The 139,099-nt window shown below is 34.6% G+C and overlaps 18 protein-coding genes and 2 long non-coding RNA genes across 31 annotated transcripts in view; 12 read left to right on the top strand and 8 right to left on the bottom strand.

Moving 5' to 3' along the window:
* Window positions 1-7,159: 7,159 nt before the first annotated feature.
* Window positions 7,160-7,884, bottom strand: LOC110737179. The gene is made up of 2 exons (XM_021917554.1): window positions 7,680-7,884; window positions 7,160-7,578 (listed from the first exon to the last, which is right to left on the bottom strand). Exons 1-2 carry the CDS (start codon window positions 7,882-7,884, stop codon window positions 7,160-7,162), a joined length of 624 nt encoding a protein of 207 aa, XP_021773246.1.
* Window positions 7,885-10,768: 2,884 nt separating this feature from the next.
* On the bottom strand, window positions 10,769-16,503 carry LOC110736163 (linoleate 13S-lipoxygenase 2-1, chloroplastic-like). The gene is made up of 9 exons (XM_021916313.1): window positions 16,116-16,503; window positions 15,172-15,440; window positions 14,135-14,375; window positions 13,503-13,823; window positions 13,166-13,251; window positions 12,871-12,981; window positions 12,437-12,738; window positions 12,071-12,337; window positions 10,769-11,736 (listed from the first exon to the last, which is right to left on the bottom strand). The coding sequence occupies exons 1-9, from the start codon at window positions 16,501-16,503 to the stop codon at window positions 10,977-10,979; spliced, it is 2,745 nt and encodes a 914-aa protein (XP_021772005.1). The 3' UTR covers window positions 10,769-10,976.
* A 6,727-nt stretch (window positions 16,504-23,230) lies between these two features.
* Window positions 23,231-27,203, bottom strand: LOC110736164. The gene is made up of 3 exons (XR_002514210.1): window positions 25,733-27,203; window positions 23,737-25,172; window positions 23,231-23,571 (listed from the first exon to the last, which is right to left on the bottom strand). It is a non-coding gene; the product is annotated as an uncharacterized LOC110736164 (long non-coding RNA).
* A 1,186-nt stretch (window positions 27,204-28,389) lies between these two features.
* LOC110736165 (DNA topoisomerase 6 subunit B-like) lies at window positions 28,390-36,316 on the top strand. 2 transcript variants are annotated; one of them, XM_021916315.1, is made up of 20 exons: window positions 28,390-28,570; window positions 28,663-28,715; window positions 29,212-29,309; window positions 29,448-29,553; window positions 30,355-30,489; window positions 30,614-30,665; window positions 30,747-30,811; window positions 30,990-31,096; window positions 31,202-31,304; window positions 31,433-31,518; window positions 31,688-31,884; window positions 32,875-32,990; window positions 33,086-33,171; window positions 33,334-33,406; window positions 33,851-33,942; window positions 34,039-34,177; window positions 34,262-34,356; window positions 34,445-34,619; window positions 35,190-35,342; window positions 35,672-36,316. In XM_021916315.1, the coding sequence occupies exons 1-19, from the start codon at window positions 28,477-28,479 to the stop codon at window positions 35,334-35,336; spliced, it is 2,019 nt and encodes a 672-aa protein (XP_021772007.1). In that variant the 5' UTR covers window positions 28,390-28,476; the 3' UTR covers window positions 35,337-35,342; window positions 35,672-36,316. The 2 variants fall into 2 exon arrangements, with proteins under 2 accessions (XP_021772007.1, XP_021772006.1); XM_021916314.1 differs by lacking the exon at window positions 35,672-36,316 and having other exon boundaries at window positions 35,190-35,659.
* A 382-nt stretch (window positions 36,317-36,698) lies between these two features.
* Window positions 36,699-43,192, top strand: LOC110736166 (uncharacterized protein YMR315W-like). 2 transcript variants are annotated; one of them, XM_021916317.1, is made up of 13 exons: window positions 36,699-37,125; window positions 37,270-37,406; window positions 37,525-37,665; window positions 38,263-38,311; window positions 38,617-38,634; window positions 38,968-39,083; window positions 39,173-39,286; window positions 41,215-41,265; window positions 41,427-41,515; window positions 41,623-41,683; window positions 41,767-41,844; window positions 41,942-42,040; window positions 42,768-43,192. In XM_021916317.1, the coding sequence occupies exons 2-13, from the start codon at window positions 37,284-37,286 to the stop codon at window positions 42,894-42,896; spliced, it is 1,068 nt and encodes a 355-aa protein (XP_021772009.1). In that variant the 5' UTR covers window positions 36,699-37,125; window positions 37,270-37,283; the 3' UTR covers window positions 42,897-43,192. The 2 variants fall into 2 exon arrangements, with proteins under 2 accessions (XP_021772009.1, XP_021772008.1); XM_021916316.1 differs by lacking the exon at window positions 36,699-37,125 and having other exon boundaries at window positions 37,155-37,406.
* Window positions 43,193-44,025: 833 nt separating this feature from the next.
* On the top strand, window positions 44,026-47,545 carry LOC110736168 (FT-interacting protein 1-like). The gene has a single exon (XM_021916318.1). It carries the CDS (start codon window positions 44,949-44,951, stop codon window positions 47,259-47,261), a length of 2,313 nt encoding a protein of 770 aa, XP_021772010.1. The 5' UTR covers window positions 44,026-44,948; the 3' UTR covers window positions 47,262-47,545.
* A 3,841-nt stretch (window positions 47,546-51,386) lies between these two features.
* LOC110737180 (putative nuclease HARBI1) lies at window positions 51,387-52,751 on the bottom strand. The gene has a single exon (XM_021917555.1). It carries the CDS (start codon window positions 52,749-52,751, stop codon window positions 51,387-51,389), a length of 1,365 nt encoding a protein of 454 aa, XP_021773247.1.
* A 550-nt stretch (window positions 52,752-53,301) lies between these two features.
* Window positions 53,302-54,399, bottom strand: LOC110737182 (glutathione S-transferase T3-like). Its single transcript, XM_021917556.1, has one exon. It carries the CDS (start codon window positions 54,397-54,399, stop codon window positions 53,302-53,304), a length of 1,098 nt encoding a protein of 365 aa, XP_021773248.1.
* Window positions 54,400-62,180: 7,781 nt separating this feature from the next.
* Window positions 62,181-67,297, top strand: LOC110736169 (ETHYLENE INSENSITIVE 3-like 3 protein). Of its 5 annotated transcripts, none has more exons than XM_021916322.1 (5): window positions 62,182-62,715; window positions 63,112-64,981; window positions 65,068-66,228; window positions 66,784-66,857; window positions 66,948-67,297. In XM_021916322.1, exons 1-2 carry the CDS (start codon window positions 62,681-62,683, stop codon window positions 64,946-64,948), a joined length of 1,872 nt encoding a protein of 623 aa, XP_021772014.1. In that variant the 5' UTR covers window positions 62,182-62,680; the 3' UTR covers window positions 64,949-64,981; window positions 65,068-66,228; window positions 66,784-66,857; window positions 66,948-67,297. The 5 variants fall into 5 exon arrangements, with proteins under 5 accessions (XP_021772015.1, XP_021772014.1, XP_021772013.1 ...); XM_021916321.1 differs by having other exon boundaries at window positions 66,784-66,850; XM_021916320.1 differs by having other exon boundaries at window positions 65,068-65,583; window positions 66,180-66,228; window positions 66,784-67,297.
* A 2,483-nt stretch (window positions 67,298-69,780) lies between these two features.
* LOC110736170 (lysine-specific demethylase JMJ30-like) lies at window positions 69,781-73,581 on the top strand. Its single transcript, XM_021916324.1, has 6 exons — window positions 69,781-70,383; window positions 71,070-71,279; window positions 72,265-72,396; window positions 72,482-72,625; window positions 72,828-72,920; window positions 73,128-73,581. The coding sequence occupies exons 1-6, from the start codon at window positions 69,916-69,918 to the stop codon at window positions 73,308-73,310; spliced, it is 1,230 nt and encodes a 409-aa protein (XP_021772016.1). The 5' UTR covers window positions 69,781-69,915; the 3' UTR covers window positions 73,311-73,581.
* Window positions 73,582-78,359: 4,778 nt separating this feature from the next.
* LOC110735998 lies at window positions 78,360-79,454 on the top strand. Its single transcript, XR_002514179.1, has 2 exons — window positions 78,360-78,534; window positions 79,071-79,454. It is a non-coding gene; the product is annotated as an uncharacterized LOC110735998 (long non-coding RNA).
* Window positions 79,455-80,859: 1,405 nt separating this feature from the next.
* On the bottom strand, window positions 80,860-84,784 carry LOC110736171 (IRK-interacting protein-like). Of its 2 annotated transcripts, XM_021916326.1 has the most exons (3): window positions 83,803-84,784; window positions 82,240-82,528; window positions 80,860-82,158 (listed from the first exon to the last, which is right to left on the bottom strand). In XM_021916326.1, the coding sequence occupies exons 1-3, from the start codon at window positions 84,034-84,036 to the stop codon at window positions 81,065-81,067; spliced, it is 1,617 nt and encodes a 538-aa protein (XP_021772018.1). In that variant the 5' UTR covers window positions 84,037-84,784; the 3' UTR covers window positions 80,860-81,064. The 2 variants fall into 2 exon arrangements, with proteins under 2 accessions (XP_021772018.1, XP_021772017.1); XM_021916325.1 differs by having other exon boundaries at window positions 80,860-82,528; window positions 83,803-84,783.
* A 7,856-nt stretch (window positions 84,785-92,640) lies between these two features.
* Window positions 92,641-94,340, top strand: LOC110737183 (protein FAR1-RELATED SEQUENCE 5-like). The gene is made up of 3 exons (XM_021917557.1): window positions 92,641-92,740; window positions 93,057-93,115; window positions 93,228-94,340. The coding sequence occupies exons 1-3, from the start codon at window positions 92,641-92,643 to the stop codon at window positions 94,338-94,340; spliced, it is 1,272 nt and encodes a 423-aa protein (XP_021773249.1).
* Window positions 94,341-94,627: 287 nt separating this feature from the next.
* On the top strand, window positions 94,628-96,683 carry LOC110736172 (protein FAR1-RELATED SEQUENCE 7-like). Its single transcript, XM_021916327.1, has 4 exons — window positions 94,628-95,583; window positions 95,660-95,907; window positions 96,026-96,091; window positions 96,178-96,683. Exons 1-2 carry the CDS (start codon window positions 94,645-94,647, stop codon window positions 95,813-95,815), a joined length of 1,095 nt encoding a protein of 364 aa, XP_021772019.1. The 5' UTR covers window positions 94,628-94,644; the 3' UTR covers window positions 95,816-95,907; window positions 96,026-96,091; window positions 96,178-96,683.
* Window positions 96,684-97,100: 417 nt separating this feature from the next.
* LOC110736174 lies at window positions 97,101-98,246 on the bottom strand. Its single transcript, XM_021916329.1, has 4 exons — window positions 98,146-98,246; window positions 97,695-98,042; window positions 97,379-97,579; window positions 97,101-97,279 (listed from the first exon to the last, which is right to left on the bottom strand). The coding sequence occupies exons 2-4, from the start codon at window positions 97,761-97,763 to the stop codon at window positions 97,166-97,168; spliced, it is 384 nt and encodes a 127-aa protein (XP_021772021.1). The 5' UTR covers window positions 97,764-98,042; window positions 98,146-98,246; the 3' UTR covers window positions 97,101-97,165.
* LOC110736173 (DNA topoisomerase 1-like) lies at window positions 98,243-99,655 on the bottom strand. The gene is made up of 4 exons (XM_021916328.1): window positions 99,419-99,655; window positions 99,279-99,344; window positions 98,399-99,144; window positions 98,243-98,320 (listed from the first exon to the last, which is right to left on the bottom strand). Exons 1-3 carry the CDS (start codon window positions 99,462-99,464, stop codon window positions 98,765-98,767), a joined length of 492 nt encoding a protein of 163 aa, XP_021772020.1. The 5' UTR covers window positions 99,465-99,655; the 3' UTR covers window positions 98,243-98,320; window positions 98,399-98,764.
* Window positions 99,656-109,012: 9,357 nt separating this feature from the next.
* Window positions 109,013-113,751, top strand: LOC110736176. 3 transcript variants are annotated; one of them, XM_021916331.1, is made up of 6 exons: window positions 109,013-109,737; window positions 110,478-111,000; window positions 111,139-111,258; window positions 111,348-111,434; window positions 111,641-112,117; window positions 113,546-113,751. In XM_021916331.1, exons 2-5 carry the CDS (start codon window positions 110,947-110,949, stop codon window positions 112,112-112,114), a joined length of 735 nt encoding a protein of 244 aa, XP_021772023.1. In that variant the 5' UTR covers window positions 109,013-109,737; window positions 110,478-110,946; the 3' UTR covers window positions 112,115-112,117; window positions 113,546-113,751. The 3 variants fall into 3 exon arrangements, with proteins under 3 accessions (XP_021772023.1, XP_021772022.1, XP_021772024.1); XM_021916330.1 differs by lacking the exon at window positions 113,546-113,751 and adding an exon at window positions 112,366-112,802; XM_021916332.1 differs by lacking the exon at window positions 113,546-113,751 and adding an exon at window positions 112,366-112,802 and having other exon boundaries at window positions 111,641-112,113.
* Window positions 113,752-114,719: 968 nt separating this feature from the next.
* LOC110736177 lies at window positions 114,720-118,279 on the top strand. 2 transcript variants are annotated; one of them, XM_021916333.1, is made up of 4 exons: window positions 114,720-115,594; window positions 116,548-116,831; window positions 117,234-117,458; window positions 117,551-118,279. In XM_021916333.1, exons 1-4 carry the CDS (start codon window positions 114,916-114,918, stop codon window positions 118,037-118,039), a joined length of 1,677 nt encoding a protein of 558 aa, XP_021772025.1. In that variant the 5' UTR covers window positions 114,720-114,915; the 3' UTR covers window positions 118,040-118,279. The 2 variants fall into 2 exon arrangements, with proteins under 2 accessions (XP_021772025.1, XP_021772027.1); XM_021916335.1 differs by having other exon boundaries at window positions 115,488-115,594; window positions 116,564-116,831.
* Window positions 118,280-128,058: 9,779 nt separating this feature from the next.
* On the top strand, window positions 128,059-128,714 carry LOC110736179 (histone H3.2). Its single transcript, XM_021916338.1, has one exon. It carries the CDS (start codon window positions 128,122-128,124, stop codon window positions 128,530-128,532), a length of 411 nt encoding a protein of 136 aa, XP_021772030.1. The 5' UTR covers window positions 128,059-128,121; the 3' UTR covers window positions 128,533-128,714.
* An 86-nt stretch (window positions 128,715-128,800) lies between these two features.
* The window catches only part of LOC110736178, a 12,161-nt gene continuing 1,862 nt past the window's right edge, over window positions 128,801-139,099 (top strand). The window contains exons 1-19 of one of the 2 annotated variants that reach the window (XM_021916337.1): window positions 128,801-129,134; window positions 129,354-129,450; window positions 129,560-129,613; window positions 129,702-129,754; window positions 130,282-130,315; window positions 130,923-131,013; window positions 131,236-131,327; window positions 131,833-131,907; window positions 132,138-132,226; window positions 132,746-132,875; window positions 133,967-134,056; window positions 134,376-134,441; window positions 134,663-134,754; window positions 135,001-135,066; window positions 135,151-135,214; window positions 135,337-135,425; window positions 135,508-135,616; window positions 135,932-137,564; window positions 138,107-138,401. In XM_021916337.1, the coding sequence (XP_021772029.1) occupies window positions 129,079-129,134; window positions 129,354-129,450; window positions 129,560-129,613; window positions 129,702-129,754; window positions 130,282-130,315; window positions 130,923-131,013; window positions 131,236-131,327; window positions 131,833-131,907; window positions 132,138-132,226; window positions 132,746-132,875; window positions 133,967-134,056; window positions 134,376-134,441; window positions 134,663-134,754; window positions 135,001-135,066; window positions 135,151-135,214; window positions 135,337-135,425; window positions 135,508-135,616; window positions 135,932-135,994 (1,410 nt within the window). In that variant the 5' untranslated portion in view covers window positions 128,801-129,078 and the 3' untranslated portion in view covers window positions 135,995-137,564; window positions 138,107-138,401. The remainder of the gene's footprint in view (window positions 129,135-129,353; window positions 129,451-129,559; window positions 129,614-129,701; window positions 129,755-130,281; window positions 130,316-130,922; window positions 131,014-131,235; window positions 131,328-131,832; window positions 131,908-132,137; window positions 132,227-132,745; window positions 132,876-133,966; window positions 134,057-134,375; window positions 134,442-134,662; window positions 134,755-135,000; window positions 135,067-135,150; window positions 135,215-135,336; window positions 135,426-135,507; window positions 135,617-135,931; window positions 137,565-138,106; window positions 138,402-139,099) is intronic. The other variant, XM_021916336.1, reaches the window with a different exon arrangement.

Here is a 139,099-nt window from a genome sequence, read left to right on the forward strand (position 1 = left end):
CGCTTGATGCCAAGCTAACCGATGAACTAGCATCATCGTGGTTCTTGTGGTTTGAACCACCCTTCTTCTTGGGATTAGGACATTCCCTCTTAGTATGCCCTTTCACACCACAACCCCAACACACAATGTTCACCTTCCCTTTCGACTTACTCCTCCCTCTAGACTTCGATCTTCCTCTTTGAGCACCTCTTTGTTGTCTTCCACGTCCCCTACCTTCACTAGAATAAGCACCACCCGATGACTCACCCGAGTTCTTCCTTCTCAAGCTCTCACTCAAGATTAAGTCCCTCACATCATCACACTTCAACTTCGACTTTCCGGAAGAGTTGCTAATGGCGGCTACAACGGTATCCCAACTTCTAGGCAACGATGACAACAAGATCAAGGCCCTCACTTCATCATCAAACTTAATCTCAACCGAAGCTAGTTGAGAGATTATTGAATTGAATTCATTTATATGTTCAGGGGCGGAACCACTATCATTCATCTCAATTTCAAACAAACGACGCATCAAGAACACCTTGTTCATAGCCGATGGCTTCTCATACATATTGGACAATGCTTTGATCACACCAACCGTCGTTGTCACATCTTTGACATTGTAAGCAACACTCTTAGCCAATGTCAATCTAATCACTCCAAGGGCTTGTCTATCCAATACTTTCCACTCCTCTTCCTTCATACCCGATGGTTTACTAGTAAGGGGCAAATATAGGTTCTTTTGATACAAATAGTCCTCTATTTGCATCTTCCAAAACCCAAAATCCTTCCCATCAAACTTCTCAATTCTCAACTTGCCTTCTTCCATTGCAAATCAAACACACAAAGTTCACAATAGGTTTTCAACAACAAAGAATGCAACTTGACACCTAAGACTCAAACTTTGAACACCTAAAGTTCCAAACTTTGAAACTCAATCACAATTTCAAGTTTAACACAAACCCTAAATCATCAAAACACCAAAGATTCAACCTTGGCTCTGGTACCAATTGTAAGGATTAAAGTGTTCAACTAACTTGCAATCAACCCACAATAGCAATGAACAAACAAGCATAACAATCAAGAACAACTTTGAAGGAATTAAAGCAAGTAAAAGGAAGACAATGTTACCGTGGAAAAACCCGAGAACCGGGAGAAATAACCCACCCTTGCACTATGGAGTAATATTGATGATGAATGAACTCAAGAATTACAAGCATGAATTGTATAGAATTCAAATGCTCCTCACAAACCCTCTCAAAACCTCTCTATGTGTTTAAATGTTTGTGAATACTCAACAAAGAGGCTTAGAAAAGGTATATATAGTCTAGGTAGAAAATACAATCCAACGGCTAAGATTAAAGCAAATCGCACAAGCCGAAAACGAAGCGACGAAATAGGGAGCAGGGAGGTTCGGCCGAACCTACCCAGAGTTCGGTCGAACCTAGGGTGGTTCGGTCGAACCTCCTTGGGTTTGGTCACTCCTCCTCTAGAAATGAAAATTGGTGCACCTACTGACTTAAAACCGGGTTCGACCGAACTTTTCACAAGTTTGGTCGAACCTTAACAATAAGGCAGCTTCTATGCAATCTCCTTATGTCTCCATGTATTTATCTATCTCCACACTAATCCTAACAATTTAACCATGTTGACGGTAATTTTTATTGAATAATACAAGCACTAAATTTATCATATTTTTTTGGTGAAGACTAAATTTATCATATTAAACCATTTAACAAAACATCTTTTCTCCATATATATTTTTCATAATAATAAAGACTCAAACGACATCTAATAAAAAGATATGCAGTTATTTTATAATTGCTTGGATATGAAAGTGAGCAAAAAAGGTGTGGACGTGGGGTTCTTTTGTGTAAAGGTAATTAAGGAAATACTATATATGTACAATTATAACAATTCATAATACAATCATTCTTATCAAATAATTCAAACAAAACATATAAAAAAGTCTTTAAAACATTAAAGAATAGAGGCAGTTTGTGTGAAGTAAGGAAGTACGTACAATGTACAATAATTATAACAATTCGATCTTAATAAAACAATTAATATCAAATAATTAAAACAAACATATATAAAAGTTGTTAAATCATTAAGGGTCGGAGGGATTGCATTTAGTTGCTCATTATTTGCTCTTACTATTGAAGCAGACAACACCACATTGCGTAGATTTTTGGAATTCTATTTTACAAAAATTTAACAAGTAAAACGTTTGGAGACCCACCTTAGTGCAGTGGACCAATATACAACATGAATTATACTCCTATTTTGCATTGCATCGAATTTTGATATGGTTTAACATAGTTTGTCTTTGGTTGCGTTATAGAAATTATACAACGTGAATTGTGTTTTTGGGATTATAATTTTAATTTTGGTTATCTCAGCAAATTAAAAGGCAACATTGTTTACCTAATAAGTTCATACATAATAAAAGAGAAATTCTCATTAGTAGCCATCAAGTTTTGTTAATTATCTTTGGTGGCCAAAAACTTTTAAAATTATCTAAATTAGCCATATAATAATGTAACTTAATTAATTATGACATTATAGACCATTGTTAGCCACTTTTAAGGCTAATAAGTAACTATGGTTAACCTATATATGGTTAATTTTCAATTTTAAAAATAAAATAAAATAAAATAAAAAGTTACCATCATTACGTATTGTAAAAGTGATGAATGCTCTCAATACGTATCAACTCTCCTTCTCTCTCTCCCACTACAAAAAAACACTTTCATTTACTCATATTCAGAAACCATGCATCTCCACCATGATTCGAAATTCAAACACCATCTTCTACCTTTCAATTCTTCGACTTTAGAACTAGGGTTCGAGATTATTTAATTCTGAATTTGCGACAAAGGTGGAGTAGAATTGGGGTTTTTTTCAACCATTGGAGTTTACAAAATTGTGGGTTGTGATTGGATTCGATGGACGACGTCTGGGTTGTGGTTGAATTTGCAAATTAAGATCCTATCTTTATTGCGTAAATATTCTGTGCCCTAAGTTTTCAATTAAGTTAATTGCTTTCGTGTTCTTGAATTTAATGTGCTCTGTTTTGTGATGGCATATGATAGCTTTGGATGGTAATAACCTGACATACTTGATGTTATAATCTTTGGTAACCTTTCTTGCTGAAAAACTATGAGATGAAGCCATGAGAATCTGGAGTAGTACGTATAAAAATGGCGGAGAAGATGAATGGGTTTTCAAAAAATGATTTTGGAGGAAAAAGGATGGTTATAGTTTGGAGGGAAAGTAAGTAAGGGTGTAATAGTAATTGTGTTACTTAATTACACTTAAGTTAACCATAGTTACTTATTAGTCTTAAAAGTGGCTTATAATTAATGGTTTAAAATGTTATAATTAATTAAGTTACAGTATTATATATATGGCTAATTTAGATAATTTAAAAAGTTTTTGACCATCAAAGATAATTAGCTACCAATGAGAATTTCCCTAAATAAAATAATGAGAAATGCTATTACGGGTAATTGTTTTTGTTTAACTTTTACTCCGTAAGCTTATTTACTTATCTAAGTGTTTCTCAAATTATTATATTTGTGAATCTAACTTTAATTACCTTTACTCCCATAGACTTTATAGCTATTAGTCATGTCTTTAATTTTATTTTTTTTTTAACGGAGTCATGTCTTTAATTAATTTATACTTTCTTTGTTACTAAATAAAACTCCGTTACTTCTTTTTTGAAGGTCAAACGACTTTTAAACTTTGACCATGCATTCTCATAGTTGTATTACGGAGTAAAAAATGAAAATAATCAAATGAAATCTTATTAATAACATTTCAATATATATTTTCAAACTAATAAAATTTTTACTTCGTATAATTTTATAAATACACAGCGATAGATTATAATTAATTAATTGTCAAATTAGTGTATTGGAGGCCATAAAATAAATAGTTTCACATTAATTAATTAGCTAGTATGATAAGATATAGTTACAGGTATTACAATAGCTATAATTTTTTTTTTTTAGTTTGTCGGTGTGCTTAAAAGTGTCGTAATTACTCATAGCAAATTCTACGCATACACTATCTTCAAATGAAAAAAGTTAAAAAAAATCTACTCTCTAGGGGATAGAATCAGTGATGGATTTTTTTTTATTATTTTAGATATAAAATAGTGATGATAATCACACATAGATGTAGACAATGTTTAATGAAAATTACAACAGATTTACTTTCTTCGTTTATATTGACTTAAGAAATAGAACCAATGAACCATATACAATAAGACAAGTAGACAACTACCATGTACGAGTAACATGTTACAACTACGTAGTAGTCATTGTTACCCGGGCCTATCATTAGTAAAGGACAAACCCTATATTTAGTACTGAGTCGTTTTTTCAAGACTCCTACTCCATTTACGTCCAGCTGATAGAGTTTCACGTGTGTCAATTTACATCGTACAAGTACCAATATATATACTTCATATCTAATTTTAATTTTTTCTTACCAATTAAAAAAAATATTAAAAAATATATATGTCAATAGAGTATAATGATCTAATGATGCAATTAGAAAAAGAAAAAATCAAAGCAAGCAAAATTCAATAATTGATTCTAGAAACAAGTCTGCAAGCTTTTATAATTTGGAAAGGAACATAAACTCACATCTTAAACTTTAGGCGTTTTTTGGTTGACTAATAAAAACATGGGAAGTTGAAATTCCTAGGAATTGAAATTTTTTGGTGTTGTTTGGTTGACAAATTCATGGAAAGTAGAAATTCCCATGAATTTCCACTTCCCACAAAATGGAGGAACTAAATTACCTAGGGGGGCCTAGGTAAGTGGAACTTCCCATGATTAACCAAACACTTTTTAGAATTTCCTAGGAAGTTCAATTTCATGGGAAATTTAATTTTCAAGGAATTTGCAATTCCTACATTCAACCAAACAAGCCTTAAATTTAATGTATTTACTTGTTTTGCACCATTTTCTATACTGAGATTACAACATTTCAGCAAGCAAGAAGAAAAACACCCTTTTTCCTTTCCTAAATTTACCCCAACCGTTCATATTTACTACCTCCGTTAACAGTTATTTGCAACATATACTAAAAATGGGTGCTAACTATTATTTGCAACAAAGCTTTTCTTTCCTTTTTTAGTAACTTTTTTGGTGACAAAATTACCTTGCTACCCTTAATAAAAACTGATTATATTCTAACTTACTTTGTTATTAAAATTAAATATCCCTCTTATCCACAAATCTAATCTAATGATTCCCACCAAAAATAAAGATCTACATCCCCTTTTGCTTCAATTCATCAGATCCACATTCATCTTCTCACCAACCCTCTTCAATGCACCCTTCAGCTACTTCCATTAACGAGGTTGTTGAAGCCTTTAGCTCTGGAGATCGTTCCATATTTCAACACCCTCTCTCTTCTCCTCTTTCGATCTGGTTTACCTCACTCTCTCTCCTCCTTGTTGAAACCCTAATTTCTCTAGATCTTACACCTTCTCTATCTGCAGATCTACTTTCTTCTTTGAAAAACCACAAAAAATGAGTTCCCTAAACGAGAAGCAACCAAATCTAGACGTTGTTGCGACCTAAAAATGTCAGCGTCGTACTGGGAAAATGAGGTTAATCGGTACCCGTAGGGCAACATACCTGGATATGCGCCGTATGTATGGTGTAGGTGTGAAGCTTGCTCCTTACGACTCTGATGAAGAAGGTGAGGGGTCTAAGGTGGCAGATCTGGGCAACAACGGTGAGGGTTCAAAGAAAAAGGATCCTGCTGTTGATGTTGTGAAGAGCGAGGATGCTGAACCCCATTCTGCAGCTCCTAAGCCGGAAAAGACTGTAGAGGAGGCGGCTGAAATAAACCCAAAGGTTGAGAAGTCTAACGGTGTTGTCTCCAGCAAGAAAAGGGGTAGAACTGGGTCCCCTGTCGACGAGGCTGTTGATGTTGATGGGGATTACAACCCTTCCAACTGTGGCTCTAACTAATTTTGCAACGTAACTCTTTTCTTACCCTAAACTGTTTAGATTAACTGTGTTCAATTACTCTGAGTCCCTGATTTGTTTGTTGGTTGTGATAATTAGCCTCTGGTTGCTATGATCTACCTTATTGGTAGTAATTGTTGCCTGTTGTTGGTAATTTGTGGCTTATGATACTAAATTGTGGAATGTTGTTGATAAATTTGTTGACTGTTGGTGATAATTTCTGCCAATTATTGAAAAAATATGGGCATTGTTGTTCAATTCTGGCGATTTTTGATAATTTGTTGGCTACTGTTGGGAATTTGTTGGCTATTTGTGATAATTTCTGTCAAATATTGATAAATTCTGAGTGTTGGGCATTTGTTGGCTTGTGTTTGGGAATTTGGTTGCCATATTTGTTGGCTACTGTTGGTAATTTGTTGGCTATTTCTGGTTTGTGATATTTATGGCTTGAGGTTGTTCATATGTGGGTTTCTGGTTGTTCATATATGGGTTCTAATTCTTTTGTGGGTTGTGCTTGTTCCTTTGTAGCTTGAGGTTGTTCATTATTGGCATAGAATGGCTTTGGGGATTATGATATGATGAATGATGATGAACTTGTAACCTATTGTAAATGGTATTAGATGTTCTCAATGAAATCTAATTAAGAGATCGAACATATGTGCCTGCAGTTCAGTCCCTTATTGTTGGAGTCCCTTTTGCTTTGTTCTCAATGTCTATGCTAACAGAGAACAACATTGTTGCCTAGATGTGTGTCCCTTCACGAGTCCCTTATTGTTGCCTAGATGTGTGTCCCTTCATGAGTCCCTACTTATTGTGTGTTCCTACCTGATCTAGGAGTCCCTTAATGTAGTGTATGTGTGTGTGAAAAATCCAAAAGATGAAAGGACTCATTTGACACAAAAAATTGATAAGTTGGAATTGCTCCAACAACTTCAACTGTAAGTTGTTGTTGAGGGAACCACTTATGCAATTTATGGGATAAAGAAACACCCTCTGATGGATTTAAACATGTGTGTGTCTGTGTATCACAATGGCAAACATAATACACATAACCAATTAATTTCAAACAATGGTAAAACTAAAAACACAAAAGACTACCTATTATTTTACCATTTGCTTCCATGCTCTTCATTGGTTATGTGTGGCAGTCTCACTGTCACCTTCCTTATGTGTCTGAGATGTGTTCAGTCTGCATCAACTTTCATGCCTTCATCCTCTTCATTGCCTTCACCTGCCGATATGAATAAAGTGTTAAGATAATCAACAGCTTGTTGAACCAAATTCCTCTCTACCTCTAGTTGTTCTGGCAGCAAGCCAAGTCTTTCCAGCCTTTTCTTCCCTTTGTGTGTTAGGGTAAAATTATTCCCCCCTAGATGCTTGAGTATTTCTTCCATGCAACATTGTAGTGTTATCCAACAGTACTTGTTCAATACTGGATTAAACAAGCCATAAGCCTCTTTGACCCTGTCTATGAGTTCCCCCAAGTTCTTAGGGAATGATTGGTACTGTATGGATTGTATGACATTGAACAAGCCAAGATCTAGCACATTCAAGTCAGGTGATGTGCTGGCTGGTAAATGAACTGAATGTTGAACCCATCTGACTGACATGCAGCAATGAATTCCTCATCCTTAGGAATTTGATGAGGTCTGGCATTATCCCACTGAATCCATATGTCCTTAGACAGATGGGGTGGCTATTTACTTTTTATTGCTGGAATTACATTATTGAGAAGCATTGCCCTGATTGCCTCCTTGTTTACATTCTGTGTTGCCTTAATTTCCACAGTTCCAGCTTCTTTGTTTTTGCTATTTTTCTTTGCAATGGTCTCATAAACAAATGGAAAGATTCCATACTTTCCATCATGTAGCACATGTCCATGGGTGTCAAAAATTGGCTTGCCAATCATTGCCTTGAACATGCCTTTTACCTTGAATTTTTTGGACTATTGGCACCTATATGGATTTGGTTCATTTGACAGCAGGTAGAACCTCCTTATTTCTGGGTTCAAGTAGAACCATTTTTCATCTATGTGTATGACTTGCTGCATATCCTCAAACTTTGGGTTAGCATTCTGTTCAGCAGGCAGCGGATAACTTAAAACCCATTTTAGTCTTGCTATCTCGTGGTTGGATGTCAGGGCTGGGTGATTTGTGCTTGTATGTGTTCTTAGCCTCCCTTTTTTATTTAACTTGTGAATGGTGACATGAGAGCAGCTTCATAGCTTCTCTCAGTTGTCCTTTTGTACAAAGGGAATGACTGCAGAAACTCATCTGTGTACTCTGTTGGTTTGGGTCCAATTTTGCCTTGCTTCTGACATCTATCACATTCCCTACGGCCATTTGTCTCTTTATGTCTTTGAATTATTTCTGTATTGTTGATCTGTGAACATTGAACTTCATTGCTTGCTGTGATAAAAAGCCTCGTGGCAATTCCTCACCATCCATCTTCACTAGAATAGCATCAACAAGCTCTCTTTTTTGCGTAACAATAAGTTGTTTCCTGCCTTTGGGTTGCTGCATTGCTTCTTCATGTAACACATTTTGATCAATGTTGTGAGTTTCTTCCATGGTGCTTGAATCACTGTCTTCTATATTGCCTTCATCATTTAGCAATTGAACAATGCTAAAAAATTCCTCATCGAAAAATTCTGCCATGTTTGATAATTTCTGCAATGTTGATTTCCACAGATTTGAGGACTGGTGATGAAGTGGGGGTTACTGTTTTTTTTTTTTTTGAAGTACTGAAGCTGAACCAGATTTACCTTAGAAGATGAAGGATGCTGCTTCTAACCTTGCACTAATTAGTTTTAGAAGGGTAGCTTAGTGTTAACTTTTGTGAAGAAAACATGGTGTAATTTGGTTAGGGTAGAACTTTTGGTTTGTATGAAAAATTTGAAAGCTTCTTCTGGCTGCATGTTTAAATACCCTCCCTTGAATGAAAAATTCAAGTGGAGGGAAACATTTGGTGTGGAAAACTAAAAAATTTCAAAAGAGGGTGAAATTTTAGAAAGGAAAATTAAAACCCCCAAAAATTCAGTTTCTCTCTCCTCTTTATATAAAACCGGGTCCCCCCTTACCCTCCTTTTTAGTGAATTAATCGCGTGCCTTTGTTTTCAATTACTCTCACCTAAACACTCCTTAAAAGTTTTGCCTAGGCCTCCGCGCATAATACATTTGTTGCAAATAACCGTTAACGCAGGAAATATATAAGAAATGGACTAGAGAAGCCGTTACAGCCAAGTCTTAATTTTCGTGTATGTACTATACACTAGAGCGTATCGTATATTCGTATGTCCAAAATAAGAAAAATATGAAAATGGACTACAGAATTCGTTACAGCCTAGTCTTATTTTCCGTGTATATATACTTTAGATGTAACGTATGCCCAGAACAAGGAAAAACATAAGTCTATATAATAATGTACGTACTTATCTTGTGCTGTTAAGTGTTAACTATGAAAATTAAAGAAATTAAATGCCTGCGACTTATATTAAGGAAAAAAAGTCTTAAACTTTTCAAATCGTGGTTGACAATCATCATCAAATCATCAATAGTGGGATAATATAAATTTATGGTTTTTAATTTTTCAAATAGGATATTTGAAATAGGGGAATAAAAGTTATCACATTAATTAATCCACCAGTAAAATTCAACCCATAAAAATTATCCCTTTACTTACCAACAACTTTTGTATGTGGCTGGTCTCACTGTGTGGCCAGCTAACACATGAGTAATTCATGACCGATCGAGTAATCCCTAATCAATAACCTCTGACTGAGTAACTCCTGATCGATCGAGTAATCCCTAACCAAGTAACCCTGACTGACTGAGTGAGTAATACCTGACTAACCGAGTGATCGAGTAACCCCTGACCAAATAACCCCGAACATTCTTTTATAAATTAAAAATATAATAAAAAAAACATGTGACTGGCCACACAGCCACATATAAAAATTTGTGTTTACTTATTTAAGAAAATTCAGGCAAGCCATTAAGGTGATAACTAATACGAGTAACTTAATAGAGTACAGTCAATAGTGATAAAGACGTACTTGAAAGTTTTCGATTAATTAGTTAAATACGGATTAAAATTATAAAAATTATATCTACAAATCCCAAATGTATGGCTCTTATTGGTCGATTTGATCCATGGATATCACGTTTGCACTTACCTTATCCCCCATGCAAAACATTTTTATTAAGTGGTCCTACTCCTATGTAAATAAGTAAACACAAGTATCCAAAAAAATATTCGTAAGTGTACGTCATTGTTGATACGCAAGTTTTAATTTGCTACGTGGAAAAAGTTGACAATATTTTACAAGTAATTGTTAGTGAGACAAAGAAACATTAATACAGTCTCTCCCCTTGTCAGTATCTTTATTTTTGCTAGATTAAAATTATTTTTACTGATTTTCTATTATATTTCTTCTTTAAAGTTATTTATTTTATTGAATTGAAATTAATATACTGAATGCTCTATTATTTTTTTAAGGTGAACTGAACAAGGACTTACTAGGTGAGATATCGGTGGAAAATGTTGAGTATGTTAATATGGATTCTTTTCCTCAAAGTATACTGCTTTAGCGAAATAGATTTAATTTAATTAAATTTAAATAAAATGTTCGTATGACTTGCTATTTTAAAAAAAAAAATATTGATAAGAGAACACTTGTAATAAATTAAATAATACAAAAATAAGCTAGGCTGGTAAATTGGCTTAATGCTTGGTTTAAAAGTTATTACTTCATATTTAATTATTGTGAGATCATCCCATACGAAATAAAAGGGAGGACAAAATAATATTCCATTTGTATTAAGGAAGGACAAAATAACATTCCATTATTGTAAAAAGTGCACACAATTGAAAGGAGGTTATTTTTATTTGCTCACTTTCAATTTTAAATTTTATTTTTGCTTAAAAAAACTAGCACTTAATCAACTTAATTGTCACAATAATACTAGCTCTTGTGCAAACTTAATCAATATAATGTTTAATTTAAATGGAAATACTATTAGGAACTCCCATAGAAGTAACACCAGGTTCAGAAAATGGCCTCAACAATTCATAAGGCACAACACCTGCTCCATTTCTATTCCTTAAGTTCTCATTAGCATTCCTCTCATCAATGATCCCATCTAACTCCTTCAATCTCCCGTTAAACTTCTCGAAAGCCGCCTTTATCATAGGTTCATTTTCCCATGAAGGCTCCATATTCTCACCTAGATATTCTTCGTCGGGTGAATGACCCGAAAGCACGTCCAAAATTGCCATAACTCTAGTAGCTTGTATTTGAGAAGGGTAACTTCGAAGAAGTGTCTCCTCGGGTTTATCAATAAAGTGTTTCCATTCGTCGCTAGTGGGGTCTTCCGTAGGCATCTTAGCCCTCATGACAGTAGGCCTATTAGGGAAGTAACCCGCATAGGCATATTGTCCAAAGTTTACGGCTGCATGATGCCCTGAAGTCACCCATATTATGGTTGTCACAATTTGGATTAGGTCGTCGTTTGTTTTGAGGCTCGGCCACCATGGCTCGTCTTTCTTGTCTCCGTGCCCTACGGTTCTTACCTCCGTCCACCAAGCTTGAAGCTCTTGATCCGATTCTACTAGGCTCAGATCTTTGTAGTAGTGGTTCACGTAATCTGCCACCCATTGCTTGAGGATATACCATAACTCTAAGCCATCATTCGCGTATGGGTAGTCCTCTATTGTTAGCTTTAATCCGTGTGGTGCTGATGCATCTTCTTCTGCCAATCCCCTATAATAATTCAAATACAACGAACGTGACTCAATAATATCACTGATTAATTTAGGGTAATGATACATGTAGCCCTTAGGGTTACAAATAAGAATTTAGTATATATTCTATTTTTAAATTAATTTATGCATACATGATAAATTCACGCGAAAATCAGTATAATTAATGTTATGCTTTCATTTATATTTTTCATTTTTAACTTCTTATATGTAGCCCTAAGGGATATGTATATCATTTTCCAATTTTACATTAATTGAACATTCCGTTTGACAAGATTTTAATTCATGCTTTATTACCATCCAAATTGATGTTGCAAAATTGTATTTTAAATTACCTGCTAATTAGGTCATTTGGTAAGGCTTCATTATCAAATCGCCACTCCAAGCCATAGATGACAGAGCTAATCTCACAGGCATACTTCCCGGGTGAGAAGGAACCCTCTATGATACCGCCTGCATTAATCAAAGCTAGTCGAGCAAGAGCATTGATCTCTATGGTGTATCGAAAATGAGGGTGCAATAGCCTATATATTGGGTGCATTGCACTCAATTGACGATTTGCAGCAATTATGTAAGGCTCCGTGCAACAATGAGTTCTAAGCCTACAATAATCATCAAGTGAACATAGACTAATTAGTCTTCATGGTACAAAAAATATTTAAACCAAAGTTACTTTAATTTTATCAATATTTGGACCGTACCAGTGGCTAACAAGTTGGTGGTAGCCCGAATCATGGGCAAGGACATGCGCCTTAGCAAGCTTCCAAAGCCAGCCAGAAGTGGCGCTGGTTCCCGGCATATACACTTGCTTCCATTGAGGCTTCCCATCTACTGGAGGCCGAGTTAATTCAATACCTAAAGGTCTTAGTGTTCCATCATCATTAAGGATGAACAAAGTTCGCGAAGCATATAATGTTGTCCCTTTGAGCTCCCTTACTTTGTTCACGTATGGCATAAACATGTCATGATAATCAATTATGAACAACTTCTTTTCTTTCAATGCCTGCAATATGTATGATCATTTTTCTTAGTTGGTTCAACAAGTATGAAATATTAATTAATTTACATATAATGCTCAAAAAAAAATTTAAAATATGGATAATTGAACAACATATATAATCGATCTTATAAGAACCTGATCAAGCGTCATGGATCCCTTTATCTGGCTCTGTATGAGCTCTGTTGTAAAAGCCGATTCGGGTGGACCGTAGATGTTAGGATCCAGATTACTCTTTAGTGGCCATTCCTGTATAAATGACATGCTAATTTGTTTACAATTTCATTTGACTTTATTGACGGATTAGATAATTAGATTATGCACATTTAGTGGTTAATTAAGCCTTCGACCTTTAGCATTTTACAAGAACTATATAGTAAAAGTTCGTATATGAATTCATGTATTAGTTGTATATTAAATTTGTATATTATACCGTGACACGTTTGATGCTCAAAGGATTCAAGCCAGCAAGAGTTTGACGAGAGAACTCCTCATCTCTAAACCAAGAAAACCTATCCCCTGCAAGTCAACCATAAAATTTACTGTGTTAATTAATTACTTAGCTTAATTAGTCTAAATTGTCAATTATGTTGAAACTATTACTCCCTTTATTAATTTTATTCTTGAATATCTGACACGTTTTGACTTTTACCATAACATTTAGTCAAAGTTATGATAAAGACAAAGCGTATCAGAATAATCTAGATTCTAGAGTAACAAGTTATTAAGACTTATTAATTAAATTGAAAGTAATTAGAAAAAGTTCATACGATCAAATATCTTAGGGAGCTCAAAACGAAGCATATTTTTTTCAATGTCAGTGACGGCCCTAATGAGCCTAGGCAACATATTTTGCAAGACTCCATGTTGTTGCAATCCAGGACAGCTAACCCCTTCGTTGAATAGCGAATCAATGGCAGTGAAGTATGGAAATCCTTGATCAGGATCAACCATTGCGGTCTCTAATGATGGTATCACAGCATGCAACACCGAGTACACGGTTGTGAAACCAAATTGTGCTTGCTTCACCTCTGAGAATTGTTCATCTCTAGGTACATACACATTATTAGATCTGCTTTCCGAACTTGGATCTGCACATGAGATTGCATTCATAAGATTTGTTTACGTATATTCGAGAAAGCCCCCATTTATCAAGTGGCAAAATGGTAAATAAATCAACATTTTTTTAATAATGATGGGTCTCGCAATTGCTCATAAACAAATTTTGTTTATTAAATTGATAAACTTTAATTTTATTCTCAATATATTCAAAATATCACTTTTGTTTTACGGATTTTGTTGATTAAATTTAATAAAAAAAATAGTTCAATTCGTATTTTGTTATATTCATCAAGGTAAGTGTGCATCTTGAATACCATGTAAAGAGAAACGTCATTAATACCTGTCTTAGTAGGAGGACGTCCAGTTCTACAACGTCGAGGGTAAGGAAGTTCTTTGCTACCACCCAAAGCGGGTCTAGCCAATGCAGGATCTCTATCTGGATCGCCAACATCGTTGTAAATGTCATAATCATATATTCTTTCAAAGCTCTTGCGCTCACCCTTTCCATCGCCTCTCAAACTTTTAAGCTCCTTTTCCCTTAACTTCTTCAATCCAGCTGGTGTTTGTGATGGCAAGTATGACTACATGTATGTAAATTAAATAATCGTTACTTAATGATTGTACAATAATATATCAAAATCAATGTTAGAGTTTTATTTCCAACTATTTGAAAATTCATAAATTTGAAAAAAAAAAAAAAAAAAAAAAAAGGATAAAATCATTCTTTCTTTTTTTTTTGTGTGTGTGTCTCTTTTATACAAAGCCACAAAACTAGATAGGTTCTTAGTATTTGCAATTAAGTGATTTTATCAAATACTATTGGTTAACAATTAAAACCAATATAAACCATTAATACCATCAATTTTGATCTCAGACACGCTAGGTGACCAATCATCAATTTGTCAAACTAAACTGAAAACACTTCATAATTAACATGAAACAATTCTAATGTCGAAAATTTGTACCAAATAAAAAGTAATTAATATTAATTATATAATTAAATCTAACCTAAGACTCGTATGATGAGACTGTATATACAATCAATGACATATAAATTAAACTTACAATAAAATAATTTGTATAAAAACTTATGAAATACTCTCTCTTCTTTTTTTTTTTTCCTTTTTTTACTCCGTAAGTGACATACTAGCACTTGTGATCAGTTGTCATGCATATCGAGACAAATGTTTGATTTCTAAAATCTTTAATTATATATCAATAAAGACAATGTATAATATAAAATTGATAGTAATTATATACAAGTAAAAAAAAAATTAAGTCAAAAATAATACTCCATATATAAATAGAAAAAAAAATAAAAATAAAAATAAGAGTTAAAGTATGTCACTTATAGTCATATAGAGTATTACTTCGTACCTTATTAGTAAAGAAAACCCTTTTTTCAGGGTTGTCGAATTTGGCATGGACCCAAGTATTGCAATTAAATTGTACTGAACCAAAAGGCAAACCATCAAGGACAATGTCAATGAGGTGCATCTCTGTATGGTGTTCATTTTCAACAAGTACAGCACCAACTTCTCCAAATTCTGGTGGGACTACCAAATCTGATTCATATTTTACCAATCCTTTCTCCGTTTTTGTTCGGTGGGCGTATCCTTTGATTGTTGTCTTCTCCAATCCCGATTCTTTGACAACAAGATACAAAAAAAATAATTAAAAACTCGACTCATTTACTTTTTATGTATGTACCGTTTAAAATATTCATTTAATTATATTGTTATTAAAAAAAAAATAATAATAAATCACGAATAGCAGGTGGGATATTGTTAGTAGATTTGTCACAATATAAATTTCAAATCTTAAATGTCACAAAAGTCAAATGAGTTGAACTTTTAGGATTAGAGGGAGTTAGTAGCTAAGTCACATAATGTATAATTATTATTTAGTCCAATTTTTTTGGTACAAATAATTTATTAGTCCAATAATTGCACTCTATTATAATAAGTATCAACATATATGTGTTTCAAAAAATAAAAAAAGGGTTTCAAAAAAGTATCAACATATATTTTGTCCACCTCTGATAAGTTCATTGTCGTTCAATAATTCTCCTTTCAAGAAAAACATAGTAGTATAATACGTTTTGTATTAAATTGTCTTTCAGTCTTTCTAGATGAATAGAATGTTACTTTCTATTTAGTTGCATGTTACTTACTTAGTATAGAAGTAATATTTGCATTGGTAATAAGACTAATAACAACGTTTATACTCCATCATCAAATTATGAGTAATCTACCCACTAGATAGAATAGCATCATAAATAAAACTCGTTGTAATATCATATCAACGTGTCATTTACTTACTCGATTGAGCCTCAGCACTAACAAGCTCCAAGAGGATGGATTTACCCAACAAATCAGTCATATCGTCAAGCCCTCGGTTAATACCAAGGTTGGTCAAAACACCAATCGCTGGTTGTACTGAAATGGTGGCCTTAACCTTCACAGCTTGTTCACCACCTATGGCTGCTACTGCTTTAACTCTAAGGCGGCCATTTCGACCACGATGTGCCCTAGTCACGGCACCACCACCATACAACTTCCTAGAAAATAATGCACCAATTGATGCGTTATTTACCCTAGAAGAATTGTATAGTTGAACAAAATTTGTTTCATTTCCATTAACAAAGGGCTTTGGCAACAAAAAAGGTGATGAGGTTTTGCTAATATTATTGGTGGATGTGTTCAACATCTTTATTTTAGATAATATAATTTTATTTTATTTTTATTTTTTTGGGATGAAAAAATTGGTATGATATATTATTCCTTTTATAGATGGTGAGAAGGGCATGCATGGAATAATAATATTACTAAATTTGGAATACATTATGCAATTACAGCTTGTGTGAACCATGTGATTATTACAAGAAAGAAATATCTAGAGCAGGTATTCATGTAATGATTTTTTTTTTTATGCAATTATCATATAATAATGATAAATATGTATGATATACTCGTATTACGTAAGAGTTATGGGCACATTACTACTCATGGACACAAAATTGCAGAATTGAATAATTGGTGTGTTATCATTGATGAATTATTGTTGATATAATTATATGTTTTTTGATTGTTAATTATTTTATATAACATAACTGTTGTTATTATATTATACATATAATCAAAAAATTGTTATATTATACATATAATATAACAATTATTATATATATGAAGTGTTAAAAACTCCCTCGATCTGCTCAACTTCGTAAAGATGTTTCAATATTCCCGTATTAAAGTCCGTCCACAAAGATATTCTTATTTATTTTCCGTATTACTTTGTGTGTTTAATGGTAATATAATGAAAATTCTCTCTTTTATTTTACTATATAAGTAATTACTCCTAGTCAATGCTCGGATTTTTAAATTAATACAAAATAAATAAAAGTTTACTGTAGTTAATATTGATTGGTCATCGATCAATTGTTATTTCCGTAAAAAATTCCAACTAATTAATTACAAAGTATGAACTACTATGTAATAATTCGTGTAACACAATATCTTTTTCCAAGGAGATATATATACAACTTTAAAAAAAATAAAAAAAATAATAATTATTATAATAATAAAAAAAAAAAAGATTTTGGTGTATTCAATTACTAATGAGTAATGATATAGATGCAATATATATGTATGGAGAACAATAAATAAAATTGTTTTTAGATTTCGAAAAGTGGGATTGTTTTGAGCAGAAAAACCAAATTTGGGATTATTAGTTTCCATTAAAACTAAAATAATTCTACACGTTTATCATTGTAATTAAAATTGTAAAAGGGAGCACACAAATTTGTTTTTCATTTTAACACAACTAATTAAGAAGATTAATATTAACAGATCAAAGGAGTTACAAAAATTAATATTAACAGATCAAAGAAGATTAATATCAATGTATTTTAATGATAGCGTAATTTGATACAACTTAATATGCATTTGTTAGTTATGACTTATATTTTAAATGTTGTATGACTGAAATTATTAAATATCTATAAAAACACTATAACAACTTAAATATAGAATAATTATGACGCACATTGAGAGTAAGAAGAAGAATACGTAGTAACATAGACTCTATTCCTTGCATGTAAAAACCCTTAAATATTAACCTCCTTACAAAATATAAAGATTGAACGAAGTAACAAGAAAAAAGTTATTTTTCCCTATGGAAACACTATTAATTATCAAAACTAGCATTAAGACACAAAAGACTATTGATGTGAATTTCTCATTTTACTTAAAAGTCTTATTAAGTTTACTTTTGTTTCAAGAATTTTAAGTTATGATTGGGTGTTTAATGAAATTTAAACAAGTAATTCGTGTATTTAAGTTTTTGATAAGGGTTCACACTAGAAACGAACTTAAGCTTTTGTCATTAACATAAATTTTTTCCAATTTATTTTATATTATATAAATAAATAAAATAAAAGAAACTAAGTCATGAGGATTTATTTTGTTTGATTTAAAAGAGGCATACAATAAGAAAAAAGAAAGGGCAATAAAGAAAGAAAAAACAAATTATAAAAACATAATCAAAATTAAAGAGGAACTAAGCGTGGTAGAGCCAAGCCCTTACTATCCTTGTTTGAAATTCTGAATAAATTTAAAGGATAGAGTTCACAAATTGACAATATTGTAGGGTTGCATTGTGCTCGCTATGATGATAAGTATGTGAGTTTGGAATTAGGATTCTTTACATCAAATTTTATTTATCTTTGGAAATACTTGATTTGTAAATAATTGTAATGATAATTATCCCCTCCTTCACACTAACATTTCCATAAAAATATCATTCAATCATTATGAGTTCATTTTGTTTTCTACCTCCTAAGTCCTAATCAATTTCTTTCTTTTTAGTTAATTTTCTCCCATCCTTATCCTTTCATCTTCCCCTTCACCTCCATATTTCACATTTACATCTTCTCCATTCGTTATATATGTCGATACAACTCGTGCATCACACTAGTCATTAGACTTTTTATAGTACAACACAACCACTAAACAATACACTCACTTCATTTTATATCTCTACAATCATAATATGTCAAGAAATAATTAGCTCACGATGACAACAATTCGATATATATAGTGGCTTTCTCATGTCTCATTCTAGCAATTATATATATATGGGAATTGCTAGAATGAAAATGAGAATATGAGAAAACCACTTAAAAGTTGGCATATGTCCCACTTCCTAATTTTTTAAAAAGCAAATATTCCTTTCTTATGTACTTTGTACTTTATAAGGGACACGTGACAGTTTTTAACTGACTTTCTCATATTCTCATTTCTCATTCTAGCAAATCCCTATATATATATATATATATATATATATATATATATATATATATATATATATATATATATATATATATATATATATATATATATATATATATATATATATATATTTAAACTGACAAATTTAAGGCATATTCAACAAATTATAGCTGTGGAGATGACTGTTAGCTGTGGTATAGTGACGGTTACCTGTCGACAAGTTGTTAGCTATGAAATAATTTAAGAAATTTCCCATTCATTATCATGGGGTTACTTCATTAGTGTTGTAAGGATTACTCAATCAGTGTTACAGGGGTTACTTCATTAGTGTTATAGGGGATACTCAATCAGTATTACAGGGTAATTCGGTTGGTATTATAGATGTTACTTTATTTTTTTACAAGCGCCCATATGGTGTAACCAACCGCACACAAAATAATCTGTTCAAAACTTTTAATTTTTAATTTTTATTCGTTATGGGTATAACTTTTTGTCAGCATTGTCATTTGTTTGGTTATACGGATGGATTAGACATTGATATGATTGTATACCATCACTTTGTCCTTTACTTATAATTGGTGAGAAACTAGTGAAACTATGTTCCATATGTTTTTTTATCAAGTTGCTACTTGCTAGCAAAGTATCTTAACAGGAGTTAATGAGGCCCATTAGTTAGCGATTGGACAACTGGCCGACGTAATGGGCTATTTGTTACTGTATATATATGGTGGGCTCGGGTATTTATTGAAGAGCTAAAAATTAAAATAGGACACAATTGTTTTACCGTGGATAATTAACCTACAAAAGTACAAGGACAAATAAAATAAAATATAAAAACAAGAGCTAAATTTCCCATTCATTTTTTTTTGAATAGTCCCATTCAATTTATTTAAACATAAAATTCTATTTACGTTTTTTCAAAAATATTAGCAGGTTAGGCTATATTTGAGAACACATGCTAAGCACCTTATATGAAAAAAAAAAAGAAAAAAAAAAATCTGAAAATTTAAGACACCGTAATGTCCATGAATGATAAAGTGCTGAAAAATTAAGATACCTTAAGTTCAACTATACAGTGAGACAATACTAACACTAGTAACACATCTACATTACTATTTTAATCTCATGCACTACAAAAAATAAATATTGGTCAAAGATATGTAATCGTATATAAATAGTGCAAAAGTCAGAACATGTATTTTAAAACAAAGAGAGTAGTAGAGTTGTCAAGTTAGATGTGTAAATCAAGATTGACAATAGTCGTATATAATTTGACTTGTGGCATTATGTCAATATTATGTGTCCATGTTCAGTGATTTAGATTTAAGTTCGAGTCCTTTTAGCTCACTTCAAAACTAACTAATCGTGTTATTTTCGGATCGGGTAGATTTTGATAATAATCTAAATTACAACCACAAAGGGCCAGGATACATACTATAACATATCTTATCGTGGAAATCAAAAGCTTCAGAAGCCCGGAATTGAGTTGGGTATGGACCAGTGGTCCACATTATATAGTCCTATATACACCATATTGAATATGTAGTACAAGTATAAAATATGGTCCATACAATTATTATGAGACATTTGTACTGACATAAATACGTAGTATATATGATACAATTTTATTTTTTCTTCTCCATTTTTCAAGTTTTAATTGCTTTTTTTTTTTTTTTTTTTTTTTGGGTGGTGACTAGGTGAGCTTGTTTTTAACTATAATTTTATTTTGTTACTCCGTACTTTAATTGTTTTGGGTTCGAAGTACTCAAAAAGCGATTTCCGGATCGGATAGCTCAACCTCAGTGGTTTACAAAATATTTTGGGGTGTTAAATACCGCCATTTAAATTTATCGTTACCGCCATCATTTTAAGTAAACTGACAATCTTGCCCTTATTAACTTTTTTTTCTCATTTTCTTTCTCTAACATTAGTTCATCACTTCATCAATCGCAACCATGTTAACCACCACCTTCTACACCAGACAGCCACAATGAAGGCGAAAGTCGACGAGAAATGGATGGTGATCGAGGTGGCTCAACGGAAAACGAATCGGGGGTCAACCAGAGCTCCACGATAACCGATTTTGACCTCCGGTTACCATGGACGATAATCAGTTTTCATGGACGATAACCGGTTTTGGGCTCCAGTTACCATGGTCGACCGGAGGTCAAAACCGGTGACTGAAGTTCAAAACCGGTTGCCGTCCACGGTAACCGGTTTTCAGCTCCGGTTATGCACGGTTACCGAATGCCAAAACCGGTTACCGTGGACGGTAATCGGAGCCTAATTCAAAATTTGCTCAGTTTTCTTATAAAAAACAGAAAAAGTTCAAAAAAAGAAATTTAAAATATGGTGGCTGGTACCGGAGGTGAAACGGGTTGCCCACTACCGATAACCGGACGCCAGATTCGGTTGACCGTCGCTAGTAACCGAAGCTGAAAACCAGTTACCGGCTGCTGTCAACCAGTTTTCACCGCCGGTTACCGGTGCTGGTAACCGGTTTTCGCCTCTGGTTACCAGCCACTTATTGCATAAAAAAACGAAAATCAGGAAAAAAAAAAACATGCACACAAAGCGGAAACTACTTACCTCTTTTCCACCTATTTCGTCGTTGCCTGAGTCCGTGCCGGCTCCACCGCTTAAGGTCGCGCCGCCAATTGTTTCCCGGTAAACCCTAAATATGTGGTTGTGGAGGTTGTGTGGTAAAAAAGGTGGGTGGTTGGTGTTTGAGGAGAGAGAAAAAAAAGTAAGGGTGAAAAATGGGTTAAGGTCTAGTAAGGGTAAGATTGTCAGTTTGCTTGAAATGATGGCGGTATTTAGCATTTTATATAATTTTGTTGATTAAGCATATATTTACAAAAAAATTATTTTCTTCTAAAAGGAAATTTTTTTTTTCTAAAAGGAAAAAAAAAATTATTTTTGTTAAATGCATTAATCATTAATGTTCCAAAATAATTTTTAAGATGAAAAAGTATGATTCACCATACTTTTTTATTTTTTATTTTTATAAAGCATGATTCACTATACTAGTACATTTGATGATTTGAAGATGATGGTTTGTTAGAAATCGATTTACATAACTTCATTAATAGATATTTAGATATGATCATTATGATGGTTTGTTAAAAATCAAGTTCTCATTTACTACTCCGTCATCATCGTGAAGAATTCAAGACAAGAGCTACATGCCTATATACATAGACAAAGATATGTTAATTTAATAAACAAAAATTGAGTTTTCTTTCTTTTGGTAGGAAAGAGAAAAGGAAGTGTTTAGAGACAGATAAGATCATAAGATATGGATCCGTCCAAAAAAAAAATAATTCATAAGATATGGAGTATAATTAAATAGATATAAGGATTCATCTATTATGTTGTTTTCTCCGTTTATGAAAGTATATGACTCATTTACAATACACTTTTGTTTCTAGGTATACATGTGAATAGTTAAGTGGGTGTAAGGCAAAGTAATTTTTCAAACAATTTTTTGTTATTGTTTACTTTATTATATATATCACCCCATATTATAATTTATGAGAGCATTATATTCAATGAACTTAAAAGTTAATTTATTTGCCCACCTTTGACCCTCATCTGCTCAAAATGAGTTTTTTTTTTTACCTAGAACCTGTTTAATAGGTTACTACTTTTATTTATATATTTTTTTAATTTCTTATATCTCCTTCTTCCTACCTCTCACCTCCCAACTTCTTCAATGGCAGCACCACCACCGCCTCTCCATAACCACCATAACAGCCACCACTTGATCCCCACTAACCTCCACCACGAACTCCCAACCCTACCCCCTCCCACCAGACCACTTGGCCACTACTTGACCCCACACACCAAACACCACCTAACCCACCATTAGGGGTGGTTATTGGGCGGGTCGGTGCGGGTCGGTTGCGGATCAAGATGAATATTTAGCGGGTCAAGGTTGAGGTAAAAGTGAAATGGGCCATTAACTTCTACTTTCTGCTATCAGAGTTTCCGTGTGGTGACAAATCTGCTCAAAGTTTCCCTTTACTTGAAAATATTGATGATATGATGCATTTGTAAAATTGTCATCATTTATGTATTTAATCCTTGGAGTATTGGTACGAAATGACAATTATTTACTTAGGAGGGGAGTATAAACATACAAAGTATGTGGAATGACATTTCGTATTAGAAAGGAATGCTGATGAAGGTAATATTATCTAGAAAAAATACTCTTGTTTACAGTTAATGAAAAAAATAAACAATATATAAGGCTACAGAACCACAAACAATATAATGTTTAAGAACTATTGCAATATAATGTGACTACTCCAAGTTCCATGACCAGCAGCAAAGCAGGAACAAGCAGCTGGCAGCTTCAGCAACCTGGCAAAACAGAGACAGTAGCCTAGCAAGAAGTATCCAGCAGCATCCCAGAAGCAGAATTATCAACAACACTGCAAGATGACCAGCAAGCCAACCAAATAGTCCCACCAACAAGCACACATCCCTGGCAGCAGCATTAATTCAACAACACTGCCAAAGAATAAGAGTATATACAGGCTAATGTACAGAACCAGCAAATTATGAGCTCCTTTTGCTAGATTTAAAACAGAAATAAGGTTGTCTTTCCTTACTGTATTCTAGGCTAGAGAAATGAACAGGAGAATATTACCTAGTAGAAAGGATCTGCATCATCATCCTCTTCTTCTTCAATGATTTCATCTTCAAGTTCACTATCAACCTCTACTTGATTGCTTTCACGATGCCAATCTTGCATACATACTAAAGCTTGAATTGTTTTTTACTTTAATGAACTTCGCGATGCCGAAACAGTCTTTCCTCCAATACTAAAAGCAGACTTTGAAGCTACAGTACTCACAGGAATAGTCAACAAATCCCGTGCCATCTTAGATACCACAGGATACCTCATAGAACTTTGATGTCAAAACTCCAAAATATCTAATTGTGAATTGAGATCTAAAGCATCATCATCTAGGTACATCTCAAGTTGTGACTTTCCTACTTGAGACCTTGCACTAGTACCGACAAAATGGTCATAATCATCAAAGTATTTTCTAGCTCCGGAAGTACTAGGTGGAGAAGGAGCAACTACAATAGGTGAACTACTAGCATATTGCAACTTATGGTCCTCAAACATTGACTTCATAGTTCCCAACACCAAGTTAATTCGTCTTGAGGCCTCTACACATCCATATAACTTATTAAAACAATATTCCACAAATTTCACTTTGTACCTCGGATCAAGAATGGCGGCACATGACAAGTACAAATTGTAATCCGACCAATATTTGTCAAATTTTTCAAGCATTGGTTTCACCATTTCCTTTAAATAATCATAAGAACCTTTCTCCGCCTCAAGCAAATGGTGATGCACCATCCATGCACCTTTAAAATACACATTAGAAGTAGGATAATTCACCGTCGAAAACATACAAGCTAAGTAACCTCATAAAACAACTCCAAAAAATTGTGAATCACACTTACCTTTTCCCACTCATCAACAAAGTGAGAAGTGACACAAATGAAATGATGTCTAGTATGATTTGATTTCCAATTATCGGTTGTTAAACAAATTCTACCCGAAACATTAGACAACATCCCTCTCCAATACATAAGCCTTCAATAAATCTCTCTTTGTGGTTGCATGGCCAAATGGTTTAAACTTAGGGGTAGCTCTTTTCATCATTCTCCTAAATCCTTGTTCTTCAACCATAGTGAATGAATGACCTCCCTCAATAATGAAATTAAGAATCTCTTTTTGAAGTTCATTCATGTCAAAAACAAAATTTTCTTCATCACTATCTTCCTAAAATGTAAGTCCTAGAGGCCTATTTGTACACCTCTCTAAATGACGCTTCAAATGAGATGTACCACTATTACGATGTACAGATAAAATAGAATTACAATGTACACGTACATGTAGCAATTCTCTAACCTTGAACATTCTTCCCTTCAATAAGCTCTCTCCAAACTTTAGATCTCTTTTTTCTCTTTCGTTGCAGAGTGATGTATTCATTATATCCATCATCACGTGCCATAGAAGTAGTAGTAGTAGTAGTAGTATCATCATCCATATTAAGGAACACACTGCACAATTGCAAGCAAGCTTAGAAAGATTACCAACAGTTAATGGGAGTTATTGGACCAAATGCATCCATAGACTAAAGCTTCGCTGATAGAAACAGAATAAGCTATGAAACTAAGCACTGAAAACATAGAGATGCCTCTACTCCCTTGTGAGAAATGAGAGCTACGACAGAGGGGCAGATAATGAAACGTAAACAATTTAAACAAAAATACAATTGTATATACCTTCATATCTATTCTACTGTCAAAATTTACATCAATACCTTCCCAAAGAACTGATTAACCACAGTGTAGTATTGCAAGGATTGACATTTGATATCATATACTGTAACGTATACAAAATTCACAAGCATAAATGATCACAACTTTGCAGAAGAGAAGAAAAGCATAATTCGGCATTGAAAACAACAAAATTGTAAATGTCATACATACATCCTATACCAACAATTTTGCAAAAAGAAACAGGTTATTTAACTCATCTTCATAATCACCAAAACAATAATTACAAAAAGTTAAATTGAATTCAACCAACATTTGGGGGTTCTCAAAAACTTACTAACCGATTCATCAAAAGAAATGATAGAATACTCCGGTGAAGGAACCACCTTCTTACATGCCAACTGCCACAACCAACTCCATAACTTTGATGCTAAAAGCTCAGTTGCACTTCCTTAATCCACATCACAATACATCATGATTCACAATGACACAAAATACAAACCTAATCGAATGGCAAATTATCGAATACTCTGCCTCAGGAACATGATTTAAAGGACTGAAATGTGTACTTCAATTATACAGAAATAATTCCTCTTAATCAATCTTATTAAAAGTATCACAATTTGAGCCAAAAATGCGCAACAAAAAAGCTAATGCCGACGATCAAACATTAACAAAACGAAAACATGAATCAAAATTGAGGAACAGATTAAGAGAGAGAAAATGATGATATCTGAAAAGCTGAGAAGCAACTTCAATGGAGAACTCTGAGTGCGCTTCAATGGAGGAGAGAGAAAGGTTTCTGTAAATTGTTATTGGGGTTAAGTCAGAGAAGGGGTGAGTGGGGCTGACCCTTAACCAATTATTGGACTTTTTATTTTAATTCTTAAATTATTGGGCTCTAACTGGAAACCCTATAAAAGCCCTATAAAATAAGACCTTATAAAAGCCTTGTCCACTAAAAAATTAAAGGGTCAAAACCCTTTAGTATTAGGCCCGACCCTTTTGCCATTGAGTAGCCATACACAATAACCAGGCCTACCCACCATATAACCCCCCCGACTAAATCACACGCCTGTGCTGTCCAACCCCAGCTGACCTCGCAACCCAACTCCGGCGACCCATATAAACTCCACCCCTTAACCGGAAACTCACCCCCACCACTAGCTCGACACCACATCCCAAAAACCTCTTTCATTTAGCAACCACCTACACCGAAAACCCACACCACCTCTCAGGTCTTAACTCCACCATCCTGCCACTCCACCGATAAACATTAACCACCTATCAACTTCACCAATTCACCTCCGTACGCTAATCTTCTTCCCCTCTCAAATCCGATTTCTCGCGCAATTGTCAGTCGAAACCTTACAAAACTGGAGCAATAGTCGATTGAGGGCTGCTATACACTAGGGGATAGGGGCTGCAATTTAGTGGGTGGGGCTCTAGCACCGGCAGGAAGAGGGGAGCTAGTTAAGGTGGGGGATTAGGAGAAGAAGGAAGATGAAAGGGGCTAGAAGTGAAATTAATAATCAGGTGCGATGGTGGTTTTGTAGGTTGTCGTGGCTCCGGCAAGGGGAGGGATAAACTCCGGTTGGGGGAGGCCAGGTGAGTCAGTTCGGCAAGGGAAGGGATCGAGGAAGTGGGAAAGGGTTATTAATTTATTTTTTTAATTATCCTTTTTTTAAATAAATTATTAAAAAAAACAAAAACCAATAAGAAGGTGACACGTGTCAAGTCACCTTCTTAAACAGGTTACTAATGGGGGTTAAAGGTGGGATTGTTTCTAGATTTCAAAGAGGTGGGATTGTTTTGAGCAGAAAAGCCAAAGGTGGGATTATTAGTTTCCATTTTCCCATTATTTTTTAATTAATTTTGGCATTAACAACGTATTGATTCATTTTGTATGTTCACACTATATATATACCTTTTGTTCGTAACTAAATAGGTTCAAAATTATATTCATAAACCTTGATCGAATTATGAAAGGCGTACTTATATATAGTATATAGGTTCAACTTGAACATACCGGTATTGATTTGACTAAACTTTACCCAAAACCAAGAATGCTTAAAAATTATCCGACCCGATAATTATCCAACTCAAATCGAAATCGAACCTGAACTACCAACCATAAATCATCCACAAACTAACCTAACTTGCTGTAACCTAAACCTTAAATAGATCTGACTCGAATTTGATTTGAATTGAACCCAACCTACACGCGAACGAAAGGGAATGACTCGATAACTTGAACCAATTTTAACTTGACCAAACCCGAACCTAAATTCAGTATGAAGGCTAAATTTACTCAACATGACCTGAGTTTGATCTAAGACTTAATTTGACCCAACCTTTGGTACATTTCAACCTTATAAATGGGATAATATTGGCACTTTGGTGGGTGAAGATTGCTTACCTTTCCACCCACTTTCATACAACCTAGCCCACAAACCAAGTTAACTCGTGCAAAAATCGATCTAATTCAAAAGAACAAATAATTTTCTCCCTAAAAAAAGTCTTTCGTAATACCTTTAATTCTTTAAACACATTAGTGGTTTCACAAAATTTAGGTCAATTATAAATAGACCTTGCAAACGGGTTGTTCAGGTCGGGTCAGGTCAATTCGGGTTTCGAGTCAAATTCAGGTCAGCACTTTGGGTTAAATTCAGGTCAGGTCAAGTTCGGATCGGGTCAGTTCGAATTGAGTCAATTTTTGGGACCAATTTTCGGGTCAATTTTCATTCGACTCATTCAATAATAAACCGTTAAACACAATTTTCACATGCATTTAAAGATTTAATTTTGGCGGGAGATATTTGAAGGATAGACAAAGAAAATAAGTTTCACATGCTTTAAAAACGCAAATTCTTAACATTGATCTGTCTTCTCGACCGTCGATATGCAATCATCCAATCTTAACCATTCCAATGTGGCCAAGTACATCATTCTAGCGTACACCTGCCCACATCAGATCTTTTTCTCTTCCCTCTTTTTTCCTCTAAACTAAAACCCTAATTTCCGACAAATTTGAAGAAATTTTTGCAGATTCAATTCCTAAGAATCTGTGAGAGAATTAGCTTCGATGGATTCTGGGGATGACAGTGATGTTCCAATTGAGCCCAAAAAGGGGAAATCTAAGACTCCTAGAAAAACTAAAGAAAGCGTTCTCAAGCAAAGTAAGTTCAATTGTTTGATTTTTTTAATTAAACTTGGATTAAATTAGGATTTTGATTGATGAATTAAAGATATTATTTTTGTGGGTTCGCAGAATCACCAGCGGAATTCTTTGCGGAGAACAAGAATATTGCTGGATTTGACAATGTAAGTTCCGAGCTCAATTTCTTTAAGCATATAGTGATTTTATCCCCAATTTTTGTGATTTTTAATGAATTTTTGACCTAAGACCCTTTTTAGATATCATTATGATCTTGCCTGAACTACATGAATGTGATTTACTTGATGATTTATTTATATAAAATTTGGGTTATTGTACATTGGAGCTTGTTATAAACTTATAATAGTCAGCTGTGAATTAGGGATAACACTATTTTTATTTTATTTTATTTTTTTTTTCTGAGGAGAACGTGTTGGATTATAGTTATAGGTCCGGTATCTCTCGGATGGTGTTGAAGTTACGCCTTGCTCCACCGTGCTTTCACTGTGATTTTTTTAACTGATAACGAGTCCCGACTGAATGTTTATGGTATTGCCAGAATGAGATATGAATGGAAGTTGAGGTGTGTTGAAAGGTTGTAATGAAAAATAATGTATGTGATAATATTGCTTTACTTCATGTTGTATTATTCGTCTATTGCAGCCTGGGAAGTCCCTATACACTACTGTGAGAGAGTTGGTTGAAAATGCTCTTGATTCTTCAGAGTCTATATCAGAGCTTCCTGTTGTGGAAGTTACAATGTAAGTGGTTTTAGCTAATGAACTATGACACGAATGTATGGATTGCATCTTCTAATCATGTTGACTAGTTTGATGTTTGATTATCTGGTTTTTATTCAGCATCTAATTTCATGTTTTTACTGTTTTTTGTTATTGAAGTGAAGAGATAGGGAAGAGTAAGTTCAATTCTATGATTGGTCTCATTGATCGGGAGCGAGTTGATCAGGAATTATATGATGATTATGAGACAGCTAAAGCTCGTGAGGTACGTGTGCTTTTAGTGTTCCATCAAATGCAATTAGTTATCTAATGCGTATTTTTGACGGTTTAAATTTAATGGAAGGATTTAAGTGATTTTAATTTGTGGAAATTTGAAAGATTGTCTTAGAAGGCAACGACTTCTAAGTTTGATCTTAGGAGCAACGATCCCAAAACCCTATAGTTAACAACTAGTTTGAACCTTAACAAAGTTCTCTTCAAGCAAAAGCTCAATAATCTCAACTTTTAATTCATAAACGCCCTCCTCAAATAATTGACATACAACTAGTATATATATAGGAAAAACAAATCTATCCTACTTGCCCTGCAAGCAAACTAAATAAAAAGCCCTAATAATTAATTAATGAACCAAGAGAGCCCACTAATTAATTAACACAACTTTAGAAACCCAAGGCCCCATAACTACTACGAAGAAAATAATAAAAACATTATTAAAAACTCACTTGTAAAACCCTTACTTTAAGAGTAAGGTAAAACCAAGAGAGTATCTAAATAAAGCAATAAAAATAGTTATAAGAGAGGGGACTCGATTCACATCATTATCCAAGCATGGTTATTCCCGTAGTGGTTTTGGTCATGGTTTATTCTTGAGTTTTAAATTTACAAATTGATTTGTTCATATGGTTTTTATTCTTGAATTTCTATTTTACAAATTTTAGGTCTCTATGCCAGTAGCCCAGTATGGTTAGTGACTGATATCACGAGTTTAGCTAGGTTTTAAACGAGGAATATGTGGATCAGGATATTTAATTTTGATCTGACCTCTTAGTATTTGTTGCTCACATAGAAACGCCTGGCAAAGGAAGCCCGTGATCTGGAAATCCATGCAAAAAATGCAGCTTTGGGGAAGAAAGTTAAAGAGACTGCTGCAAAAGCTAGCAAAGGCCGCGGTGAAGCCTCTTTTTTCAGGGTGATATGTAAGGTGCTTTATATCTCAACCTTTTGTCTATTTGGTCTTATTTTTACTGAAAGCTCTTGCAGATTTTCTGATAATTTTCAGAATTCTCCTCCGCTTTTATGTTGATAGTGTTTTCCACCTAATGCAGGACAATGGAAAAGGAATGCCGCATGATGACATACCTAATATGTTTGGGAGAGGTGATAATATTAATATGCTTGGAGTCTACTTATCTCCCTGCTTTTTCTTTGTTGTTAATTTTATTTTTCCCTTACATGCAGTTTTATCTGGAACGAAATATGGACTGAAGCAAACACGTGGGAAATTCGGATTAGGGGCTAAGATGGTATGTGTTGTCTTCAGCTAAAAATTGAGCAGCTCTTTTGTTGTATGATTTTTGTTGCACTAGATAGTAGCATTTGTACCTTTTCTTTGATGTCAAGCTTATGTTCCAAGCTGTGTGATTTTTTATGCTATAGATTGAGTGTTATCAGGCTTATGTAACTCATATCAAACTTATGTAGGCTTTGATTTGGTCCAAGATGAGCACTGGACTACCTATAGAGATATCATCAGCAATGAAAGGCCATAATTATGTATCATTCTGCAGGCTGGATATTGACATTCATCGGTATGATAGAAATTACTGAATATCTGGGGTTTATGTTTGTATCTCCAATGCTATATTGTTTATACTTTACATAATGGGACCAGTATGCTAATGGTTTGCTTCTAGGAATATTCCACACATTCATATACATGAAAAACGTGAAAATAAGGACCGTTGGCATGGAGCTGAAATTCAAGTTGTCATTGAGGGAAATTGGACTACCTACCGGGTATTTAGTAGTGTCATTTGGTCTTTATCCAGGCACAGTTTGTTTTTGCTTTGTCAGCTTATTCTTTAGTTACTATAACTTGAAACTTATTATTTTTTCTAATTATTGGTAATGCTTTGCTCATGCAGTCTAAGATATTGCATTACATGCGTCAGATGGCTGTCATCACCCCTTATGCTCAATTTGTCTTCAAATATATCTCAGAAACACCCGAGTATGTTGTCCCCCTTTTGTCCTTGTTTTCTGCATCTTTCACTTGCCGCATTTTGGCTGTCTCCATGCAACAACAAAACTTAAACTCTTCCCCGGACTGATTAACTCTCATTGAGTATGTTGTTGCCTTCTAGGTATTGGCTAATTATTTATCTATTTTATTTATGCAGTAAAAATGTGACCATAGGATTTGCACGAAGAACTGATGTAATGCCTCCTATACCCATGGAAACAAAGTATCATCCATCTGCTGTTGATCTATTACTCATTAAGCGGCTTATTGGTGAAACTTCAAAGCAGAATTTGCTACAGTTTCTTCAACATGATTTCGTGAATATAGGAAAACCTCATGCTCAGCGTCTGATTGGTAAAAAAATATTTTTGAAACACATTATAAATTTATAATGTACTACGTACCTGGTAATAAGTAAAAAAGAAATTTACTTTTTAAAAAATTAGAGTTTTGAGATGCCCCAAAGTGAATTTGAAGGTTGTGTTGCACTTGTGATTCCCCTATCACTGGTTGGCCTATGAAAATCTTGTCATTGTTTACTTCTTAACTATTTCTAGCACAGGGCAGAACAGTTGTCAAGGAGGCTTAATTCTGTCTGACATACAGAAACATAGTGCTTATTTGGCTGCAATGGGAAATCATTTCTCTTGGTAATTCCTAGGAAATTGGTTAATCTTGTTTTGGTTGCAATGGGAAATAATTTCTCATGGTGATTTATATTTCAGGGGATTTAACTTTCCTTGTGTAATTCCTAGGAAATTGGTTAAACTTGTTTGGTTGCAATGGGAAATAATTTTCTTGTGGTAATTTACATTTCAAGGGATTTAACTTTCTTTGTTTAATTCCTAGGAAATTGGTTAAACTTGTTTGGTTGTCATATGAGAATTTAAATTTCGTGACAATTGTGAATGACAGGAGGTTGGGGAGGGAGTGGGGTTAAGTAAAATAACTTTCCAAGTTCCCATGCTATGGGGGAATTTCCAATTCCGAAGGAAGTTGCAATCCTCCATTTTGGAAAATTTATGTCAACCACATAAGATGTGATTCAACCATTTCCTTGGAATTTTCATTCACTTTGTGAATTAAGTGCAATCAAAATCAAACAAGCACAAGATTTATGATTCCATCTTGTGAAACTACCATTTGGTAGCATCTCTGTATGGACAAGGGCCAAAATCTTGTCTTGCTATCATATTGTTATTGCTCAGTACTTGTTAGAGATGGTTCAATTGCATAGAAATTGATAATTATCTTTGTTTCAAATATATGCTAACTGGCTAATACAAGTTTTTAATTATAGACACTCAGATGGATCTATTATGATGATGCTTTGTCAACTTTCAGGTGAAATGGGCCCAGAATTTAGCCCTAAAATGGCTGTAAAATCACTCACCTCACAGCAGCTCGTTCGCATACATCAGTTGTTTCGTCAGGCTAAATTTGGTGATCCTAGTGGAGATGTAAGCCACTTGCTGCTTATATCATTGGTGAATTTGCATTGAAATTTTTGCCTCTGTCTCTTACAGCATTTTAATGGCTTGTGAACTTCTTGCAGTGCCTCAGCCCTGCAGGAGAGTACAATCTTCGGTTAGGTATCATTAAAGAGTTGCATCCTGATATGGTTGCTACTTACTCTGGCAGGTTTGTATCTACTTTTGAGAACTATTTAATTTTTCTCTTTTCTTGACATCATGCTGAAATAATGTATATATGGACAAACTATTCTCAATTATTATATTGCTACAATATTCTAATCAACTTTTGCTGTGAAATTATATTACTGCTGTATGTCTTTCTATGCAGTGCTCAAGTATTTGAAGGCCACCCTTTTCTTGTAGAAGCTGGAGTCAGTGTTGGTGGCAAAGATGTTAAACAAGTAAGTAGTTGCATCAGCTTTGTTAATTTTGGCCATTGATGTAGAATAGTGATGCCAATAATTGAGGTATGTAAAGTTGGGATTTTAGTCCCTCAAGGACAGAAAAGGCAGGAATTTAGTGAAAGGCATTGCTTTGAGGTTGTTTTTCTTTTGATAGATTTACAAGGCGGATTATAATGTGTTTTGTCGTCATAAAATTGTTTGGTTATTATAACGACTCAGTATGGGCTTGTTCTAAAAAATTCCTAGGCCTTGTAGGCTTGTAGCATCAGTGATCAGTCATTAGATGCCTATATTTGCAATTGCATACGAAGTATTATTTAGAGTTGTCATGCTGCTTGGCAATTGTTTGAAAATATTCAAAGTTATCAATGTGTGAATGATGGTTCCTTTTCACCTATAGTCCTATGTTTGGCTATATGTCTAATTTCTGTTTTACTATAGGGTTTAAACATCTTCCGGTTTGCCAACCGAATTCCACTTCTCTTCGAGCAAGGTGCTGATGTTGTTACGAGGACGGCTATAAAGAGGATCAAGTAAATGCTTTTTATTTAAGCCCTTGTCCTTGCTATTCTGAGGCAGTGCCTTAAATTATATTGATGAAAGCATCTCATTGGGAGCTTATTTGTCAGTTGGGGCAGTTACAAAATTAACCAGAATCAGGACAAGGTCGGAGTCTTTGTCAGCATTGTTAGCACAAAAATCCCATTTAAAGGGACTGGAAAGGAATACATTGGTGATGACATCAGTGAGATAGCTGCGGCAGTCAAGGTGAGTCTTTTCTCAGTTTTAAATTTTACTTATGAAGTTTGGATTTGGTCAAACACTGGTTCTCATTCTATGGTATGTTTACAGTATGCTATTCAGCAATGTTGTATCCAGTTGAAGTCCAAGATAGTGAAGAGAATTCAGGCCAGGGAACAACAGGAAAGAAAGAGAAATATGAGCAAGTAAATATAAGCCCTGGTTCTCTTTCTTAAGTATTTTTATTTATTTGTTTTTTTTATGCTCACCCTTCCTGGTTCTTGCAAATGTTAGATACATTCCAGATGCTGCAAATGCCATCTATGATGTGCTTAAAGAGGCGGCACAATTGCATACATCAAAAAAGAGAAAGTATGAAGGCGAGGATGCAGAAATACTGAGAAAGGTGTCAACTCGTGCTTTAACAACAGAGACACTTAAAGAGAAACTCGCTAGACATGTTGAGCAGGTAAGATCAGCAGCTTGCCTCTACTGTGGCAAAATATATCTGCTTTCTGCCAGGATCTTCTTTGATTTCATAGCCATATTTCTGAATGTACATCAGATTTTGTATATTCTTGAGTCCTGGTACCAATATCTGTGCTGTTGAGTCATTAGTTCATGTGATGCTCTGCCATCTTTGCATCCATATTCTCATCTTACCTTTATCTTTAAGCACTGAACATATTCTTGTACGCATCCAACAAATTGAAACATACTCCCTCCACCTGTAAAAAGTCCACACTGACTGAATCCTTCATGATACAGCGTGATTTTACAGAAAGACCGTTTAGAATAGTTAAGCCATTTCTTTCCTCTTTACCACTTATTCCAAGAAGTAGCATATTGGAATTATAATTTTAAGATGTAAGGAAAGATGGTACTTGATACAAGTATGTGGCTATTAATAACAGCCGAAGGGAGTATATCTTACTTGCTCTAGGAACAGCCACAGTGGCTGCTATCATGCTATCATTTTATTGTCAACCTTCTCTTTTCCATTTAATGTGACTTTTCTTTATAATTGTTGTTCTTGCAGGTCGATTATGAAATGGCTCTTGAATATGCTACACAGGCTGGAGTTAGCGATGAACCTAGAGAAGCTTTTCATGTACAGTCACTAGAATCGGAAAACAACTTCATTGACCTGCACAGTCCTGTTTTTGTTTTCAGACTTTTCCAGTAGAATCAGGTATAAGTTCATACTGTATTTTTTTATTTAATAAATTATATTTACACTCAGGGTGTTGTAATTTTTTTTTCCTTTTTCTTTCTATAATTCTATTATTTTCGGTTGAAAATATACTAATAAAATTTTATGTTAAAGAGTGTAACTGACTTATATGCGAACTAACTGTAATCTTTTATAGTCTTTAGGATTGTATATGTGTTCTGTTGTTTTTTTCTTTCCCCTTCCAATATGTAAATGGAAGATTTGAGACTGGATGTAAAAGTTGAACAATATTATAGATAGAAGCATAGATCAATTTCAATGTTTTTCTTTGTGCATATTTCTCCAAGGACTTGATGATCAAGTGAGTTGGTGTGCCAATCACCTTTTCCCCGGTACTGAAGAGTGATTGTCAATCTGTTATGATATCATCCTCTCCCTGTGGTAAACCAGATAGAAGGAATGCTTTTCCTCAGACTTGTGGGCTATTGTCAATGTTGAAAACTGTATACTTGACATATTGTATAGTGTATAATTGACATGGCTCTTACTTTTTTTTAATTATTTTTTTTTATTTTTTAATGTGAACCTGACTTGAAATTGCAATGCTAAGGAGATGGTAGGAAACAGTTATAGTATTATCTTCCTATGTCCATGTATTATATTCTTTCAACATGTTGATATATAATGGTTTATGTACATCCTTTTGGTGGAGATGCATTATGTTCTTCCCCATTGTCGGTATTGAAACTGTTGCAGTGCCGTGCCTTCAACCTTAGACTGGGATCGTCTTTTTTAACCTCATCTCAACCTTTGCTTGATTCAGCCACATGTACTCATCATCCACTGACTTGTCTTTGCTTTATATGGCTCAAGCTTGTCTGATGACCCACCCAGAGGACCGTTCCATTGATCTCTTATTTTGGGTTGAACCTCAATTATACAGTATGTAATGTATGTTTTGGATTTGAAGTATCCATGCATACAAGATCCTTTTCATCGTAGGAGCTACCTGATGCAAATTTGTCACAGTTTTCCAAATGTAGTATTAGTATCTACGCAAGTAAAAAGTGACGTTTTCTAAAATATCCTCAAATTCCTTACTAAGTTTGGAATGTTGACGGAATTTTGATACAAGAAATTCATTTTTTTACAAGTGAATGTGTAAAGTTTAGATGACATATTGATAATATCTTTTAATGGTTATGTTAGAAATAACTTGAATTCAAATTATGTTTTATATTTCGGACTTACTGTTACATTTTGCATTTTACAGTAATAAGTAAAGAACTTTAGCATTAATTTCGTGATACATCTACTTCTACTTATGTATTTGTTGATTAAATATTATCAATTTGAAAAGGGAAAAGACAGTCTCAAGCTTAGAAATTGTTGCCTAATCTCTGAGAGTGGACTTAAGAGTTCACTTTAAAAAAGAAAAAAAATAAAACAATCTAGCTTGCATCACTAGTAATAGTAGTAAAGGTCGCTCAACTAGTCACGTATACAAAACTAATCTTCGTAGTCTGGTACTAGAATTTGTTACCACGAATTCGTAAAAATCATTTACAAGACTGGTTGTGGCCTCATGGGATAATTCTAACAAGATTAACATACCAAAAAAAAATGGGATATCAATATTAACCAGAAAATAAACTGTAAAATCCAAACGTCCAAAGACTCCAAACAATCAATTTCGTTGTAAAATCCACTGAAAAAAAAAAAAAAAATTTTTTTTTACTACTCCGTATTTTAACTTGGCGGGGCTTGGGAGTATTGCTCTATTGCAGTGTTCACTGTTCAGGTGAGTTTTCGATTTCACATTTCCAAACCCAGATAATTCAGAATCCCAAAAAAAAAAAAAAAAAAAAAAAGAGATTTTATTTTACGCTGAAATCCCAATAAAAATTTAATCTTTATAACAAATGGGGTATTATTTTAATTTCAGAACATTCAAAATCAATGGCAAAACAAACCCAGATCGCCATAATTGGAGCAGGAACATTTGTGAAGAATCAATACATCCCCAGATTATCTGAAATATCTGATCTTGTTTCTGTCAAATACATTTGGAGTCGTTCTCAGGTAGACATTACTCTTTTACTTATAAATCATTGATAAACCCTTTATTTTACAATTTGCTGTTATTGAAGATTTTAATTTTGTGGATTTTATGTTAAAATACAATTGGTAATGTGTATAGGAATCAGCTAGATCTGCAGTGGAAATAGCTAGTAAGAATTTTCCAGAAGTAGAATGTAAGTGGGGTGATGATGGTCTTGATGATATTATTAAGGATTCCTCAGTTGTTGGAGTTGCTGTTGTTCTTGCTGGCCAAATTCAGGTCTTATTTTCTCTCTCTCTCTTTTTTGGTGAAATCTTATTCTATGTTGTTATATTGCCTTGATGATGAATTAATTCAGTGTATAGAAGCAGATCATATGCTATCTAAGTTTAGTCATAAATTTTCTGTTAAGAAGAATTAAGCTTTGTGTATTCTGGGCTTCCGGCTGTGTTTAAGCAATGACATCAATGGATTAAACAATATGAATGTGACAATGTTCACCTAAAATGTCGGTTTGTAACTTCCATTGCATAATGTACTGTATAATTGAGATAATTAACTTCATAGCTTTATGTATTTTCTTGTGTGAGGACAAATTTGATTCTTTGGAGAAAGAGGGGGAGGTTGTTTAGGACTAAGAAGTGTAACAGATACAAACAATATGAAAGTGATAAATTTTTGACGAATTGGTTTGGATTCTTTGGGGTTAAAGGACTCAGGAAAGACATTGGTTGGTCTTACGCTACTGGTGGGCTGGTTATCCTGCCTGACTTCTGGTGTATTAGTTGAATGTATAATTTGAGGTACTTAATTCAATTCATCTCAAGAGGCTATTGACTTAATAAACTTATTTGCTTGTTAATGTGCATTGCTTAGGTAGATATGGCGCTGAGACTGCTCAAGGCAGGGAAGCATGTGATTCAAGGTAATCCCCCCGCTCCAACAATAGCCATCAATGCTTGTAATTGGTATTTTTATTAAAGAAAAAGGTTTCAGTTCAATAAAATAGAAATGGACCAGATCATCTAGAGTTACCTAAGAAAAAATGATTTATTTTCAATACCTGATGAACTTTGTTATTTTGATGAATAATGAATAATCACATTATTGTTATAGCATAGAGTTGCTTCGCTTGAATTTCTTTTGGTTGTTTTCTCATTTCTGATGGGTGATGTTTTGTGTATTTTTATGTCAAAATCTTGGGTGTTGGATGGTTCCTTGGGTCAACAGAAAAGCCAGCTGCTGCAAGTGAGTAAAATTCTTGTCATCACATCCATTTTGCTCATTTATCTTCTCTACCTCATAACCAGATATCTTAAATCTGCATTATTATATGTAGTTGTATTTTGCTAAAGCATACGAAGTGTATAGATTATTGTAGTGATAACAGCAATTATAACACCCTGTGAAAATTTCAACGGCTGATAAGATGTGCACATCTCGTTAGTTACTCTTTTATTGACATTTATATAATCAACCTGGTATCCATGAGGTTGATGATGTGGCACTAGGTCTATTCTTAGATTAATGTCTGTTAGATTTTGGCCCTTACAAATTTTTTAAATACATCTGATTGTGCAGATAATGAGGAGGCAGAAATGGCACTGTCAAGCTACAATCTAATATCTCCTGGAAGTCCTAGTAAACCAATCTGGGCTGTAGCAGAAAATTACAGATTTGAACCTGGTTTCATCGAGGTACATGGTATTCTGCTATGCCCTGTGCCTGTACTATATTTGCCTTTTTGGAAGTTTCTCCTCGGTTAAAATGCCTATTGGATGAACAGGGCAGGAAGCTAGTCGAAGAAATAGGAAATATGATGAGTGTCCAAGTTATCGTGGAAGGATCAATGAACAGTTCTAACCCATATTTTTCAAGTTCTTGGAGGAGGAACTTTACTGTAAGTGTTTCAATTTCCATGGCTACTATATATACATTATTGTATGTAAATCCTTGCAAATGAAGCTTTGGTGGATAAATGAAATTATGCTATTACTTGTAAGGCTTGTATCTGTAGGCATATATGCCTCTTTAGCAAGTTTAATTTAACAATTCATTGATTAATGCATGACTTGAATAACTATAACTGATGTGATGTCAGAGTCCCAAAGTTGTTCCTTAGAGCCTCGGTTAAAGAGATGTATAGTATTCTTGTTTTGAAGGGTTTAACACTTCAACTTGTTTAGATCCGTAAACACAGACTGTAACGACTCTTCCTCTATGGATCATTATATAATCACATACTATGTACTACCTCCGTTTATTATTATTTGCAACAATTGTACCTTTCACGGAGGCCAAGGCAAAAGTTTTTAAGCATGTTTATTAAAATATAAGGGCATGTGCTTAAACACTAATCCAATTAAAAAAAAAACAAAAATTTATCAGAACCACTAAAACCTAGAATCACAACCACCACCGAACCCACCGTAAACCACCACCACCACCACCGAGCCCACCGTAAACCACCACCACCGAACCCACCGTAAACCACCACGAATCAGATCTGAACCCCTACAACCACCCCACGAACCAGACAAACATACAAACCCAAACCCATGAACAAGACAAACCCAAACCAGACCCACCCAGCCACCACCATCAACCAGACCCACGCCACCCCCACGAAACCAGACCCACCCAGCCACCACCACGAAACCAGCCACGCCACCCCCACGAAACTCACGCCACCCCTAAAACCAGATCTGAAACCCCTAACACCCCCACGAACCAGAAGATTTGTTGATCTTGATGAGATCGTCGAGGGACATGTCCAATCATTTTCCGTTGCCATTGAAAGATGTGGTGAAGAAGAAGAAGAAGAAGAAAATGTAGAGGATAGAGAAAATTGAAGGAGGAAGAAAATTGGGGAAAACCAGAGAGAGAAAGTAGGAAGATGAATGATTTTTGGTGAAAATAATTACAATAATCAGATTTATTAGGTAAAAAGTTAAATTAGGTTAGTGATCTAATTAGATGTCTAAGCTGTTTAAGTAAGGGTAATATGGGCATTTTGTTGGCAAAAAGTTACTAAAAAAGGAAATAAAAAAGTTTGTTGCAAATGATAGGAAGCGCCTAATTTTACTAAATGTTGCAAATAATAATAAACGGAGGTAGTATTATTTCTCATGGACGACGGGTGAGTCATGCCTTTTTTTTTTCTTTATTTATGCAATTGCTCTTATCCATTCGAAAGGGAAATTGGGTAACTCTTGGACTACCTATATACCAAAATTGTCATAATTGAACTCAACTTATCAACGGGACTTTATAGACCTATTGGTAGGCCTGTTATGGTTCCAAACCAACATTTATGACCCTGGGGACACACCCCACATTCACTTCAATTGGTCAAAAAACGTGGATTATAGACTTCAATTTTGGACAAATTTCGACTTTTTTGGACCCGAAAAGAAAAGAGGATGAGGGGCTTTCTATGGACTCCACGAGACCTTAGGAGACCATTTGGGTGGTTGGAACTATCCACTTTGCCTTTAAACTATCATTTTAATATGAACTCTCCCTTTATTAACTCAAGGCTATTAACCCTTTATGTGATCAACTAGTGTCCATATCTAATATGAACAACATTATATGACTCCAAGAAACTTCCCCTTCTATCACTTGAGTTTTTGACATTGAGTCCCAAAATCTCCGAAAATGCTCCTATAGAGGACAATTTTGTTTCTGGCAAGGTTAGTATGCTAACGAACTTAAACTGCCTAAATTTATGCCAAATTTCTGAATTTTAACTGCATAAGCATTGACTGAATACCAATATATGTCGCACGTTATAGTCTTATAGATTATGGTGTTTTGTTGTCGCAGGGAGGTTTCATTCTGGATATGGGGGTACATATGATTGCAGGACTAAGGATGGTAAGTGTCTAATGTGTTGACTCTTGTACTTCTTGGTTATTGTATTAAGTACTCTTGATCTGTATTGCTTTCTTGACTTTGCCTTTAAAAAGTCAAGACATAAACATTGAGGTATCTGTTCCTGTATCCATTCTTTGACATTTTTTTCTTTGTTTGAGCAGCTTGTTGGCTGTGAGGTGAAGTCAGTTTCGGCTTTGACTGCTCATGTTGATACTACTCTGCCCCCACCAGATAATATTTCTAGTTCATAGTATGCAAGACCGTTCTATTACCTTCCCTTTTTTTTTTATTTGTGGGGGGGGGGGCATATCATGGAAGCCATAATGTAAACTTTTTCCCATTTTTTTCCGTTTGCAGTCAAATGAAGAATGGTTGCCCTGGCATTTTTGTGATGGCAGTATCTACTAGATCACCGAAGGCATGTGGTTATATAATATAATGCTCAAGTTATTTCTGAGCACAATATTCCTCTATTCTTAAGGGACTGATATTTCACTGCAGATATACTGGCGAGTAGTTGGTGTAAATGGAACTGTGCAAGTTGAGCGTGGCAACGTTGATGGGCGTCATGGTTACTTGGTACGCTAAAATTCAAAATACATAAACTCTGGCTCTGATATTAATATGACCTTACTAGGATTTTTCAGATTAGCTTATACTTCCATTGCCATTTCAGGTGTCTAAATTTGATGTTAATGGGAAATGCACAAGCTCATTTCATCCATTCAGTGGAGTAACTGAAGAACTTAAAACATTCTTACACGATATATCAGAGGTGAGTCCAAATTTATGCTGCTAAAATTTATTTGCATTGAATGATTCATTTTTGTGCCATGTACATATTAGCAAACATGAAGCACAATTATTTGATATGTAGTGTTGATGCTAACATGACTCCACTTTTTAGATGTTAAAACTCGGGAATTAGATATTATAGTGGTAGCTGGGAGAGAAGAAATGGCTATCAAACCATGTAATTATTGCACACCTTCTGTTAAATGCTTCTAAAACGCTATCACTTATGAGGCTATGACATATAGTAAAGGAATACGGTATCATAAGGGCTATGCAGCTTCCTAGTTGCAAGTTGTTTATAAGTGGGGCATTTTCTTTTCTTTTTCTCAAGGGAGCAGAGTAGACGATACATGGAATTTGTTGCCCTTCCTCTCCATGTTATTCCTCACACCTGCCTTGCATGGTACATACTTTAGGATTTGATGATGTTGCCACACTTTTCATGCTGAAACAAGGTGATTGTACTATATGCAACCACTGCATGTCTGCATACCAGTTCAGAGCTGACTAACTATGTCCTGACCTAGCCCGATTCAGGCCAGACTTGAGCACCCTTTATCGTCTGGAAGACTGGAACTGTCGCCCTGCCCATGAACATCTCTACTTACCAATTACCTTAGCTTACCGTTATCCAAGTAACAGAAACCTGGAACCACTTTGCTGATGAGCTAACTTATGCTTCCCATCGGTTTGAACTTTGTTTGCAGGCATCGAGCAACCACATTCCAGATTCTCGCCTATCTTTTGTTGAAGGTGCTCGAGACGTGGCTGTTTTGGAGGCAATGCTCGAGTCTGGAACAAAGCAAGGAGCCGTCGTCCCTGTCAAAACATTTTGACCAGATCAAAGATTCCTGCTGTAGCATGATATTTTGCTCGCTCTAAAAAAAAAATACTGAGGTGCTTATATTTTACGGAGTAGTCTATGGATTCTTTCATCTGAAATTTTTAAGTAAAAATTATGTTCTTAATTCTTTGTCGATCCAATTGATCTCTAAAACCGGCACCTCCTAGAATGAAAGAAATTAGTAAGAGATAGAAATAAAAATCGATGTGATGATCGAAACTCCAGAAAATATTTGTGGCTCAATTAATTGTTTTTCTTTTCTAATGAAATTAGTTTTGGTTAACTTCAGCATTATTGTAGTCAGACAAGTGAACCTGAAAAATCTCAAGAAAACTGAAACAGATGGCGTTGGAGCAATGTGAGTAAGGAACGTGTTCAACCAACCACACCTAACACCAACTGCCTTCAAAATTACTACCTCTGGTGGTAAATTTGAAATTTTTGATTAATACTCTACTGTATTGACTGTATCCGCCTGTTGCTAGAACAAAGTCGATATGATTTAAAAACAAGTCGATTTAGGATGTCTTTAACATGCCCATTCCTACCTTAAAAACCCAAAACTTAAAGCAACAGACATTGCTACATCTACCCATTGAATAATAATTGGATTCCATTACTAGTAGACCATTAAAAACTATCTTAATTAATAACAATTGGATTCCACTATAACCAATCTTCATTAGGGTCGGATAATTACCCGATTGGGTAAACCTAGCTTTCTCCTTTTGCGTTACTATTTCTGGACCTTTTTCCTTTTTCTTTTTCTTTTTTTTCCTTTTGAACAACTGGACCATTAAATAATACAAAAACACCTCCATTAATTGGTAAGCCAATCACATAATGTAATCAGAAGATTAATAAAAGGTAATTATTGTAGTTATTAATCCGACCAAATTACTATCCACACACAATCGCACGTGCCAAAGCCGACCAACAACCTCCACGTGTGTACCTCGGGTACCCAGGTATAGAAAATTACTTTTATTTTTTTACTGCTTTTTATGGTTCACATTGTAACTGCATTTTTCCAAATTTACAGTTTTATGTAGTATCTTAATATAAAGCGTTCTTTTCTATATAGTCTTACTCTTACACTTTTGCCAGTCCACAAAATTTCGTTTCCCAAATTCCATTAATATATTTTTCAATCATTTCATTATTTTTAAAATTTTATTTGTTTATTTTTTTTTTGGGGGGAAAGAATTGTTATCATAGAAACAATAAACAATAATTTTCTCAAAAAATGCAAAACCATATTTACAGTTACCTGACTTCAGTCTTCAACAAATTTCCTGTTTGTTTTGAGTTGGTAAGCAACTTTGCTTCTTCCCATCAACTCCACCTTTTTTACTTCAACAAAATCATATTTTTTCCTTTTTTTTTTTGAGGATTTTTGTTATTTTTTGTTAAACCAAACACTACTTTAGCTGGTAATTCCACAAGTAAAATGAAATGCAGATCTGCCTCTTATTTTTGCTTCTGTAAGTACATCATTTTTCATGCAAATATATGTTTTTAACAATTACCATTTGCTGAAACTAAATAAAAATGAGACGTTTGTGCATACCCTATATGAAAATCCTGGATCCGCCACTAGATAGGCATAAACTTGTTATCACGGTTGTTTTTCTCTTGTATGCTTCTTTCTGCAACAACACATGTTTCAGTCTTTTAATCTTAGTACTACTGTAATTTAACTTTGTTTCTTTTTTCCTCTAAAAATAGCAGGCGTTCTTGCTGTCTGAATCAGACTGTAAGTACTATTTTTAAGAGTTTGCTTCACTGAAACACTTCACTTTTGCTAAATTTTATTCAGTTACTTTCTTCTTTAATCCCTTTGAATTGTCTGCCATTTTTTTGCTTTTGACTGTTGCCAATTTTTTCAGTTTACTTGCTGATTACTCTAATGACTTCCCTTAAGATACCATGTTCTTGAATTCTTAATAGACTAAACCCCATTATTTCAACTCAATTCTTCCATAAACAAGAGAACATACATTCAATTTAGTGAATTGTGAACGCGTTTTTGTAAGTTTTTAAAATGAAGCCAGCTCCTCCCCTGGAGGAGTTTGCACTGAAGGAGACTTCTCCAGCGTTAGGTATGGCAGGGTTAGCAGGGGATAAGCTAACCTCCACCTATGATTTGGTCGAGCAAATGCAATATCTTTATGTTCGCGTAGTTAAGGCTAAGGAGCTGCCTGGGAAGGATGTAACAGGCAGTTGTGACCCTTATGTAGAAGTAAAGCTAGGGAACTATAAAGGAGCAACTAGGCATTTTGAGAAAAACACAAAGCCTGAGTGGAACCAAGTGTTTGCTTTCTCGAAGGAACGAATTCAATCTTCTATTGTGGAGATTGTGGTGAAGGATAAAGATTTTGTTAAGGATGATTTCATTGGGAGGGTTATATTTGACCTTAATGAGGTGCCGAAGAGGGCTCCACCTGATAGTCCTCTTGCTCCTCAGTGGTATAGGCTTGAGGGTCGAAAAGGTGATAAGGGAAAAGGGGAGCTCATGTTGGCTGTTTGGATGGGGACTCAAGGTGATGAGGCATTCCCCGAGGCTTGGCATTCTGATGCTGCTTCTGTTGGTGGTGATGCTGTAGGGAAAATACGGTCCAAAGTTTACCTTTCGCCAAAGCTTTGGTATGTGCGGGTTAATGTCATTGAAGCACAGGATTTGGTGCCTAATGACAAAAGCCGGTTCCCAGATGTCTATGTTAAGGCAATGCTTGGAAATCAGGGTTTTAAGACTAAACCCAGTCTAGCTAAGACCCTGAACCCTATGTGGAATGAGGACTTGTTGTTTGTGGCTGCTGAGCCATTTGAAGAACCCTTGTTCTTGAGTGTGGAAGATAGGGTTGGGCCAGGGAAGGACGAAACATTAGGAAGATGTGTTATTCCATTGCATACTTTGCAAAGGAGATTGGACCATAAGCCGGTGAACACTCAGTGGTACAACCTTGAAAAGCACATTATTGTCAATGGGGAAAAGAAGGAAACTAAGTTTGCTAGCAGGATTCATCTGCGGATCTGTCTGGATGGCGGTTATCATGTGTTGGATGAATCTACTCATTACAGTAGTGATCTAAGGCCAACTGCCAAGCAATTGTGGAAGCCGAGCATTGGAATCCTGGAGCTCGGGATTCTAAGTGCTCATGGACTTATGCCAATGAAAAACAAGGATGGAAGAGGGGCAACTGATGCCTACTGCGTGGCTAAGTATGGCCAGAAATGGGTTCGAACAAGAACCATCATTGACAGCTTTCATCCAAGATGGAACGAGCAATACACTTGGGAGGTTTTTGATCCTTGTACTGTTATTACAATCGGGGTGTTTGATAATTGCCATCTACATGGAAATAATGGAACAAGAGATTCAAGAATTGGGAAGGTGAGGGTGAGGCTTTCAACCCTTGAAGCTGATCGAGTTTATACACACTCATACCCTCTCATAGTCTTACATCCTTCGGGAGTAAAGAAGATGGGTGAAGTTCAATTGGCAGTGAGGTTCTCTTGCTCATCATGGATCAACATGTTGCATATGTATTCTCATCCACTGCTACCCAAAATGCATTATGTTCATCCGTTATCAGTCATACAGCTCGACAGCTTGAGACACCAGGCTACACAAATTGTTTCAATGAGACTCAGTAGGGCAGAACCTCCTTTGAGAAAAGAGGTAGTGGAGTTTATGTTGGATGTCGATTCTCATATGTGGAGTATGCGAAGGAGCAAAGCAAACTTCTTCAGAATCATGAATGTTCTGAGTGGGATGATTGCAGTTGGCAGATGGTTCGATCAAATCTGCAACTGGAAAAACCCGATCACCACTGTTCTTATTCACATTCTCTTCATAATCCTTATTGTTTATCCTGAACTGATTTTGCCCACTATGTTTCTCTATCTATTCTTAATTGGCATTTGGAACTACCGATGGAGGCCTAGGCACCCGCCTCATATGGATACTCGTCTCTCACATGCTGATGTGGCGCACCCTGACGAGCTCGATGAGGAGTTTGACACATTTCCTACTTCTCGGGGGAATGAAATCATCAGGATGAGGTATGATCGGCTAAGAAGTATAGCAGGGAGAATTCAGACCGTTGTGGGGGACTTGGCAACTCAAGGTGAGAGATTTCAGTCACTGCTCAGCTGGAGAGATCCAAGAGCTACTGCATTGTTTGTTACTTTCTGTTTGGTAGCTGCAATTGTGTTGTATATAACTCCTTTCAAAGTGGTCACCCTCTTCTATGGCATCTACGTGTTGAGGCACCCTAGATTCCGGAAGAAGCTTCCATCAGTTCCGATCAACTTCTTCAGAAGGCTACCTGCAAGAACTGACAGCATGCTGTGAGAAAAACTATAATTGCACTTTGTTCATTCATGTGCAGTCTGATATAATGTGGTTAGTTAATGTTCATTTCAATGGATTTATTAGTTTTCCTTTTAAATTGTCCTAAGGTTTGATGTTTGAATGTGATAATTTTTAGTAGAAGATCATGATTTCGAATTATTTTGACAGTCTTCTGCTGTATTCACTTAACTAATCTGAAAATGTAATATTTGACATGTCTACATGTATTATATAACTTTCCAATCAACATCATTAAGCATGAAATATATAACTATGATGAAGATCGATGATGACGACGATGTTGTTAAGAATTTTCGAAGGATATATGGTCCCTATTCAACTTTTAACCCAACAGGGAGCTTTGAAGGGCCATTTTTCCATTGAAATGTCATAATTGTTTACTTGCTTTTGCTTTTTGTTGAACTTTATGCAATGAATCTTGTACTACTACTTATTTCAATAACTGAAAAAGCTCCATTAATCTGTAAAAGCCAAAGCATCTCACTGCTTTGTTGTGATTGTACTACCCTGGTCTTTGATGCCCTTTTTACGAACGCATTTACTAGAATACTAGGTAGGAGTCCGTAGCTCCTAGTTTTGCAAGCAGCAATAACAGTAAACCATTAATTTTACAAAAATGAACATCTTATGGATTAAAACAAGCTTCTCAAACACCAGGTACTGAGAATTAATAGCTACTTATTTATGAAATTTAACTTCCCTTAAGCAAGGGTAAAAGCATACAATGGATAATCAAATTCGAGTTATGGTTATAATATTACAAACTAGCATGTCTCTATTTTCGACCTTGTATTTCTTGCAGTTGCTTCATTTCAATCACTTGCATGGAAAAACAGGGAAGACTTGAACATGGGGGACTTGATTGTGTTCTTCACCAACTGCTTCTGATATACTCCGTATCATTTATACCTAATTCTCTTATCCTATACCCAAGTTAATGTAAGCCATTTCTTTCGCAGTCCAGCTTAGCCTAATTACTTGCAGAGGCACCAAATCTTGTTAGCTGAACATCTGACACAAAATTAACCCTTGGGAATTTGGGGATGCCTTGATATACTTTCATTTTTCCACGGCTGCAGTTAAAAAGAAGAAAGATATGTTAAACAAGAAAGCTTGAATGTTTCAAACTCCATCGTAAAAATCTTTACTAGAAAGTTGAACTCCATCAATTAGCTTCTAACACACTATCCATTTACTCCTAAATGCCACTCAACGCCTCACAATTTCAATGGCTAAGAATAGTTTGATAAACCTTAAGACTCAACTCAAGCTCAGATGTAAATGTTACAGGCCAAGTGGAGCAATCATAGCTTGAATTCAGCCAGCTGGTTATCATCCCTAAACAAATGGCTTAAAAAGTAAATTAGCATGACTTTTCACCCTAATCTATCTTCACCTCTAAACATAAACATCAACATCAAATGTAATAGGAAATAGCAGACTAGTATTGGGTCACGTCTGTCTTTGTTTGATGAGTTAAGTGTCTATTGGTTGGACAAATGCTTGGCGTCAAGCCATTCTATATTTATTGAGTTTCATCCGGTACTAATATGAATCAACAGTCAAACAGGTTTTGCCATCAGATTCTTCATGCTAATTCATTCAATTATGAATAGATAGGCTATCATTTAATTAGATTTACATGTTTAAGACCCCAAATGTAGTAATGTACCTAGTAAATTGATACGATTAAGGCTAGCTGGTTTTAGGAACAACTAAAGATATTCCATTACTCTCGGTGAGCTACTTAGAATAAACAATTATTCATTCACAGCTTATGGCACAGCCAAATAGCCAATACATCAAATTTTCTACAAAAACTTAAGTATAAGGTTTGGCACTTCTGACTGAGCTATATATGCTGGTCTACAAACTAAAATACTAGAAGTAGCTATGTAAGGATGATATTAAGCACTCCAGGATCGTCATAGGCTCAAGCCACGCATACTTTTGATCTTCAGGAAGAAACTAGAACTCACACGCATCGGGCTCTATCAATGATTTCCTCAAAGTATACAACTATTACCACATAATTAGTATCCATCTAAAACCTTGAATGGTGTAACATCAGATGCTTTCATAGCTTCCTGATGTTCTCTAATTATAAGTCTTGTTAACTTCCCCTCAAAAAAAAAAGTTTTGTTAACTTCCACTAAGATAACCTTCAAATATTCTACTCGACATTCACAGAACTTCAATTTCAAAGTTCAAATTACAGCACAGCAATCAATCTGAAAATCAAAGATAATCCTCAAACATTCTTCACTCTCAAATGATCATGCTCTTACACAATAGAACATCTACAAAACAACTTTAACTTGCACTCACCTCCTTTAACAGCCAAACCTTACCTCAAAATTCCCTACATTTCCACTCATCTTTCTCGAAATTCACTTACATAAGTCAATAAACAAGATTATCCTCTTGAAATGGCAAAATTTTGACATTGACAAGATTATACTTTGTCTAATGAACCAAATTGAGGCTCACCTATGTTGCTATGTATCAAGTGGTATCAACTCTGAGCATAATCATGGTCTAATCAGTAATATATTAAACAAATGCAAATTTTGGTCTAATCAGTAATATATATTAAACAAATGCAAATTTTTCTATTGAAAATTGTAAAATAAATCAAACTTCTAAGCCAACATCCATCTCAATCACACCACACCCTAATGTATACCAATCAAATTTTGATTAACCAAAAAAAATCAAATTTTGATTGAATATTGGTGTTATTACCCAACAAAAATCATTGCATATGCTAATTACCCAAATCACTCAAAAAGATAAAAAAACAAAACATCATAAAAAAATCCAAATTTATCAACAAAGTAAAACAAAATCAAGAAACTTACCATGAGAAATATCATAACTTTCTTCACTTATGATTCAAATTTGTGGGAAATTATGCTAAAAAAGATTAAGGGTAATCTTAATCTTGATCTTGATGTAGAGAGAGGCAAACAGAGAGATTAAGACGAGCTTCTTGACATTGCGACCGTTTCAAGGCGGTGCCACCGCTAGAACAGAGCGATTTAACGGCTTCCAATTGAGATGGGCAAATTACGGCGACAAGACAGTCGGAAAAAGCGCGGTTGAGATGACGGCAAGCTGATTTTCTCGCCGGACCCGCCGGAATACGGCGGTGACAGTCGAAGAGAGCGTTTTGTAGTCTCTCACATCCTCCTTTTCTCACCCCTTCTTTCCAATCTTCTTCCATTTCACTATTTTTTCCCCTCTCTACGAGACTATGACACTCCAAAGTTACGGGGAGCCCCGATTAATAAGGCTGATATATAATCAGGGAAAGTAGTAGAAATTGTTATATACCTGTGATTTTTCTCTATTTTATACCTATGGTTTTGTGGATGTCAATTAATTTTTGAGTTAAATTTTATTTCAAAAATAGTTGGAATTCCAAAATAATTTTAGATAAAATTTCGTGTTTATGTAGGAAAAAAAATACTGTGTATATTTTATACTCTTTAGTTTTAATTTTTAAAATTTGTACAATGAACTCTTTACAATTTTTTTTTTCTTTTTTTTTTTTTAAAAAAAAAAAAAACTCTACAATATTAATTGGTTGTTACTAACCAAACTTAGTGGTAAGGAACTAAGAGCATCATTATTGGTGAACACAAAAAAATGGTTCATGGGTCACTATCACCATTTCTCTCTCATCCACATCAACCCAACAAACCATTTACAATATTCACTCTTAACAATGAACACTAAACAATGGTTCATCATCGATACTCCCTACCCCACCTTATTTTATTTTTGTAAATATAATCTTTTTTGTTTCATTATAATTTATTAACCCGATGTCAATGTAATTAATTGACGTATTTAATATTTTAATCGTGATTACTAATTAAGAAATTATCGCATTTTTTTATCAGCTTTTTAAAAAACTAATTCTTGTGATTAATATTATTTAAACAACAACGCAGCTAATTTTAATTAACAAAAAAAAAAGAGGTACAAATCGTGATTACAGTTCTACAACTATAATCTAGTACATTTTATTTAAAAAAAAAAAAAACAACTACACATCGTTTTGTAAGATGTCCTTAGGGATAACCATTTGTTGTAAACCTAGTTGCCTAAGTTTTCGTTGTTACCAAATTTATTCCATATATGTTCGACCAAGTCGTTTTTTAGCTGCAAATGAGTCTGTTGATCCTCAATCTCTGTTTTACGAGACAAGTATAAGCCGATATCCACAATACGATCAGTACGGTACTCGGTAGTGTCCTCATTAGCGTTGCCTCCAGCATTCATAAACTCATTGGTATTAACGTTATTTTGATACGTCTCTCGTTCATCTTCAACGATCATATTATGTATTATGATGCAGGCGAGCATGATATTGTGGAGTATGTCGGTATCCCACGCCAAAGACGGCTTTTTAATAATGGCAAAACGAGCTTGAAGGACCCCAAATGCGCGTTCAACGTCTTTCCTTGCAGCTTCCTGGTGTTTTGCGAATAAACGATCCTGACGAGTTTGTGGACTCGTAATGGATTTCACAAAAGAAGCCCATCTAGGGTAGATTCCATCAGTAAGATAATACCCATTCGTATAATGATGACCATTGACTACGAAGTTCACAGGAGGTGTTCGACCCTCTAAGATGTCTTCGAACACAGGGGATCGATGAAGCACATTAATATCGTTGCAGCTACCTGGCATCCCAAAGAACGAATGCCATATCCATAGATCTTTGTCCGCAACTGCCTCCAGTACGAGAGTTGCAACTCCTTCTCTTCCTTGATACTGCCCCTTCCATGCGTGTGGACAGTTCTTCCACTCCCAGTGCATACAATCAATGTTGCCTATCATGCCAGGAAATCCACGTTCTTCCCCAATACGTAGCAATCTTTCCATATCTGCGATGTTTGGACGGCGTAGGTACTGATCACCGAACAGGTTGATGACACCTTCTGTAAACTTTTGGAGTGCCAATCGTGAAGTTGCCTCACTTATACGGACATACTCATCACAAGCGTCTGAAGCACACCCGTAAGCTAGTTGTCTAACGGCCGCAGTGCACTTTTGAAGTGGAGACAAACCAAGACGACCTGCCGCATCTCGCCTTTGTTGAAACCAGGGGTCATGTTGGGTCACTGCGTTGAGAAGGCGCTCAAACACATGTTTACGCATTCGAAACCGGCGCCGGAACAAGGAACTTGGATAAACTGGGACTTCCGCGAAATAGTATTTGTATAACCGTGCATGACCTTCTTCGCGTCCCCTATCCTTTCGGGGCTCAGTAGATTTGCGTCGGCGTTGCTGAGTGGCAGCTTGAATAATTGGTGGAATGTACTCATGCATTACGTGTTGTATCATAAGACACACTTCATTACGTTGTTGAACTCTAAGCTCCCTTCCCTCATCATCCGAGTTAGATGAAGATGAAGAGGAATCGGTTGAGCTTTCGTTTAAACTGTTTGAATTCATTTTGTACGTAAGAAATGTAAGATAGAGTGAGGTTTGCTAATAGTAACTGCAAACGATTTATGTGTTTGTGTGTAAAAAAAATGAAAGAATGGTGTTTATTTATAGTGAACTAATTTGTAATTCTTCTTCAGAAATAACTGAATATAAAGAGACAAAGATCACATGGGCTATGACAAACAATGAATTACAACCACACAGAAATTGAATGGAGAAGAAGGGTTTCACATGGGCTATGACCAACACTGGATTAGAACCACACAGAAATTGAATGGAGAAGAAGGGTTTCACATGGGCTAACAAAGGGGAAATTAAGATACTGACACAATTATATATAAAGAGACAAATTGATATAATTGAATAAACAGAATAAGATCACATGGGCTATGAAAATGGGAAAGTGGAAAAGATCCATTTTACTGATTAATTGATAAAGTACAAACATAAGGAAATGAGTACAAGAGGTTGAACTGGAATTGAAAACTTATCACTACTGAAAATGAAGAACAACAAAGGAATTGAACACACTTAACTACAATAAAAATAAAGGACACTAAGCATCATTATTGAAACGTTGAATATTGTTCCGAAGTATTACTATCATTTCGTCTTCCCACTGTTCTCGGTTTACTTTCTGTTCTAGACGAGATAGTTGCTCCCAGTTGATCCTATATTGCTCTAGCTCAATTTTCCGTTGTTTCCTTGCCTCCTTGCGCTCCTGTATTTCAAGTCTCTTCATTTCTGCTTCGTTTGACACATTCATCGAATCCCCAAGTAGCTGGAATCGGTTGTTGAATGTTTCTAATTCCTTAAATGCTTGACTTGATGGAGCTTTACCCTTCAATCTCGACTTAGCCTTTTTAATACCTTCAGCACGAGCTACTCTCTCATCACCGACACCCACGCTGGTTGGTGTGGTAGGTGAGGAATTGTCACCCTCATCCCGTGTCCTCTTCCCACTACTTCCGCTCCCTACAGACTCATCCGTCAGTGGAGTTGAATGTGGACGTCCCACCGAAGGCTTGAATGTTTGTTGGTCCAAGAAAGACCGGAATTTGTCCCACTTCCTTAATTGGATCCATTCCTCGTAGAAGGTGAATCGTCCGAATGAGTTCTCATGGATTTTGTGGGCCTCTTGGATAACATCATCTTCGTTATAGCCACTTCCCTTTCGCTTCCGGGCCTTATCATAGCTTCCGCACCACTTTAACACGGCTTCAGAGATTCGCATCCACCTTCCCTTCAAACTACTAATAGTTCGTAGGGATATTTCATCTGCATTCGATTCCCTGGCAGCATCGTATGCGTCCAAGACTCTCTTCCAAAATACACCCTTCTTTTGATTTGTGCCGGTAATTATGTCGGTGATGGTGTTCATGTAGCCGGATATAAGAGCCGCAGTTTCTGATCGCGACCAACCTCTATTGTTTGAACCACTAACACGAAATTCCGGAGTTGATTGGAGTGGTTGCTGTAACATTTGAGTGAAGTTTTGATGGGGAGAAGGAGTTTCATTTCCCTCACCATCATCCTCGCATTCTTCATTTGCCTCATCTTCTTCAGATAAGACATTGCTCGATTCCCAAATATTGGGATTCGGTTGTTGTGACGGAAAATAACCAGATGCAGCACCATATTCACCGTAACCCATTGGTATCATGGATGGATGTGGGAAATTTGAACTGCTTTGAGAAAAATTAAAATTTTGAGGGAAATTTGGTGGATTATTTGGGAAACTTGACTGGGGTATTTGAGGATAAACTCCAGACAAATTATGGGGAATATTTGTGGGTGTTTGTGAAAAATTTGGGTGAATTGGAGGAAAATTGGCTTGATTCGGGATCATATTTTGACCCAATTTTTTTTCTTCTTTCTATTTGTTTTGGGGTTGGTATTAGCATCCATAATTATAATTTTTATTTGGAAAAAATAAAAATTTAATAATAATAATAATAATAATAATAACAATAATAATAAAAATAATAATAACGATAATAATAATAATAACGATAATAATAATAATAATAATAATAATAATAATAATAATAACGATAATAATAATAATATTAACGATAATAAAAATAATAATAATAATAATAACGATAATAATAAAAATAATAATAATAATAATAATAACGATAATAATAAAAATAATAGTAACGATAATAATAATATTAATGATAATAATTAAAAATAATAATAACAATAATAATATTAATATTGGTATAAATAATAATAATATTGGTAATTATAGAGGGGATTTTTGAAGAGAAAAATATAGTAGAAAAAAATGAATTTTCAAAGTTGAAAAAAGTATATCAATATGGGTGTTTATTTATAGAGGGGAAAAAAAATAGAGTCGTTAGTAAAAATTTTTTTTTTTATTTTTATTTTGTAAAATATATCCGTTGTAAAATTACAACGGATATATTTAAAACAGTACACACGTGTCAAGCAGCGGCTGGGCCAAGTGGCGCGCTCCCAGCCGCTGATTTCTATTTTTTTTTCTGACCTTTAACAGCAAAACGACGTCGTTTTGCAACATGAAACAGCAAAACGACGTCGTTTTGCATGAATATCAGTCCAAAATATTGGTGAGGCCCACAGCGAATTAATTCATGCAAGTGCTTGCTCCTGCAATCGAACCCATGACCACTCAACATGAACAATTAAAGAGTTTGCCATTAAGCCACCACCTTATTTGTTCACTCATTGTGAACTATTAAAATGTTCACCCTTAAAGATGCTCTAAGTATTGAGCATTGAGGATTTGAGGGTTCAATCCTCATAGCTAGGAGCACTTCAATTTTTTTATTTATTTTTTTTTTTTAGTTTTTTTTTTTTTTTTTACGGGAGCACTTCAAGGGAATTAGTATAGGTTTTTTTTTACCCTTTTCCTCCACTCTCAAAGATTTAGCTTGTAAAGTTGGTTAGGTTGACGTATAAGAAGTTTTGATTCAATAGGGCAATGAAGCTTACCTATCGAGTTAAAAATAAATTGGCTGTTACTACTCATGGTAAATCTATATCCTTCATTTTATTATTTAATGCCCATGTAACCAAACAAATGAGATCCACCACTCCTATTCTCACAAATAATTATTTTTAATTGTCGTTTTCACATTTTATGGTCTCCTCTTAATTTAAATGCAAATATGAGTTTCTCTAACAAAAACAGTCATTTATTTTGGTGTTTAAAGAACCATAAGGGGTGTATGATGAGGATCAATTCCCATAAAACCAAAAATGTGCCACTCCTCCCATAGCTGGTTGCCGACGCCACAATCAACGCCGCGCCTGTTGCCGGAAAACGCCACATTGTTCACAAAGGTCGTTGCCGACGCCGGTCTCAGACCACGAAGTGAATCTTGCGCGTTGCTGTTCTGTCATTTGGTAAGTGAATCTTGCCCTAATTTCTTTATATTTTATCCAATGCTCGTGAATTTGGTCGTGAATTTGGTCGTGAATGTTCGTGAAAGTGGTGTTGCTCGTGAATTTGTTGTTGTTTTTGCTCGTGAATTTGGTGAATTGTAGTGAAATTTTTGGTGAAGTAGTGAAATTGTGAGTGTTACTTGTATTTGTCTATTATTGTTTTTTTTGTTGCAATTCGTGAATTTGTTGTTGTTGTTGCTTGTGAATTTGGTGAATGGTAGTGAAAATTTGGTGAAGTTGTGAAAGGCACAACGTTACTGTGTTTGTTTAATATTTTTTTTTTTTTTTTTTTTTGCAATTGTCGAATTATTTGGTGAAGTTGTTGTTGTTTGGTGAAACGAATTGCCTAGTGAAGTTGTTGTTGTTTGGTGAAACCAATTGCCTCCATCCTTACCTCAGATTCAGAGGTTCACTTTAAGGGTTTAAATATGTTTTAGAGTGTAGACTATGTGAGTTGTATGTGAATGTCATCATATATTTTGCTTAAGTATAGCGTAGTTTATTCATGGTCGTCTAAATAAATTTTTGCAACACTAATATCTTTGACTAATCATGGTGTTTTCTAGAATGCATCATGGAGGTACCAAACTACCCTCTATATTGCTATTGGGGTGGGGAAATTATCCACAAAGATAGTGACGTAACGTACAGGGGTGGAAATCATAAATTTGTTTTTGTAAATCCTGGGATGACATATTCAAACGTTCGGAACAAGCTATATGAAGATTTGAGTATTGATCCTAGGTTTGTGGAGTTGAAGGTGGTTATGCGGTATCCTATGGCCGGGGCTTATGTTGCAGTTCCGTTGAATGACGACAATGCTCTTAAGGCTATGTGGATTGCTGTGACTCAAAGTTCTTCTATTGTAATGCAATTGTACATTGAACAGGTTCCAAAGGAGCCAGTTGTGCAAACTAATACTGGTTCCTTCCCGGAGATGGAATTTTTTGGTAGTGTGGAGCAACCATTTTCCCTTACTAATCAAAGTGTGGGCGTAGGGTCATTCACAAGAATGCTTGTTGATCCAGAATATGTCAATGAACATCTTTCACAGATTAGGTCTCCGACCTCATCGCCTAATGTTGGAACCTCAACAAGCACACAACCACAAGGCATTCTTGATTCTCTTGACCCAAACAATGTTGATGTTTTTGGGGATGCGGAGATGAATGATACTGATGAAGATGTAATTGAAGCTCGTGATAAGGCAATCAAAGAAAGTGCTCCCACTAAGACTTCAATGAAGTGTCGCAAGTTGATCCACATTTGAATAACTCATGGATGACTTGGTTAGGAAATGAGACATATAACAATTAGGGGGGGAGTTTGAGGTTGGATAGCAGTTTGACTCATTGCAACAACTGAAAGATGCTGTGAAATCTTACTCCATAGCTAGAAATCAAACAATTCGAGTTATGGAGGCAGAGCCAGAAAAATATGTTGTTGAGTGCAAGAGGAAAGAACAATGTAGTTGTTCGTGGAGGCTTAGAGGAGTGAAAGATCCAACACTCTGTACGTTTAAAGTTGTGCGGTACAACGGCCCTCATGCAAGTAACTGTGTTGGTGACATCGACTCGGTGGATCATAAGCTACTCACTTCTGAGTTCGTTTGCAATGCTCTTCTAGATGTCATTTGCGTTGATCCGTCATTGAAAATCAAGACAATGGTGCAACTTGTGAAAGAGAAGTTTAATGGATTCCAAATATCCTACAAGAGAGCATGGCTAGCGAAACAAAAGGCATTAAAACTCATTTATGGGGATTGGGAGGGTTCATATGAACAGTTGCCTAAGTACATGCAAGCTCTTAAGGAATCAAATCCTGGAACTGTTGTTGAGTGGAGGTTGTTAGAGAGTACGGTTCCTGGAACACATCTTTTCCAACGAGTTTTTTGGGCATTCAAGCCATGTATTGATGGATTCCGTCATTGCAGGCCCCTTATCACCATTGATGGAACTCATTTATATGGCAAATACAAAGGGACTCTACTTATTGCTATGGGAACCGATGCTAATTTTCAACTATTCCCCCTCGCTTTTGCGGTTGTCGAAGGAGAAAACAATGATAGATGGTCTTGGTTCATGGCTTGTATTCGAGCTCGAGTAACAGATAGGAAAGGGCTATGTGTGATATCTGATAAACATGCTGGTATTTTAGCACAATGGAAGAGGTTGGAAGTGGTTGGGAGGAGCCCAATGCCTACCACAAGTACTGCACACGGCAGTTGGCTTCTAATGTGAACTCAAAATTTAAAAGTGTCATCATAAAGAACCTCTTTGGCAAAGCAGCTACTGCAAGGCAGAAGAAGAAGTTTGATTACTACATCAACAAAATTGGTGACTTTAATGTAGAGGCCCATAGGTACTTGATGGAAATTCCGTACAGTAAGTGGTCTATTCATCATGATGGTGGTTTCAGGTTTGGTGTGAAGACTACAAACATGTCGGAAGTTTTCAATGGAGTCTTAAAAGGGGCTCGTTGTCTCCTGATAGTTGCTTTAGTGAAAATGACCTTTTTTCGAGTTAACTCCTATTTTGCAACCAGACGAAGTTGGAGTAAAAGAAGACTTGAAGAGGGCCATGAGTTATCAGAAAAGGCTATGAAGACAATAGAAGCCAACATGGAGAAAGCCATGCACCATGAGGTTGTTGCTTTTGACTATGATGCCATAGGGTTATATCAGGTTAGGACTGGTCGTGGGAGGAGAAAAGCTGGTAAAGGTGGTAACTCCCACACTGTGAATCTGTTGAGCAAGACATGTACTTGTGAGAAATTGAAAATATACAAGTTGCCATGCTCTCATGTCCTAGCAGTTTGTCGTCATCGAAGCCTATCACACTCAGACTTTGTGGATTCTTTTTTTAGGATCGCCGAATATAGACTTTCATACTTGAAGTGTTTCGCACCAGTTCCTTATCCTTGCCACAGTCAACTTACAATGGGCCTACTGCTATAGCGGCAACCCAGATTTGAAAAGAGGCCCAAGCCGACGGTCCACTAGAATCCGAAGTGAAATGGATGAGCGTCCCTATCGTGTCAAGAAGGCATGCAGTGTTTGTCGGCGACCTGGGCATAACAAGAAAACATGTCCTACTTTTAGTGGTGGTTTTGGATCATCTGAGTAACGACCATTACATATTGCTAACATGATTAATTATTTATTCTTGTTTAATATTTATGTTTTTTTTTCGCACGCTTAACATTAATTCAATTTTCTGTTATCATGTAGGTCCCATGGATCCAGTGATTCGACCAGGCCCAATTGATCCATCTGTTCTACGGTTGCAGACTTCCCATAGGAGTCATGATGTTTGGACTGGCGTGGCTGATAGAGTTCTCTCAGTTAGGGAGCATGTGGTCAGCGTGGGACGTGAGTGGAGGGTAGAGGGTGGAGTACTAGACTACGTGAGGCGTGTTGGGTTTACGGTGTGCATAGGATTTTAGGAGGAGGGTTTTTGCTTGACCGTTCTCTTCTTACTGCGTTGGTTGAGAGGCGGAGTCAGGAGACACATATTTTCCATCTTGTGGTGGGAGAGGCCACCATTACTTTACAGGATGTCGCCGTGCTGTTAGGTCTGAGAGTACACGGCCCACCTGTCATTGGACCTCCGTTTGAGGGATGGCATGACCTTGTTGAGGATTTGCTGGGAGTTCGACCTGGCGTTGATGATAGGGGTAAGCCGTTTTTGGAGGGATCTACTTTGAAGTTGACGTGGCTCAGACGTCACTTCTCACAGATGCCAGAGGGAGCTGATGACGTAACTATTCAGCGATATAGCCGCGCTTACATTCTCACTCTCATGGGATCTATTCTCTTCGCCGATAAGAGTGGCGATGCTGTGTCACTCTACTACTTGCCGTTACTTAGAGACTGGGAGACAGCTTTGACCTACAGTTGGGGGAGTGCGACTCTTGGTTTTTTGTACCGGAAGCTATGTCGAGCATGTCAGAGAGGAGCGTGTCAGATTGGAGGCCCACTCATCCTACTTCAGTTGTGGTCGTGGGAGCATATTACTATTGGTCGACCATACGTTAGGAGGCCTCGAGATCCGCCACAGGAGGACCTTGAGGATGAGGATGACATTTTAGGGACTCAGCATGAGCGAGGTGTTGACCCTTTGGCGTGCAGGTAAAATGTTTGCTTTAAGTTCATGTTCTTACAGTTCTGTCTCTCGAGAATTATTATTAACGAGTTTTTACAGGTGGTTACAAGTCCGATCCATCTCTCGTGTGCGCATACTGCTTCTGGACTATCATATTACTGAGATGCGTTTGACCATCAGCGTGAGGACCAGGTATAATCGGTGTTTCCTTTTTTTTTTGTTCATTGTTTTTCGTTCATTAAATGATTTGGCAGCCATATACTGAGGCGGTGATGGACCGACTTCCGGAGATTTGTCGCTCTGACATGCACATTTGGCGTACACGAGCACCTCTGATTTGCTTTGACGTCGTTGAGTTCCACCTCCTAGACCGAGTCCTTCGTCAGTTCGGGTTAGAGCAGCCGATCCCAGAGGCAGTTGATGCGGACGTTGCTCTACACGAGAAGGATCGAAGGGGACAACGTAATTGGGAGATTCGGCATTCGGACCATGTACACGAGTGGAGTCGACGAGAGGCATAAGTCGTCCAGGGAAACCCGTTCACTGGGACTTCTTCCCTAGCCATGACAGAGTACATAGCTTGGTACCATCGCATCACGAGGCTGGTCATTACCCCACCTTCGCATCCACGCCCCCGAGTCATTACCAGCCAGCTACCTTTGACCTAGTACTTGTATGAACTTCATTTCATTTCAATTTAGTTGTTTCGTTTTTGATTTCATTTTACTAACATTAAAACTACACTTCAATGTAGGCACTGCATTTGCTGATTTGCACGTGAAGCTATCGGGAGCTACTGAGACCATCTCTCATTTGCCACCGGACAAGGCTCTACCATTTGCCATACAGACGATGCAGGGTCTTACATCATTTTGTGGCCAGACCTTGTCTAGGGTGGGGCATTCACACCTTATACAGCAGCCTCGAGTGTCCACTTCGCCATCTTCTACATCTTCTACTGTGCACACTAGGCCGATCAAACCACCACCTCATCGAGGAGGCCATTCATCAGGTGCCTTCCGTCCACCGATTCCCATTCGCTCTCCCTTGCATGCTCCTTCCCCCTCTCCCTTACATGCTTCTTCTCCCTCTCCTACAGTTCCCCTTCTCCTCCTCCTCAGCATACTATCGTCACATCTCCTCCAGTGGTGCACCGCCAGTATCATAGAGTTCGACGGCATAGCAAGACTAGGTCTCATGTTGGAGTTGGAGTTGGCCTGGATGACATTCCAAAGGAGGAGACAGCTACATCACCTTCATCGTCACTTCATGGGAATAAGCAACGCCCGAGCTAGATGTATATTTTGGAACTGAACTCATATGCTATTTTGTAAATGATTAGAATTAGACTTTGTTTATATTTAATCTTTTGAAAAATATTTGACTTTGCAATTAGAATACCATAAGACAATTTGGACTTCCTTGGATTAAAATGTGTTCATAAACTGGTTATTTGTGGTGGTTGTGTTGAAGATATGGTATATATATGTTTTACAGGTACACTTGCAGGATTTTTTGGGGATGATTAAATAACTTTGAAAAAAAAAATTGACAGGCAAAATCGCTGCTTGAAGTGGCGGTTTCTTATAAAAAAACCGCTACTTCATGTAGCGGTTTATTGGGATTTGCTGGACCGGAGAAAAAAAAAAACCGATTTTTAGAGAAATACTTACGTGGACGGTATATTGGGAAAAAAGTAAAAAGAGGCTGTATTTTGGGAATTAGCTTACTTCCCAACCTTATTTTGGGAAGACGCTCTAAAAAGAATACATTACTTTGAACTTTGAAGTAGTATTTGATATAATTGGTTTGTACATGCACCACCATTTAAAAATAAATGAATAAATACTAATACATATCCCAAAAAACAACAAAAAAAAAGGGGGGGGGGGGAAATATATCAGAAATATTATAATCCTTCCATTTTTATAAGATTATAATTTTCATAATTGTAATCAAAGATTTCACCAAAAAAACATGTCTAGGTTCAAAGGAGGGTGTAGGCAAAGTATCATGCATAGCAACACAGATGATCTCAATCCACCAAAGCTGACTCCATTCTTTTACTTGTCCTTTTGTGTCTTCCCAAAAACCACTTAATTTTTTCTTTACATTTTTTCTTCCTTTCATATTTATGTTTTTTTTTTACAATTATATAAAAAAAATTAAATTTTTTTAATCTTTTAATCTCTGATTCCCTTTTACATCCCTACCTTTTTTTCTCCACCTTATTGCGTAACTGGATGCTCCGGCCGTCGTCCCTTCGTCGGCGCAACAACCCCACCTCAGTATTATAGAGATTGGTGCCAAATTTCAGTTGAATGTTTATTAGGCATATTTTGTATTAGTGTTTATCAAATTTTGTATTGAAAATCGAGAATTTTAATCTGGGTAATTATGGGAGAGCTCGAGGAGATTGGTCAAGATTATGGGTAAGAGCTCTAATTTATTATAATCCTGTTATTCATTCTTTTTTCAATTGGGGTTTTTGTTGGATATATAATTAAGATTTGATTATTACAAAGATTGATTTTTTTTTGGAAATGGGTGCTTTATTTGCTGAATTATCATTTTGTTGAAGGTTAGAATTTGATCATTGAATTTGTATTTAAACAACTTAATTGAAATTGAATTTGATTTGAATTTGTATGTAAGTGCTAAGTATACTGAAATTCTGATTTTCTTTAGGGTTAAAAGTATGCATTATTCAGGGTAAATGTTGAATGTTTACCAACAGAACAATTATTGAATTTGTTGGGGTTTTCTTAAAAAGTGAAAATTTTGGTTTGGGTTTATTTGATTTGCTTGGTCATTTGGAATGATTGTAGGTCGGATATAGAGGTTGATGACTTAAGGTGCGGGAACATTGCGGAAAAAGATGTTAGTGATGAAGAAATTGATCCGGAAGAACTCGAAAGGCGAATGTGGAAGGATCGAATTAAGCTCAAGCGAATGAAGGAGAGGGAGAAGGTGGAGGCACAGCGGGCTGCTGAGAAGCAAAAGCCGAAGCAGACGAGTGATCAAGCTAGGAGGAAGAAAATGTCAAGAGCACAAGATGGGATTTTGAAGTATATGTTGAAGTTGATGGAGGTCTGCAAAGCGCGAGGGTTTGTGTATGGAATAATTCCGGAAAAGGGAAAGCCGGTTAGTGGCGCGTCTGATAATTTAAGAGCTTGGTGGAAGGAGAAGGTCAAATTTGATAAGAATGGTCCTGCTGCAATTAACAAGTATGAAGCTGAGTGTTTGGCAATGAGTGAAGGAGCTAATAATGGAAATGGTCAAAACACTTTGCAGGAATTGCAAGACGCTACTTTAGGCTCGCTGTTGTCGTCGTTGATGCAGCATTGTAATCCTCCTCAGAGGAAATTTCCTTTAGAAAAAGGTGTGCCTCCACCATGGTGGCCTTCAGGAGATGAAGAATGGTGGTCAAAGCTGAGTTTACCGAAGGGTCAGAGCCCTCCGTATAAGAAACCACATGATCTAAAGAAGATGTGGAAAGTTGGGGTTTTGACTGCTGTGATCAAGCACATGTCTCCTGATATTGCAAAGATCAGAAGGCTTGTGAGGCAATCTAAATGCTTACAAGACAAGATGACTGCTAAGGAAAGTTCGATTTGGTTAGGAGTTTTAGGACGGGAGGAGTCCCTTATCCGGCAGCTTAGCAGTGATAATGGAACGTCAGGTATTACAGGAAGTCCACCAGGCCCGCGTGGTGAAAAGAGGAAACCTGCTGCTAGTACTGATAGTGATTATGACGTTGATGGCATTGATGAAGGTGCAGGTTCTGTTTCTTCTAAAGATGAAAGGAAAAATCAACAAAGTGATGCAGAAACAATGGGTGAACCCGTGATCAATAATTGTTCTTCTGCCCGGAGTAAGAACCCTATTGAGAAACAAAATAAGAGAAAAAGATCACGTGGAAAAGCAAGCTCAAATGATCAGCAAACCACCCCTTCTATGGAGGATCAGCAGTTGGCAGCTAGTGTTCCGCAATTGGCACCTAGTGATCAGCAAGCTGCACCATCTACAAAAGAGAATTTGGTGGGTGAACCTGCAAGACCTGGTCTAGTGTCTGACATGGACCATAATGATTTCCAGATGCATGATAACCAGCAGGAGAATGGCTTGATATTCATCGAACCCTTGGTTTCTATGGACAGTGATATATTGGGGCAATTTCATCCCCCAGCCTCTGATTATAGTCAGTTTAGTCACTTTTCTAATGTCCGTCCTCCCCATTTGATGTCCGGACATAACATGTTTGTTGGAGGCCAATCGTTCCACCATCCAACCGTACGAGGTGCTGAGTTGCAACATGGTGATTCTTATTATCCATCAATTCAATATGGGCAAAGACTTGACGAGCAGCGCTTGCAGCATACCATTAGTGAACCCCAAACAAGGCAAGAAGCAGTTGGAATGCATCTTCCATCCCTTAACACAACCGAGAATGATATCACTGGAGGCCATTTGCACCATTATGGTGTTGATGCATTCCAGGAAAAGAATCGACCCTTTGATAGTCACTTTGGATCTCCCTTTAATGGCCTTTCTATAGATTTTGATCAATTTGATACTACTTTCCCTGAAATTGAGGGCTTTGGTTTAGAAGAGGATTACTTAGCTGGTGATGACCTTGACATCTTGCAATACTGTGGTGCTTAGATTGGCGGAGTGGGTTTTTTTGCAGCTAAAGCTGTAAGTCATGATTGCATTTTCTTGCTGATATCTCCAGACTTTCATACTATGACAACAATTTAATTTAGCTTAATTTTCTTTTTCAGGCAGCGCTCCAGACAAGCTGAATTAGAGATGAAGTTTGAGCCCGTGACCTGTATAGTTGTCAGCTTGAATAGTCCTTACAGTTTCAAGTTACTAGATTAGTTTAATTCATTTATCCAAACAACATTTCAATGATCAATTCTTTAGTTGATACAGAAAGTTCGAGATTTGACGTTATGTTATTGATATGTTTGGATTGAATAAATTTTGTATATTTGGTTTGGTTGATTTTAATCTTCTCATTACAAGGCATTGAAATTCTTCAGGTTTGATCATAATTGTAACAGCGCTGTTTAAGGTGGAAAATAAAACATTATGTTCAACATTGTGATTAATTAAGGATAGGCTAGACTAGGACATCATCAAGAATTTTCATTGATAAACATTTAAACACTAATAGGCTAGCTAGTAAGAATTTTCCAGAAGTAGAATGTAAGTGTGGTGATGCTGGTCTTGATGATGTTATAAAGGATTCCTCAGTTGTTGGAGTTGCTGTTGTTCTTGCTGGCTAAATTCAGGTCTCTTTTGCTCTCTCCCTTTTTTTTTGGGTGAAATTTTATGTTGTTATAATCCCTTGATGATGAAATTAATTCAGTATTGTATAGAAGCTAATCATATACTTCCTAAGTCCAGTCATAGTATATCTGCTAAGAGTTAAGCTTTGTGTATTCTGATTGTGTTTAAGCTATGCCATTAATGGAGTAAACAACATGAATGTGACAATTTCCGCTGAAAGTTTTAATGAGGTTTGATAAGCTTCCATTGCATAATAATTTGTATCAGTTAGTTGATTAACTTCACACAGTTTTCACTATTTCTTGTGTGAAGACAATTTTCTTATGTTGGGGGGAGTTGGGTGGTAGGGTTTGTTTAGACTTAGGAGTGTGATAGATACAAACAATATGAAAGTGATTAAATTTTTCCAACTTGTTTTAAGTTCTTTGGAGTAAGGACTCAGGAAAGACATTGGTTAGTCTTTTGCTGTTGGTGGACTGGTTATTCTTATGATTGTGTACCCAAGTTCTGGTGTATTAGTTGAATCTATAATATTCTACTCATCTCAAGAGGCTATGGACTTAATAAACTTATTTGCTTGTTGACGTGCATTGCTTAGGTAGATATGTCGCTGAGACTGCTCAAGGAACAGAAGCATGTGACCCAAGGTAATTCCCCCGTTCCAACTATGGCCATCAATGCTTGTAAATGGAATTTTAGGTGAAGAGAAGGTTTCAGTCTGATAAAACAGAAATGGACCAGATCATCTAGAGTTGCCAAAGAAAGAAATGCTGTTGAACTTTGTTTTTATGATGTATTATCACATTATTGTTATAGCATAGAGTTAGTTCACTTAATATCTTTTGATTGTTTTCTCATTTCTGTTGGATGAAAATGTTTTGGGTGTTGGATAATTCCTTGGGTCAACAAAAAAGCCAGCTTCTCTACCTCCATTTTGGTCATTTATATTCTCTACCTGCATTATTCTTTCTGATTTTGTGTTGCTAAAGCATACGTACTATATAGATTACTGTAGTGATAACAGCATAACATCCTGTCAAAATTTCAAGGGCTTACAAGATGGGTACATGTTGTTAGTTACTCTTTTATTGACAATAAATCTGGAATCAATGAGGCTGATGAGGTGGCCGTTAGGTTGCATTCTTGGATTAATGTCTGTTAGATTTTGGCCCTTACATTTTCTTATACATCTGTTTGTGCAGATATCTCCTGGAATTCTCGTAAACCAATGTTGCAGAAAATTACAGATTTGAACCTGGTTTCATCGAGGTACATGGTATTCTACTGTGCCCTGTGCCCTGCGCCTGTACTCTATTTGCCTTTTTTGGAAGTTTTGCCTCAGTTGAAATACCTATTGGATGAACAGGGGAGGAGGCTAGTCGAAGAAAGAGGAGATATGATTAGTGTCCAAGTTATTGTGGAAGGATCATTGAACATTTTCAACCCATATTTTTCAAGTTCTTGGAGGTGGAACTTCACTGTAAGTGTTTCAATATTCCATGGCTACTATATTTAGGTCCATAATACGAGTCTTCCTCTAAGGATCACACATGAATGCCTCCCAGCATGACTTGATTTACTAGATAACTGATGTGATGGGCAACACGAGATGTGTAAATGATGTTCTAGTCTTCCTGACCATTTGAAAATTAGAATAATGTTTTCTTGAATCATAGTTCTAGTAAGATATGTGTGATTATACATGTTTTTGAAAGGGAAACACGAGATGATTCTTCTCCAAGCAAATGCAGGATCTGGTTATGAGTGTTACAGATGATGCAGAAAGTCCAGGATTTGACATTATGTTATTAATATGTTTGGATTGGATTTTGGATATCGGGTTTGGTTGATCTTAATCTTCTCATCATGAGGAGGTATTGAAAATTTTCAATTTTGATCATGAATGTAACAACGCAGTTTAAGGTTGGAAAAGAAAACATTGTGTTCATTGTTCAACATTGTTGTTAATAGCCCTTGAATTGTTGCAATCTGCAACAGATAATGGATATGCTAGACCCAAGAGTGTGCGAAAAGGGGTACGCGTACTGATTTTTACCCAAAACATCACAAATTTTTAACTACAGGAAGCCATCTGATGGCTTTGAAGTCCAAACTTATCAGTAAACCTATCTAAAGATATCCAATATACTTCATAACTATGCGACTTTCATCGAAAGCCAGTATGTGACCAATATCGTGGTCTTTCACAGAATTCTTATTCTTAATTCTAATTGCTCCGATTTTCGAGAGATGCATCTTGTGGATTAGTGATTGTTAACGAGCTAATCATCTAAGTTTTAAAAGGTTAATTTAAGATTGAATTTTATTTATATCACTGGTCTTATTATGCATGTAAAATTAATTCTACATTCTTGCTTTTGGAGTAAATGGACTTCAAACCAATTATTGCTTCTCTCCTTAAACATTGGCAGGTATGCCACCTGTCCTGTGGAACTGTCCTTTAGCTTACTCATTACTATGCAGTATGGTAGAGCTTCCCTACCGGTTCCAAGAAAGTTTGAGATCGATTCTCACCCCTACCCTAGTAACTCTCTAACAACCCAAAAAAAAAAAAAAAAAAAAAAAATCAGAATGCAGTATGGACTATCGAAGCCCATTTAATTTTCTTTGTTTTTGGATCATTTGCAAATGGGTAGTATTTGAGATGGCAATGAGCCCAATAACAACTTACAGTTGAACTGAGATTTGGTCTGGGGGCAACTCTCATTAAATGGGCCAAATCAGTCCAATAAACTCCTCTTATGCCTAAATACCAAAAAGCCTAAAAGTCCATGAAGCATTCCCTTGCACACTTGGTCAAGGCCAGCACATTCACCTTTGGGTCCACACTATTTACTACCCATGGTATAAAACTATAAATAGTCAAATTTCCATCTTATTGAGGTATCTCTATGAACACTACTCTTAACATTTATTGTACTTCATGAAATCTCTCTTTGAGCTTCAATCACATGTACGGACTTAGGCGTTGGAGGGATTACCTCGGACACATCTTCAAAGCCAATTAACGTGCTTTTTTGGTGCAAGTAATCTTCGACCCAATACTCAGTTGAACTGCTCTATCTTTAGCTCGTGTACAAGTGTCATAGTCTTGACCATTTTGTTTTTACATGAAACAGTTAGTAAGACTTTTTTTTTTTAATGAAAATGTCGACATAACAAATAAAATTATATAAAAAAAAATAATAAATAAAATAAAAAAATAAAAAAAAAACCGCAAAAGCCTAGGAAAAAGCCAAGAATAAAGTCATTTATCAAACATAGAAAACCATAGGTGGCCCAAAATATTGGTGGTAATGGGCTGATAATATACAGAAAATATCTAAGTAATGCAATGCCACGTGTTATGTTACTACTCTTTAGCATGGAAGTGTGCACTGGTCCTTTTCAAAAAAATAATTAATTAGTCACCATCCAATAGAAAAAGGTTTTGGTTCTTATGATACTAATATCTTAACTAACACCCCCACCTCCCTTTCTCCTTTCTCTCCCGAAGCATCTAGAAAAAGTGAATCAAACATTGCCAACGTTTACTTTTCACTCACCACTAATACTTGTATTGAGATATTTCCCACTTCTTATTTAATAATTAAGTAGAGTCAAACCTATGCATATTTTTTAGTTTTTTTTAATCATTAACATGATATGAAGTTACTATTTTCATTTCACCATACTCAATAACGATGTGTTACTTGATATACGTATTAATACAATCAAGAATAATTATGTTAAGGGATCTTCATGTGATTAACTCGATTTTAAGTTTTATTAACGAAAAAGTCATTAAGTTCATTTAATTCAATAGATTAGAAGGAAACCTCAATCAATACAACCTAAGTTAATTTTGTAGTCAGTTTATTTTAGATGAGATTAATATCCAGTTATCTAGTTTCGAGTGCGGTTAGAATCCAAGCTGGTCATTAATGTAAGATCTAAACTCATACAATATCGCTTGTTCAACTTCTAAATCTGTCGGTCAGCTCCATCCATACAAGAATAATATACAATCATCTAGCTTCGAAATGTAAGAGGGGTAATTAGTAAAGATTAGCTAAAATTAATAGTGTGTGTATGAGTGTATGACCCACAAAGTGGAAGATATTTCCCAAAATATCAAGAGCCCTAGATATTTTCACCATCACTTTTTCAAACTTCTATTAATAGAACTATAAATACTTCACTATAGCTTACTCTTTTGGACCAACAAATACATATACAAATTCCTACACTTTTCCGTCTCCACCAAAAATCTTCCCGTCTTTCTCATCCAACTCATCATCATCTTCTTCTTCACTTAACATTTCCGGCGAATAATGGGTCCCACAAATGGCGGAATCCTCGAAACACCGGCACTCGATATCGAAACCCCCGGAATACTCCAGCGCGTCTCCGAGGAAGGCGGCGGTTACACCTTCGCAAGAATGGCGGCGGCGGCACGTGACGGAGACGCACGTGCGGCGGAGGTGGCGCGTGAGATGGCGTGGGAGCAGCTTCATTGTGGACCATGGCACTCTGTGTTGCCCATTTGGAGGGATGCTTATTCAATGGCGTGTTTACACGTGGCGAAACACCATTTCGCCGGAGGTGACTTCTCGGAGACGATTAGGGTTTTGGATTTGGGGTTGATTATGGGTGGGACCCTTTTGAGGGTTGACTTGGAAAATGCTGTTGATAAAGTTATGGCGGTTTTGGAGGAGAGAGAAAATGGGGGTAACAATGGTGAAGGGAGTGATAATGGTGGTGGGTTGTTGTTTTCTTCTGCTGATTTTAATGAAGCTGAGGTAAGGTTCGTTTTCTTTTTTAAATTTTAGTATTTTTTGAATGAATGATCTAATTTTGATTGTGTTTTGATGGTTGATTTCATGTTGTTTGGGAAATTTGAGTTGGGATTTTGTAGAATTGAATCTGCTATTAGCAATGTGTTTCAATGAGCTGTATTGATATGATTTTCAGCTATTTTTTAGGGTTTTGGGATTAATTTGGGAAATTTTGATTATAATATATTGGGCTGTTTTGTGTTATTACCTTTGAATCAATTTCTTTGTGATTTGATGATAGTGTTGTATGATCACTGGAGATGAAATCATCATTGGGATTTTGTCTTTGATGATGTTGTAGTATTGATTGGTCATGAAAATTGTCAAACTCAACTAGTCTGTGTGAGTAATGATGCAATTTCTTGGATATTATATTTGGTGGGTTGTTTATGATCAGATGATCACTAAAGATGAAATCTTGGTCCGTGTAGCCGACCCCATAAGTGTGTTTAAGGTTTCCATGATGATGCTGTATTGTTTGGTCATGAAAATTGTCAAATTCAACAAGATTGTGTGAGTTATGATGCATTTTCTTTGTATTGCTGAGTTATTAAATGTTTGCAAGTTTAGATCTTGTTATTTTTGTTAATTAGGGGACTGCTGCTTAAATAATGACTGAACTTGATTGTTGATTATACTTGGACTGGTAGGTTCTCAGGTCATTGCCTGCAAAATCACTGTCTTCGAAGCTTGTTGCAAGACGCTCTGGGTTGTCATTGGAAGGGTTCCTTCGTGACTATTTTCTAATGGGTTTGCCTGTTATAATCAGTGACTCAATGTCCCATTGGCCCGCTAGAGCTAGGTGGAACAACATGGAATACTTGAAAAGGGTGGCCGGTGGTCGAACAGTACCTGTTGAGGTGATTAGCTGATGACTATTTCCTCTCAACTCTACTTATGGGCAAGTATACCTCTTGATAATATTATTTCTTTTGACTGTTTCTTATTTTCAAATATACTTTTTTGCTTTAAGATGGTGTGTTAATCAAAAGCAGGCATTAAATCGTTCTTTGCAGTGACTTTGGCTAAATGATGCTCTAAATTTGCAGACATAGTCACCATTCCCCCTAACCGTCCTGTTTTCCTCTGGCTTCATCGTCAATTTTGTTTGACTATTCTTATAATTAGGACTTCGACCTTTGAATCTATTCAGCTATGCTAGCAAAGGATTTGATGAACTATGTTCACTTTGTTGTGCTCTGATACTTGTCATGTGTTACAAAATGAAACAAGAAAAGATGTAAAGGAGGTTACATACAGTTTGTAAACGCTTGTATGAAATTTGTGAACCTTGAAAAGGGCATTTGATTCTGATCCTTGGGAATGTTAGGGGGGGTAGTGGAGAAGCTTGTTTGAAATTTGTGAACCTTGAAAAAGGCTTTTTTTCTACGTTTTTATTTTTGCTGAACTGAAATCATTTTTGGCAAAAGTAATGTTTACTATTGTTTTTCTTGTTTTAAATGGTAATTAATGGTAATTACATTACACCTTCACAACACTAAATCATAATATAGTAACTTGGACAATGGATACGTTGTTTTTAATTTTGCCTCTATATTCTAGATTTCCCCATTTTTTATTCCACTATCAGCAATCAGTTACCAACTTACCAGTCATGGAAGTATGTGATTGTAGTATACCTATTGTGTGCATCTGCACTTTCCATAATGGGCTTCTGCACCTAGCGGTTTGTTGCACTGAACATGGTATCATTGCAACAAATTTGTCGCCAAGTCCTGTTTTTCAACCAGTGCTGATTTGTAATTTACCTGAATCTCCTATCCTCCACTCTAGGGTTCTTTGGAAAAGCTATCTACATAAATGCTTTTAGTTAACTTTTTTCAGGTTGGAAAGAACTACCTATGTTCCGAGTGGAAGCAAGAGCTTATCACATTCTCCCAATTTCTGGAACGAATTCAATCTGGCAACACTTGTGCAGCTCCTACATACCTAGCACAGCATCCTTTGTTTGAGCAGGCATGTTTGCTAACATGCAAGATTTTTGTATGTTTAGCTATTGATACATTATGTTCATGCAATTACTTGTTGGTTCTAGTGACAGATAAAAGAGCTTAGGAAGGACATTCTTGTTCCAGACTATAGTTATGCTGGTGGTGGCGAGCTGAGGTCACTTAATGCTTGGTTTGGTCCTGCTGGAACTGTAACTCCTTTGCACCATGATCCACACCATAATTTACTTGCTCAGGTATGATAAAACCATGACGAAATTATGATTCTGGTTCTTTCCTGTTTTTTTTCTTTTTTTCTTTTCTTTTCATTTTTTTTTTTTTTTTTTTTTGCATCCTATGTCGCTTTTAGATTCCATTTGGTTCAATGGTCAGTTGTTATCTCAACCAATTCTATCTTGATCTTATCTTCTGAAAGGCTAGTGACTTCTCCTCTACCAGGTTGTTGGCAAGAAGTATGTAAGACTATATGCAGCCTCTCTGTCCGAGGAACTTTATCCGCATTCTGAAACCATGCTACGCAATTCTAGCCAGGTAGGCCTTTGTTCCTTTTTCAATAGGTTCTATTTTGTTTCCTGTATGATAAATGGAAATGTATATTGCATATAGAACATTTACAACTTTACACTAATTTCTGGTGTTTGAATGCTGTTAATACCTGTTCAGACTTACTTGTATCTCATCATCTACATTCTTTCATCTGCGATCAATCTGATGAGGTGATAAAAATTTTGTTTGTAGGTTGATTTAGATGACATAGATGACAATGCATTTCCGAATGTGAGGGACTTGGAGTTCATGGACTGCATTTTAGATGAAGGTGATATGCTATACATTCCTCCTAAGTGGTGGCACTACGTGCGATCTCTCACACCAAGCTTATCAGTTAGTTTTTGGTGGAGCAACCCTGAAGGTTCACCCTGAGTTGACAGTATCATATTTGCTTAGATCCCGGAAATTTTATTTCAAAAAATTGATAGAATTAGGGTGTTAACATAGACACTCGCATTTGCTACGATGTCATTTTGATGTATATAGACATTCAAATGATGAATGATTGAGGCGTTTGGTCTGTCCAAACCTCTGAACTCGTGCATTGTGAAATGTAATTGTATGCTTTCAAGCATCTCCTAAATATTTTGTCAAATAGTCCTCATTCACTGTGTTTAATGAACTTATATCGTCTTTGTTGATACCAAGTTACCTCATGAGAACGAAGATATTAGAGATTTAAAATTTCAAGTCTAGTCTCAGAAATCGTACCTATTTCATGACAGAAACCTTCCATTTGACGTCAATGTCTTTACCAATACGTTCAAACGAAGGCAGTTTGTAGGGGTCAGGGGTGCATGAGAGAATGGCATATGATAAGTCAATATCAGCCTCTGGCCAGTGGCCATCCTCACAGAAGCATCTGAATCCCTTTTTTGTTCGAGTGGTCGTTATTTCGAGTCAATCATTGATAATTTGCTTGCATTTTAGTGATCATATCACCATTTAAACTAACATGTTCATGTAACATCTACATGGGACCCTAGAAGCGATGAAAATTGAGACTACCATAAGAATGATCCGAGGGCTGAAGACGTGGAAGAGCCTTGGGCGGATATAGGTTCAATAATATCAACAAATATCTTCTGTATATACTCGGAAGACGAAAATCAGCCTCATTTCATCCTAGACAATAATTCTTTCTTGGATGTATCGTTGCGAAACTTTCTGTTATCAGGCCAGTGTGCCCTGGTTTTGTAGTATATGATGTATGTACCTTCAATGTACTTGTTAGTCGTTACATAATAATAATGCATCAAGAAAATGATTACTAAACTACCAATGGAAATTTGGAACCATAAATTTATATGGCCCCTGAAAATATTTGTCTAAGAAAGACGTGGAAGAAGAATGGTCGAATGAATGAATGTAGGTTTCATCAGGAAATATCTTTGTTACTGTTTTTGCTTTAGGATAGTGAAAATTCAGCCTCATTTTTTATGCGAGACAATAATTATCTTGGTCGTATTGTCACAATTTGTTCAATTATGAGATGGCCTAGTTTTGTATGAGGCATTTGTACCTTTACTGTACTCGTTAGGGTCATTACATAATGCATCAGGAAATTAAACGAGTATGGCCCCTTATCTTCAACTACGTACCAACGGAAGTTGAACCATAAAATTAAGAGTGGTTTGGAAATATTCGTCGATATTTGACTTTATGCCTAAAAACTGATCATTTTACACTTGCAAATAATACATGACCAGGCATGACAATACTCAATTATGTCATGCCTACGGTTGGCCTTGGCTTATCGGAATGGTGGCATATACACACAACTTGATTTTGAAAATGGTTGACGATTTAACATTAGTTGTATTGATGTCTAAAGAATTCCTAAAAAAAAAGGATTTCCTGAATCTAATTGTTTGGGAATTTGGTTTGTCTTTTTAATAAATTAATGGAAATTGATTGTTGAAGAGTAATACTATATCACACAACATTATAATAACCCTACCACCAAAGTAGGAGTACAATTTTATGATGGAAAGGGTAGATGAAAATGAAGGAGATTGTGAGAATGCTAACGAAGTATATAGACTTGGCCAATTTTCACCTTTACTAGTTGTTTTAATGACATGTATTTGTGAGTTTTGAATTGCAATATGAACTTAACTCAGAAGAATTAGTCGTGCATAAATATACATTTACACATGTAATAAATAAAATTAACCTACACTAGAGACATGATTGGTTGCAACTCGCTAAGATACATCAACCAATCTTGAACTGTTCTACTTGATGATGTGTGTTAAATGGGATTGAAAACGAGAAAGATCAAGGTAGATTGTACCTTCGATATCATTGTGGCTATTTGGCCACAATGAAGCATCAACAATTTTGTTTTGATGTTTAGATTTAACATCATTTGTTCGTAATTAAAAGTCACATATACTATTGAATAAAAATATATATATATATATATATATATATATATATATATATATATATATATATATATTTCACTAGATAGTTCTCTACGTACAAGTGGCTAAGTTGAAATAACTCTTTAACATTTTTGTTAGTTCCAAACCTAATTTAACGAATAATATCCTTTTAACTATTAAGTTCTTCCTCTTCACTTAGGGCCAACAACCACTCTTGTAAATGTAACTAATAATTAAGTTATTCTATTTAATGTAATCTAATTTTAGATCTAGTAGGCACAAATATCACGAATTCACTACCACGTGTTATATAATTCAAGAATTAGGCCCCGTTCACTTCATCTTATTTTGTTGAAGTGAAATTATTTTTGCTAAACTGAAATTATTTTTACCGATTTTCTAATATATTTCTTCTTTAAAGTTACTGAATTTTACTGACTGTAGTTCTAAAAAAAATAAAAAAATTACTGAACTAAACTTATTTTTACCGAACTGAAATTATCTTTATTTAATATTATTTTTTTAAGGTAAAGTGTACAGGACCTTAGATCAAGTAAAATCGGTAAATATGACCCAATATGCCCATACAACAAGCAACCGTACATGTTAAGGGTGATAATCTAGCGGGCTGAGATCGAGCTTGAGTGCTCTAGGTAAGCTCGTTACTTTGTTAGATTTGCAGTTGAAGTCGGGTCGACTCTCAAGCTTTATCGAGCTTGAAATTTCAAGTTAAATTACACAAAATTCAATTTGAGTTTGGAAAGTAAAACTTATTCTATAAAACTATACAATTATATTTCTCCTGTGTTTTAAACTTCTCACAAATTTTATTTTATATTTTACTTTTAATTAATTTAAGTTATGTTATATAGAATAGGAAAAATACACTTTAATAATTCCAACTATGGGCGATTTATTAATAATCCCAACTAAGATTTATTATCTAATAATCCCAACTATAGGGTTATTTTGCCTCCAATGGTTCCAATGACCTGGACCAATTAAATTTGGTAAAAAAAATAAAAAAAAAAAAAAAAACCTTAGCGACAATTTGGTAAAAAAAAGTTAATATAAGCGACAATTTGGTAGATAAAATAATCTCAGGTGACTATTAACTCAAAAAATACAAAAATTTCCGACAAATTACTCGCAAATGCTTAATTAAATTTGTTTTTCATGGATTTTTTTACCGACCCTTTTTATGGAAATAACATTATCAAGAAAAAAAAATGTTAAGTATCAATTTTCATTTAAGTTTCATACCCCTTATTAAATAATTTTTTTAAAAAAGGGGTTGGAAATAAATTTTGTATCGGAATTTAGAAAACTAAAAAGGGATGACATATTAATTTAAAATTTTAAATGGGAAAAATAAATTTAAAAACACAAAAACAAATTAATTTAGGATTAAAAGTTTGTTGGAAAAGATTAGATTTTTTGGTCTAAATGTCGCTGGAGTTTATTATTTTTACCAAATTGTCGCATATGGTTAGCTTTTTTTTACCAAATTCTCGCCGGAGCAAGTTTTTTTACCAAATTATCGCTAGGGGTCTTATTTATTTACCAATCTGGTCAATTGGCCCAATGACCGGTTACCTGTTGAAAGAGTTTTTTTTTTGGTTTTAATAGCCACGTGTCAACACGTGAGTGGTCCAAATTTAAAAATTAAAAAAAAAATATATAAACATAAAATAAAATTAAAAAAAAAAAGAAAAAGAAAAAACAATCCCAAAATCCTAGCCCATCATTCCAGCCACCAACACCACCGCTGTTACCACTCGCCACCACAACACAACAGCATCAGCCCACCAACAGAAGCCGGGCGTTTTCGGTGGTTAAGGGGGTTGGTCGACCGGTTTCCGACAAGGTTAGGAGATGGGTTAGGGTTTCGGCGAGGTTAGGGGTTGGTGATAGAGGGATTACGACCATTACGTGCAGTGAGGTTAGGTCGGGGGGTATAGCCGGCGCCGGCAACTGGGGGAGGGGGTTCTTGGCGCCGAGGGCAGGGGGGTCAGGCTGGGAGTGGTGGCTGGCGGGGTGTTTTTTTTTTAAAATTTTTTTTTTAATTTTTTATGGACCAATCACGTGTTGACACGTGACTTGGTAACCTATAATAAAAGGTTGTTGACCACTTGTTAACCGGTTGGAACTACTACAAGCAAACTGATAGTTGAGATTATTAGATAATAAATCTTAGTTGGGATTATTAAAAGTAAATCGCCAATAATTAAAATTATTAAAATATATTTTTCCTATAGAATAAAATAGTTTTAAGAAAATTGAGATAGTTCGTTCACAAGCTTCTCGAACCGAGCTTTGCTGTTTCAACTCATGAAAATATTAACCCGGACCAAGCTATAGTTTACCAACTAGCTAGACTTATCAACATCGTCCCCTATGTACATACATATTTTTTGTATGTAGTAACTTGAATTGTGGGGATACCCCTTTCTAAGGACCTAACGCAAGGCCCTATACAACATACTAATATCAAACCTCTTTTCAAATATGTACTCACATTGACGTTTCATCCCATAATCAATACCACGGGAGCTTATTAAGACACGTGAACTACTTAACCTATTAGATATTCAAACATCTTGCGTTCTTGACTTAAACTACTTACTCGGCGTCTTAGAGCCTTCGTGTAAAATTTTGTCAAGGCTCTATTTTTCTTAACCTTATCTTTCAAACCTTACAATCTTACCCATTTGCATATGTGATACGTAGATTGAAATTGTTTTCAGCAAATAAATAAATAAATGTCAAAACAATGTACGTAGTATTAGTTGAGATCTAGCATCATTGTTTTTCCTTAAGAAAAATTCAAAACCAACAAAAGTCCGAGATCATGACAACATAACATTACTCATCACAAAGGGGAAAATATTAACTTTGTTTATCTCTTTAATTATTTACTTTAATTTGTTGAATGTTTTTGCAATTTGACTGCTTCTATTGTAACTCTTTATAAGATTATGGATATTATATATTAAGGAGTAAGGGTAAATATGATCCTATAAATACCCATCTCATATACAACGAAAAATCACAACTCACAAATTCGAAAAAACACAAATCAAAAGAAAGTGCATTTTTCGAAAACTAGCTTAATTAACTAGCAAAGGGTGAAGAAATGGCTAAGTCTACTTACTTCGTTAGCCTCCTTGCACTTTCTCTCTTGTTCATGCTTGTAGTGAACACTGGTGAGTTAATCCACTCCCCTTAATCATGTTTTATTTTTATTTTATTTTATTTATTTTTTTTTTATTTTTTTTTGACAAGAAGAAAAAGAAATTCATTAATAATAGATAGCCAAACGGCACTTACAAACAATTCTTAGGAAATCTTAAATTCCAATACAAGTACAAATCACCTTAGAACTAGTTACATCACAGATTTGATTAACAATCGCCTTAATAAAAAACTTCATCCGAAACAATACAATCTGTGAGTTAACACTAATTCGGCTTGAGATCCACTGATGAATAGTTGTTTGTGATCATTGTTGCATGGTATTGTAGCATTAGCTTTATTATCATCTTAATTAATTAATATGATCATTTTTTGTGATTATATAACCTTGCTTATCAATTGATAGTCCTTCTAAAGGGCCGTACTTCTTAACATACCGTGAATGATCAAGAAATGAAGTATATAACGCTACAATAAAACCAAATTATAAGCTTGTTTATTGTTCAACATATCTTACATTATTTATTATTTATTGTCGTGTTTCTAGAAATTCAAATGGCGGAAGCAAAAACTTGTGGATGGTTGTACAAAGCTTGGTGGACAGATAACTGCTCCTACAAGTGCAAGAACGTCTGGGATGCCTACTATGGAAAGAAAGAGTGGTACCAAGGAAAATGGGCTTGCTTCTGTTACTATGGACCTTGTTAAGATGCTGCTCGATCATGCCTTATAATCGAAAAAAAGGAGACTAATCGCGACTTATTTACCCTCTAATTATAATCAGTGTGAATAAATTGTGTTATTATGAGAATAATACGTATGTAAAAGTGTGGGCTGCTACGTACTTAGTAGAATAAGCCTATAAGTTACTGTTTGTAATATAATTATATCTTGCATGAATAAAGAGGGTTTGAACTTTGAAATCTTTGAATAGTCGAGTACTTGTATGATATTTTAGACTTTTTATTAACTTATCAATCAGTAATTTATTTATCTCGATTAAGAGAAAATCTAGATAAAATAAACATTAATTTATAATTCGTACATTATTAAGCCACGTTTATGTGGTAAACTATTATTCCAGGCTCGAGTAAGTGAATAATTTGGTAAAAAAAAAAAAAAAAGTAAATGAATTTTTTTTTTTTAAATGATAAGGAGAAGGCTCATCCTAGAAGGGAGAGAATATAAGGGGAATCGCCCTTAGAATGTGCTTAGTGAGATTCGACTCCTGACCTCACGCCTGAAAGCCGGAGAACTAGTCAACTACTCTAGCCTCCTATCTCAAATAAATGAATAATTGGCTAGCAAACAAATAAAGCTGTACAATCATACAAATATATATGTTAGAAAGCTGAAGCATGAAAATCAATTTTAATTTTTTATTTCTAGAATTCAAATATTGATTTTGTACCTCATCATATTTGTCATTGCAATTTCCATTAATTTTACAACAGCTGGTAAAGTCTTGACAGTTCTGAAAGATATATTATAATATTATATATAAAATGCGATATCAAATGTGTTTTTGGGTCATTAGTTGCTTTGAGACATCGAATTGGAGGCCCAACTATCAAGAGACCGTGCCACTTTATTTCATTGGATCAAGATTGTCCTGTTGGGCCCAGAATATTGAATCACTTAACTACTTAAGGACATTTTTTAGCCCAGTCCATATAACTGTGGACTGGGCTGAAAACAGTGTTCTTTAAAAATAAAATTAATTTTAACTGTAAACATCAAAATCTCCATTATTGAGGAAAAAGAGTATAATTATAAAAGTAGCACTATAATGTCTTAAATATGAACAATTCAAATTATGTAGTGCTACACCCACGAATGAAAAAGTAAAGAGGTTAATAATAATGCAAATTAAAAGCCATGATATAAGGATAGGTTGTCAACATGATTACATACATGCCATTGAGTGCTATATTGAATAGACTAAAGTTTGTACAACTTCCTTGTTATTATATTTGGTGTTTATATCTAATAAGTATATACTTAACAAAAAGCCCCCAAACCTCGAAAAATAATACTCCTCTGATCTAATGTAAAGGCGGAAAAGAGAGATTCGATGATCCATGTTACATACGCTAACAAGCTAGAGAAGTTTCAACAAATATATTGTGACACATCGAAAAGACTAGGAACGAAATCTTTATATGTCGATTTTTGTGGGGTGGATAGAGTATTGATTTAGTGATTCGTTCTATTTTGGATAATGGATTGAGTTTATTTTCAAAATAACAGTGAAAATGAAAACAGAGATGTTATCATTTTTATGATATGTAACCAAAGTACGGACAACTTAGAATGCAAGAAAGAATCAATCTTCATTTACTTTACAACCGTCAACCACTAAAGCTTTTTAATATCATAAGTCAAATAATCTGAAAAAATTACAGAAGAATATTCAACTAAATTAAATATGCTACTTGTACTTGTTACTTGCATTACAATCAAACCCTCTAGTCTCCTCTATCAAATTACTCAATCAAAATATTTAGAACAACCAAATTAACCAAAAACAAAATGCTTACATTATACTACAGATTTATACCTGCAAAGAACCTTACATCTTAGAATCTTATCTTGGACATAAAACCCTGGCATCACCATAATCTTAACCCGACTTGGACCGTGTCCCTTCTGTTTATCAGTTACGATATCTTCCATATAGTGAGGATCGAACAATCTATTTTCTTCCACCCTTAAGATTGTTAAAGGCGGAGAGAAGGAGAACGCGAGCAAATGAAGTAACCATATACATTTTGCTGCTACGAAAAATGACTGAAGTAATGTTTCAGACCAAGGCCTAGTCCAATTCAGGGTCATAATTATGCAGCTCATTTTCTGGTCACAGAACTTACTAAATTCTTCACTGTAATACTTGGTTCCTTTCTTTAAGACCTCATTCCAACTCAGGTTTCTCAACGAAGCAAACGATTGAAACTGTGCTTGCCGTTGTTGCTGAGGATCTAGCAGTTTCGGCATGCCATTTTTCTGAAACACACAGTTCTCAAAATCCTGATAGAATGCTTGATTTATTATTGCCTCTAGATGATAGAAAACCGCTTTTGAGTACCTTGAATTTACTGATAGTTTATATGGTTTTAGGATCGAGTTCAAGTTCTCAGTAAGTTGTTCGTCAGTCTCATCTATTTGCTCAATCAGAGTCTTGCAGAACTGTTTTACTGATAATCTTGCTTCTGAAACAATCTGTAAAAATCCTTCCACCATAACCTCCTCGCTCACAGGCATCTCGCTATCCTCATTACTCTTCCCATCACTCGTTTTCTCTCTTTTCGATACTGCCTGTCTAAGAGCCTTCTTCAGCTCCTCGCAGTAAGATTCTAAGTTCTCGAGCTTCTTTCTCAAGTCCCCAAACGAAGATCTCATCTCTGACACTTCCATTAAGGCCGCTTCCTTCTTTTGGTTTGCATCAATCAGCTCCTTTTTCAAAGTTTCAATTGATACACCACTTCCGAAATCCTTAAGAACTTGGGAGACTTCTTCAGACTGATCATCAGTCCGTACTGGTGAACTGTTTTCGTTCTTTTGCCTCCTCTTGAACAGCCAAGACAGGATCATACCTCGCGACTTCTTATGTGGGGCAGTCATAGTAGCATGAGAATCTGTTAGTGGCACCACGATGTTAGAGTACTTGCTACTCTTGTTATCATTATAATCAATGCTGCTAATAGTTGCAGGCTTACAGTTGTTGCAGGATGATACTGATTTCAGGTCTCCTAAACTGTTTCTTCGCCTTGACTTAAGGACTTCGGTTCCTGGTGAGTTCTGTAGGAACGTAAGGTTATTCGTGCACGAACTAGCCACAGATTTACAATCATCTGCAGGGCAAATATGGCTGTTGTTGTCCAAGTTTACTAATCCAGGAGGGAGCGCGTTTTGATTATTATCTCTAATTTCATCCCAATTTTCGCTAATCGTTTGGCTTGCTATTTGCACATGGCCATACCCTGGCAAATTTTCATCTTCATAACTCTGTCAAAATATCATAAATATTATAAGCATCTTAATGTTTATACTAATCAACATGGTATTATAATGTATAATGCAGCATCAAATAATCTTTCCCTTGAACTATAAGGAAGTGAAGCATACCTTGCATTTTACTCTAAGCATCACTACTTTCTATGACTATAATACTAATAGCAATATTAGAAACTTAACTCTCTTAACTCAAAATTAATATGCCACTTTAACCTTGTCTAACTGTCCACTGGAATTTTCACTCCTCTAGCCAGTAAACTATCTAAGACAAATGTAAAAATATACGGAGTAATATTTTTTATGATAAATTTATGGCCGTAAAAGTTAAATTTAACGTGCTACATGATGTACATCATACTCTGTAAGAAGAATAGTTTGTACCACGGACAACTGTTCACGTATTAAGTAATTCAAATAGGTGAAGTCTTTTTATGGTTAGGGGAGTGAAAAATCTTTTTACCGACCAATTGAGTAGTAATTACTATTGGGATTATTGATTTGCTTTAATCAATAATCTATGTCTACTTACTTTTAGTCAAACAAATTGGGTTGAAGTGCATTCACGAGTACTTTAATTATGAAAAGTCAAATTTTGGTTATAATCGAAGTTGAAAAAAAAAATCATGTTAAGAATTTCAAATGTACAAGTTTGATTTTATTTCATTTAGGATTTGGTACTTGTGGAAAGAATGTTTACATTAAATATGAAAATCACCAACCCCTTAAATTATTTTAAAGAGAGAAAAAAAAAAGGAAAAAGAAGCTAATGCTAGAAAAAGAAAGGGAATGTAAGCAATCAATTGCCAACAAATAATCAATAGAATTGTCATAGTCATATTAGTAGGCAACCCCATTATTGGAAAAAGTCAAATTGATTATACTAGATCACTTGTAGTAGTAGCACATAGATTTTTTATTAATTTTTTTTTTTTATATTCATAGAATGTAATAAATATAAAAATAAATAAATAACAAAATTGCCAAGACATGGTAAACAATTATTGCTAGAAACAAATTCAAGGAAGTCCCTCTTATAACAAGAACCACAAATAAATTTCATCCAAAGAAGTATGTTCTAAAATTTAATAAGATAATGATGCTATACCAAACAATCAATTCACCCCCAAAAAAAAATTACTTCACCTCACCATCACTATCAAGATATAATTATCGCGTTATTAGTTCAAATTACACTATCAACACGACTATTAATAAAAAATAAAAACCAAAACGCGTAAATTTCCGAGGATTAAAAGAAGACTTACAGGAGTAAAAACAGGGTAATCATGACCAGAAAACTGAGAAGAAGGACGAGAATGAGAAGGATGATAAAGATGATGAGGAGAAGTAGAAGAACGAAATCTGAGATGAGAAGGACTATTCCCCTGCATTAAAGCAGCATGTAATGCTCTGAGTTCTACAGCTTTAGCAATGGCGGCTTGTATTTCTTCCCTACTAATATCACCATTATTATTTACTCCTGTTTTTACTTCTTCCATTAATATGAATTATAAATTATTCCCAATAAAATTAAATTCTTGCATATAAATAACAATCTAATTGACATAAAAACAGGGGTACCCTGAATCTGAAAAAGAGTCCCCTGTTTTTTAAGGAACTTTTTTTTTTGGATTTGGAATTGGAAGATAAAAATTTAAAGTTTTTTTTGGTGGGTTTTTGGGATGGAAAGATTATAAAGCTAGTGAAGAAGAAGCATGGAGAAAGAGAGAGAAAAGAAAGAATAATTTGAGGTTTTTAGGAGTGAATTTGTGTGTTTGTAGTATATGTTTCACTTAAAAGGGTGTGCATGTGAAGGAAAGAAGGTTGAAGAGTGGAATTTACTCCATTTGAGGAAGATAAGGTTCATTTTTACTAAAATGCCCTTGGTTCTTTTATAATTAGACTTTTTTTTTTTTTTTTTTTTTGAAGGGGGTGTAATGGTGTATACTGTAGGGGTATACTTATTTATAATTGTGAGTGTGTGACCACAAAACATGGAGATGGCACTACTTTTGTTATGATTGCTTCATTGTAACACTTTATCATGCTTATTTGTATAATTATGCCACCTCATATTGTAAATTTAAACTTATATATAACCTCTAATTTACTCGTTTATGATATTGCATATAGTAATCACTTAACTAATATTTCTCCTCGTTAAAAAAGCATATTTCTCATTTTATATTTGATACACTATTATGTGCAGAGCAGATAGTCTATGTATGGATTCTTAAAATTTTTGTAAACTCCGCTATTATTTTATAGCGGAAACTTGTGCATATTCTTAAATATTACGGAGTACATGCAACTCATATTGAATGAATGAAATATGAAAAACTTTATATTTGATGATATGTATTATGTACGTATCAAAGAAAAAGGGTTGCGGTTGTAAATAGTACAAGTAATAGATTATGATACCCTTATAAGTTATGGCGTACTTGTACAACCTTAGATGTGGACATGGTGGTAGCACTCTAGGACCAAAACCAAAATAATAGTAGTTCATCATTGAGAAAAAACAAAGAAATACATGATTCACGGGTGGAGCTCAGAACTTACAAATTGCCATTTTACACAAACATGATACAATGTAGATATGTAGGGGACAGTTTTTGATCGCTTTAGTGATAAAATAAATTACTGGTAGCTTATATTTTAGCCCATGAAATCATTGAGAACAACTTGGTTTTTTTATGGAGTAATTTACTAGAATAATGTCTAATTTTTTTGTACTAGTGAACAACAAATATGAAAAGACATAGGAAATAGTTGAACTTTTTTTCATGAAGACTTTAGGATGAAATAGAAGGAAGTTGGTACGGTAGTTTAATGTCAAATCAAAGTTGGACAAATTAACATTAATATATCATCTCTCATATACAATATCTCATTAATTTGCTTAATTCAACAAAGATCTTAGTGTGGTCTGACATGGTCAAGCTGTCAAAGTACTTTCGATAATACGGAGAATAAATGTATAATTGAGAATTAAAATTTCGATTCAATAAAAAAAAAATTGATAATAAATGAACAATTTGTAATTTGTCCAAATAACAGGTCATGTGAGATATGGACATATAATATGGTTGTGATACTTGTGTATAAGATAGTGATTATGTATATTAGCAGTATATTGAATGTGTAATGGAATTACATGTAGGGTTAAATAGGTTTGTTTATATAATTTGTTAATTTGTTGCCTCTCATACATAGCTACTTTTGTTAATTAAAAAGAGTTCATTAATTAATTATTATAAATGTTAATCAAGTTAGTGAATCAACAAACCCATAAAAAAGCTTCCAGATCTGTTTGTCAACCTCCACATGCAAAAAGCCTTTCCGTCTTATTTAACTAATCTTGTTTAGAAAATGACCACGTTAATTGCACAAATCACTTTTAATTAGTTGTAATTAATCCACTTTTTACTTTTCAAACAAAATGAAGCAAATCAAACGAAGTAATACAAGCTATGTTTCAGTTGACTGTACTCTTCGTTACAAGCAACTAATCAATAAATCAAACAAGTGACGAAACAATTAGTAACACCGTTGCCTAGCTAACAATCAAGACAAGTCAGGTAAACCAGCTAACAATTAATAGCCTATTAAGGTATGTTTTATTTGCACGGTTACCACTGATTAGAACTTATCTTATGTTATTTTAACTTAATGAAGCGAACTTATTAGAGCTTATTTTAGTTATAATTTGAAATGTGGTTAGTCCACCCTTATGTACTAACCTTTATCAAAATTTGTTTTCCTGAACATATCTTATTTGAACTGATTTAAATTTATTTTTCCTGAAATAAGTGGCTATAAGGTAAACAAATTATAGTCTAATTAAGAAGATTATGAGATGGTTTTCTTGCCATGTTTTTGCTATACATTACTATTAACCTATAAGCATATATCAAAAAAGATCAACAAAGCTATTAGACTAGTGTATGTCAATTTGTCAAAAAAAAGACTTAGGATACTTGTATGAGACAATGACAACAATTATCACAAATTACCAACTTTCATAATCCTCTCAAATTCAACACTCATGATATAACCACTCCCCTTTTGGATGGATTTATCGTTTTGGCTATACCATATACAAACAAGATATTAGGTATTTAGGTGTTTAGATTTGAGAAGATACGTGGCTTACTTAATCATGATTTAGTGTTATTATGAATAATCACATTATACCAATGTAGAAATCCTTGTAAAACTTGAGCAAAATACAACTGTAACAAAAAGATATACTTGTATATTTCATCACCTTATGCAAAAATTCTTTTTATTTTCTCCATATACGTATAGTCGTATACATATATACTACGTAGTATGGACTTATATTATTTTGTACGGAAAATATCTTATTTTTCTCCATATATATCATTTAAGTGAAAACATGTTAATTAATTAAAAAGCACTTATTATACTTTTATTAGTTATGTTTATGTAACTTTATTGTAATTTATATTTGAATAAAAAAAAATTCAAAAATATACATATAAATGAATTGTGATTTTCAATTTTTTCAGATTTGGTCATCCACATTTCTTTTATATGTAAAACAAAGTCATCCAACAAAGTACGTAGTATATGAAGAAGTAATTTTATACTGAAAAATAGTGGCAATTTTTAATTAAATATTGCATTGTTAGTATTGCTTGACATTTAGTGTGAAAAGATAAGGGAGATGTTATTCCTCTTGGTTTTCCTCGTATAGTGTTTTTGCAGCTTGTCCTGTTGTGATTGTTCGCTCTGTAAAAAAGAAGATTCCAAAATTCTCTTTTTATTTTTCTTTTAATTTTTTGATGCCCTAAATTCTCTTTGATGAATTTTGTTCTCCGTTTTACGACGTGTTTAGAGCTCCATATACTTCGTATATTTTGAGTACTACATAAGTATGAAGGAAAATTTTGAGTTGTAGATGAGATTATTCTGGCGTTAACCATCAAAGAAAATTTTGTGCACTTGATAAAATTTGCGCATTTTTAGTACTATTATTACTGTACGAAAATTTACCATTAAATTAGTTGACTTCCTTAAAATAAGTATGCTCGTAGTAAGGTTGTTTCCAACTCTATAATAACTTCATGTAAGTTATTATATGGTAAGAAAAGTTCAAAATAGTTGTTTATTTTCCAAGAAAATTTCATAAATAAACAAGTTTACTTCAAACAAAATAATTCTTTAAAAATAAAATAAGTTCATGTATAATATGTTCATATCCAAAAAAAAAAAAAAAAAAAAGATGAGTTGAATAGAATACAAAGCCTAATCGATTACAACTTTATAAGAATAATTTCTAATTTTACAAGTACCTAAAATTCGACACGAAATACACAGTAATGTATCGTGCCATGTCAATGCCCAAATCAGGCAATTGGCCCAGTATATTAAATAATTAGCACATTTATCTCCTATTCTCCTAATGGCTAATGCAGCACAATGCCACAAGTCTTCAAGTGTCACCAATATGAAACTTGCTGCCATGTAACACATTTCAAAGACCTTGCTCATCAGTCATCACATATTGTCTCATCTCAAAGCATAGCCTTTGTCGCTCCGCAAATGACCCATGAAGCTTGCGGCCCATCTACCACATACTTTGGGCTTGCACCCTAAAATGGTTCATCTTATATACTTCGTATTTGATGCTTATTAACCGTCTACTAAAAGATGCAATTAATTGGGTCACTTGATTTGTTAAAGCAAAATTAAAATGTAATCCGTTAAAAACAAAAAAAAAAAAAAAAAAATTGTCGTGTTGCAATTCCATGCAAGGCTTGACTCACTTAAGCTTAGTAAATCTTCCTGGAAAAAAAAAACAAAAAAAAAAAGCTTAGTAAATCTTATCTTAATTTCTAAAGATATATGGTTTGAATATTGCAAATTGAGGAACTAAGGATACTTGAAAATAGATGTATCATTACTAATCTAATATATATAAATAAAGTAGGCATTATTCAAGAGCATTCGGAGCGCCACTTAAGCAAAGGTATATTTTCGACCAATTAAAAATTAGATTTCTATTTTATTTTGGAATTAAAAAATTCGTTTGCCACCTAAACAAAATTGGCGAATGAGATTTAAGAATTTTTTCACGTAAGTAAAAACAACGAATATTGATTTATTAGAATTAAATTTATTTAAAAAACTAAAAGTTATCTTTTAAACTAATCATCTTTAGATATAGGATTTATATACCTACTATTATAAGATAAATTTTAATAGTGTTTATGATAAGAAATAAATATTATTCCTTAATTATAATTAAATTAAAATTTGTGACATTTAGATGAAAAAATTCCAATGCATAAATTTAATTTTGTATAATTACAATTTTTAGATTAATTTCACAACAATTATTCACTTTTTGGTAAATATTTTAATTTATTTTATAAGACTATAAAGATTAATTTTATATAAATTTTATTTTTGCTAACATATTCTATTTATCCACTTTTATTAGATGGAAGAGATATCGGTGTGAACTAAGTTGGTGATCCTATCGATTTTTTTTTTTAATACAAATTTTTTTTACATCGAAATATTACATCTAATAACTTTATTTTTAATGTAAAAAAATATTATGAGTATAATCTAATTACAAAAATTATGTTTCTAAGATTTTATGTATAAAAAACCGTAGGATATTAGGATTTAAATTATTAAAAAAAATAAAAATTATCTTATGAAATTAATGGTTTTATCTAAATACCCAATTTATAAGATGTTTTTTTCATAAAAAAAAATTAAATTAACCCAATAAAAAACTTTATCTTGTAAAAAATTTATGTCTAAAAATTTTAAAAGACAGATAATTTGTTAGAGATCAAGAGATCACAAGAAATATACATAATGATATATAGATTTGAGAGTTTAATTTCAAGTGTAAAAAGCAACAAATAATGATTTAGGATTTAAATAATTTTAAAAATAAAAAATTATTATATTTTCACATTAAAGATTTTATCCTAATATGTAATCAATGAAATATCATATTTACAATTTTTTTTTGAAAGATATCATATTATTGTCATATAATTAAGAACAACGAATAAAATACAAAACAACAATAAATGAAGTCGCGATATAAATTACATTAAAAAAAATTATACTTTTGTAATTGAAAATATCATTTTAATTAAATTATTATTTGTTTTTATTTTTTTTTTGTCAGAAATAATTAAATTGTAAAATAAGTTAAATATATATATATATATATATATATATATATATATATATATATATATATATATATATATATATAAACTTAGAGTATATAAGAAATATCTTTTCTTGAGATATATGTATGAAAATCCGTACATCGCACAGGCTTTCATCTAAATATTTTACATATTATTTAAATATATTCTATTTAAATAAAAGATATTATGAGTATCAATATTTCCTTTCTCATATTTACAATTTATTTATATTTAATAAATTCATATTTACAATTTAATAATATTTATATTTAAATATTATGAATTCATTAAAAACGAATTAGATGAAAAAAATCATATTTACAATTTATTTATATTTAATAAATTCATTATAAATTATAGTAAAATAAAAAAAGAATATTAAACTTTTGTAATTTTGTCTGAAATTATTAAATACAATAAATCAAAAATAATTAAAAATCTTAGATGAAAAAACCGTGCATCGCACGGGCTTCCATCTAGTACACAAATATAGGAGTACATGCACGCAAAAGTAGGTAGACCCAATTAAATATGATATCTTGCTCATTTTAAATGAGCAATAATACTATGCACACGGGTGTATATGAAATTTTAGTCTTGTTAATATAAACACAACTCCCACGAGCATAAACTCAATCCCCACGAGACCACGATTAGTGTATTGGTAGCGTAGCAAAGGGAGAGTCATATTTCTTTATTCTACATTAAAAAATACAAGCTATAAAAAGAGAGGAAAAAAAAAAGGTATGGACAGAGGAGATGACACGTGTTTTTAGTGGTTTAAAATTTTAAACACTAGAATAGATAGATTAGACACATATAAGTTAAATCACTAAAATGATCACCACTATTTTTGATCGCCTTAATCTGACTTGATTTTCATAATTGACCAAACTTTGATCTTGTGCACTGATGATCCCTAAAATAAAAGATTATCAAATAAGATATTCAGTACCATTAGATTCTTATTATTGTGAACTTTCCAAATATCAATTTTTTTTCATATTTTTTAATTACAAAATTAAAGGTATTTAACAATAAACAAAAATTCGGATTTGATTTAATGAGTTATGATAATTTTCAAAATAAGCAAATATCAACTTAAATAAGTTTAATTGAACATAGTCTAAATTGTGACATCTTACCTTAATATTGATGTATCTTTACTTCCTTTAGTCAGAAAATCTTTTTTTGTAATCGAGCCATCTCGTATTAATAACATTCAAGACCTCATTCACCTATGTCTCACTTATGAGAATCTCATGAAAATTGATCAAAGCTTGAAGACATTGGATGATGGTAGTCTCATGCTATGTGTACAACATCCAATCTATACTAGTATATTAAAAGGCGTTTATAAAAATGTCCATGTGCCACGTAGATTCTTTTAAATTACGCCACATCACTTCTCAAACACTTCATGATGCCACATCACCTACCCAACATCTTTTTTATGCCACATCATTACTGAATTAACATTAATCGTTACGCCACGTCACCCGAGCAACCCGCATTAATTCATATAAAATATAAGGTTAAAGGGATTCATACACCCAACCACTTATAACAAAGTTGACTATTTTACCATCTTAGCCCATTATCAAGCATGTTATAAATATGAAAAAGAAATGTACATAAATGTAAACTACATGATTTAATTATTAAAAAAAATACACATTCAATAATATCGATTTCAGATTTCAAAATCCTTAAAAAAAAATACCCCAATTACACGATTACAAAAGTAGCAACCTGGGGCAACGCCCAGACTACTCACTAGTATTTTTTTAAGCATAAGTTGAGTGAAATATCTCCACAATCACAAGAATTAAATGAAGCTTGGTGGAAAGCTATCAAAGTTGTGTTCTGAAAAGTATTCAGTTGAAAATTGTTTTTTTTTTTTATTTTATTTTTTTTTTTTTTTTTTTTTTGAGGTTATATTGTCTATCTTGAGTGATCTTGTGTTTATTGGTTTTTAGATATAATCTGTTTATGGTAAATAGTGTCTTACATGTTAAACCTGTATTCTTTTGTTTATAAAAAAATATAGATGTGTGATTCGAGGGTTTTAATTAAATGTAAACTAAACATAGCAATCAAATTAAACATGATACAAACAATAATTAAAATAAGAAGAAGAATAATAGTATTAAAATAAAATAATAAATCTTGATATGATATGAAAAGTAGAAAAGAAAACTAAACTAAAACTAAAAGAAAACTAAAGCTAAAGCTAAAAGAAAAGAAAACTAAAACTACCAAGAAAACCAAAACTAAAACTACCTAAAACTCCCTGCTACGTACTACTACTCCCTAAACTAATGCCTCCCCCCAAAACTAAAACTACCTAACTACTCCGTAAAAGCTGCGGAAAAGCCAAAAAAAACTAAAATCCACCCCACTAATATCTATCCTTTTATAAGGATAAATACTATCAAATAATGAAACTGAAAGCCAGAAACCAACATTAGCCTAGCCGAAGTAAAGCCCAAGGAAAAGGCACGTCCAGCTGTTAATCTATGTATCTGATCGGGCCCGATTGCTTGGAGTAAGCTCGCGGACTGGTGAAAATTTTACCCTACACCCTAGTGTAGGGTGTGTTCCCTACACCCCCCTATGCTACGTCGTTTTGTAGCTGGTATTGAGTTCTCATGTGCAGCTTCTTTCCTTTTGCGATTCTTTCCTTTTTTTTTTTTCCTTTTTTTTTTTCTTTTGTTCCTCTTTTCTTTGTTTCTTATTATTCAAGTTATGTATATATATGATTTTAAACCCTATTTTTTCTCTCTCTTCAATTGATCAACCTCCATTTTTGATCTACATTTTTCTCTCGCTAATTCATCTTCTTCATTTGATTTTTTGAACGAACTCGTTAATTGTTACCGATTATCAATGGCGAATTCTGCATCTAGAGATTGCGTTGATTTTGATCGTGATTGCGAGCGTGTGTTTCCTTCTGGAGTTCGTTTGGTTGATTCGTTTGTGCAACAATGTGAGTAATTGTGATCATAATTTTGCAATTTTTAATTATCTCTAATTTGTTCTGTTATAATGCTCTGTTAATTTGAACTTAATTGATGTATTATTATTCACTTTCGATTTTTGAATTTACTACTTTGATTACATTATGATGAACGTTTTTGGATTGTTATACTTTGTATGAACATTTTGTTGCTTCATTTGTTGTTTCATTTGTTGTTTTCTCTGTGTTTTAGAATTGTGTGTTTTTGTCGTATATTTTGTAGATTATACTTTCAATTAATCGTTTATGTTTTCTTATTCATACTTACTAATGTGTTTATGTTCAGTCTTAAAGTCATTTTTGATCATTTATTTTTACATTTTTATATCGATATTATGTGTAGTGGTAAATAATGAAAATATTGTTCATGTGCTGTTTTGATCATGAACATTTTACTTATTTGTTATTTTTCATTCATGAAACTCTTTATGATCATTTATAATTGTATATTGTGCAGTGGAAAAAAAATGATGATATTGTGTATTTAGAAGCAGAACAGTCTGAATTAAAGGATAAAGAATTTAAATCTGAAGATGAAGCTTTCGAAGCGTATAATGAATATGCTTTTAGGAAAGGTTTTGGAATTCGAATTGGGAAGAGTAAGAGAAGAAGAGATGATTCTTTTTTGATGAAAAGATTTGTTTGTTGTAATGAGGGATTCAAAGATAATAAGTGTAAGAATAAAAGGATTTATGAGAAGTTAGATCATCGAATTGGTTGTTTAGCTTTTGTGCAGTTTCATATTGATCATTTAGGGGTCTATACATGTACAAGACATGAAATGGTTCATAATCATACTATGATTCCTCCTGAAAAAAGGCATTTGATAAGGTCTCAAAGAGATGTGAATAAAGAGCAGCTTCTTTTCATTTCAACAATGAAATTGAGTGGAGTCAAAGTTACTGATTCTTTGAGGGTTCTAAAGAAGGAGGTTGGGGGATCTCCTAATCTTTGTTTTACTGCTTCTGATGCTTATAATGCATTGTCATCTGAAAAAGCTGCCCAAATTGAAGGATGTGATAGTAACCAATTGATTAAATATTTTGCCAAGAGACATGTGGATGAGGCAGATTTTTATTATGATTTTGAACAAGATGATAGTGGTGCTTTAGTTAGTTTTTTTTGGCGTGATGGTAGGATGATGAGAGATTATCATTACTTTGGAGATTTGTTGGTTTTTGATATAACTTATAGAACTAATAAATATGGAATGATATGTGCTCCATTTGTTGGGATGAACCATCATGGTAACAATGTCATGTTTGGTATGGGTTTTATTCTTAATGAGCGCACCAAGTCTTTTGATTGGTTGTTTGATACATTTTTGCACTCAATGGGGAGGAAAAGTCCCATTACAATTATGACTGATCAAGCACAAGCGATTGCAGCGGGTATAAGAAACATTTTTCCTTCAACTGTTCATCATCGTTTATGTGTATGGCATCTTGAACAAAATTCTAAGAAACACATTGGAGCATTGAGAGCTTTGGAAGGCTTTACAGATTTGTTTGGATATCTTTTGAAGTATTGTGAAACTCCTGCTGAATTTGAATATTTCTGGAAAAGGTAAATTATTGTTTTTTGTATTTATTTTTTATTTTTATTATGTGATATATTTGATTATTATGTGATATATATATGAACATTTAGTGTTTTACATATGATCATACAATTTACTTTGTTATGTATGTTATCATAATATTATTAGTGTCCATATTGTTTATGATCATTATTCTTTATACAAATGTACATATTTTAATTTATATTTTGTTCATTTTTCAATTAATATATGATCATTTCTATTATACAGAATGTGTGATAAATACAAATGTGAAAATGATGATTGGTTACGTGATTTGTATAAAATAAAGGAAATGTGGTGTCCTGCTTATTCTAAGAAGTATTGGTCTGGTGGTATATTGTCTTCTCAACGTAGTGAAACTACTAATAAGTCAGTTTCACAACGTCTTAATAAGGCTCAAGGTTTATGTGATTTTTATCATGTTTTTCTTGATGTCATTTCTGAGTGGAGAAGTAAGGAAGGTGCAAGAGATTACAATACTCTGAGGGGTAATAGGCACCTAGCTTTTGCTAATATTGGTATATTAGTTCATGCAAGATCATTGTACACTATTCAAGCTTATGTGCTTTTTGAAGAGGAGTTCATTAGGGGGACAGCTTATGATCATGTTGATAATGGTTTGCGTTTTCCAGAATATTCATATCTTCTTTGGAGGCCTGGGAAGGATATAATTAAGCATGAAGTTGTTTTTAATAAGGAAACACATGCAATTTGTTGCACATGCATGTACTTTAGTGAGACTGGTTTACTTTGTTCTCATTCTCTTCGAGTATATCATTTGCATTGTGTGCGTAATATTCCACAAGAGTATATAATGAAACGATGGACAAAGGCTGCCATGTGTAGTCATGGTATTGAAGAACCTACTTTGAGGACAAATGTTGTGGCTACTAGTGTTTGGAGGTCACAAACAATCAGAAAGTTTGTTAAGTTGATAACAAGTTGTCAGAATTCTTTGAATGCAAGGGCAGAGGTTGAGTGTTATTTCAATCTGTTAAAAGAAAAGGTTGAGAGTATATCAGGTGTAATTGACTTTAGTGAACCTGTTAAAGAGGTTGAAATTGTTGATCTTGAGATCAAGAATCCTCCAAAAGCTAGGCCTAAAGGTGAGAGGAATGTAAGGCCTAAGAGTACCTTGGAGAAGCAGTGTAACAAGGCAAAGGGTAATTTCAAGAGGAAAAAGTCTCTGTACACTCCTTACAAAAGGGGTATAGGGCAAGCAGTTGTACAGGTATATGATCATTTCATATTTTCAAATTGATCATTTCAGTTTTCGTAAATGATCATTTATGTTTTTTTTTAAATAGGAACTTGATGAGAACGGTTGTGCTGTTACTTATGCTAATTCTATTAGTGATCCCATTGAATTGATTGTTTTGAGCAATAAACGGGCTCAGGTAAATTCAAATGTGCCAAAAAAACATTTTATTTATATTTTATTAATATTGATTTTTATAATTTAAAAATATCGGTCGGCTTAAAATCAGCCGTTGTAGAAGAAATTCCTTCTAGTTCTAAGGAATCAAATCATAGTATTTCCAATGATTTTGATCAGGTATGTTTGTTTGTTATTGATTATAAATTTATTTTATTTTTTGGCATTTATGATCTATATTATAATTTTTTTTATTTAATTTTTTATTTTTTATATTTTTTTTTTGGTTTTTTTGTAGGCTACTGGTGAAAGCTCTCTTTCATCTATCATATCTATTGATGTTGATATTTCATCTATTGCTAAGGTTTTTTTTTTCCATATTTGTTTGTATAAGTGTTTGTAACTGATCATATACTGGTTTATCAATGATCAATTTAATTTTTTTTAAAGGCGAAGGATTTAAATCTTGAAGGTGTTTCTGCTGTTCAAGCTCGTTCTAATGTTGGTGCAAATAAAGGTGCTTCTGGTGTTAAAACTTACTCTCAAATTAATCCAAGAGTTCCAATTGATACTAGTGCGTCAACAAAATCTCCTGTTGTTATTCAACCTACTGTTCCCAGGAATGTTCAAAATCAAACTCAGAATTGTTCAAACACCAATCCAGAAATGATCATATCCAACTCCAGGAATGTTCAATCAACAAATGTTCAAGTTATTTCTCCTACGATTCAAATAAATGATCAAGGATTTCGTGTTCAGAATGTTCAAGTTACTCCTCCCACAGTTCAAAGAAATGATCAAGGTGCTCGTGTTCCAATTCTTCAATCAAGAAATGTTCAATTAGGTTCTAAAAAGATTTCTTCTAAGTATGATAGGTTGTTAGCCTTTTTTTATACAAGTGTAGCTAAACGTTTGGCTAATAAAGATAAATAATTAGTATTCCAGAACTTTATAAACATTAGACTTTTTTGTAATGTTGATTTAATTACTATTTTGTAATTTTGAATTTTCGATCTATTATGTAAAAGACATAAATATTATATTTTATATAGTACTATTTTTAGTATATTTGAACTTTATATTAGAATTTTATATGTTTTTAAAATTATACATTTATCAATGATTATTTAGTCATTAGAATTTTATATGTTTTAAAATTCTACATTTATCAATGATTATTTAGTCATTTGTATATGAACAAAAGTAAGAACCGACATCCAATTTATAAAACTTATAAAAAACTTTCATTCAAAGATTAAAATGAAATATCAATTACAATAATATTAAAATAAAATATAAAAAACTTTCATTCAAATATTAAAATGAAATATCAATTACAATAATATTAAAATAAAATCCATAAGTCTATTTCTTAAAAAAAAAAAATAGTCATATATAAGAAATGAACATATACATAGTTGTAAATGAACATTTGAAACTACAAAGTTGCAAATTTTCTAGCTTTCCCTCTATTTGCTCTTAATTCAGTGTTTTCTTCAAATAACATCAGTTCTGCTGTGTATTGGAGCCTTAGCTTTCTAATTTGTTCCACCTGTTGAACAAAATGAATTGTCAAATTTTAATTAAACAATCTTTACTGTTTCATAAATGAATATTATATCTTAAATAATTGATCATTTATAACTCTTACATTGTTTGGTTTTAAATCACAAATCCAGCTCTCATTAGGATCAGCAGTGAAGGTTTCCATATGCTTCATAATGTAAACTCCACAGTTTGTATAGTCATTGTTGCTACGCCATTTCATCTTTTCCAAAACAACTGTGTAGTCTTCAATTCTTTTTGCATCTTGATATCCAAGGTGTTTCATGTACTCTGCCAATCCTTTTAACTGATAGAAAAAAGAGTAAAAATTGTTTAGAAGTTTGTATTGTGATGAAGACATGAACAATTAATAAAATATAATTGATCATGTAGCCAACTATAAATGAACATAATTATCTCACCATCATTTTTGGTTGTTCTTCATATTTTGCTTGGACTGATACCTTTTTTGGTAGTTTTCTATTGTCCATTATATGAATTTTGTCTTCTATATGATTGACGCACAACAGAAAAAAATGTTGAGAAGTTGATACTGGGAAGAAGACCTGAACAAATTATATAATGTTATTGGACAATATATTGAATGTAATTGAACATTTGTATTAAACAAGAATTAATACTTGTTTATATCCAACAATGCTGCCAATTTTATTCAACTTCAGTTCATTGTCAATTCTTTCTATGAAGGCATTAATTCTTGTCTTCATTGATGATCCTTCTCGACAAACTCTATTTGTGCACATAATGTGCTGTTGAAATAGAAACAAACATATAGAAGTTAAATGAATTTTTAGCAATTATTTATCATAGGAAAATAGAATCAATAATATAAAAAAAAGAAGAAAGACTAACATGAAGCACTGTTGAGAAATAAATCTTGTTTCTCGGCTTTTTATGATTAAGAAACCTTGCCCATCCATCTATGACACAATTTGTCACTTCAACATCATCTCCAAGAGTTAGTAATGAAATGTTCACTTGGTGGTCTGTTGTTGGTGAATTTATCATTTATGTATCCATTCACAATCTGCAAACAAAATGAATAAAACATTTATACTTTTGATCATTTAATGTATTTAAAATGAACATCTAAAACTGATCATACCTGACTCACTGATGGAGTTTTTCCTGACCATGATTTTCTCCATTTCTTCAGAAATTCTGCATACTCCTCACTAATTTTATCAGACTTTGGCTCAACAATTGGAATTTCTCCTGTAGGCAAGCCATAAACTACCCTAACATCCTCTACCTCAATTTCTATTTTTTCATTCTTTGGTAGTTCAAAACACTGGCTATTTTCTTCAAAACTTCCCAATAACCAATTACAGAACTTTTGATCAAGTTGAGGTAAACTAATGTCAAGAAGTGATCCTAACCCTATATCAACAACTTGTTGTTTTTGGGTAGGTGTCATCTTTTTTATCCATGCAATGAACTTCACATGTCCTCCTCTCTTTGAAGATTTCTCTTACTCAAATTCATCATCCTGAATTTCCTCAACTTCATCAGTTTCTATTGCTTGAACCATTTCAGTTTTCATTTTATTTTTTCCCCTACCTTCAATCTTTCCTTCATCATACAGTACCATCTTTTGCTCCTCCTTTTCAACCTTTGCCTTCACTGAATTCCCTTTCTTTGCCTGTTTCTTCCTTGGCTTTACTTCTTCCTCTTCCTCCACCTCATAATCATCCTCACTGACAGGCTCTGCTTCTGCTCTATAAACTGACTCTTCACTATCATCATCACTGTCAGTAGAACTTTCATCAGTAGGATCTTGAGAGGGTTCATCTGATGGTACTTCTTGTATTTTTTTTCTCTTTCCAGCATTTCTCTTGGCAGGACTGACATCTGAAAATTAAATATATAATTTTGTTTAAGTATTGAAAATGTACAGTAAGCAAATGATAAAACGAACAAAATTGTTTTCTCAAATGATCATTCTATATATATAAATTGAACATTTATAATATATCATTATATACCTGCTTTTCTTTTGCCAGCAACCTTAGAAGTTTTCTTCACTTCTTCTGGAGTTTTCTTTTTCCCACCTATATATTGAAATTGAACATTAATGATATACCATCATAAATGATCATTCTATACATTAAGATTGAACATTTACCCTTTTTGCCTTGGTCTGGAGGATATTCAGCAGGAGCACCTGCCATTTTTTTTTATTGGAGTAGGTGCTGGAGGTGGTGCATCAGCTTCCTTTTGAATAGGAAAAGTCCTTGTAGACGTTCTTCTCTTCTGTCCTATTTTTGCGGTTTCTTTAGCAGGTTCAACATCCTTCTTCAGGCTTCCCTTTTCAGATTCATCTAACAGAACATCTATTGTTTTTAAAAAAAATTATGTTAGTATATTTGAAAGTGTAATATTAATTGTGAAACAGAAAAGTATTATGATTACCTTGGCTCTTTGTAATTCTACCACTTGGCACAACAACAAGACTTTTGTTTTTGTTTTTCCTTGCAACCATTTTGTATCTTGTTTTCATTTTGGTTGGCTGATCACTTTTTTGTGATGATGGAGCTGTCTCCTCACTAAGTTTTGTGGAAACTTTATCATCATCTTGATCTAGAAGATAAGTTTCATCCTCAATTTGAACAAAATCAGGTGCAATTTGTGCTGCATATGAAATGATCAAATATAAAAGATTAAATAAACATTTATTTAAATTGGATGACAAATGTTTACTATATACAATATAAATGAACATTTCAGATAATGAATATGTACATTTTCCACTATTTACCTTTCGGATCTGTTGTCTTTGTAGACTCATCTTCCACTGTTTTCTCTTTAGGGATTTTCTCCTTTTCAGGCTCTTTTTTTCCCTCTTGTCCTTTTATGAAAATTTAATTAGGTAATATTTATATATTTTTTTAATCTTATTGAACATTCAATATTATGTAGATCCAATATGAACATTTTATGTAATAAAAATGTACATTTATAAATTTTTACCTTCTACATTTGTTGTCTTTGGAAAGACATCTTCCACAGTTTTGTCTTTAGGGCTTTTCTCCTTTTCAGTCCTTTTTTTCCTTCTTGTCCTTCTATTAAAATTTATTTAGTTAAAATTTGATTTTTTTAATCTTATTGAATATTTAATATTATGCTTTTCCAATATGAACATTTTTTGTAATAAAAATGTACATTTTAAAATTTTTACCTTTTTCCACAGTTTTCTCTTCTATTGGCCCTTTTTCTTTCTTTTTTGCTTCACCTTCAAAAGTAATAGTATTGTTAAAATTGATATTTATGACTATTAAACAAAAATATTCAATAAATATGATCATTTACCTTTCCTGATTTCCTTGCTTGCCTTTTCCATTCTTTTGAGATTTCTCATAATTTTGATTGTCGATTCTTTGTACTTCCTGTAAATGTATGATATTGTTATATAACTTTGAAATATATTCATTAATTGATTAAATTAATTCAATTATTTAAATTTAAACATACTTTGGGTTTCTCTCTATGTCTAAATGTATTTCTTGCATCTTGTCCTTTAATGTTGTTATTCTTGCATCATCTTTGGGTTTTCTGATATTTCATTAAAAATATGTTTGAATTTACAATTTTGATTAGTAATTAAAAAATGAACATATAACTTATATTACTATTGGCCATGAGAAAACTTTATTGTACTGATTTTCAAATGAACATATAGTCTATCTAAATTGAACATTTAAGTTTTCTTACTTTTGGCCAAGACTATTCTTTACTGGATTGCTTTGCACTTTTGGTTGAACTTCTTCTTGCTTGCTGAAATCAATATTAAGAAATACTTTAAATAAAAATGAAATAAATGGTACACAAAATAGATAGTTATCAAAAATGAAATGAACATTATATATTTATACCTTTTATCAATTTCATTTTTGTCCTTTTTCTCAGGAGTATTCCTGTCTGGATTGCTCTGCTCTTCTGGCTGAACTTGTTTTTGCTTGCTGAAATCAATTTTAAGAAATACTTTTAATAAAAAATGCACATAAATTGTACACAAAATATACTGTTATAAAAATGAACATTTGTTTATATAAAATTGATCATTAGTATACCTTTCATCCCTACCTCTCTTTGTCAGTTGTGTTATGTGTAGCAGACACACTCTTAGTTGTTGCATTAGTAGCAGGAATGTTCTCACTTTGTTCACTTAAAAAAAACAGAATTATTTTATATAATATGATATTAAAGTATGAACTAATTTATACAATGAAGAAGATAATTAGTTATTTTGGTATAAAGCTTTTATACCTTATTGTTTGATTTGTCTCTGGTGGTCTTGATTTTGACATAACAAATTTCACTCGAACCTTTTTTTTTCACTAAAATTTTAAGAATTACCTAATAAGTTTGGTATATGTATACAATGTACAATAATTGAATGTAAAAACAATTATTTATACATATAAACTTACTTGTTTAAAGTGTATCTTTCATAACTATTACCATATTCATTTTGTTCTATAACCTTCTTTAGAGTTAATGGTTCAGATTTCCCATCTCTAAATTGAAGCAAGTGTATCACTCTAAATGGCACATCACTACATTATAAATTAATTACATGACATTAGTTTGAATGCATATCACTGAAATGATTATTATCATATTTATATATGTGCATGATGATTTAATGAAATGTATATTTGTTATTTAAATCTCAATGAATACTCAAATGAACAAATATACATATATGATCATAATTATATCTATAAATGAACATTATGAGTATCAAATATGATCATATACAATGATGTTTCAATGAAATGTACTTGTTCTTAAATCTCAATAAATACTCATATGAACAAATATAAATATATGATCATAACTATATCTATAAATGAACATTATGAGTATCAAATATGATCATATACAAATAACATATTAAACAAAGATAAAACCAATTTTTATCAAATACAACTAGCATATTAGACATGAACATAATATATTCTGTAAATGACTAATTACCTTGGTAGTGGAGACATTGTTAAATCCGTACCAATTGACTTGTCAATATCTTTTAAAAGTTCCGGATCTACAATTGGATCATTTTGGCGGTTTTTTTTTTCAATTTGTCTACTCTTGACTGAAGAGGTACATCATCATCATCGTCTCTGTTTTATTTAATAAATTGTTAATGTTTTAGTTATTTTCAGTAAAATCTTAGAACAATTACTACAATCGCAAAAATTTTTAACAAAAATTAGGTTTTACAAATAAATTCGCTCTATAATTTTCATCGCAAGAATATGAACAAATTAGGTTTTACAAAAGTTAGGGTTCATACATTTCTTCAGAAATTTTCAACAAATTACTCGTCTCTGAAGTATTCTTCTCCAAAATCATACTACAATTGCAAAAAATTGAACAAAAATTAGGTTTCACACATAAAATCGCACTATAATTGTCATCGAAAGAAAATGAACAAAATTACTCACTCTTTAGATACATTTTGCTCCGATTTTGCAGTTTCTTCTTGCATGTTCTTCTCTGTAGTGGTTTTTTGCAAAATCGCACTACAATCGCAACAAAATGAACAAAACTAACGAAATTACTTACTCTTTTTGTTGTGATTATTTAATTTCTTCTCGAATATCAGACATTTGAAGCAATTTTGGAGTATTTTGAAGCAATTTTTCAGTGATTTAAATTGAAATTTGTTCCGATTCGTTGGGTTTGATGAGAGAGAAACTCTAGAGAAATGAAGAAGATGGTGTTTAGAGAGAGAGAATGATTTGAAATTGATTTTTTTTTTATTTTTTTTATGTACATATATATGTGGGGTAGGGGAAGTTAGTTATGCAGTTACTGCGGTTATTGTGGGGAGTGGGTAATTATTGTGGGTTAGTGGAGGGGGTGTGGGTAGTAACTCTAAACGCTGCGTTTAGAGGGAGTGTAGGTTGGGCTACCTACACTAGGGTCTAGTGTATACCAATTACGCGGACTGGCTCTTGAGCGTGGACGTGATTGGGCTTTTAACTTGGCCCAATTTTTCTTCCTTGGTTGGTCCGTGATACTCACTTCTAAAACTTGGATATTTTCACCAATCGGGCCTTTAATCACCGAACTAAATTTAATTAGCTCGGTCTTGGGCTTCAAACATACGGTCATCAAATATAATCCAACTCTAATATTTTCGTAGTGGCTTAATAAGCTCGGTAATTATCATAATTATGCAAATTCCTACAATTTAATACCAACTCTACAAAAACACTAGGAAACGTATATTAGTAATAAAATAGCTCCGTAGAGCTCAAATAAGCACAAATATGACCATGGGACGCGGAATAAAAATATATATAAAATAGACTTATCAGGTTTATGCACTAGTTCGTAAGGGGTAAATCATGTGGTCATTTGGTGTAGTGGCGAATCTAACATTTTTTTTATCATAAGATATCTTCTAAGCCATCACAGGCAATACAATTTCACCACAGTGCCAACCAGATTCTTCTTAAGCAATACATAATTTACTTATCAGATTAATTATTGGAAACTTGCAAAACATATTGAAAACATAACAATTAGAGATGTAATGAGAGATAAATGTTTAGCATAATCATAAACTTTCAATGCTATATCAGCAAATAACTCCTACAACACATTTTGCCGCTACGAAGGACTCGATCTAACTTTTTGTTCAAACTTAATGCATTACCATTATGATAAAAAACAAATTTGATGTTATTTATTGCATTAAAATTTTATTTAAGCTATAATTACATCTTTACATAATAAATAAATAAATAAATAAATTAAAAAAAATTGTGGGGCCACTGCCACACAGGCCACTTAATAGGTTCGCCATGCTTCCTGATGTGGGCGTACCGGTAGAATAAGGGAATAAATTAGAGTATCTGGTAGACACTTAATCACTAATAATTTGGTACAAAATGCCTTGTCGTTGACTACTACACCATGTTTGACTTGTTACACAGTTCTTTTCTTGGAGCTACATATGCGAGTCCGTCACAATCAAGGGAACATTGAAAGTAAGTTAATTACTATCATTGATTTTTTGTTGTTGTTGAAATTTGTTTTTATTTTATAGAGCTTTGGAAGATGGTTTGGGATTGGGAAGTCAATGAATTGTTTGCATATGCAGAAACAACATATATCTTAGGGTAAGATTTGTTTTCCTCATTTTTTCTACTGTTCTAATTATGTTATTATTCATGCGGCAGGACTTTATTTTTGTTTCTTTAAAATTTCTAGAAACATTGAATTTAAAGCTAATGAACACAATGAATTGAAGAAAATTGTAGAAGTCAATGATTACTTTGGTATAGGGATATCTTTGATGGAAAAGATGTGAAACATGCTTAGTAAGGCAAAAAGAATAAAGGTAGAAAGAGAGTTTGCACTGCATGAAGCTGCACTAGAGGAAGGTGTACAGATTGCACCGCAGGAAGATATACAAAGTGCTGCAATAAAAGTTAAAATAACATAAAACAAATTATATTAAAGTTATTTAAAAATTAACAAATTACGTGAAACTATTCATAATTTTTTATATTATCTTTCTCATATTATTTGGTGTTTAGTTTCTTTGTCACCTCAAAAGGAGAAGGTTGAATTCTTCCACTTTCGGAAAAGTTGAAACAAAATAAGACTTGATAGATTTGGTAGATTTGATGCAAAGCGTGATCAAACTTCCTTTTCCTCACCAAATTGATCTATCTTTTGTTGTTGATAGTAAAGATTTTATTTTTCTTCTCTATATAGATTTGAGATCCGTATTTTTTTTTTATAATATGTTACTTTTGTATCCACAATTTCATTCTTCTGAAATTCTAAATTGATCATCCTTATATCTGGAATGTGGCAAAAAATAAATTACCTTTAAACTAAGAAAGTTTGTTAAGCGAAAATCTATACATCTTCTTTCATCACTTACAAAGTATGATTATTATAACAAATGGTGGGTCAAATAGTACTTTTTTTTTATTATAACAAATGATTATTATAACAAATTTATCGTTGTGTATCACTTACTATATGTAGAGGCTAAGCGCAAAAACTCAAACAGTACAAACTAAATGTTGATATCGTGCGGTATTTTGGTACTGTTCACACTCATGTAAATGAGTATGAATACAAAGCAGCTCGAAATCACAAGGTTTGAGGTTTTTTAATTTGTTATTCATCTTTTTTACTTCCCAATGCCTTTCCCTTAACTCTATGACAATCTTTTTTTTTTTTTTAGAGATTTACAAATGAAAAGATCGAGTCAGATCTCGCAAAGATTTTTCCTAACTTTTACGTAGACATGTTTTACACTTTTTACTACTTGTGCATATGTAAGGGGTAAGTGACATAACTTGACTTATTTTAAAATTTATTTTTTACCTCTTTGGTTAGGACACTAGACTATGCAGATTTTATGGGCTTATCCACGATTCTTTCTCATGGTCAGTAGATTTTTTTTTTTAAAAAAAAAAAAAAAAATCTAGTCACTGTTGGCAAAGGCTTGTTTCACCTCTCCCATATTTCATTTTCTGTCTATCTCTATAGTCTGGGAAGTTAAAAAAAATGAAAGGTTATGGTGTTGCCACTGAGTGGTGAGTAATTACTTGTGTAATAATCTGTGAGTTAAAAGATTATCAAATGAAATAACCCGTATCATTAGAGTCTTATTAATGTGAACATTTCAAATACTACCTCCGTTAGTTATTATGTGTAATAAAGGAATATTTTACGTCTCACAAATAATACCTTTTGTTGCACATAATAATTAACGGAGTTAGTAAGAAATTTTCATAATTTTTTATTCACAAAATTAAAGATATATAACAATAGACAAAAAAACACACACACACACAAAAAAAAAAAAAAAAAAAAAAAAAAAAGATATAAAAATTTCCAAAATAAGCATATATCAACTTAAATACTTTGAACCTGAACATAGTCTAAATTGTGGCATCTTACCTGAATATTGATGTATCTTTAGCTCTCCTATATCTCTAATATAGGTATGATAATGTTTTGATCTGTTTTAAGCATTGCTAACTCAATTTGAGATAAGATCCCCTACAAGGAAAAACACTAAACCTCTTCTTAAATTGTTCTTGATTATTTGGTAATGGTCTTAATGGGAACAAACTCCCTTAAAAGAGTATAAGACCACCCTCATTTATGGGCAAAAAAAATAAAAATAAAAAATGTCATTATCTCTCTACCCACTTTTTCACTCCTCTTTCCCACTTTTTCTCATGGACATTTTATTTTTACAATTTCTCACACATTCATGGGCAAAAAAAAAAAAACCCACTTTACTCTCTCCCTTATCCATTTCTTTCTCGTACAGGGACACGTGGCCGCACCATAATGGTCACGCTTATGGTCCTTGTCAGCGATACAATGCATTGGCTTTCTTTTAAAAAAATTTCAATTTTTCTTTTGTTATTTTATTTTATTTTTATTTGGATTGGATGGCTCACCATTACTGTAGCTATTTCATTTGCCATTGTCGTGGGCATTTGTCCATTTTCTCATGGGCATTTTTTTAAATGCTCATGAGTGAGGCTAAAATACCATATATTTTTTTCACAAAAATCTCCTCATGGGTAAAAAAATGCCCATGAGTGAGAGTGCTCTAAGATTATACCCTTAATAATTTACAAATTTGATATTACATTGTGGTTTAATCGATAACCCATCTAATCTATTAGACTACTCTAATAAATGCAAAAATTGATATATATATATATATATATATATATATATATATATATATATATATATATATATATATATATATATATATATATATATATATATATATATATATATATATATATATATATATATATATATACGGGGAGGTTCCGCTGAAAACAGGGCTTATGGTGAAAACTAAAAACAGAAAATCTCAACCATCCATTGTTACTAACAAGATCTAACGGTTTAAAAAAAAAAAAATAACGTAGAGTCACTATATATAAAAATAACGTAACTGTATACAAAAATAGGGTAACTATATCAATTTTTACAACATTTGTCACTATATACAAAAATAGGGTAACTATACCAATTTTGATCCTATTCATAGAAGTCACTATATACAAAAGTAGGGTAACTATATCAATTTTGACCACATTTACATATAGGTCGCTATATACAAAGATAAAATAACTATATTAATTATAGCTTGCAATATTGCTGAAAATCCAGCAAGATTGATATATACAAAAATAAGGTGACTGAAACAAAATTTACAACATTTCCATAATACTAAGGTCATTATATACGAAAATAAGGTAACTATATATAAACTTCGGGTAATTAAATCAATTTGACACCATTTACCCAGAGGTCACTAAATATAAAAATAAAGGGTATTAAAAAAGTCTATGTAGGATTCGAACCTACATCCCGTGATTACACGGTGCTCGACCAATTGAGCTAATAGGCTTTCAACATGCCAAAAACTAGAGGCTTAAAACCAACACAGATTTTAAATTTATGTTTGAGATTTTACAATAACCTTTCACACACACACAAAAAAAAGAAAAAAAAAATTACAAAATTTATAACTAGTTAACTACTGCAAATTAGTTTTCCATATACTTCGTTCAAAGTTTTATGGAATACATTGTATGTTGAAGGCTTTCCCAGAATATTGTCAGTGTCAACTTTCAATTTCCTTCTTTCTTCTCTGAAAATTTGGGGAATTACAGAATTAGGCAAGTAGTAGAAGCAACATCTTCATTCTGCTTCATTGCTGAGACGAAAACTGAAAGATGAAGTTTCAAGCTCTGCGTCTTAATGGCGGTACCTCTCTTTTTCCCATAATTTCCTACGGCCGATTTAGAGGGAACGATTAAGCCCCAAACCTAGACCACCACCACCACCGAAACCCCCAAACCCAGACCACCGACACCACCGAAACCCCAAACCCAGACCACCACCACCACCGACACCACCAAAACCCCCAAATCTAGACCAACACAACCACCGACACCCACCAAAAATACCGAATCCACCCACAAACCAAGCGAAACCACCCAAAACCCACCGAAAATCACCGAAACCACCAACACCACCACAACCATCAACACCACCAAAACCCCCAAACCTAGACCACCACCACCACCGACACCACCAATTTGCTAATAATATCAAACAATTGACATTCTATAGCTAAATAATCCAGTATATAAAAATTAAAAAAAAAAAACAGCAAAAATGCAAAAATTAAAGCCTAAATTCGCAATTTATTATCAAAATTCAGTTACAATACAACAAAATTGCATATAATTCACGACAATTACACATAGAATCAGAAGGAAAACAACAATTGAAGATCAAATCAAGTTCAAACCTAAAAAACACGATTAAAAAACCAAAAACCAAAAAAAAAAAAACATAATCAGATCGAACCTCCAAAAATACCTAAGCCGCTTCAACGGAGAATTCAGAGTATGCTTCCGCCGCGTTTAGAGAGAGAACGAAGAGAGAGAAACACACAGTAGAGAGAGAAAACAGAGAACTTGGTTGAAGAGAGAGAAAGTAGGAAAGAGAACAGAGAGGAGAGAGAAAATAACGTGTGAATTAAAAGATTAAAGATGTCTGAAAATAAGGGGAAAAAATCTCAGCCATAAGATATGATGTACGGCCCAGATTAACTGTTTTCAGTTTTTACTTTACCACTTGTTTTCACATGATCCAACTCCTATATATATATATATATATATATATATAAATATTTAAAAATTTGAACCAAGCAATTAAAACGTAAACATAATGCAACCCGATTTGAACTCGATTTGAACGGCTATACTACTACGAGTCTACAATAGTAACATGAATGACCCGTGCACCCCTCTAACCCTCCAACGTTAATCCGCAACGTCCACTCCTCCACGGCCCACGTTTTCAAAGCTTCCCTCCCAAACCAATAAATCCAAAAAAATTCAACATTTCAAAAAAAATGCCATCTTTCTGATTTTCAATTTCTTTCCAGAACTCAACGTTACAAAATCTCTTCCTATCCTTCAATTATTACAACAACATTAATTCATTCCTTCATTCAAATTCAATTCAACCTCATTTTCGCTTCAATTCATGGAAGCCGCCGAAGCCGAAACAGAGGCGGCTTTCAAGCCGGCTCATTTGGTAACTTTCTCTCCAACACCCTCTTCAACACTCAACAATCGCCGTCTCTCAAGCCAATTCTCCAAACCGAGTAGCCCAATTCGAGCCGGCTCAACAAAGAAGAAGACTTTGGCTTGGGTTTCTCTCCAAGGTCGGCTCGTTGAAGCCGATGAAGCTACCTCGGCTCAAGCCATTGGCGGCGGCTTAAGCCGAGAAGAAGCCGTGGGGTGGGAACTCTTTATCTTTATTCATCGTGTTCTCATTGTTGCTGTTGCTGCTGCTAAATGTGAGAAGAATCATCAGATTTTACAACTTAGAAAATGTGTTCAACTCAGGGTTTGTATAATTCTCCCTTTTCTTTTTAATCACATTTGATTTTTATTTTTATTTTTTTTTTTTTTAATTTGTAATGATTTTATGATTGTTTTTTTATGTGGGGTTTTTAATTCAGAGTTTGGTAAAAAAAAAAAAGAATTAAAATTTTGGTGGGTCTTAGGGAGAATCATTGACTTCTGTAAAGATTATGTAAGGGTTTTGGAATTTGTAAATTTTGTATTAATTGAAAGTGAAAAGTAATTAATTGGATGGTTGTGATGAGATGATGATGATATTGATGTTTAAAAGTTGTTAGCTTTGACGAGTACAATTGTTTGTAGACCCGCTTTGTTGGCTTCTTTTGTCATAGGAGAACTATACATTGTGAGCCAATTTACGCGAATGAGATTGAATTATATAAATTTTGCTTAAATTTTCGTGATTTGGATCTCTTTTAGCATGTTTGTGAGCCAATTTACGCGAATGAGATTGACTTGTACTCTTAATACCCGAGTTTTGGTTTTAAAATTGATTGAGTTAGTGACTCTACATAATCAGGGATGCTGTTATCACTGTTATGTGATACCCGAGTTTTTGGTTTACTATAATGACATGCCGAATTATTTAGTTGCATTCTCTAATTTTGAATCAGTAAATGTGAATGTGATTGAAGTAATAGGGAGTGCATTCTTTTGAATTTTAAGTGTTACTGAAAAATTTAAGTTGAGGTTACTGATCAGTGTGTCTTTATTCTCTTGCAGGATGATATATTGATGAGCATGCAGCAAAAGCTTGATGATTTGTGTGAGCAAATGAATTCTATGAAAGATCAGCCTCAAGCAGTAGTTGATTTGTCGGCGCCCAAGATAATGGATTTTTCATCTAGAAGATCATCTTTGGCCAGCAAATCTGGTTCTATGTGCAGAGACTGTTGGTTCTGTGATCAACGCCGAGCTGAGTTTAATGATATTTCAATGAGACTCTATTATATGCCCCTTTTGTTGCAAAATATTTCCTAGTGGTAGTTCACAGCATGCACATACACATACAAACACAGAAAAAGATAGGTTAAGGAAATAGATTTTTGTGTTCTTCAGACGTGTTAGAATCTAAATTTGACTTGCTTGTAATGTACCAGGGAAACTCACTTGTGAAAGCTGCTAGTGGTGATGAGATGTTTAAAAATAGGCTCTCTCTATTTCTAATGAAGCAGAACAGGAGGAACGTCTTATGTCAGATTTGTCTGATTGGGCTTCAAGTGTCACTTCAGTGGCAGATATACAAGTAATGAATTAACCATGGTTTTTGTAGTTTCTTTATATGATGTATATGCATCTGTTTTCGAGCAAAGGATAACTTATTTATTTATTTTTGCCTCGAGGAAAACTTACACTGAATGTCGATGTTGGGTATGGTTTTCAGCCGAATAACTTAGCAATAGAGCAAGATACTTATAATCTCAAGAGGGAATGTGAAGAAAAGGATGCTGCTATAAAGGAGCTTTCTTCTTTTATTCGTTCAAAAGATGTTGTCACTTCTAAAGTAAGATATGCCTTACTATTTGTTTCTGTTTTTCTTTGATTTGTGAATCAAGGATGGCTCAGTAAAGACACCATTCCTTTTCTTGACAGAGAATTGAAGAACTTGAAGAGGTTATTCGTCGAAAATGCACAATTATTACTAAGTTGAAAAAGGACTTGATTGTTCTGGAACAGAAAGTAAGAGCTCTTTGCTGAAACAACTTCAATCGTTTTCAACTCTTTTTTCTCTAATAAGTTGCCAAATTCTGATCCCTGATGAATGCCTGCAATAAGTTTTTATTCCCTACTTCCTTAATCTTTGTAAGCTAAAGCAATATTAAGTCTACAACTTGAATGGAAGGAACATCAATATTCAACAATACTAAAGCTTTACATTATTACAGGTGGTGAACTCAACAAGAGCCAAAAGGCGGTCATTCTCTGGGTCGAGCTTGGATAAGAAACAACAACCTACAATGTCAGATAATCTGCGTTATGATATGGATAGTCCTTTATCTTATGATATGGAGAAGAAGCAGAATGCCTCTAGTACTGTTGAAAGTCGAGTAGTAGTAAAGACCTCCACAAACACCCCTCTCCAAAACAGCTCTTCTTCAAGTGAGAAAGTGTTAAAGATAAACCAGAACTTATCACTTGCAAAAGCTCCATCGCCTTCTACAAAGCTTTCTCTTCAGGTCTCGAAATCCAGACCAGTGAGTCCCCTTAAGGAGAAATCGTTGAATCAAACTCATTCTTCAGCAGCTTCTCCAATGCCAAACAAGGTGTCTGCAGGACGTGCAGGTGTAGGTTCAAAAACTAACAGAAGACGAACTCATAGTGGATTCAAAGATGCAGCCTCACAGAAGCGATGGATGTAGTAGGTATCTTTTCTTTTATCAAGATCCATATAAGTTTATTTTTACTTCTATTAACACTTCCACAATCATGCCTGTTTGAGAATTAGGGGATCATCACTAGTTGGTGAATCGGCCTTCCCCTTGGGAGGTTAGGGGTTCGATTCTCATTGTGGGGTTTAGGCCTTAAGATATAGGACCCTATAGTCGAGCTTTGCTATAATTAACATAACCGACTACTAGGTGGTACTTACTCAATCTAACCATTTATGTAGGTATGATGTCCAATGTATTGTCCATGAGTTAAAAAAATCTAATGAAGAAGAAGAACTGACGGTCCCTAAAGTGCAGAATCCTTGGTGATGTATTAAAGAAGCAAAGATGATCTAGAGCAGAAGGCACATATATATGTAGAATTTGGAATTTGTAATAATAATAATTTGATAATGCTACATCACAGAAGAATGTGTTCTTGTTTAATAGTAACTTGGTAAGCTGTGGTAAACTGTGCACTCATAAGAGTATAAGGCCATCTTTATTAGTGGTAAATCTGGTGATATATATTATATATACTTGCTCTTTGGCGTAATTAGCATGCATATAAATTATAGAGTTAGTGCGTGTCAAAAAAAAATTATAGAGTTAGTGAGTCTAGTTACCCATCCCCTAACAACGGATCATAATCTTCCGTTTTTAACCATCAACGAAGAAATGTTTTTTAGGCTAACAATCCAATCAAATATCGAGTTTTATTTATTTATTTATTTATTTCGGTTGAGTGAAGAGTATTGTTTTATTTTATTTTTTTTAAACTCAAAACTCTTCACTTAACCAAAAAAAATAAATAATTAAATATAAAAAAAAAACTCGATATTTGATTGAAATTCTTATGTTACACCATAAGAGTTGAAAAATAATATTAATACGATTATACGAGAAATGATATACATCTTTTTAACATATTTTAAGTATTTTACTCCGTATATTACGTGCAGGAACATTTGTGAAATTTCCTTGCAAATATGGTATGTTTACTATGAAGTCTCATCAGTCATCACCAAATATAATTATACCCATGTCTAAGTGTGTACCAAAATGACATCCCTTGACCCTCGAATAGTCATGTAGGTTTAAAAAAGCGGCTAATGACTTCCAAGCTCCAAGGAATCATCAACAAATATTTTAGTCAACTAACTTCGTTATATTAATGGAAGATGACTTGATAAGAAAAGTCCAGTAACGAATAAAGTTCATATACTAGAAATTTTTAACACATTTCCTTTTTTACATTCTTGAATTTGTCTTTCAGTTAAATGATGGGCTAATTTTATACGGAGTACTTGTAAGTTGTACTCGTATTTAATTTGTCTCTATCATGTCACCCCTTTATTTACTAATTTATAATATTTTTTTTTGTCTTTCTCACTCTCAACAATCGTTTACTCTTTCTTGTAGGTGAAGTTCTTCTCAAAATTTCTAGCAATATTTTGAAAACGGATCTAAGCCCTTGTTCTTTTCAATAAAAAAAGGTTTGAGTCAAATAAGTAGAAAAAAAAAATTAGAAGTTTTGTATTTAAAATAGCTAAGCTTAATTAAATAATATACACATATTACGTATTTTAAATTAGTAGTTGAATTATCTTATTATATGAGCTAGAATGGTCTTTTTCTAAAAATATACACTTGTAGACTTTGTAGTTTCTATTTTGAAGAGAAAATACTTTAATATTTATTGATGTCACATATAGAGCTAATGTAGCATAGATGCGTTACATGCGTATATTGAGATGGATGTGTGAAAACTTCTTGAGAGATGATGCGTTACATGCGATATTGAAATGGATGTGTGAAAATATTTTGAGAGATGAAATTATGGATATAAATATCATAAGAAGGTGAGTATAAGATTAGAATGAATCTACTACATTGATTTGAAATTTTAGGCATGATGTGAACCTAAAACATGCATCGGTAAGAAAGGTGAACTATTAGGATAATGACAATTTCAAAAGACAGTGAGAGATGCCTAAAATAGTTTACATGGATGGACGTAAAAATGAATTTGTATGAGTAATTTACGATGAATTTTATAAATGAAACCCAATCAACAAACTCGAAATCTACAACGATTTTTTTTATTAATCGGTACAAAGTAGGGTGAGCAAATCGGGTATCCGTCAAATTTTAGAAATCGGACCTGGATTTGATTGGAACCAGGTCATAAAATTCGGAACCGTAATTGGAATTGGTTTAATCGGGTCCTAAAATTTAGGAATTAGAATTGCAACCACCGGGTACCCACTTAATCACTTATGTATGTAATTATTAAAATATAATACAAATTATAATACTTATTTTGATTATATTAATTTTTAATGTTTAATACTTATATTTATATATGCATTAAGCTATTTGTATTTATGTTAGGTATTAACAATACTTTTTTATTTTACTAACTAGTTACATTTAACATATTTTTATTGTTTAAAATTATTTAGTTTAGCATATATATTGGGTAACCAGGTACCCAACCGATTTCGATTTTGGTTCCAAAAGGTTGTAACCGGGTCTAATTCCGTTTCAAACCCGTCGATTCCTAACCGGTTCCAGTTCCAATCGCAGGTACCCGAATTTTTTGCTCACCCATAATATAAAGGATGATCTAGGTAGACGACCTTGCAAGGCAAATTATTGGCTCATACAAGTGATACAACCCATCTATCCATTTAAAAATACTTCGTAATTCATAACACTTTAATTTTATAATTAATGTTGCATTAAAACCTTAATCTACAACAAATTTTCTTACAAAAAATATTGAAAAGATGATGCTATTTATTGATAGTCACCTAAACAAAAATACCCCTTTCTTGATGACAATAACCTTCAAAGACTTTGACAAGTCAATCCCGCGCAACACCTTCTCCCTTTACAAAACCCCTCCATTCTTTTACTCATTCACTCTCTCTCTCTCTCTCTCCCTCTCTCCTTTGATCCTCTCTTCAAAACAAAAACTCAAAACTCCAACCAAAAAAAAAAAAAAAAAAAAAAAAAAACAAAAAACAAAAATGTTGTTTGATCGAACAAGTTCATCAAAAGAATCAATATCAACTTCGACTTCACGTAGTTGGTCGAGCTCGAACTCGAGAGTACTAGCAATCGAATGCATTAGAGGGACCTCAAGAGCCGACGAATGGAGTGGGGGATTACTCCAAACCGGCGACATCGTTGAAGAGATTCAAATAGGTGAATTGATCCTACGATCACCGTTTAAAGATGGTAACTCAGGTGTTCAGAAACAACTGCATAAGTGCTTCAAGAGCAAGGAAACTGCGGTACGAGTTCGAGTTCGTCGTGGTGAGCTTGACTCTGCTGTGTTGATTGGTTGTATTGTTCCTGAAGGGAGGAAGAAGAAGCAGCAGTATGTGTTGAGAGCTATTGATGATCCTAACTATGCTGTTGCTTTTATTGATCGTTCTGAGACTGAGTGCTTACAATTACAAGGTAATGTATGTCGAATTTTTGTTGCGTTGACTTCTTTATATCTCGACAATCTTTCTCCCTTCGTCTCACTAAGATTGCCTTGATTAGCTTGAAAAGTTCTTGCAAAGGACCATCTTAGTGAACATATTTAGGGGGGTTGATTTTGATTTGTGGTTTACTGGTTTTTAAGTATAGCTTTCTGATATAATTAAATTGATTTCATTTTCAAAATTTTTGTTAGTCATAGATTTTAAGCTTAATTGTGAAATATTGATCATATTTTATTAATTATTCTCAACTTGTTTGATTAAATATAATCTTGATGAGTAAGAGTGTTATAATTTATAACTGATAACAATTAGCAGAACAATATATATAAAACGGGAATTGTATATTTATATGAACTGAATTATGTTACTTTATTTTTAGGATGTATAATTGTATATGCGGAATATAAGAGTTTGCATTTCTCCGTTCCAAATTAAGTGCAATGTTTGACTTTGCATGATTTGCGAGACATAATAGACTATATATAATCTTAGTTATATACCCCTACAAATAAATCATAAACTTTTGATATGCTGAAAATTTTCATTAAAACAAATGAAGTACGAGTATATCAAGATCACATTTGATGATGTTCGTCATAGTGTATTCCTTACAATTGAGGTCAAAAAGTTCAAAAATATATCGACTTTGACAAGTCAAATGTTGCATTCAATTTGAGTGTCTTCTTCTTATGTCCACTTGATAAATTGGAATAATGTTGATGTTGATTGAGTATGAAATTAAAAGCAACCTTTATCGAGTAAAGCATGATCAAATGGACAAGTTGGACAATAGAACCTTGTACACCAAGTTTAGATGTTTGGCCTAATTTGAAAATGCAAATAATTTAAGATTCAATTCAACTGTATGATCTGATACACGTTTCTTCCTCCTCGGTATTTCGTTATCTTGATCTCTAATCGCAGCTTCTAGGGACTCCAGGTTACATCATACGTTAAACAGTACTCAAATCGAAGATGGTTATGTAGCATATCCATGGGAACGGAAGATGCAGACAATGCTACGAGTCCCTAATTCAAGCAGTTTTTTCTCTATCCTGTTTTTGCCAAAGGCTTCGGAAACAGGACGTGGGCGCTATAATGATGTGGAAGATACTCTTGCTAGAGCCAATGCATGGCTCAACGCGGCTCAGGCATCAGGGGTTCCAATAGCCTTAACAAATATACAGACAGAATCTTTACTTACAAAGGTACAGTTTTACTCGAATATGCAGTTCAGTATGTTATAATATAGCCAACTGCTCGATTATGTTTATGTGATCGGATTTAGCTAGTCTTGATGTTATTTTTACATTGTTGGAGTAAAATAAGCTGACAGATTGGAGTTGTTTTACTCTGTTTGATTATGTGACCTTTTAGTCATTTTAAGGCATTCGCGGTTCTTATTCTTGAGTACTGCATACCGTTGATAAAAATATGGGATAATGCAATGTTGTTCAAATTGAAAATTTGAAATGTTTTCTGGTGTTTTCAGTAATCCAAAATTATTGTTTTAAGATCTTGGTACTTATTCCTATACTACTTGTTGGTTGTGGATACTGATGAATACGAGTAATATAATGATTCATTCATCTCTTTCCCGTTTGCAACAGATTTCTGGTGAAACAGCTTCCACCACAGTGAGCACTTCATCATTGTCAGATTTGCCAAATCTTGCCAATGCAAGCCTATATGGATTTGAGGACTACCACGGAGTTGACATTGGAGTTGTCAGAGCAATTCGTCTCTGGTACTCTCCCATCCAAGAGTACCCGATTGAGATTGACATAGAAGAGGGTGATGTAAAGCTCGGGTTTGCTGTAAGTCGCACTGAAGAGGTAATATTTTCTTCTTTCCTTTGTTCTTTCTACTGTTTTGGTTTATCACTAAATAGTGCTAAATGCTAACATACTTGGGACAACATTTTTAGGGATTTATATACATATCATCAATTCTGGAAGGTGATGGAAATGTCCCTTCTGCAAGATCAGGCCTCAATGAGCTGTATAAAGAAGCATCAAGAGACTCTAAGCTTCTAGTGATATCGCGAGTAAACAACCAAAAAGTCCTTCCTTGGATTGTTTCTCCATCAAGTGCCATCCAATGCTTTGATACCGTTTCCCTTAGCCAGAAGCTATCCTTGCACCGCCATGCTCGAGCACCCTTGCTTTTCCATGTTTTGATGCGGGACTCACAATTTGCTTCTAACTCTCCACGATCACAGAGTGGCCCTGCTCCATTAGCTTTGCCATTTTGGCCTAATTCTGATGGTGATCAAAACCAACCTCCTTCACCACCCTCGAGTTCCCCTGGTGCTGGACTTAATGGTGGTGGAACTGAGATAGGATTGGCTAGAGATACAGCAGGCGAAGAATCTTTCAGATTTCATAATTTCGCGCTGCCTGCCAACTGGGTGTAATGTATGCCTTGAAAGTTATGTATGGAATGAAGCGTGTGCATATGATGGCATTGATAATTTGACATGTCCTTAATTAGATCTTAGTTGATATAGCAGTGCCAAAAGACTAAATAATTTAGACAAAAGTGTGGCAGCAACAAATAAATTATGTTGCTGCTTGTATATACAGGTGAGTGGTGGATGGATTTCAAGTTCAGTCTTCTGTAAATGTGATATGTAAGTGTTAGTGAATTTGTGTGACTAATACAGTGAGGCATTTTGATGAATTTGATTGGATTAGTTTGTTAACATTGGCATGGCCTTTTTGTACATGGGGATTGTTGACCCTTAACATTGTTTAGTCGTTGATTTCTATTTTTTCATCAAATAATAATTAGAGAAATGTCACTTGAAAGCCAAGGTTAGAATAAACTACAAAGTAGCAAGTAGTTAAGCAGAAAAACACAACACGCTTTGTGTTACAAGAGGCATCCTTATGTTTTAAACAAGCATGACATTGTCATTAGTAGTGTTGATGGACATAATTGGCTCATGAGGTACTAGTAAACATAACTTAAGAGGCTCGATTTTACATTTTTTTTTTTTTTTGTATTATACATACCGAGTACGATTCATGAGGATCTCAAAATTACCACATGTAAAAATTAAATGTTACAACTAAGTAAAAATGTATACATGCAGTGCTTGTTTAGCATTCAAGATATTAGATCGGGTCGTATTTGGTTGAAAAATCATTTAGGTTGATTCCGAGGTCAAGTCAATTAAAAGTTGATTCATAGTAGTTATACTTACATAGTTAACAATTAAAGGGGGACTTGTCAAAAACAAAACAAAAAAAACAATTAAAGAACATTTCCATACCGAGATAGTCAAATTAAAATTAGACTTCTTTTAATAAGTTAAGCATTATTACATTGTGGCCTTGTGGGGGGTTAACTCGGATCAATTATATCATTCTACGAAGTATGATTTAAGCCTTTAAGGTATCATTCAAATTTTATGTCTGGTAATCAAGTACAAGTCATGCCAGATCTTAAATATGGTGTTGCTTTGTACAGATTAGGCAACCTTGATCTACATTGTAGCTTAGCTCGTTGGCTCCTTACCATGCATAAGTGTCACTGTGTCAAATAACACTTGAATGATTGAAAGTTGAAACACATAACAAGAAATGAAGAACTTTTTTCCAAAGTGAGCTTTATTCACAAACAATTTTGTAAAGTAGACGCGTGGCCAAATTATTTACCAAATTAAGCTTCCAAGGTAAAATGTTGTCTCAGACAGCGTTTTATACCCTGGTTTTTTTAAAAAAAAAATCAATTTGTAAAACGCTTTCTGGGACAGCGTTTTACATGTTGACTTGTTTTTTAAAAAACATTTCGTAGTTTCTGATATTTAAAATGTTAAATAAAAAAAAATCAAATACCCTAAAACGCTGACTGAGGCATCGTTTAATTTAGTACATAAAACGATGACTGAGGCAGTGTTTAATTTAGTACATAAAACGCTGCCTAGGACAGCATTTTATAACGTTGTCCCAGACAGCGTTTTTCCTGCTAGGCTGCAGCAGCCAGCAGCCTCATCACTCCAAATTCAGCCCCCAACCCTCATTCAGCCACCACCCTCCACCACTCATTCAACCACCACCCTCCACCATCACACTCCAACACCCCCCCCACCACCAACCCCAACCTTAACCACCATCCCCACCGTCATTCACGATCCCCGACAACCTCCCCACCATCGACCACCACCTCCCGCCACTTTTGCCCACCCTTAGCCACTTCAAACCACTCAAACCACCCCCAACAGCGCTACAATTACCATGAACCACCACATTAACCACGACCGGCCATCGCTTCTACCCCGTTTCTCATTATGGAGCCCAAATGTTTTGTGTTTGCTATATATCGGCCTAGAATGATCTATTTTGACTGACATAAGTCCGATTTGGACTAATAAGGAAATTAAACTTCAATACACACACAGATTCATTCAAAAAACATTTATTATATTAATAATGTAAGTGTTATATGTTATATACATCAGACTAGAAAATCCGATTACAGCAAATAAATCAGATAATACTATCTTGACTCATTTATTCGGGGTAACGGTTCTCTATCCTGTCTATCGTCCCTCCGTCTAACACGACGCCGCCTATAATGAGTAATGGTGGTAAATGGGTCTCAAGGCGGTGGCGGAGTCTGATGGCTGGACGACGGGTCCTCCTGAGTAGGTGTGGGCGCAGAACTGTGGATGAGGTAATCCTCTGCGGCTCTGGGTGATGTAGGATCACCTCCACCGCTACTCTGGTCGGCCTTGAACTGTGAGTGGACGGAGTGGCCTCCATGACTGTCCCTCGGGTGGACGAGATAGCCGTGACCATATCTCTACAAGGTAGCCACGCCTATATCTCGCACCCGCTCGACCTGGGCTCTGGTGGGTCCGTCTGCAAAGGCGCCTGATAGTGCATCAACCATCGCCACCATATCCGCCGCCTGAAATAATCATCGATCAGTCAGTTGTATGATATAGAAATTTAAAAATTGATGAAAATAAGTAAATTAAATAAACTCACATATCCGCTAATGACATCAAAGGCTGGATGGTAATGTGTGGATGGTGGTGTGTAGCTGGGGTTGATGAAAGGCCGTGTAATCTGCCTATACCAGACCGTGTATGGATCGTGAGGATCCATAACGCCCTGAATCGGATCACCGGCGACGACGAACTCCAACCGTCGCTGCCATAGGTCAATGTAACGCCCATGCTCCACTGACCAGTTTGTCTCCCCCTTTCCCCGACGGTCAATGTCGTGCAGGCGGATACTAGTGTCACACTGCTGGGGGACAGGCTGGCGTAGTCCAAACTGTCGCATGACTCGATCGGGTAGGTGACTCTCCACAACCTCGAAACAGATCACAAGGGTCCTGGCACGCCACACTGCCTGATGATCCAGCAGATGTGCAGGCATGGCATCGACTAAGTCAGCTACATATGGATCCCATGTCATCTGCAATAACACATCAAAAGTAACACCGTAAATAGGTTAGTGCATAGACAGTGTACAAATTAAATAAATGTTTACAAATTCCTTTTAAGTTACTACCTGATCCTCGGTGAGTCGGTCAAGGGCTTCTCGGTAGTACGGAAGACCCCTCGCGCGCATGCGCATGTATCAGTCTGGGGACCACCCACCTAATCCCAAAAAATGTTTTAGTTTGTCAACTAGCAAAATAAAACCGCCATAGGTCTAAAATAATGACAACTGAAACAAACCTGCAACCGTACGCCTCGTCAGGTGTAGGGAGCGGTGGAGCAACGTACGCCTGGTACTGCTCGTCTCGGTCCTGCTGCCCCTAACGATGTACAGCAGGCCTACCTGGTCTGCCTACATGGATGTGCTCCTAAGCCCGTAACTGTAATACAAAAATACAAAACTAGGTTAAGTATAAACTAGGTAAGTAATTGCCAAACTAGATTGTTGATAATTAGGTGGGTTACCTAAAGCACAATCAAAGGACCTCCGATCCCACCAGAATCACGGTGGGATGCTCTACACAGCTGGCGATACAACATCGCCAAACAGGCACTACCCCAGCTATAGCCACGGATATGATCCCAGTCGTGGTCTAACAGCTATAGGTAAATAAGCTGCAGATGGCTCCCGCTCTTATTGCCGAACAACACGCCCGAGATGAGCAGGAACAGGTATGCTCGAGCGTGTCTCTGAACCGTGGCATCATTAGCGTCCGCAGGCAGCGCACGAAAAATCTCGCATATCCAGCCGGTCCTCAACCCGGAGCCCCTGATATCGTCGAGACCTGGTTGAACCCCGAGAACCCGAGCTACCAAACCAAGGGGATCGACTAACGCGAGTCTTGTCACAGCACGGCCGTGTATAAGAAGGCGCGTGAGTATCGATACGTCCCGCAATGTAACGGTCTCCTCCCCAACAGGTAGATGGAAGGAGTGCATCTCCTGTCTCCATCTCTCCGCGAGCGCAGTGACAAGCGCTCGATCGATTTCTTTAAACGCCATCCGATGAATACCGCCCTAGCCAGCCAACTCGACGTACGGAATAATGCGTATATCGACAACCCAGTCATCCATGTGTTTGGTAGTGTAGTGCCTGCAAACCAGCATCCTCGCTGTATCAACCTGATAAATAACCGTACGACCGTAAATAATTTTAGATACTATATCAATTTAACATGCATACAAGTACATGAACTGACGGATGAAATATTACCGACTAATCCCATATGTCAACGCTTCGATGTTTGTCCTGCTGTGTCAGGACAGAAGGGTCAACAGGTCCGGGTGTCCTATCTTGTCCGTCCATGATATCTGTTCATTAACAACGTTATATATTAATTATCAACACAATTATGGGATTAGAAGTTTGACACGAGCAAAATTTCTAATTAAAGGCAATGACAAACGATAATTTTCAAATGTCAAAACTTCAAAATAGAAATGTTCCAACTATTACAAATGTTACAAATGTTACAAATTCAGAAACAAAATCAAGCTAGTATTCTACTACAACATTTTTCAAATACAAAGTTAGGTCCCGGTCGGTCTAGATGGACACGTTCTCTGGTTGTGACCCAGTTGGTGAAAGCGGCCGCATTTTCTCGGGGGGCGGTTAGTCTCATCCATTTCATTGCGTATGCGCTTTGACTTTGGAGGAACTTGTCCTCGTACCATGCTGCCGTCCGGAATGAGTTTAGGGCCACTGAACTCTGTCCAGGTCGTCTCACAGGGGATAGGCCAGAACTGTGGTGCGTAGGTGTTCGTATAGGCCTTCGATTGCAGCACACTGTCCACCCATGGGCACTCTGATAGTGCATACTTCGCACAAACCGTTAGAACATGAGAACATGGGAGGTGGAATATCCGTGGTTTGTTGCATGTACACGTTCTCAACTGAAAGTTAACAGTATGTTTATGAACCTCTTTTTCTACCAAGTCGCTCTCCCCTTTCTGTTGTAACTTGATATATATACAGTCGACGGTTATACGCATCCACTGTGATATCTTGCTTTTGCGGTATTCTTCTCCAGAATGGCAGTAACCTTGGGGGGTATGCAAGTCCCTATTCAGACCTAGCCTCAAAAGATTCCCTTCTTAAAGTGAAGTACTTGTTAACTCTGTGGAAAGTTAACTCGACAAGGGACATGATCGGTAGAAATCGAGCTCCCTTCAACACATTGTTAAATGTTTCAGAGAAGTTTGTAGTACCAATCCCATATCTGCGACCAGCGTCGTAAAACAAAGACCACATAGGAAACGACACTTGGACAATATACTTTATGGCCTTGGTACATGCCTGACCGATCAAACACATATAAGCTTGTAGTTTTCATTCTTGCCTTTGGTACGCAGCCGCCTTGAACATATCTCTCATGTCATTGCTTCGCACGTGAGTCTTCAAGTTAGAAGCCATGTGGCGAACACAAAACCTATGATAGGCTCGCGACTCATTGAATCCAACGTTAGGATCATTAATTGCTGCAATGATCCCAGCATGTCGATCAGATATAACACAAAGGTCATCTCGTTGCGTGACATGAACCCGAATGCAGCCCAGAAACCAAGACCAGCTGGAAGTGTTTTCCCCTTCAACCAACGCAAATGCTAGCGGAAATACTTGGAAGCTTGAAACCACACTTGTAGCAACCAACAATGTTCCTTTATACTTCTCATACAAGTGTGTTCCATCGATACAGATAACAGGCATACAATGTTTAAAACCATCGATACAAGGACCGAAGGCCCAAAACACCCGCTCAAACACTTCCATGTTGCAGTAGTAAACACCATCCACCAAAGCTTTGTCTTTCCATACAACAACGGTTCCCGGGTTTGACTGTTAGAGTGCTTGCATGAAGTGTGGAAGTCTGCCGTAAGAACTCTCCTAATCCCCAAATATTTTAGCTATAGCTTTCTCCTTGGCATACCATGCTCTTCAATATGGAACATCAAAATGAAATTGCTTGGAGATGAGATCCTGTATGAATTCAACTTTCAAGGACGGATCTTTCTGCACAAAGGACCATTTCTTGAAGCATTTTCTTACTTTCAAGAACCACGCCCTTCTCAAATTCTCCCCCGAGAACAAACGTTGTATGGCTACCCGATTCGGCCCAATATTGATCAACTTCATAGTTCTCGTTAATCTGACTGAACCAAGGTATGGGAGTTCTAACCATGGCCTCACCAACTTCCATGTGTGCAGGTTCAACATCCATGTTGGCAAGTCCATCTTCCTCCTCTCTGCTCTCGACCTCATCATTTGTTTCCGCATACACATCATACACAGACAATTCGTTATTCACAATATTTTCAACATTTTCAAGATGATTTAGCATAGGTTGAAACGGTGATGCTTGAAAATCATCTTGCATAGGTGAAGCTATATGAGAACTAAACGGCATGTGAAATTGATCGTCGTGCAGCATTCTACTGAAAGATCTCATCCCATATTCATTTGTTGGAATGTCGTGTGAGGGCATTTGCAAGGACTCCGTGTTGTAACCGGAAATATATGTAGCTTGTTGTTCTGACCGAGTACTTTGTTGGGTACATATAGGCACCATTTCTACATATATCTCAGTGGGAACACCCTTCATTGCATCGACACTCCTCAAAGCTTTCAAATGTTTATCCTTAGAAACAGGTAACACTTGAACCCCATTGACAGTCTTAAACCTCATTTTAATGTTCATTTGAACATTCATTGGGTTTGAACCAATACTACTATGAACCTCGTTCATCAAATCGCTGAAAGTCATGTCTAGTTCAAGTGTTAGTGGTTCCATATTTCCTCCATTATACACAACATTTGGTCCAACAAACAAAATTTCACCTCCCCACCGACATAACAAAACAAAATTTTGTACAGCCATATTCTACATAACAACCAAAACACATTTTAGGATAATTGAAATCTAGAGCGAGGTAAAAAAAGTTGACACGAACCATATTATTTGTTCATTTGTTGACAAGAGCCATATTGTTTGTTCATTTGCTGACAAGAGCCCACAAACTAAGCATTAACTCCATTTATAAACTCTTAGTTTAGGTTGCAATGCAAAATGATTACTAACAAACTAATATTATAAACATTACACTAATATGAATTTATAGATAATTATCAATAATGAAATAAGAGTCTTCTTACCAATAGTCTATAGATAAATTATCACATATTAAACCACACTAATATTATAAACATAATGCCCTTAAATTTCACATAAATTTACCACATTACCATCAACAATGTACCACATCACCATCAATAATTATCAATAATTTACCACATTTTCATTAATAATTAGCAACAATTTGATACAATTTACAACAATTAACCACAATTAAGAGCAATTATCAACATTACACTAATATGAATTTAGGGTTTACCACAAATTTGAGTGAGTGAGTGAGAGACAGAGAGGGGCAGCAGCAACAGCGACTGGCGGCAGCAGCAACGACGACTGGCGGCAGCAGCAACGACGACCGGCGGCAGCAGCATCAGCGTTGAGTGCGGTGGTTGAGTATGAAAGTGTATGGGTCTTCTACCGTTAGTGAGAGTGAGTGAGAGTGAGAGAATTTGAGTGAAGTGAGAATGAAGCAGCCTGCGAATTCGATGCCTGGAACATAATACCCAAGAAACGCTGACCGAGTCAGCGTTTTACTAAAAGGCATTTTTTTAAAATCAGAAATTACGAAATTAAAAAAAAAAGTCAAAGATGTAAAACGCTGATTGGGGCAGCGTTTTACCCCAAAAGCTTAGTTTGGTAAATAGTTTGGCCACGAGTCTACTTTACAAAATAGTTTTGTAGTTAGGCTTACTTTGGAAAAAAAGTCCAGAAATGAAAGCTTGTACTTCACTTATTTTGTATTGTACAGAGTATTTATGTTATATTGTTGTGTCAGGTCAACTCTAATTTGCTTTGTAATCTCTTTTTTCTTGGCTGTAAAAAAAAAAAAAACCACGTTAATTTGAACTCAATTAGAACATCTAACAAGAAATTACCCCTAGTTAAAAACTTAAATCTTCCATCTCAACGACAAATATCTTTTAGATATGTTTTACACAAACTATTGGGTGCGGGCACCAGCACCCAAGTGTTTGTGCGGTAAGCCATTTTCTTTTCCTTTCTCTTTCTCTCTCCTTCTTCTTTTCCCTTATTTTTCTCTCTCCTCTGCTCCTCTTTCTTTCCAATTAAAATCAAAATAAAAAATTCACAATTGCATAAAACAATCATAATTAATCCAAGATGATTTGCTATTGAATCGAAGATGATTTGCTCGGTTAGAAAGCAGATGACGGATGCGAGGTTATGGCGGAGGAGGAGGCGTTCGCTGGTGGGGGGGCGTTTGCTGGTGGTGGAGGCGAGTGCGAATCGCTGGTGGTGGAGGTGAGTGCAAATCGTTGCTGTTTTCGTGGTCGGGCACTCCGCCTGGGTGCGAATTGCTGCTAGCTTGCGTGGTTGGGCTGGGCTTCGGCGTGGCTATGGTAGGAAGAAGAGAGAGTGGTGGTGAGTGGTTGTGTTGGTGGTGGGTGGGAGCTGTGGCATGAAGGAGAGAGAGTGTGGTGGTGCGTGGTTGTGTTAGTGGTGGGTGGGGGCTGCGGCAGGATGGAGAGAGAGTTGTGGTGGTGCCGTGGCGATTGTGTTGGTGGTGATAGGCTTAGAAGAGAAAGAAAGAAATCTTGGCTGATCTTGGGCTCTTGGGCACTTGGCTGATATGATTTTGTGAATCTGCTAGAAAGAAAGAGAGGAAAAGGGGGGAAAGAGGAGAGAAAATGAAATAAAAATATTTTGTACTTGTATATACTTTGTACATCAGCTAATACAAGTAATATATCAGCCAATTGATATTTTATATCAGTCAACATTAAAGACATTAATAAAACGTATCAGCCAATAAAAGGAACCTATCAGCCAACAAAAGATACATATCAGCCAACAAAAGGTACAAATCAGCCAACAGAAGAAACATATCAGCCAACAAAGAAAGCATATTAGCCAACAAAAGGATGAAATCAGCAAACAAAAGCAACAGGTATGCCAACAAAATGAAACATATAAGCCAACAATTAAAATATACATATAAGCCAACAAACTAAATATATCAACCAACTAAAGAAACATATAAGCCAACAAAAGGAACCTATATATTAGCCAACAAAATGAATATATTAGATAACACAGAAACCATATCAGCCAACAAATGAAACATACAACCAACAAGTAAAATATAAGTCAAGCCAGCCGCACGGAAATTTGCGTGCGGGCATCCGCACGCAATAACTTCTCATGTTTTTATACTCAACTCAAATACTCTTTACAAAGTACTTCGTATATCTAAGTAGAATTACGGTTGCTTTATATCTTGAATTTAGTTTGATGCTTGCTAATATCATTATATTACTAGTATTTTTTTTTGTTAAAGGGGTGAAATTCATTGAAAATTGTTATATATACTCGAGTAGTTGGGTGTTAGGTGGATCCAAGTGTATTATGCTCATTTGATATTTTGCTCAATTTAAAATCTAAAATGAGCAAAATTATATTAAATGAGAAAAAAAAAAAAACCTTTAGGTACACCAACCTCTTCGCACCTGGGTGTATATGAAAAGTTGTCGAAATTCATCAGTTATGTGTCAAAGACTCAAAGGGACACTATGAAAGGTGAAAGGTCAAAAAGTCTTTCCCAAGTCCATCTAACGAGTACGTCACAACCAGCTGGCTTCTACGGAGTATTAACAGCTTCAAAAAAAAATATAAAAAGAAAAAGACTAAATTCTCATTGGCTACTCAATAAAAACACGGATCGCTATCCCAACCCCTCAACAAAACACCCTCTCAACCGTCAATTAAATCCATCTTTAATCCAACGCCTCTCATTCATCTCCCCAAAATCTCTCCCCTACAAAATTCAAAAACTCCCGCTTCCTCCCCTCCCTATATAAACCCCCACCCACCCCCTCTCATTTCATTGCAAATTATCACAATCTCAAATTCTCAGTCACAAAACCCAGAAAAAAAGCTCGATTTCCACCAGCAATGGCGAGAACAAAGCAAACAGCGAGAAAATCAACCGGAGGAAAAGCACCAAGGAAGCAACTCGCAACAAAAGCAGCTCGCAAATCAGCTCCGGCGACCGGCGGCGTGAAGAAGCCTCACAGATTCCGTCCAGGAACTGTTGCGCTTCGTGAGATCCGAAAGTATCAGAAGAGTACCGAGCTTCTAATCCGGAAGCTTCCATTTCAACGACTAGTAAGAGAAATCGCTCAAGATTTCAAAACTGATCTTCGTTTCCAAAGCTCTGCTGTTGCTGCTCTTCAAGAAGCTGCTGAAGCTTACCTTGTTGGATTATTTGAGGATACTAATTTGTGCGCGATTCATGCTAAGAGAGTTACGATTATGCCCAAGGATATTCAGCTTGCTCGTAGGATTCGTGGAGAACGTGCTTAGGGTTTCATAATCAATTAATTAATCATCTGTTTTTTAATGTTGTTATTAGTGGAATTAATGGTGGTTTTAGATGTGATTAGGATGGTTAATTGCTTAAAATAGGGTTTATGTTTTGGTACTTTTGGTTATGTAAAGGTTGTTCTTTAGATCTATCAATCAATGAAATCTGCGTTTTATCAACATTTTCTTCCGAATTTACGCCTAATTTCTCAACTGTTTTGATTTTCTAAATACGAAAGTTATGGAGATTGCGTTGATCTGTGAATCTAGAAAATCGACGGTTTATATGTTGTTGGTGCACAGTCAGTAGGATACGAGTGCGTCGCATAGTAATTTTCTCTTTTTATAATATTTTATATTATTTATAATTTTCAGAGATGAAAATAGGTTGCTAATGTGAGCGGTAAGTGAAAGTTTGGCGGGAAACACATTAAACCATTTTCTTACTTCGTTATACGATCTGAAATTGGAATCCAATTTTTTTTTCTAAAAACCCTAAAAAGTAGTAGGTTGAAGAAGAAGTTGGAGGAGAGAGAAAAGCTTCAAATGGATCGATATGTTGTGCCAATTGAATCTTCTACAAACCCTAAGTCAATTAGAAGGTAATTTAACATTTTTTTATTTGCTTTTTGTTGATTTTGTTGGTGTTAATTGATAGATTTACTGGAAGTAGTTTGATTTTGTTGTTGATAATTGATGGATTTACTGGAATTAGCTTGGTTTTTCTGGTGATAAATGCTAAAGTCACTGGAATTTGTTTGATTTTGTTGGTGATAATTGGTAAATTTACTGGAATTGGTTTGATTTTGTTGTATCTGAAGGCCTCGTTGGAAGAGGACTGCAATTGAATTGAATGGCTGTATTGAATCTAAATACAAGCGCGTAATGTGTGGATTATTGGTTCAATCTTACTCTCAGGTTGGAAAATATAGTATAAAGATTGTGAACTGTTTGCTGTTTTGGTTGGTTGTTCATTGGGTTTTGTAGAGATTGCTTTTTTTAATTGGTGTTCTTTTGTTGTTTAAAGATTGGCGTGTTTCCTCATCTGTATCATATTGATGGACGTCCTTGTCAAACTCATGTATGTTTTCTCGACTTTGTCTAATCATATTTTTCCAAGGCAACAAGGAACTTCATATTTGATTGGAACTGTGGTCAATCTCATGCAGATGAATCGAGTAATGTCGTTTGCTGGCTTGGATCATCAAGGGTCCTTTAGAAGGTTTGTGTATTTCTGTTTACATAGTGTAGGTGTTGTATAGAGTATGTGGTATTGAAGTTCTACTTGACTTGTTGCTGTATTTTAGTCGTGGCATGCTCTGTGATGCGTGGAGTCTGATTTGATTCGATGAGAAAACATATACTAGTATGGAGTATGTCTATTCTTTCCAACGTAGTCCACCTGGTTTGATGGATTGTTTCTCTCTCGCATCCCTCATATCATTATATTCCCTCCTGAATTAGTGAATAGATATGGAACCTTATATGTTCACAGCTACAGTTCTGTTTAGTTAATATTGGGCTGTTGCTGCTGTAATTTTGCTGCTATCTGCCTAAATTTGCAATGCAAGCACTCATTGTGATATCATTTTCTATGTATTTGCCACTCGTCACCTTTATATCTCTTCTCCCCTGCTGTGCCTTGTTCATCAAAAACTACTTTTGCCTTGTCATTTTTTTTTTTTTAATGTATTTGTTCAAATGAATATGTTTCTTCCTTGTTCAAATGAATGCCTTACTTCCTTGCAGGCATGGTGTATCTGCATTAGAGTTTGATAATCAGGTAACATATGGACCAATATCATATCTCAAGTTGTTTTCCAAATCCTGGCTAGATTGATGTATAATTGGAAATAGTATTATTATCCTATACTTTAGTTCTATTTGTGACTTGAAACATCTTGTTCTCTCATCGTTACAGAACTTACGTGAAACATTGCTAATGGGGCCTATTGCACCTGTTTCATCAACCAAAGCACAAAGGTGTAGTTGATTGTGTCATAGCTTAGAGTCATTTTTTTTTCAGAATGTAGGAAACATGAATCTTTCAAGCTGTTTCATTGAAATTTGGATTTTATAAAATCGCACTAGACTTGCTTATGCAGTTATGCTATTGTGTGATAGGCTCTTTTATGGACCTTTCATGCTATCTTATTGAAGTTTGGATGTTAGAGGCATACGATATTGTGTGATAGGCCTTTGTATCCAGAACTGAGCTATGTACTTAAAACTTAGTTTTAAGAGTATATTTTACTTTGCATGATTTTAGTTATAATTTCTTGTTACTGGCACTTTATTTTATTTTATTTTTTATTATTTTTTTACTTTTTATTCATTTATTTATTTATTTATTTCTGTGGTTTTCTATTTTCTTATTTGCTCTACAATAGGGGATATACTTAGCTTCAGTGACAAAATCTGGCTGTTTGATGGTGCACGACTTTGAATCTCTTTACTGCCAAAGTAATGTGACATCACCATGTAAGTTTCTGATAAATTTTGGTCAGTTGACTTAATCTCAAGATGTTTCTATGATGAGGTTATAATTTATGCTGTAAGAGGCTATCAGGTTCAGCTCTCATGTAGTCATCTTCCAATTGAAATCGTTCATTTGAACATCGAGTCTCCCCTCTCCCTTGTGTCTGTGCTTCATTGTTGTGCATTTTTACTACCTTATACAGAAACTTGATTATCTATCTGCAGGGTGGAAGGAGGATGAAACAAAGCATCTTTTGCACATATCTACAAGTAGGCATCTTGATTCTGTTAGATGGAATCCTGCTAACCAAGATGAGGTTGATTTTTATACATAATATATGCATTGTTCTGGCTTTTATCAAATTTGTGTTGGATGGATGCATTGGGTGAATACAACATGAACCAAAGTTGTTCAATGCTGTGCCTTACTCATTGCACTAAAAGCGTAAATTTTGTGTTTCGTTGCTTTATATCCTATGATTTCTAGCGATGCTTTTAAGCACAAAAACTCATAACACATGCTTACATTCTAGTTGGAAAGCATTGCATGACTGTTTTGCTAATTCACGTAATGTTAGTATACTCTGTTTTCTGCTTGATTTCTTCTTGGATCTGACATTTGCTGTGGTTCAACTGATTTCTACCTATGCTCCTAACTTCCTATGCACAAAAACTCTGAACACATGCTACATTATAATTGCAAAGCATTGCATGACATTTTGCCAAATAACTTAATGTTAGTTAACATACATTATTATCTGCTTATTATTTTTTTTTTCCTTTGATCTGACATTTGCTATTGCAATTTGCAATGGGCTTCAGGTTGCTTGCACATCACTGAAGAGCTGTGAAGTATTAATATATGACATTGGTTATGTCTCTTCCGACCCTGTTGAAGTAAGATTTAAGTGCTCTTCCCTTTACTCTGTTGAGGCTCCCAATATCCCAATATTTCAAAGATGTTTTTTGCATTATAGTTTGTGCGATATATCAATTTAATGTTGTCTTGTTATGTCCTTTCTTTATTTCATTCTTTCTTTCTGTTTTTGTAAAAATTCTTGGTATTGAGTTAAAGTCCCATGCTAGTGTAAACTCTACCCATGATATTGGTGTTTCTACTCATTCAGATTCTGACAAAGAGGGCTTCTGTCACTATCCATGGTTCTGATATCGTGACGGGTTTGTCAGATATAGCTTTTACATCAGATGATTCCAGGTGAGTTGACGTGTAGCTTAATTTCTAACAAGTTCACGTTTAGAGAAATTATGTGTTGGAAATTTTCTTTTTCCCTATCTAGTCCTCTCTCCAGAACCTATCTCGATTGATATGGTATTGGGTTGTTTGTATAGTTTGGTTTCCTGTCTTTGTTGGCCTTTTGAATCCTCCCTCCCCCGCCCCCCCCTCCCCCTCTCTCTTTGGGTGAGGCTAGGGGTCACCATTTAACTAAAATGTCAATTTAGGGAGTCAAACTGTCTAATTATGAATCTATTGCCACAAGTAGCTTCAGGAAGGTGTTTAGTGTTGATAGTCTTATTTCTCTTATTGTCTAAGGCACACTTAAGCTGCTACTGCAACTAGAATTAGTGACCATCAGATCAGAATAAGGCAACTTTATTTTTGTACAGGGCTCAGACCGACAACTTTGCTGGTCGACATGTGCTCTTTTACTAAACCATCTCATCCTGGTTGAAGTATTGGATTGATTGCTTCTATTGTGTTCTATGATATTGACAGAGTATTTGCTTCGGATACTTATGGTTCAATCAATATATGGGATAGAAGAAGAGGTAGTTTTCCATCTGTTGAGCTGACAACCAATTCCCACAATGCTCTGAACAGTATACAATTGAATGTCGAAAATCAGGTCTGTACAGAATTTTCTGGCCCTTGCGTTTGTATCATTTATGTTCCTAGTGATCCACCTCAAACATGAAATCTTCAAGTTTAAATTTATTTTTTAGATTGTTTACTATTATGCTATTATGGCATTATGCTGATGTTGAAAATGGCTCGTTCTGAAAAAACTGCACACGACTAATGATATATCCTACAGAAGAACTATGTATGTTACTGAATATATTATATTGATCATCAGTAGTTATCGTACTTATTTTGGTACCTCTTGAAGAATATCCACAAGTCAGAACGGAAAACCTTGCATATTGGACTGGAGGGGGGGGGGGGACCGTGCCATGGAACTAGATACATGAAATCGTCTTCTATGTTTATATTACTCCCTTTGTTTTTTTTATTTGCATCAGTTTGACCGGCACATTTGCCGAGACGCAACTTTGACCATTAATATTTTTAGTTGTCTATTAGTAAAAATTGTAACAAAATTATATTATGAAACTAGACATTATGACTAATCTAATGATATATTATATAATAACATTTATTTATTTTATAGAGGTGAAAAAATTAAGTCAACCATGGTATATGAATAGTGCAAAAATCAAAGTGATGCATTTAAAAAAAAAACGGAGGGAGTAATTCTTAAGGTAAGGGTCAAATTCATAAATTTTATAATCAGTTGTTGTATTGGATGTAGGTTCATAATTATCTACTTATGGAGTATGATACAGTTGTACAGTAATCAGTAGTATGATACAGTTGTACAGTAATCAGTAGTATGACTTACGCCTTTTGAGGCACTTGAGTCATAACACTGTCAACTTTAATACCATATAAGTATCAAAGTGCATAAAATGTGTAATACGTAGTATAAAATATTTACTTATTATATGTAAAATCAAGAAGTTTTAGGATTGAGAACTTAAGAGACTAGTAATCGATCTAGTTTATTGTCATAAAATGTCACGTTGGTGGTTGTTAGTATAAATGGCTTCTGATGTCTTTTAGAGTCTGAACCTATTCTGTTGATGTATACTTCGTCAGTTCATTATTTCTTCCATGGGGTCCCTTTAATACCTAATTTTAGTTTACTGGTTTCAGATTGTTTATGGAGCTGGTAAGCAGGGCATGATATATATGTGGGATCTTCGTGGTGGAAGAACATCAGCAGCTTTCCAGAGTCATAAAGAGGTTGAGCAAAAACAGCTTCTGATGCCAATCCCCTCACTTTTTTCGCAATGTGGACATTAGTAAATCATTGCAGACTCGCTATTATACTGGGTCTTAATTTTCATTGAACCACATTTATTGTATGGTAAAACCTTACCTAGAATAATACTCTAGGTCATTGTGAAGTACTGTCATAGGGATACATTATGAAAGGGGATTTTTGTGGATTAAATTGGTGATTTCCAGATTATTATGGGGCAGCTTTGGTTTTTATGCCAGGACAGAGCAGTGTTTTGATCATTGCAGTTTAATTTATGCTGTTTGTTGTGTTCACATATAGGCATATCATCCACCTATGGCATCAGTGAAGGTCTCATCATTGCTAGAGAAAATTAAGTCATTAAAGGTATTCAAAGAGGATACATCTTAAATTGCTGGGAGTGTAATTTAATCTGCATGCTGCTTTGTTTTTCTCAATCTTGTGCAAACAATTTACACGAAGGAGATGTCTGATAATTGTGTTAACATGGATGCACATCCTTTTGCTAAAATTGAAATATAACAAATGAGGATTCTGTTTGTTGAAACTTGTTAGATCTCTCAGCCATGTTTCATATTTATTCGCAGGCGCAATCGCATATTGTTCCCAAGGATATACACTCGATCAATTTGGATCCCACTTCTTCTTATCGTTTGGCATTCCACCTTGATGATGGATGGTAGGTTTTTAAATAGTTATCCTGTCTCTGGATGCATTAGAAACTTTTCAAATTTTGATTGTTATATCCATCACTAAGTCCTTCATGGTTTTTTAATCAACAGTTACCTAGTTAAACTTTGTGGTAAAGAAGTCAATCTTCGAATCTGTACAAGAATTTTTTATCTTGACCTTGAATAATAGTTTACTTTGACCTTACTATAGCATATTCTATCCAACTCAGTCATATTGATTTGAAATTTTACAGGTCGGGCATTCTTGACCTACATACATTAGAAGTGACACATATCCATTGCCCTCCACCAGCCTGGTTGTGAGTACATCTCCCCATCCAAGTTGTAGTGACATTAAAATTGCTTCTAATGGACAATTTTTTTTTATTCATTTGGAAATTTAGGACTGGCTCAGACATAACCAATTTATCGTACTTCATAAAACCATCCTGGCTATCCACAAATTCAGTAAGACTTTCTTTCAATATATTTGGAGATAACTTTGCATTTGACAATTCATGAATCTATGTCATGCTCACTGTATAAGTAGTTCTTTATATTGGTTTTGATCCAATGCCCTCCTTGATCAGATATATGCAGTTGGGTCTGCATCAGATAAAGGACTACACCTTCTAGACTTCTTTCCTGATCCTAGTTCTCCCTGCCATGTGGACTGCAGGTACAGAATCTGATTGTCTTTGGGTGAATCCTGAACGTTTTCATGGCTATGTTTTGATATTCACTTTCTGTTTACTGCTTAGTGAGGAAATGGTGAATAGTTCCAGGCAAAACGGTTTTATTCCTCTGTCAGAAGATGTTTCTGCTTGTGCTACACATCCACAAAATGGTTTCATTGTAGCTGGCACCAAGGTCTGCTCTCTTGTGCTTTGCTTTTTAATTTTCTCTAAGTGTCCATGGTTTACTTTCTTAATTAACCAAGCACTTGAAAGATTGTCGCATTGTGCCTGTTTCTTGAATTAATCAATCCATTTAGCTCTGTGAAAAATTTTAACATTGAAGAAATTTCATTGTTGAACTGCCCATAAGGCATATGACTACGTGAGTACCCAAGGGGTGAAAGATGGTGCTTTGGTTCGGGCCATCTAAAGCATTGAGAGCCCCAATTTGCTTTTCAACAATTGTTTGATTTAGTTTTCTCATATTTCTGCATTTGTTTGGTTTTAGCAAGCATCTTTGCTTATGATTGGCCAAAGAAAGAAGAGCTTACATGGGGACGAAGGTCCTTGAAACAATTGAACCTTGTGGAAATGATATAAGACGGACTGTCAAGACCTCAAGCAGCAGATCCTTGCCATGATCAACAGCCATGATGCTTTCGAATTTCCGAAAGTCACCTCCTTTGAAAGTGTAAAATGAGCATGTCATTCAAGGGTTGAAGTCAGTTGGAGTTCTGGGAAGAATTATCAGCTTCTATTGCCAAAGAAAGTGCAAAATACAAGACTTGATTCATAACTTTGGATGGTGAATTCATCTTCTGCTTCTTCATCATTTGTCCTCCACGTCATTCATCATGTATATTTGGAATTGTATCAATCTAACAAAACTTTGTTGTAATGGCCACAATAGGTTTATGCTTTAGGAAAATATAACACGGTTCAATTGCACAAGTAGTTGCAACTTGCAAGATAGTGTAACATTGTTGGCAAAGAAAAAGATGCAAGATAGTGTAATATTGTTGGCAAGTAAAATATAACATGGTTTCATTGCACAAGTAGCATAAAAGATGCATGTACATAGGGAATAATGAGAGTTCAAGTAGTGTTGCCTATTCAATAATAACAAAAGGATCAAATAGAATTATTGGTATTATATTTTTTTTTTGATTAAAATTATATTGCCATATTGGTAGTATGATTGTTCATCAATCATCATTTATTTTGTATATTTAAAAAAACAAAAAAAATTACCATTAGTCTGGTGTGCACTATAGTTAAGGATTGTAGTGACGGTGCTAGAAATTTCAAATCGGGAAGACAAATGTATGTCGCATAGTTTGACATATATGTTGGAAAAAAGTTCAATACTTGACCACATAGTTCTTTAAATCCAATGTACTTTAAAAAAAAATCTACATCATATACAAATTATTCCTCTGCATGTAGAGGGTTCAATCTCACATTGACAAGCTTAACTTGTGGGGGCTTTACCACTGATCTAGATTTTTTTTTTTTAAAATTCAAATGAGGTTACAGACACCATTAATAAGAGAAAAAATAAACCAAGAAAAAATGAAACAACAAACAACTAAAAAACTACTTATGGAGGAACAAGTCGTCCTCTCACATGCTCCTCTAAAATACGACTAAGATCATCTAGATTATTGTACATACTATTGAGCATGAAATAACAATTTTCTGATATCAAGTTGATTTTTTTTTAAAGTGGGGGGTTAGCATCCCCTCTTGTCCCGGGCTAGCTCCGCCCATGAGAATATGTGCTTGTTTGATTGGGAAAATAGGCAATCATAGGAATTTGCAAATAAGCTATTGTTTGATTCCTAGAAATTCAACATCTTTGTTAAATTAACAATTTGATTCAATTGTCACTCAAAATAAAGTTAAAAAAAAAAAGGAAAATCATATAAATAAAAGAAAAATCACCCACCATGTTACCCAAACTCAAATAAAGAGTTGTGAGCCGAGCCCAAGTTACCCCAAGCTCGGTCTCTACTCGACTTGTTATCACCCCTACAAGGCTACAATAGCATAATATAGTTACTGAGGTAGCACCGTAAGTTGTAAATAACTCTGTAAATTGAGCGGTTCAGTCTCGCTGTTTTCTCCCAATTCCCGCCAAGGTGAGTGTATGAACTGATATTCATCTTCCTTCCTCTCTCTCTTCTTCATCTATCTGCTTCAATAACTATTATTTCATCTTAATTTTGAATTTTCGTGCTACATGTTACCTTAATTAGGGTTTTATGACGACTTATAAGATGAACAATTCTGAAATTGAAGTCGATGAAACTCTCAATCATGCTTAGGGTTTATGTTTATGATCGACGACATTCTTCGCGGTTTTATTGACATTATTCATTCTACTTGAATTTACTTGTATGATAATGAAAAATTGTCGAATTTAGGAATTGCGTTCACTATTTTCAATCTGTGTGTTGTAAATTCAATTGTCGATGCACTTTTGCTAATAGTAATGTTTCGCTTAAAAAATCGTTGTGTTTTGATTTTTTATATCAAGTTGTTAAATCTGTAGTGATATTCAAGAATGGTTATTTGTGTATCTAGATATCGAAATCGAATTTAGGATGGAAAGCCGAAACAAAAAGTGATGTAGTGTTACTTATTAATCTGAAACCATATATAGGAATTAATCTTCAATTAGGTTTTTCAGAATTGGAACTGGATATCAGCTAAATCATATGAGCTATATAGTGTTTGGAGGATGTCATTCCCAAGTACCCTGGGTTTTATAATTGCTATCAACGGAAATGATTCTGTGCATCTACCGAAAGGACTACTGCTCGAATATGTTATTCCATCTTATGTTAATTTTTCTGCCTTTTTGGTTGTGCTTGTTATGTCTGAATTTCTGTAAAATCTTCCTTTTGGTTTTCCAGGTTCTGAATAAAGCTGTCGAGTCAAGAAAAGAGGTAGAAATGGAGTTGAATCTAACTTTGGTAAGCAGATGCTGGTTTTTTTTTTTTTTTTTTAATAATCTTTTTGCCTATTTCAACCTATTTTGCTGTTTGCTGCTTCTTTTTCTGTGTATGGATTCTGCCAATTTAATATAACTTAAGTGTATTTGGAGCACATTACTGATTACTTCTCTGCTGGTGCTTTTCTTAGAAGGCTAATTTCCTGCTTCTAGATGTATTAACTACTTCATCACTAGGGATTTTACTGATTGCAACTGACCACCACAGGCCGTCAAATTCAGAACTAATTGCTTGTTTGCTTGTTACTTCTAGATGTATTAACTACTTCATCACTAGGGATTTTACTTCTAGATGAAATTTTCCTGCTTCTTTGCTTGTTGGTTTCTTTCTTCTAGTCACTTAACATATCTTTAGTGTGGTGTGAAACTATGGTTGACACTTTTGATGCACAAACACGTTTCTTCCCACGATTGTTGTTCGATATCTAAGGCTGTCAAATACAGAACTAATTGCGTAATATGCTTAGCAGAAGAGGTAGTTATATGCATCAGTATATAAAGTTGCATTCATGTTTCTTGTGGGTTGGTCTAGTTGAGATTTATCCTCTTGTGTAGTTAGGAATGAAAGTTTTAGATTATAGAATCTACCAAGTTGCACCAAATGCTCCCTTAATATGATCTGAAGGATTCATTTTTCAATTTTTTATTATAGGACTATCA

The sequence above is a fragment of the Chenopodium quinoa genome, unplaced genomic scaffold (assembly GCF_001683475.1).
Source record: "Chenopodium quinoa cultivar QQ74 unplaced genomic scaffold, ASM168347v1, whole genome shotgun sequence".
NCBI classification, from domain to species: domain Eukaryota; kingdom Viridiplantae; phylum Streptophyta; class Magnoliopsida; order Caryophyllales; family Amaranthaceae; genus Chenopodium; species Chenopodium quinoa.

What these genes read in the sequence shown, in the direction of transcription:
- LOC110737179 (XM_021917554.1), bottom strand. Translation starts at nt 7,884, where the DNA reads ATGATTGGCAAGCCAATTTTTGACACCCATGGACATGTGCTACATGAT. An exon ending in TGTAATTCCAGCAATAAAAA is followed by an intron (nt 7,579 to 7,679) that starts GTAAATAGCCAC and finishes GCTGCATGTCAG; the next exon opens with TCAGATGGGTTCAACATTCA.
- LOC110736163 (XM_021916313.1), bottom strand. Translation starts at nt 16,503, where the DNA reads ATGTTGAACACATCCACCAATAATATTAGCAAAACCTCATCACCTTTT. An exon ending in TAGTGCTGAGGCTCAATCGA is followed by an intron (nt 15,441 to 16,115) that starts GTAAGTAAATGA and finishes TTGTTGTCAAAG; the next exon opens with AATCGGGATTGGAGAAGACA. An exon ending in TGAGCATCAAACGTGTCACG is followed by an intron (nt 12,982 to 13,165) that starts GTATAATATACA and finishes TCATTTATACAG; the next exon opens with GAATGGCCACTAAAGAGTAA.
- LOC110736165 (XM_021916315.1), top strand. Translation starts at nt 28,477, where the DNA reads ATGGATTCTGGGGATGACAGTGATGTTCCAATTGAGCCCAAAAAGGGG. An exon ending in AGATAGCTGCGGCAGTCAAG is followed by an intron (nt 34,178 to 34,261) that starts GTGAGTCTTTTC and finishes GTATGTTTACAG; the next exon opens with TATGCTATTCAGCAATGTTG. An exon ending in TCGCTAGACATGTTGAGCAG is followed by an intron (nt 34,620 to 35,189) that starts GTAAGATCAGCA and finishes TTGTTCTTGCAG; the next exon opens with GTCGATTATGAAATGGCTCT.
- LOC110736166 (XM_021916317.1), top strand. Translation starts at nt 37,284, where the DNA reads ATGGCAAAACAAACCCAGATCGCCATAATTGGAGCAGGAACATTTGTG. An exon ending in GATAATATTTCTAGTTCATA is followed by an intron (nt 41,516 to 41,622) that starts GTATGCAAGACC and finishes TTCCGTTTGCAG; the next exon opens with TCAAATGAAGAATGGTTGCC. An exon ending in TATCTACTAGATCACCGAAG is followed by an intron (nt 41,684 to 41,766) that starts GCATGTGGTTAT and finishes ATTTCACTGCAG; the next exon opens with ATATACTGGCGAGTAGTTGG.
- LOC110736168 (XM_021916318.1), top strand. Translation starts at nt 44,949, where the DNA reads ATGAAGCCAGCTCCTCCCCTGGAGGAGTTTGCACTGAAGGAGACTTCT.
- LOC110737180 (XM_021917555.1), bottom strand. Translation starts at nt 52,751, where the DNA reads ATGAATTCAAACAGTTTAAACGAAAGCTCAACCGATTCCTCTTCATCT.
- LOC110737182 (XM_021917556.1), bottom strand. Translation starts at nt 54,399, where the DNA reads ATGGGTTACGGTGAATATGGTGCTGCATCTGGTTATTTTCCGTCACAA.
- LOC110736169 (XM_021916323.1), top strand. Translation starts at nt 62,681, where the DNA reads ATGGGAGAGCTCGAGGAGATTGGTCAAGATTATGG. An exon ending in GAGATTGGTCAAGATTATGG is followed by an intron (nt 62,716 to 63,111) that starts GTAAGAGCTCTA and finishes GAATGATTGTAG; the next exon opens with GTCGGATATAGAGGTTGATG.
- LOC110736170 (XM_021916324.1), top strand. Translation starts at nt 69,916, where the DNA reads ATGGGTCCCACAAATGGCGGAATCCTCGAAACACCGGCACTCGATATC. An exon ending in CTGATTTTAATGAAGCTGAG is followed by an intron (nt 70,384 to 71,069) that starts GTAAGGTTCGTT and finishes TTGGACTGGTAG; the next exon opens with GTTCTCAGGTCATTGCCTGC. An exon ending in ACCATAATTTACTTGCTCAG is followed by an intron (nt 72,626 to 72,827) that starts GTATGATAAAAC and finishes CTCCTCTACCAG; the next exon opens with GTTGTTGGCAAGAAGTATGT.
- LOC110736171 (XM_021916325.1), bottom strand. Translation starts at nt 84,036, where the DNA reads ATGGAAGAAGTAAAAACAGGAGTAAATAATAATGGTGATATTAGTAGG. An exon ending in ATTACCCTGTTTTTACTCCT is followed by an intron (nt 82,529 to 83,802) that starts GTAAGTCTTCTT and finishes ATATTTTGACAG; the next exon opens with AGTTATGAAGATGAAAATTT.
- LOC110737183 (XM_021917557.1), top strand. Translation starts at nt 92,641, where the DNA reads ATGGCGAATTCTGCATCTAGAGATTGCGTTGATTTTGATCGTGATTGC. An exon ending in TGATTCGTTTGTGCAACAAT is followed by an intron (nt 92,741 to 93,056) that starts GTGAGTAATTGT and finishes GTTTATGTTCAG; the next exon opens with TCTTAAAGTCATTTTTGATC. An exon ending in TATCGATATTATGTGTAGTG is followed by an intron (nt 93,116 to 93,227) that starts GTAAATAATGAA and finishes TATATTGTGCAG; the next exon opens with TGGAAAAAAAATGATGATAT.
- LOC110736172 (XM_021916327.1), top strand. Translation starts at nt 94,645, where the DNA reads ATGTGGTGTCCTGCTTATTCTAAGAAGTATTGGTCTGGTGGTATATTG. An exon ending in TAGGGCAAGCAGTTGTACAG is followed by an intron (nt 95,584 to 95,659) that starts GTATATGATCAT and finishes TTTTTTAAATAG; the next exon opens with GAACTTGATGAGAACGGTTG.
- LOC110736174 (XM_021916329.1), bottom strand. Translation starts at nt 97,763, where the DNA reads ATGGACAATAGAAAACTACCAAAAAAGGTATCAGTCCAAGCAAAATAT. An exon ending in AAGAACAACCAAAAATGATG is followed by an intron (nt 97,580 to 97,694) that starts GTGAGATAATTA and finishes TTTTTCTATCAG; the next exon opens with TTAAAAGGATTGGCAGAGTA. An exon ending in GTGATTTAAAACCAAACAAT is followed by an intron (nt 97,280 to 97,378) that starts GTAAGAGTTATA and finishes TTTGTTCAACAG; the next exon opens with GTGGAACAAATTAGAAAGCT.
- LOC110736173 (XM_021916328.1), bottom strand. Translation starts at nt 99,464, where the DNA reads ATGGCAGGTGCTCCTGCTGAATATCCTCCAGACCAAGGCAAAAAGG. An exon ending in TCCAGACCAAGGCAAAAAGG is followed by an intron (nt 99,345 to 99,418) that starts GTAAATGTTCAA and finishes TTCAATATATAG; the next exon opens with GTGGGAAAAAGAAAACTCCA. An exon ending in TGCTGGCAAAAGAAAAGCAG is followed by an intron (nt 99,145 to 99,278) that starts GTATATAATGAT and finishes TTTAATTTTCAG; the next exon opens with ATGTCAGTCCTGCCAAGAGA.
- LOC110736176 (XM_021916331.1), top strand. Translation starts at nt 110,947, where the DNA reads ATGTCAGATTTGTCTGATTGGGCTTCAAGTGTCACTTCAGTGGCAGAT. An exon ending in AAGATGTTGTCACTTCTAAA is followed by an intron (nt 111,259 to 111,347) that starts GTAAGATATGCC and finishes TTTTCTTGACAG; the next exon opens with AGAATTGAAGAACTTGAAGA. An exon ending in TGATTGTTCTGGAACAGAAA is followed by an intron (nt 111,435 to 111,640) that starts GTAAGAGCTCTT and finishes ACATTATTACAG; the next exon opens with GTGGTGAACTCAACAAGAGC.
- LOC110736177 (XM_021916333.1), top strand. Translation starts at nt 114,916, where the DNA reads ATGATGCTATTTATTGATAGTCACCTAAACAAAAATACCCCTTTCTTG. An exon ending in CAGAATCTTTACTTACAAAG is followed by an intron (nt 116,832 to 117,233) that starts GTACAGTTTTAC and finishes CGTTTGCAACAG; the next exon opens with ATTTCTGGTGAAACAGCTTC. An exon ending in CTGTAAGTCGCACTGAAGAG is followed by an intron (nt 117,459 to 117,550) that starts GTAATATTTTCT and finishes CAACATTTTTAG; the next exon opens with GGATTTATATACATATCATC.
- LOC110736179 (XM_021916338.1), top strand. Translation starts at nt 128,122, where the DNA reads ATGGCGAGAACAAAGCAAACAGCGAGAAAATCAACCGGAGGAAAAGCA.